This window comes from Drosophila mojavensis, unplaced genomic scaffold (assembly GCF_018153725.1).
Source record: "Drosophila mojavensis isolate 15081-1352.22 unplaced genomic scaffold, ASM1815372v1 contig_74, whole genome shotgun sequence".
Lineage (NCBI taxonomy): Eukaryota > Metazoa > Arthropoda > Insecta > Diptera > Drosophilidae > Drosophila > Drosophila mojavensis.
In genome coordinates, this window is record NW_025318899.1 from 16,743,844 (window position 1) to 16,883,801 (window position 139,958).

General features: G+C 39.9%; 18 protein-coding genes and 2 long non-coding RNA genes across 20 annotated transcripts; 12 read left to right on the forward strand and 8 right to left on the reverse strand.

Moving 5' to 3' along the window:
- Positions 1-8,164: 8,164 nt before the first annotated feature.
- Positions 8,165-10,534, reverse strand: LOC6582787 (nucleolar protein 11). Its single transcript, XM_002008441.4, has 4 exons — positions 10,314-10,534; positions 10,089-10,253; positions 9,672-10,035; positions 8,165-9,608 (listed from the first exon to the last, which is right to left on the reverse strand). Exons 1-4 carry the CDS (start codon positions 10,443-10,445, stop codon positions 8,236-8,238), a joined length of 2,034 nt encoding a protein of 677 aa, XP_002008477.1. The 5' UTR covers positions 10,446-10,534; the 3' UTR covers positions 8,165-8,235.
- A 97-nt stretch (positions 10,535-10,631) lies between these two features.
- Positions 10,632-19,644, forward strand: LOC6582788 (E3 ubiquitin-protein ligase listerin). Its single transcript, XM_002008442.4, has 15 exons — positions 10,632-10,878; positions 10,952-11,727; positions 11,783-11,962; positions 12,028-13,072; positions 13,132-14,451; positions 14,508-14,740; positions 14,804-14,987; positions 15,054-15,329; positions 15,391-15,831; positions 15,905-16,016; positions 17,499-17,710; positions 18,123-18,314; positions 18,383-18,550; positions 18,615-19,316; positions 19,375-19,644. Exons 1-14 carry the CDS (start codon positions 10,831-10,833, stop codon positions 18,672-18,674), a joined length of 5,247 nt encoding a protein of 1,748 aa, XP_002008478.1. The 5' UTR covers positions 10,632-10,830; the 3' UTR covers positions 18,675-19,316; positions 19,375-19,644.
- On the reverse strand, positions 15,838-17,434 carry LOC6582789. Its single transcript, XM_002008443.4, has 2 exons — positions 16,462-17,434; positions 15,838-16,381 (listed from the first exon to the last, which is right to left on the reverse strand). Exons 1-2 carry the CDS (start codon positions 17,321-17,323, stop codon positions 16,074-16,076), a joined length of 1,170 nt encoding a protein of 389 aa, XP_002008479.1. The 5' UTR covers positions 17,324-17,434; the 3' UTR covers positions 15,838-16,073.
- Positions 19,645-20,573: 929 nt separating the features above from the next.
- On the forward strand, positions 20,574-26,223 carry LOC6582792 (dynactin subunit 1). The gene is made up of 4 exons (XM_032731283.2): positions 20,574-21,117; positions 21,249-21,371; positions 21,448-23,674; positions 24,392-26,223. Exons 1-4 carry the CDS (start codon positions 20,728-20,730, stop codon positions 25,996-25,998), a joined length of 4,347 nt encoding a protein of 1,448 aa, XP_032587174.1. The 5' UTR covers positions 20,574-20,727; the 3' UTR covers positions 25,999-26,223.
- Positions 26,224-27,094: 871 nt separating this feature from the next.
- On the reverse strand, positions 27,095-32,921 carry LOC6582793 (mucin-5AC). The gene is made up of 6 exons (XM_044010036.1): positions 32,426-32,921; positions 30,103-31,252; positions 28,336-30,039; positions 27,953-28,266; positions 27,651-27,897; positions 27,095-27,578 (listed from the first exon to the last, which is right to left on the reverse strand). The coding sequence occupies exons 1-5, from the start codon at positions 32,429-32,431 to the stop codon at positions 27,652-27,654; spliced, it is 3,420 nt and encodes a 1,139-aa protein (XP_043865971.1). The 5' UTR covers positions 32,432-32,921; the 3' UTR covers positions 27,095-27,578; position 27,651.
- A 6,444-nt stretch (positions 32,922-39,365) lies between these two features.
- Positions 39,366-46,215, reverse strand: LOC6582794. Its single transcript, XM_032731579.2, has 3 exons — positions 46,028-46,215; positions 44,213-44,383; positions 39,366-40,625 (listed from the first exon to the last, which is right to left on the reverse strand). Exons 1-3 carry the CDS (start codon positions 46,037-46,039, stop codon positions 39,504-39,506), a joined length of 1,305 nt encoding a protein of 434 aa, XP_032587470.1. The 5' UTR covers positions 46,040-46,215; the 3' UTR covers positions 39,366-39,503.
- A 2,028-nt stretch (positions 46,216-48,243) lies between these two features.
- LOC6582795 (cuticle protein 7) lies at positions 48,244-49,054 on the reverse strand. Its single transcript, XM_002008449.3, has one exon. It carries the CDS (start codon positions 49,017-49,019, stop codon positions 48,417-48,419), a length of 603 nt encoding a protein of 200 aa, XP_002008485.2. The 5' UTR covers positions 49,020-49,054; the 3' UTR covers positions 48,244-48,416.
- Positions 49,055-50,970: 1,916 nt separating this feature from the next.
- On the forward strand, positions 50,971-51,629 carry LOC6582796 (cuticle protein 8). The gene has a single exon (XM_002008450.2). It carries the CDS (start codon positions 50,971-50,973, stop codon positions 51,526-51,528), a length of 558 nt encoding a protein of 185 aa, XP_002008486.1. The 3' UTR covers positions 51,529-51,629.
- A 12,677-nt stretch (positions 51,630-64,306) lies between these two features.
- LOC116804317 lies at positions 64,307-64,638 on the forward strand. Its single transcript, XR_006357481.1, has 2 exons — positions 64,307-64,398; positions 64,487-64,638. It is a non-coding gene; the product is annotated as an uncharacterized LOC116804317 (long non-coding RNA).
- A 1,453-nt stretch (positions 64,639-66,091) lies between these two features.
- On the forward strand, positions 66,092-71,618 carry LOC6582798. Its single transcript, XM_002008452.4, has 10 exons — positions 66,092-66,588; positions 67,064-67,147; positions 67,211-67,369; positions 67,432-67,959; positions 68,025-68,210; positions 68,706-68,894; positions 70,064-70,162; positions 70,227-70,310; positions 70,369-70,527; positions 70,599-71,618. Exons 1-10 carry the CDS (start codon positions 66,286-66,288, stop codon positions 71,298-71,300), a joined length of 2,493 nt encoding a protein of 830 aa, XP_002008488.2. The 5' UTR covers positions 66,092-66,285; the 3' UTR covers positions 71,301-71,618.
- A 1,422-nt stretch (positions 71,619-73,040) lies between these two features.
- Positions 73,041-79,393, forward strand: LOC6582799 (venom acid phosphatase Acph-1). The gene is made up of 5 exons (XM_002008453.4): positions 73,041-73,605; positions 76,550-76,648; positions 77,130-77,213; positions 77,419-77,577; positions 78,533-79,393. The coding sequence occupies exons 1-5, from the start codon at positions 73,447-73,449 to the stop codon at positions 79,241-79,243; spliced, it is 1,212 nt and encodes a 403-aa protein (XP_002008489.2). The 5' UTR covers positions 73,041-73,446; the 3' UTR covers positions 79,244-79,393.
- A 2,872-nt stretch (positions 79,394-82,265) lies between these two features.
- On the forward strand, positions 82,266-84,515 carry LOC6582800 (polycystin-2). The gene has a single exon (XM_002008454.3). The coding sequence runs from the start codon at positions 82,266-82,268 to the stop codon at positions 84,513-84,515; it is 2,250 nt and encodes a 749-aa protein (XP_002008490.1).
- A 752-nt stretch (positions 84,516-85,267) lies between these two features.
- On the forward strand, positions 85,268-87,683 carry LOC6582801 (polycystin-2). The gene is made up of 2 exons (XM_002008455.4): positions 85,268-85,286; positions 85,406-87,683. The coding sequence occupies exon 2, from the start codon at positions 85,420-85,422 to the stop codon at positions 87,595-87,597; it is 2,178 nt and encodes a 725-aa protein (XP_002008491.1). The 5' UTR covers positions 85,268-85,286; positions 85,406-85,419; the 3' UTR covers positions 87,598-87,683.
- A 2,258-nt stretch (positions 87,684-89,941) lies between these two features.
- Positions 89,942-93,215, forward strand: LOC6582802 (titin). Its single transcript, XM_032731703.2, has 2 exons — positions 89,942-90,829; positions 90,887-93,215. Exons 1-2 carry the CDS (start codon positions 90,165-90,167, stop codon positions 93,165-93,167), a joined length of 2,946 nt encoding a protein of 981 aa, XP_032587594.2. The 5' UTR covers positions 89,942-90,164; the 3' UTR covers positions 93,168-93,215.
- A 3,706-nt stretch (positions 93,216-96,921) lies between these two features.
- Positions 96,922-99,658, forward strand: LOC6582805. Its single transcript, XM_002008459.3, has 5 exons — positions 96,922-97,226; positions 97,285-97,658; positions 98,547-98,766; positions 99,109-99,216; positions 99,274-99,658. The coding sequence occupies exons 1-5, from the start codon at positions 97,113-97,115 to the stop codon at positions 99,643-99,645; spliced, it is 1,188 nt and encodes a 395-aa protein (XP_002008495.2). The 5' UTR covers positions 96,922-97,112; the 3' UTR covers positions 99,646-99,658.
- LOC6582804 (cuticle protein 38) lies at positions 98,379-98,883 on the reverse strand. Its single transcript, XM_002008458.3, has 2 exons — positions 98,826-98,883; positions 98,379-98,748 (listed from the first exon to the last, which is right to left on the reverse strand). Exons 1-2 carry the CDS (start codon positions 98,835-98,837, stop codon positions 98,446-98,448), a joined length of 315 nt encoding a protein of 104 aa, XP_002008494.1. The 5' UTR covers positions 98,838-98,883; the 3' UTR covers positions 98,379-98,445.
- Positions 99,659-100,613: 955 nt separating the features above from the next.
- On the reverse strand, positions 100,614-103,211 carry LOC6582807 (cuticle protein 16.5). Its single transcript, XM_044010303.1, has 4 exons — positions 103,156-103,211; positions 102,621-103,084; positions 101,057-101,078; positions 100,614-100,998 (listed from the first exon to the last, which is right to left on the reverse strand). Exons 1-4 carry the CDS (start codon positions 103,165-103,167, stop codon positions 100,615-100,617), a joined length of 882 nt encoding a protein of 293 aa, XP_043866238.1. The 5' UTR covers positions 103,168-103,211; the 3' UTR covers position 100,614.
- A 2,272-nt stretch (positions 103,212-105,483) lies between these two features.
- LOC6582808 (cuticle protein 16.5) lies at positions 105,484-106,483 on the forward strand. Its single transcript, XM_002008462.4, has 2 exons — positions 105,484-105,877; positions 105,947-106,483. Exons 1-2 carry the CDS (start codon positions 105,866-105,868, stop codon positions 106,379-106,381), a joined length of 447 nt encoding a protein of 148 aa, XP_002008498.2. The 5' UTR covers positions 105,484-105,865; the 3' UTR covers positions 106,382-106,483.
- A 30,339-nt stretch (positions 106,484-136,822) lies between these two features.
- Positions 136,823-137,678, reverse strand: LOC26528690. The gene is made up of 2 exons (XR_001449142.3): positions 137,381-137,678; positions 136,823-137,315 (listed from the first exon to the last, which is right to left on the reverse strand). It is a non-coding gene; the product is annotated as an uncharacterized LOC26528690 (long non-coding RNA).
- Positions 137,679-137,963: 285 nt separating this feature from the next.
- Positions 137,964-139,949, forward strand: LOC6582809 (aspartate aminotransferase, cytoplasmic). The gene is made up of 7 exons (XM_002008463.4): positions 137,964-138,078; positions 138,138-138,289; positions 138,349-138,530; positions 138,598-139,075; positions 139,142-139,307; positions 139,369-139,511; positions 139,573-139,949. Exons 1-7 carry the CDS (start codon positions 138,038-138,040, stop codon positions 139,743-139,745), a joined length of 1,335 nt encoding a protein of 444 aa, XP_002008499.2. The 5' UTR covers positions 137,964-138,037; the 3' UTR covers positions 139,746-139,949.
- Positions 139,950-139,958: the final 9 nt, after the last annotated feature.

Below are 139,958 nucleotides of genomic sequence, written 5' to 3' on the forward strand. Positions count from 1 at the left end.
ACGTATACAAATTTACAGCATTAACTTTTTGCCAAATCTTTTCTTAAGTTTTCATATATATCTGTTATTTTTTTTAAAATCTTCATCTGCTTTGATGAATTGACTCAACTAACAACTATAGCTTCTGTATATTTTCTTATATAAATATATTTCCATATTTCGTAGATATTTCTTAAATTACCCTTCAAGATCGAAGCATAATTATGTTAGTTCCCGCAGCTCATACAGATATCACATTGTTATACATAATAACCATAAATAATTCAACATTAACTGATTTCTTATCTGCACGTTTATCGTCTTGCCTGTCTCCCACTGAGCGCATATTTCTTCAGTTCTGTGCTCGTGTTTCATTAACCCCAATATAGCAGCAGCAACAACAAGAACAACAACTGCCAGCTAAGTGCGAAGACCATTTCTCAATCCGAGCTTAAATCAGTGACTCAATTGTTATGCTAACCTTTAGCTGAACTCTCGAGTGGGCCAGCTTCAATCTATAAATCTTGCAGCTTCTTCTGGCACAAAAGTACAGCACACAATTTGCTGTAGCGCAATGGCCACGCAACAGCCAGCAGGGGGAACAAAATCACTTTTATGGCAAAGATCAAACTGGCAGAAAAACAACAACAACAACTACGAAAAATACGTTACTAAGGTAGAGGGAGAACAAGAGCGAGAGCAAGAGCGAGAGGGAGAGAGACGCAGGCGCTGCCGCTCACTGCGCATGCGTGGCAACAGCGACAGCAGCAGCAGCAGCAACAACAACAACAACAACAACGATAACGCAAAGAAATGGCCGTTAAAGTTGCCAGGCAAATGGCAAAAAGCAGAGGCGTAGCCAATGAGCAGTGCAGAGAGGCTACCGCATAGCCAAGACGAAAAGCGACAAGCGAACAGCGAACACTGAACAACGAACGAAGACCGGGCCTCGAAGATCGAGACGATGACAACGGCCTGGCTACGTGAGCCGAGCTCTTGGCACGTTTTGGCGTGGCCGCCGCCCGTTGGCATCATAAAAGAAGTCAATTGAATTTAAATTTAAAGTACATAATGGCCAAGCAGTACGAGTACCAAGCCATACCAGCCATCGCCGGCTGCTATCGGAGGGGCGACGATGAGAGGGGGGCGACGCTGCCGCCTTTCGAATTTCACAAAGTCATCTGCTGGCGTCGCTGCCCCAAACGCGCTGTCTGTGTGAGCCTTACATGTGCTTATATACTACACACAGCACTCTCATGCACACACATACATACATACACACATGCATATACATACATATGTATTGCTGTGAAAGACAGCACGCAATACTTATACACATGATCGCCTGGCTGGTTGGTATTTGTGAGCTCTTTTGATTTAAACGTGCTTAAATTTAAAGATCAAATTGCTTTTGGGCTTTTTTCTTTTTCATTTTTATTTTTATTTTACTTCTTTTTTTTTTGCACAAGCGCGGTACAGGAATTTTAAATTGTAACCCAAAAATACAAAGAAAAAAGTCTCTGAAAACCGCAATGCACCAAAAATCACAAAAGCGATTTATTTATGTACATATATATTCCTATGAACAAATGATATGTCATATATATATATATATATATATATATATATATATGTATATATATTACCTGAGCTAGTGAGTCACTCTGCATGTCGTTTGCTGGCGGATATGATAGGCAATTTGCTGCTGCTTTGAGGTCCGCAATAGATGAGTTCAATTTTGGTTGGAATAGACGCCCCCATCACCTCCAACTGTTTCCAGTTGACTGACTGACATTTATGCATGCAGCATTCCCCGGCTGACGACTTGAGAATGATTAAGTGCTGAGTGGGCTCAGCTAAACTAAACTCAACTGAGCTGGGCTGCAGGAAAATTTGAACAAGAATTCAGTGTGGAAAAACAAAAGACTTAGGCAACGAACTTGTGTTTAACCTATTGACATTCGAATAGCAACCGCCACGGCGCGCCGTTAACCCCATTCTCTTGCGCCCTGTCTTTCTCTAGCACCCACTCACTCAATTAACGTCTACATCTATCGTCGAAAATTTGCATTGTTTGCATAGCCCAAGCCCCCCAAAAAGAGGAGGAGAAAAGAAAAGAAAAAAAATGAAAAAAGAGAGGCAAGAAACCGAAACAGACACAGAAAAGTTTCAACGTTGCGACCTCCCGATTTGTCTGGCAAGCAAGCGTGAGGTTTGGCTCGTTGATTGTTGTTTTATTTTTGTTGTTGTTGTTGTTGTCTTTTTCTTTGCCTCTGGGAACGTTGCAGAGAAAATATTTGACTTTAATGTGTGTATATATGGATATATAAATATGTCAATGTGTTTGCCTTTTGTGGGTTTTGGTTACTTGGGAACACAGCCGTGAACTGTGGGCCGTGTGATCTTCTAGAGACTGTCGCAGCTGAGAGACTGTGCCAAAATCAAATGAAATACGAAATTTGATTTACTATTTGGCTTCATTCTAACTAACAGTCAATGCGGAAGTTATGCGGCTGTTCCTATTGTATTATTGGCGAGATTTATTCGGGTTTTTTCTTTTTCGCAGAATATATGTGAATATTATAGCTTTGTTTTTGCATATTTCTTGATCAATTCAAAAACTTTCTTGTGCTACAAAGAACTTGTTTATATTCAAGTTATTGCTTTGATCAAATGAATCTGATTTTACGATTTCACATTCTCGACTTGGTTTGAGTATTTCACAATTTTTTTTATATTTTTAATATTTAAAATTAGCTTTGATTTTAAATTTGATTATTGCTTGTTGATTTGCAAAAGTCTGAAATATTTTTTAAACAGAATATTTTGTATATTTTGTTTATTTATATGTTGATATTTTTAGCTTAATATATGTAAAAGATTCGGAAAGTAAGGTTTCTGAAGCAGTTGACTTTCTTCCCATAATATTTCGTTTTTGAGCACAACTGCTTGATTTGGCTTTAATCGCCTTTTATTTTTAAGGTTCTGATGAATAATCATATATATTTTATTTATTTCACTCTTTATATAATATCAATATTTGAATTATATAATTATAATTTCTTTTACATATAAATAAATATTTAATTTTTTATAAACTTGGAATTAAAAATTTTTTTTTTACTATTACGAAATTTAATTTAATATATAGAATATTATGATTTTTATGAATCGTGATTTTATATGCCTGTATATTAGTATGAATAATTAAATTAAATTGGAAAATATAAAATTGAAATTTCAGCAAATAATATCACCGCAGATGAATTTATGAATCCACCAATACATTGAAAATTCAAAATATTAATTTATAAAAAAAAACTTAGTAAACTCAGTAGACTAACTTGTTTCTCTTTTTAATTTTAAGCAGAAATTCCTAAAATTATTGTTTATTATATTTATTATTATAGTTTATGGTTCTCTTAGTCGATTGACGTCAATATATGTTTTAGAAACATGTAAATTTTTAATCAGTTATATGGTGTAAGCAATAGCTGACTAAAGTTTTGTTTGATGCTAAGTAAATTTATGCAAATAATTATATAAGTATATATACATATATAATATATGTCAGATTTGCATCATAAAGAATTCTTGAGCTAACTAATTAGTATGTAGCTCGAGAGATATCTTTACTTTGCATATGCAAAACGAGCTAGGGAAATGTTTTATATAGCACATAGCTGTCAGTTAATTGTTGTAGTTCCATTAGGTGCTATCGATTCGACATTCTGTGAACCAGTTATATCTAGATCATTTCCATAGACAGTATTTCAACATTATTATGGGTCTTTGTCTATGGCTTAGCATAAGTCCAGCTGGGCAACAGGCGATTGGACCAGTTAATAGGCATAGGCATATCAAATAGTGCGAGCCAGCTAACTGCTTCAGGCCAAGCCTCTTGGGCTCCAAATACTTAACTGAATATGCATAGAAAAGCTGTTGGCACTGCTTGAACCATTTTTACTTGACCACAGAGAGACTATATGGTATAACCACATATCTATATATAAATATATCATGACTAGTGCTCTATGTTTAGGCTGTTCAGTATTCCAGCAGAGCCAGAGTCAAAGCCAGAGCCAGAACTAATAAAAAGTCATTAAACAAAACATGTTTTGGCCTAAACAAAGGCTTACCACATACATTTGAATAATGTGCACAAAGAACGAATTCGGATATATACAAAAAAGAAGACAAAAAAACCCAAAAAAAAGTCAATAATCCGATTGTGAAACACAGCCAGAGAACAGCAACAGCAACGGCGACCGCAACGGCAACGGCGACGTTCAATTAAAAAAACTCAAATTAATGAAATAAAAATAAAAATAAATTAAGTAAATGTTGTTAAGGCGGCCGCCCCAACCAATCCGAACCCGAAAGAAAGCGGCCAAAGCGAAAACAAAAAGAAATAAAAATAAATAAATGATAACTTTTCAGTTCGAAGCGAAACTGTACCCCCTTGGCGCTGGCTGAGATGCTGATGCCGATGCTGCTGCTGCTGCCGCTGATGTTGATAATGATGGTATTAATGATGATGATGATGATGCTGCTGCTGCGTAGAACGTTCAAGCAAAGCGTACGGGCCAAAAACAGAACACAAAAGGTAAAAAAAAAGAAAAAACACCAAAACCCGGCTAAGGCAACGATCGATACAATTTTTTTTCTTTTTTTGTTGGTCGACGAGTTTTGGGCATTGGCATTAAAAAGTCAGAGAACAGTAACAATGCCAAGTCACTAAGACACACACACACATACACAGAGTGACAGACAATGTTACTTTTGCTTCTGGCAGGGAGACAAAAGACAGGAGATTGGAGAGCCAGAGCCAGAGCCAGAGCCAGAATCAGAGACGCAGCTTCATTTTCATTGCATTTTTAGCTGAACCTGAAGCTGTGGCTATGGCTATGGCTATGGCTGATGCTGCTGCTGCTGCTGCTGCTGCCTCGAAGCCAGTTTCGCCCAGCATGGTAACAAGTTTGACTGAAAAATTCTAAAAATAATGCCGGCCGGTTTGTCGTTAACAAAAAATGAAGGCAAAAGGAAAGAGTGCTGCTCCGCACAATCACAACTATCTATATGCATTTGCTATGCGTGTGTGTGTGTGTGTGTGGTAACAAAAATAACCAAAATGAATAACATTTTTAAAAGGAACGGACAAAGGAGAGCTGCCTTGTACAGGCAACAGGCAACAGGCACCGGCTCGGGCCCTGGCCGGATTGCTAGCCAAATGGTGTCCAAGTCACTCGTTTCAGCTTTCAAAGAGGCCCACGGGCATCGCAGCGGCAGCTGCAATCGGTCAGGTTTTGCCAGGGATGCAGTGGAAAGTATTTAAATAGTTAGTTATAAATATGTGACATTATAACCTGATTTTCCCTTTTCAATAAGTTCAGACTGTAAATAAAAAATATGCCAACTATATGAAACAAAAATTATTAAATATTATTTTATTATTAAATATGTATATTAAAAATATAAAAAAAAAAAAAAAAACAAAATAGTATTTTTTTTTTTATATATATAAACTAAAAATTATTATATTACTTAATTATTAAATATATTAGAATCGATAAAAAATAAAAGAAAATAAAATACATAAAATATTTTTTAATTATTGAATACATTAGAAATAAAAACATATAGTTATTTTTATATAACGACAATAACATTTTTTAGTATTTATATTGTATGTATTATATATATAATAATCAAACTAAAAATAATTTTTACGTTTGATTTTCTATTATTATCTATCTATTATTACTATCTATTATATATCTATATCTATTTTTTTTTTTAATGAAAGAAAAAACAAATTTTTTATTTATTATATATAATGTTATATTGTATTTTTATTTTAAAGAAATTTATATAATATTCACTAAAAATATTAAATGCTTGTTTTACATAGTTTTAAATAAATAGTTTTAAATACATAATTTTAGTTGTATGTACCTGAAATTTAACGCAAGTTAATCAAATTGGAAGTTTATCGACCTAGTCAACTGCCGAGGCATCATTAATTCTTCATATGTAAATTGATCTGATTTGGATACTAAAGTAAAGTCGTTATCTATGTGGGTCTCTATTGTATTTAGTTTTGCCTTTCACTGAAAATGCTTAAAATTTAAATAAGAAATTATCAAGCTCAGGAGGATTTTTTATTGTTTAAATGAAAGCGAGAATAGAGAAAATGTATGAAAAATTGAAAGCATTCGAATGTTCTTGTGTTGCCTCAGCCCTGGTCGCTGGCTGCTGTGCTTTAGCCTTTGCCTTTGCCTTCGTCCAGAGCCCGATGCTGATGATCATGACGCTGCTTAAATGTTGTTGCTCTTGTTGTTGGAGGTAGCGTGTCGTCGTAGCAGTCGCTGTCGTTGTCGTTGTCGTTGCGTTGTCGTTCCCTCATCTTAACGTTTGTTTGTAACAAGTAACGCGCATCTGCATCTGCACTTGTGTGTGCGTGTGTGTGAGTGTGTTTGTCTGTTTGCTTGGGCAAAGAGTTACCTGCCCTGCCCTGCGCTACCTGCGCACAGGTAGGCGTATGCTTGTATGTATATGTACTTGTATCTGTATCCTTGGCAATGCAGCAGCAGCAGAAGAAGAAGAAGACGATGAAGGCAACCAACGGTCAGCAGCGTCCGCACAGCATCAGCAAAAAGAAAACCTTCATATGGCCATATATAAGGTACAACAGGTATGTATGTGTGTGTGTGTGTGTACATAGAGAACCCGAAGTATCAGTCTGACTATACATAAGGGTTATAGTTGGTCCATCTCTCCCTCTCTCTCTCTCTCTCGCCTTCGCCCTCACTCTGTCTGTCTCGTTTGGTATGTGCATCTTCTCTTCTCCCGGTCTTGGTATGACTTGGCAGCTTGGGGTAGCTAGGCGTCTGCCTTTGCTTAATGGTTTTAGGAAATCGAAAATTAAATAATTTATCTCGATTTTATGACGTTACAAGCAGGTTTTCCCCCCCTATAGAGGCCGGGCATGCGATAAATCTTCAGCTTACAATCAAACTAAATAAAGAAAACTGAAGAGAAAAAAAAAAGAGATGCTTTTAACTCGCCAAGCGGGCAAGGCTCTTGTAATTTAAATACTTAACTCTCTAATGCCATATAAGTCCATGCGTCTATGTTAGACGCCCCTAGACTGAGTCAGCTGAGCTGAGTTGAGCTGAGCCCACGTCTTATCGACACCAAATGAATCAAACGGGTGGCTATTTTTAAACTGGATCTCCTCAATTTTTATTTATTTTTGTTGATTTCGTAGTTTTGGTTGTGTTTTTTTTTTCTCTCTTTATTTTTGTCTGGTCATCGCTCTCAAGTGGGGATTCAAATCTGAGAAAGGCGCAGAGAAAGTGCCGACCACGCTGTGGAGCGGAGCCACAGTTAAATCTGAAGTTGACTAAGTGGTTTGTCATTGTCGTGATGAAAACATGTCAAATGCCAGCCCGAAGCTCTCCAGCACCCAGAGCTAAGAATAATGGTAAACTTTGATTATTACCGTGTCAAGCAGCCGCAGCAGCAGCAGCAGCAGCAGCAGAGAGAAGCAGGAGGAGCAGCAGCAGCAGCTGGTCACAAGTAGCCGAAGCGCTCCACATTGATGTGTCTTGCGGTTTGGCTTGAAGCATTTTAATAGTAGCCATAAAAAAATCATGTTTATTAATGATGCGGATAATTGTGCTGCGCTTGCTAGAGATGCGAGGCATAAGACAGTCAAATGCTGAGATTTTATCCAATTCAAATTTGTTGTTCTAAGCTTTGGCTGTTGCTTTGGAATAGATGTAATAAATAGATTTATTCATTTGATGCTCATTAAGATGCTCATATTGCCACGAAAATCAGATGCTGCACAGATCTGAGACGAGAGATCTGAGTTTGAAGTGCCCAAGACTTAACTGCTTAAATTGTCCTTTTAAAATTTATAGTTTAAAATTAATTTTTTAACGGCCTGTACTAAATCTATTTTAAGTACTCGAAACGATTTGAAACTCTCCTGCAGCATCTTTTAAAAAATATAATAAATTAATAATCAAATGCAGCATAGAAAATCTGAGATCTAAAATTGAGACAGATCACCGAAGCACTCCTACTTGAATTATATTTCGCGATTGATCGGCTAACTAGTTTTTCGGCCAGCTTTAAGTGTATCCATTATATTTTTAGTAGTAAGTAATTCCATCGGTTGGCTTTAACTCTATATTTATTTGCTTAACGATTAACAAGAATTTGTATTAAGAACAACTTTAGCATAATTTAGTAAAGCCTAACTTTCTCAATGCCATACCACAGAGTGGGGTACGGATCTTTCGGCTGGTATCGCTCAATAATATTGGTGAGCAGTGGCAGAGCCATCGCTAGTGGTTCCAAAGTGTTTTCATATATCTGGAACAGTTCCGCCCACTGGGCAAGCACTGCCATCAGCTCTTCATCTTTGGAGATGGTCAGCAAAGGAAAGTGTGAAGTGAGCAAGGCGCTCAGCCATTGGAAGGCTTGCAGCTCTGTGGGCGTATTGCCCAGCGTAACATTATCTAGGCTGGGACGCTCCTCGAGCAGCATATCGGGATCGGTGGCCAGCACATATAAGTGACGCAGCAGACGCTGTACATGCGACATTTCCAGACGTTGCTTGAGATGCTGCTCGATTGCCGTGGAATTGAAGCTGCAAGCGAGCACTGCATTAAGTAGCTCATCATTAGCCGGCTCGCTGGCATTGTCATCCGTTTCCATGGCGTCGCCATTGGTGAGCGACGTTGCAGTGTTGTCCAGCGCATAGCGCAAGCACCAGGCTAGCATATGCTCCGAGATGTTTGTGTAGCGCCGCACACACATCAGAATGTGCTCCGTGTTTCGCGTTTTAATGAACAGCGTTAGGAGTTTCTCTGTGATCTCCTCCTCGCCCGCGCCGCTGCGTTCCAATTGCCTTACTATTGCTTGCACGGCCAAATTCTGTGGCCCCTCATCAAAATAGTTGGTCATCAGCGTGATATTGACATCCTCCAGTCCGTTGGCCACTTGTATCACCTCCCCGTCAATATGCTGTTTGATGACGTCGTTTAGTTCGTTCTTCGATATTTCTGGTGATTCAAAAGCCACAGTTTTGCCATCGGAGGGTGGGAGCTCTGCTAAGAGTTGCTTCGACATCTTAAGCTTCGGCATATTATTGTGTGCTGCCTGATGGCGACTGCTGCCTGCAAATTTGATCGCCGCCTCTAGGGATTCCTCCTCATTTATATGATCCAGCTCAATGGGCGTCAAGTGTGTTTCATTCAACTGGGAGCCCAGCATATTCACCAGCAGTTCGGCATTCATGCGATATTCCACCGCGGCAATATTCCTGCCCATGGCCAGCAGGATGTGTTCGTCGCGTGCCCACAAACGCGAGAAATCCAAGTAAACTTTAAAATATTGCTTGGCATTGACGATCTTAAACTGCGTGTTGTAGACAAGCAGGGAGGCGCCTTCTTGGCCATAGTTAGCCCCGTAGATGGCCGCAAAGTTCCGCGACAGACCATAAACTGACAGCTTGCTCTCCACATTGAGCTCGGCAAGCATTGACACAAACTGACCCGGTGAAGATTCATGGGAACGTTCTCCAAGGTTTAGAATGAAGATGCGTTTATCGGACCCTGTTCAAAAACGGTTAAGGAAGAATAAATCTTCGGTACTACTAATGTTATGTCATTACTTACAAATAGTCATCAATTGTGGCCCAGTGTCGCCTTCAACGACAGCGTGACCGGTCAGGCGTACCGTCTCCCTCTTTATGGGATAGACACGTTTTTGGGGACTGGATAGGGCCTGCCGTATCAGATTAAATTCACCCGTAGCATGCTTTTCCTCAAAATACGTGAGCAATTTATGTCCATTTGCAAGGGTATGAACTGTTGGCTTGCTCAGCGTTTTGCTGGCAGCAAGAGCCAATTGCTCGGCAGTATCCTCTTTCTGATTCTTCCGGGATTCCAAGGCTTTTGAAAGGGGCTGGCAGGAGCCATCGCTATATAAAACGAGTGCTTCGACTTCTGTATACACCACGTGCGCAATGCTCTTTTGGAACTGTGTGGATACTTAGTTAGTAACAATATAATCACATTTAATCAATTACAAACCTTTAACTTTTTGCACTTGGATACATCGGGTGTGTCCACATCCCACAGGCGTATCGAATGGTTGCCGAAGACCCCAACGTATTTCTGACTATGTAGATCGTAGACCACCTTTGTGGATAACTTTTCTGGCATGGACCAGCTGTACAACTGCTTATGTGTCCTAATCTGAAATTGTTTGTTCAATATTAACTGAAATTGTTACAGTATAAACGCATCGCAGCTTACATTCAAAATAACAACAACATTGCGAGCTAGCGTGGTGATTACATTTCCCGATTCCTTGTCGGCCGCCATGCCCAGAAACTCTTTGGGATCCGGTATAGGGAATAAATTGTAATATGATAAAAACTTGGACATTTTCAAGCAGTTTAATTAATGAAAACCGAATCAAAACAATGCAACACGTGCGGCTAAACCAACTCGGAATCTATCGAGTTGAATTTTTGGCTGGACTATCGATATTTTAAAAAATATCGATGGTATTAGATTAGAATTTTATTGGACTCATAGATAAGAATAGATTCCAGAGAATAATGCAACTTTGTGTAGCTTAAAATATGTAAAACTATATTAAATTGGTGGATTTATTTGTTTAATTTTGTTCGAAATTAATATATGCGAAATAATACCGTGGCTATAAAAATACCAAACAGCTGTTTTTGGCGTATGATTGCGTGTGCTGTTATGTTTTTTGCATTTGCTTACGTGCGGCCACATTGCTAGCTTACTTCAACGTGTTAGAATGGGTGGAAAAACGAAACAAGCGCCTCGCGTTAAAAACAATGCAAAGGTACGGAAAAAACACATGCTTGAGACGCACACAATGACTAATGGTTTTTTGAATTTCATGATATTGCGATTAGCCGTCGAGCAGCAGCCGTACCGCGGAACTGTTGGGCACAACAACGCCCATATTCGTCGGATTCTCGGCTCAAGCTGATGGCAATTTGGTGCCCTTTGCTCCTGGCTTCGCCAGCGCCGAACAAATGCCAGAGACATTCGATGCCAACATAAGTCCACAGACCCAAATCATACTACGTAAGCTATCCAAAAAGGATCCACTGACAAAGAAGAAGGCGCTGCAGGAGCTGCATGAGCTCATATCAGAATCCAATTTGGATGCACTCAAAAATATTTTGCCTTTGTGGCCAAAATTCTATCACAATCTGGCGAATGACGTAGAACATGCGGTGCGTGAGCAAACACAGACCGTACAACAGTTGCTTGTCTCCAAATGCAAACGAGCCATGGCCCCATATCTTAAGCAATTGGTGCCCGTTTGGCTGGCCAGTCGCTACGACAGCTATGCGCCCGCAGCGAGCATTGCGAGGAATTCATTTCGTGAGACCTTTGCACGCTCCGGCGAAGTGTGCCTGCATTGCGAAAGTGAAATAATTGAGTACTGCGTGCGCAATTTGACCTTCCACACGCCGTCCACGCTGTCCATAGGCAAAAGCCTGAAGCCAGAGGAGGCAGAGCAAAAGTATCAACGCGTTGTCATTGGCAGTTTAAAGGTGCTAGCTTACTTTATCGAGCAAACGGCACAGACAGCGCAGGAGAAGCTAAAGGAAGGCTTAGTCACGCTGCTGGCTCATCAAAAGTTCTGGACATTTGCCAAGCACAAGCTGCCCGCCATTAAGTAATTATCCTAACGGAGAGAATAAAACAGTTTTACAATTATTTTCTCTTTGCAGAGCTGCTTGGTTCGATTGCATCTATCATGTACTGCAATGTGCTCAATTGCTGGAAGTGCTCACGCCTCAAAAATCGCAGTTAACTACCACCAGCTTTCAGTTAATCGACGATGCCGATCCACTGGTCGCACCACACGTTTGGGGCTGCGTCTTGCTGTTGCAGAGTAACTATACGGATTGGTATGATTGGAGAGCCAATAGTTAATTGACGTCTTCTCTAATTATATTCTCCCTCATTTATGCAGGTACTCTCCGCTCAACATACGCAAAGCCCTGCTGCCGAAGCTCTCTTCGCTGCTGCGCAATGCCTTCAATGGTAATGCTCAGGCAATTTGTCCGAATCTGTTGCCGTTTCTATCGAAAATTACTGCCGAAAGCTTGCAGGACTTGGACCTTTATGAATTCTATCAGCGCTTCTTCGATGACCTAAAATCAGCAGCCGTGAACCCTCATGAGCCGCCGCTCTGCAAACAAGAGATCTCCATCATACACAATGCGTACTTTGAATGTTTGCGCTTTATGCTGCAACAGATCAACAATAATGCACAGCGTACTCCTGAAATAGAGGACTTTGGCTATGGGCTGCTGGAACACCAGATATTGGAGCCCATTGGCAACTTGCTGCACAGCGAAAGTATTCATGTCAAGTACTTCTTCCAACATACGTCAGCGTTGGTTGCGTTCTGGGATCGTGAGTGCAATAGTAATGCGGATAAGAGCGCCTGCTCCTTATATGTGCAACTGCTAAGCAAGTTCTGGACGCGCATCTTTGAGCTGGTTACCCAAGATCTCGCAGCGGAGGATGTCAATGAGCAGCTGCTGTCCCATGTGCTGCTGTTGGTGCAGGATCTGCATGTCGCCAATCCCAGCTTGGAAACACAAAGTGTTAAGTTTGCCGAGGCAGATGAGGAAGCAACTGCTGCAGAGCCGACTTCCCAGCAGTCGACGCCCACCAAAAAGGCCCACGATGCGGCCGCCTTCATACAGAAAGAACTCAAACAGTTGGTTGTGAAACTCGTGCGCATTTGCCTAGATAAGGCGAGCAACAGCAGCAACTCTGCTCGCTTCATTAGACAAGTGCGAACGCTGACCAAAATGTTTGCAGACGCTGACTTCTACAAGAGTTTGACCGAAGAAGGCGAGCTGCGTGCTACACTGGATAAATTTGTATCGATTCTGGAACAGTTAAATGGAGATACCTGTGAGTCGGTTGTGGATATTGTCTTTGAGATTCTGTCGATGCTCGACCCTGGGCCGCGCTTCGAGTATATTGGTGACACTCTGCTGAAAGTAAGCGAATATTACATCAAATTAGAAACTGTTTTAGATTTATTACTCTTGTATTATAGATTCAACAACAGCGCGTACAGAATTTACTGCTGCATCGCCTGCTCTCGTATCCCCTATGCACCGAGCCTGCCGTGCGGCAAATGCTCGTCAGCTCGGAGACATGCGAGGTAATCACACGCATTGCCAAAGAGGTGGTGCTGGATAACGATCGGGATAAGTTGAATTTGCTCCACAAGTGCTTCTTTCAAACGGACACGGGTGATATTCTAATAAATGCAGCCACTGTGGACAATATACTGCTGGCCATGTGCGAGCCATTGAATAAGATAGCCGAGAACGATATGGTCGAGGTGTGCGGCAGTTTTATAGCTCAGATAATGCCTGTCATATGCAGCAAGGTGAACTCATCGCTGGCCGTGCGGCAGCAGGTGTTCTTGAAGCTGTTCAAGTTTAGCCTGGAGCAGAAAGTTAGTGATTACCTGTCGGAGGACACGCTGTGGGAGATAACCACCTGCTGGCAGGATGCACTGTCCAGCAAGGACATCGAAATCAACGACGAGCTGCTGCACAGCTGTGCGCGCATCGTGGAGGAACTAGTAACGAATGCCGAGCACGATGCCAACAGCTTGCAAGACATGGCCGAGACAATGGCCAAATTTATCATCTGCTCCACGGAGAACATTGAGGATGAGACACAACGGCTGTCGCGCATAGACGAGACCTTGGTGGCGTTGCTTACCTCTGAGCTAAAGACAAATGAGCTTGTGCTGCAATTCGAACATAATTCTGTTTATTTGGAGACAGTGCACAGATCACTTAGCGCTGGCATTCCCTTCAGCAGTGCAGGCTTTGATGAAGCCAAGGTCATCCCACTGGTAAAACGAGCCACCCTCAATTTCACCACAATCTGCAAGCTGGTTTGCCGCGTTGAGAGTCCACAGATGACGGAAGTCTCCAACGAAGGCGAGGATGAGCTCACCGAAGACTATTGTGATCCCAATGCCAATCTGCTGAAGCAATGGAGCGAGTGCCTCATTGCTGAGATGTTGCAGTGCATGCATGTGGCCTCTGCTGCCGATGCCTGGCTAGATCTCGCCGAAAACGTAGACGACGCCAGTGAGGATCTGGTGCTCTATCTGTCCGAGCAGGTGTGCAGCTTTCTGGGGAACGTCAGTGAGTTGGTAGAAATCATACAGGAACGGCTGCAGCAGGAGGCGTTGCAGGAAAATAACGCCATAATCTATCGTCTGTTGGGCTATTTGATTAACACTGCTCATTACAAGTCGTTTGAGGAGAACGCCACGATTGTTCTGCACGAAGATCTCGCCGAACAGTTTCTGTCGAAAGGCGCAATTAACGCTTATGTCCTAATGATGCAGGTAAGTAAACTGCATGCATTTCCATTAATCATTTACTAAAGCATTTCTCTTTACAGCATTTGCTGCCGAAACTGGCGCAAAACTCACTCAACTGGAGTAGCACCATCATGCGCACGGAACCCAAGGATGTGTGGTCAAAAGCAGCTGTCTTCCGCTCTGTGATACTCAATAATTTCGAGTCTGATAGGAATATGCAAACGGATCGCAATTATGTTGCTGCTGTGGTCCAGTATATAACTTACATTGGGGATCAGCAGAGCTCAACGAAAGAGCTGTTCCACCATAATGTGTAGGTTTATATTTGCATATATTCTGATTATATTTTGTATTGAGCTTACTTGTACTTAATCAGCGAATTACTTAATCAACCATATGAGGCAGTGATAGGCACTGTGGAAATTATTAAGCTGCTCGAAGAGGTCATACGACGCTTTCCCTATGAGCTGACCATTAAGAACTGGGATACCATACGCATTGGCCTTGGATCCTGGGTGCTTACAGTTTCCAAATCGATAGCAAATTACAAAGACCCAAAGGTGAGTAGACCATAACTAGCTATATATGCTTGTCTTAGCTAATACACACTTTTCTCTATTTGGCAGACATCCTTCTTCATTGTGGCTGTGTTTAAACTATTTTCTAAGCTCAGTGATTTCGTACAATTCGAGAAGGAGAAGAGCTCAACACAAATGCTTACGAATATGATTGAGGAGTGGGAGAGCCTGTTTGCCAGGGAGGTGAATGTGGTGCTCTTCAAGTCCTACTATAAGCTGACTCACGAGACAGATGTGGAGCCAGAATTCCGTGCCTGCTACAGGGCGTTGTTGAACCGCATAATTCCTGCGCTGGAACTGATGGACTATAGATATATTTATGAGGTAGCTAAACTCAATCATAACTATATACAACGTCGACTTCAATACGATCTCTTTGGTTTAGTTTTGCAAGGCGCCCAACTCATCGCTGTCTCTGGATCATCTCTGCAATTTCCTGCTCAAGCAGCTACACAGCTGCCAGCACTCCGTTCGCATGAATGCAGTTCACGCGCTTCGGCAGCTGACGCCACAGTTCGTGGCCGACGACATTGAGCTAAATGATAAGCAAAGCGATAATATTGAGGCTGCCTCTTCGACCATATCGAAGTGGCATTTCCTCAATCGCTTTGAGGATTACCTGAATCGATATGATGCACTCATACGCAAATATTTGCTAGAGTTCAACTTTAAGGTGACCGAACTGGAGGATCTGGAGCCAATCGATAGACACGATGCCTTTAGCTATTTGCTAATCTGGGACTGTATAATAAATTGCTGCGCCAAGTCGCCAGTCGCATTGCGCTCTGTCTACACGAGCTGGCTGAACGAGAATCATTACGAGGAGGTAAAATTTTTACGACAATTACATTTTACTATCGATTTGGGCCTAACACACTATAAATTTTTGCACTATATAGAATTTTCTACATTTCCTGTTTCGTGCCATGCCAGTGGACATATTGAAGAATCATAGCGCCAAAGTACACAGCAATGGTGTTTTCAAAGAGTTAACTTGGATTGAGCTGCAGAGTAAGTAGTTGTCTCTCTCTCTCTCTCTCTCTCTCTCTCTCTCGTCTCAGCATTGATTTAATTTATGAGCGTCTCTTCCGAAGGTAAGTCATAACGGAAATCCTCGCCAAGGGTCTCATAATCCGTAATGCCCACATCTAGATCCTCCTGCATTTCATCGGCCTGCTCTTCCGACAGCGATATGTAATCCGTAACTGGCACGAATGTCTCGTCATTTTCACCGTGCATCGAACGTGCCACTGGTATTTGTTGTGGTGCCATGTATATGTTCAAGTTCGATATGAATTTGTTGATCCAAACGGTCAGATTGTTGGCCAAAATGCGTTGATAGTCGCGCAAGTTACTTGTGGTATAGAATTCTTGTTCTGCAACAAGTGGAACAATTGTATATATAGAGAGTAGACAGTAGAGTAAACATTCAATCTTGGAATAACTTTCGACTCACCAGTAAACTCCTTGATTCGCTCCAATATGACAGAGGACAGAGGCGATTGCTCATCGATGATGAACTGATCGTTCAGCAGGAAGTCCTTCATCTCTTCGAAGAGTACGCAAATAATTTTCATCATCTGCTTGCGTTGACGCTCAATGATGAGCTTCTTGAGTCCAGTGCAGCGCTGTTTGTGCTTCTTTCGGAGGGCACGACGCTGTCGTATCTCCTCCTCCAAGTACTCCATCGCCTTTTCCAGGGACATCGTCTCGACCGCTGGCTTCGGCTTCATTTGCTCTTGCAGCGCTGCCAAATGGCGTGGGGAGAGAATGTGCCTGAAATACTTGTAGGTGTCCCTGACTCGCAATGGATGCGGAATCGCCAAGCGTTCCATGCGAGCCGTACAGATGGGCACGTAGATCTTTTTGGTGATATAACGGGGCTGTCTCAGTCGCTGGGGCGAGAGGAAATTCTTCTTGGGTGTGGCCAAAAAGCACGTGTGCTCCTCACGCTTCAGCATATCACGGTCAATGATTATCTGGCCGGTGTGCTGGCAGGGCACATAGCACGGATGGTAGCGTGGGCAAACACAAAAGAACTTGTACATATGCTGCGGCGAGGGTATTTCCGTTTTCACCAGGCGCGGTATGCGCTTCGCCCGATCCGGTCGCAGCTGCACCATGGCCAGGCGAGCGTTCAGCTCATCAGCCACCGTAATGTCGTCGATCTTGGGCGGAACAATCGGCTGTGGTGGCAGATCGCTCAGCATCTTATTGAAGTTGACCGCTTCTGCCACGCTCTTCTCATTCTCTAGCCTTATTTCGCGAGCTGGCGCCTCGCTGGCGATTTCATAGAAGTTCAACGGTTTCTTTTCCATAATCAATATTATTAAATGAACAACACGACAAAAAAAATATATACATATATCACAAACGAAATATTTGGAATGAGTTTGACATGTGTTTGTGTGATGTGTGTGATGTGTGTGATGGTTTGCTGCTTGTAGTGGCCTGCTCTAACATTAATAAATATTATTTCTTGTACTCCAACAGATCCCCGCCTGTCAGTGGAACGATATGCCTGCCATCTGTATACGGAAGTGTTGCGCAAGTTGCCCGCCGTGGTGCGCAAATGGTGGAACACCAGCCAATCCAGACAGAAGAACTTTGTGGACAATCTAACATCGAACTATGTGAGCTCTCTGATCTGCACCGAGGAGCTGAAGGCAATCGTTAATCGCAAGGAAAAACACGAGAACATGCAGGTGGGCATTCGTTTCACCTGAACTCCTAATGTATGTGCTTCATTTAGACCTTCTCCTCGATGCTCATGCGCAACGCAAACACCACAATAATGCTGATGAGCAACAGAATAATGACTACGGCTCGAAAGATCTCTAGCGGCACCATTCTGTAGCTGCGATAGTTTGGCCGTGCTTCGTTTACGATCGGTGTATAGGATTCGTCCGGCACTAAAGGTCCAAGAGCAATGAGCACATTAATTCTCGAGCGAGTTGTTTTGATAGCGCTACGATCGTTTGTCATCTGTGGTCGTTCAATTGGTTGGGGTTTTGTTTTTGGGTGGAATTCGGCAGAATTTTATATTTTATATATGTAGATAGTAAACTTCACAGAGCTCTTTGATTATTATTATATTTCGTTCGTTTTCCTTTACAGGTCACTGTGCACACGTCCACTCGAGAGGTCTTGGCCGTCTATGCCATTGACGAGGCACGCATGGAGCTGGTCATTACGCTGGCGCCCAACTATCCGCTCGGCGCCGTTAAAGTCGAGTGCGGCAAGCAGATTGGTGGTCGGGCCAATTCACGCAATGTTGGCATGCAGCTGACCATCTTTTTGACGCATCAGGTGAGTGAGGAACTATAAGGAAATATAAGAATTACAAATTTTTAATATGGATTTCAATTGCTTTGTAGAATGGCACGATTAATGACGGTCTCACGATGTGGAAAAACAATTTGGATAAGAAATTCGAGGGCGTGGAGGAGTGTTATGTTTGCTATACGGTCATACACCAGGACACCTGCCAGCTGCCCAAATTGACGTGCAAGACATGCAAAAAGAAGTTTCACGGACCCTGTTTGGTGAGCTCAAAGAGCTTCTTCGCCCATTGCAATCCAATCTTTAATCCTTGCATTTCTCTTACAGTACAAATGGTTCACCACCAGCAGCAAATCCACCTGTCCAATTTGCCGTAACGTCTTCTAGAGCATCTGCTTCTCTGCTACACTTTTTGGCGACACGTATTAATCTAGGCACAAGAGAAACATTGCTGTTAGTCAGCTGTCAAATTTTTCGGGCTCTATCTGTAAATCAGTAACAATAAATTCGCAATAGTTTTAAATTACATAATTGTTATTATTATTATAAGTAAAGGTCGAGTAATATCAACATCTCATCAACCTAGTAGGCCATGCTGGCAACGAAACTGTTTGCCCACTGATGTAATAATTTTCTTATATTACTCTCGATATTTGACACGCTCAGACCTAAAAGCGACCGGAACAATTTTTCAAATCATAAAATTCGTGTGAATATTTTTTCTTTGTCTCTCTCATAAAAATGGCTAAGCAAATGAAGATAATCGGCAGTTGCCCGTTTTGTCAACGTGAGGTTGGCAGCGATATGCGTCCCATTAACCAACTGAATATGGAGCACATCAATATACTGGCCAACGAGCTCAAGGATCTTCAGCCAGCCGCATCGAATGAGTGCCAAAAAAGTCACCATAGCACGACTGCAACAATGGGTTCCAATACCGAATCGAATGAGGCCAAATCTGTATCACTTCTAACGGAAGCTATGCTGAACATGGTTAAGGAGGAGTTTGAGCGTCCTGCAGGCGCTGAGGTAAATTTCCAACAGATTTCATAGATTCTCTTTTATTTTGTGTGTGATTTTTGTTCAGCGTCAAATACCTGGGGATCATGCTGAGCTCATTCTGGCCATGCTCTCCGAGGAGCAGAATTCCTATGATAAATTTTTGCAGAATGAAAGCTCTAGGTCCGTTCCAAAGCGCTCCAGGAAGTAATAGTGCTAGCAAAGCAACTAAAATCCCCCCTCAACTCAATTCACAAAATTTACAGTCTGTGCTGATCCTCTTTCCATGTTGAATACCGCTGTTATTGTGAGACGCTGAGCCGTCATTAAATATAATTTTCATAGTCGTTTGATTAAATTGTATTTGTTTTTTTTTCTTTCCGCTAAATGTGGTTCCTTTTGCCTTTAGCATTTCCTTATCTATTAGTCTGATATAGCTCAAGGCATTCCAAAAGACCTAAATTCATTGAGAATGGGAAATCGGGGTATAATGTCTTCAGATTAATTTAGATTATCTTACCAAATATAAAAAAAATATGTACAAAATAAATGATAACAGTTTATGATTATTTCTAATAAGCGAATATAGAAGTCAGATGGAATGTATTTAAAACTATTTTTTGATCATACATTTATTATATGTGTTTATATCAACGATCTTTGAAAAGAAAAGCAAACGGTTGCTACAAAATAAGACGTCACAACAATATGTTTATTAAATGATATATATTTATTTTTAATATTTTTTTTTATGTTATAAAATACCAATGAGATAGTTGCTGATGATCACAACATACAAGTTTTTTTTTATTTATTTTTTTAATTTGTATTTTTAAAGGTAATTTTAAAAAAGAAATAAAAATTTTTAAAGGTAATTTTGAAAAATTAAAAAATTATGTATTCGATAGATATATTATTTTTAATTTATATATTTTTTGCTTATTTAATAAAAACCAATCAAATAATTTAATATATAATAAATATAAATATTTAAAAAATTTAATTATAATTCATTTTAATTTTCATTTTAATTGATAAAAATACCACTATATATTTTCAAATAAATATATTTAAATATAAGACTATGACTTTGCTAAGCTCAAGTTACCTAAATTCGAAATGTCAGCTCCCATCTGGAGCTGTTGCTCCAACAGCCGGAGCTCTCGTAGCCATCGCACCGTTTACTCGTTTCCAGCCACGTGCCGTATGCACACTGATTGAAGCAACCACCCGGAAAGTTCACGATTCTGCGCTGTGGCCGCAACGCCTTCGCTTGGCTCCCTTTTTGGGGTGGGGCAGACGAAATAACGAAATGACGAACGCATCAGTTTTGCAGTGCAGTTTGGTGAGGGTTTGTTAACTGGGATTAGGCACGCCATCGCTCGATATATAGCGGCGGGCCAATGCGTTAAGCCAAAATGACGTAAGCTCTCGCACGAATATGTCAACAGCTCAACCGAAACTTGGCCAGCGTGTACAAGTAGCGGGCAAGCATCAACTTAGCGGCCGTGTCGCCTATGTGGGGCGCACCACATTCGCTGGCGGCCAGTGGTTCGGTATTGTGCTGGACGAGCCGCGTGGCAAAAACAATGGCACTGTCCATGGCAGCACCTACTTCAAGTGTGCGCCCAACTGCGGCCTCTTTGTGCGTGCCCAGCAGCTGCAGCCGTTGCTAGGCTCGAGCCCCATGGACGAACTCAAGCGCAAACAGGACAATAATCGCACAACGGAGAGCATGCAACGTGAAACGAACAAACTGAAGCTGACCCACAGCAGGCAGCGCAGCAGGCAGACAGCAGCAGCAGCAGCAGCGGCAGCGGCAGAAGAACAGGTGAGTCACCCGAACAGCTGTGGGTGGAGTAGAGTGAAGTGGAGTGAGGTGGAGTGGAGTGTAGCTGAGCTATGTCATATATATGTACATATGGAATGCCATTGTTAATTAACTTATTTAATACTCTGCAGAGGGAGGCGAGCTCATCAGCCGAGCGCTTGAGCAGAAGGCCACCAGAGAATGCAACTTTTACCATGACTACTTCCAAGACTTGGATAACTTCCACACAGCTGCAACCACAAGCGCCACCAAAGGTAAGCAAGCTGATGGAACATTTGAGAAATGGAAATGTGAAAAGTAATAATAATAATAAATAATTATTAATTAAAGGAACCAGATCCAGAGCCAGAGCCAGCGCCTTTGGTGAAGCAGCAGAGGGCAATGCAGCCTGAGTCTATAACTTCCACACAGATCGTTCAGCAGCAGAAGGAAACACAGAGTAAATCAGCAGAGGCTCAGGCTCAGGCTCAAGCTAAGACTCCGGCTAAGGATCAGGCTCAGGCTAAATCTCAGGCTAGGGCTAAGGCTCAGGCTCAAGCCCAGCCCCAAGCTGAGGCTCAGACTCAGGCTCAAGCTCAGGGCGAGACTCAGTCCCAGGAACAAGCTGAGGATCAAGCTCAAGCTAAGAGTCAGGCAAGGGCTAACGCTCAGGCTCAGGCTAAGGCTCAGTCCCAGCAACAGGCGCAGGCTCAGTCCCTGCAACAGGCTCAGCTTCAAGCTCAGGCTAAATCCCAGGCTCAGGGCCAGCACCAAGCTGAGGCTCAAACCCAGTCACAAGTTCAGGCCCAGGCCCAGGCTGAGGCTCAGTCCCAGCTTCAGGATCAGTCCCAGTCCCAGTCCCAGCCACAGCAACAGCCCCAGCTACAGTCTCAGTCTCAGGCAGCTCGAGCCCAGTTCGAGCGGGCCGCTGTCCAGTCATCCGTATTGACGCCACCGGCCATGACCTGCAATCAGCGACGCTCCACATCCTATACACAGCTGCGGCCGACGCGCATCAGCCAGCCCAAGCCGACGACGGCACAGGCGCAGAGCACCACGGCGCAGCTGACGCTGGCCATGCCCGTGCCGCTGGCGCTGGCGCCCAAGCGCAGCAAGACGAGCATGAGCCCCACGAGCAGTGTGAAGCGGGTGGCGCCCGCTGCATTTGTGGAGGCTGGATTTCTGGAGATTTTGCGGCCGCAGTTTACGCCGGGTCCGGCGCTGCGCACGCCCAGCACTGTGGCGCCACCTATGGAGAGCGCCGAGCTGCGGCAGCTGCGCGAGGAGTTGCAGCTGCTGCGTGTGCAGCGGAGCGAGGACAAGCTGAAGCTGCTGGAGCTGGAGCGCATCAAGATCCACAACGAACAGCTGCTGGAGTTCAAGTCGCAGATCATGACGCAGCAGGTGCTGCTGCAGCGCGAGTTGCAGCGCTGCCGGCACGAGCAGCGCGAGTCGCTGGAGCTGACGGCCAAATACAAGCGGGAGCTGGACGACGTGGCCGAGAGTGTGGAGCTGCTGACACTGGACAAGGAAATGGCCGAGGAGCGTCTGGAGACGCTGCAAATGGAGCTGGAGACGCTGCAGGAGCGCAACGATGAGATCAGCCTGGATCTGGAAATACTGCGTGCCGAGCAGGAGCAGGACCACAACGAAGACCAATGCCTGGAGAAGACGGAGAAGCAATCGACGAACACGACGACGCTGCAGTCGACGGGCGAGTTCCTGCGCCTCGAGCAATATAACCAGCGACTGCGAGAGACGGTGGTCCGACTGCGAGACACCCTGGCCCATGAGAAGCAGCTGGCGCAGCGCACACACAAGGAGCTGGAGACGAAACACTCGGAAATCAACGAGCTGAAGAGCATCAAAGAGCTGCAGAGCCGACGCGTCGATCAAATGGAAATGCAGCTGATGGACCTGAAGGAGCAGGTGGATGCTTCACTGGGCGCTGAGTCCATGGTCACGCAGCTGGCCACGCTCAAGCTGGAGCTGGAGGAGCGTGTGAAGCTGCTGGAAGATGAGGTCTCCGAGCTGGAGGCGCTGGAACAAATACAGGAGCAGCTCATAGAGAGCAACCAGGAGCTGGAATCGGATCTGCGGGACGAAATTGACAAGCTCAACGGCCAGGTGAAGTCGCTGGAGCAGCAGAAGAACGCCGCTGTGGAAAGCCTCTATGATCGTGATGTGACCATATTGAAGTTTAGAGATCTGGTGCGTCAGCTCCAGGAGCAGCTGCAGCTGAAATCAGACGGCGGCAATCTCTCCATCGAGGACTTCAGCAGCGCCAATGAATCGCAGCAGGAGGAGACCTCCCAGCAGAGCCTGGCCGACTACCAGCACATCTTCAGCGTGAGCAAGGCCTATGGACGGGCATTGGAGCAGCAGCTCAAGGCTGTCGAGCTGCGACTCGAGCGCCAGCATCTGGAGCACGTGCTGGCCTTTGTGCCCGAACAGTTTCTCCTGCGCGGCGGTGAGCACGACGTGGTGCTGGTCATGCTGCTGCTGGAGCGCATGAACGACAAGCTGGAAATCGTTTGCCAGGCCATCAATGAGAAGTTTCCGAATGCCTGCGAGTTCGGTAAGTTAAAGCAGGGATAACTAATTGGAGCGCGAATTGCTAATAAGAATACAGGGAAGCGACGAGATACTATTATGATTGTATTCTAATTAGCTCCATTGCCAATTGGAATATATATTTTAAAAATATATAAAAAGATAAATATATTAAAATATATTTCAGTAATATATTCTTTATTTTGAACAATTATTTATTATTAATTATTTTTGATTTTTCTATCCTAATCATATTGATTCTATTATAATTATATTGTATTATACGAAGACCTTTACAAACTGATTTTATTTTATTCTTTTTAGTTATATGTTTCCAATTGGAATATATGTGAAACCTAATGCATTAATTATGGAACTTTATGAATTAATTTTCTTTAGTTTAATTGTAATTGTAAATTGTAATTCTGCTTGGTATAATCAATTTATTTGACAATAGGAATTTATATTGAATTTTAAAAAATTAATGTTAGCTTATTTTTATTAGTTCTTATGTATAATTGAAAAATTAATTTCAGTAAAAGCTAATTAGATTCTTTTCCATTGGCCATATTAATAGACTTTTAAGTAATTTAAAAAAAAAAAACTTTTAGCCATTGATTTTTATGATTTATTTAATTACTTTATATATTATATACAAACTTGATCAAGCTTCTATTTTAGTATTTTAGTTAATAGTTAGTTAGTTGACATCTCTTTTCCCTTTCACAATTCCCTCTATCAGGTCGCGATGCCATCTTTGAGGGCTACTCCGTGCAGCGTTACATCTTCCGGGCGCAGTGCATCTACTTGCTGAAGAGCCTGCAGCTCGTGCTGCAGCAGTTCCGCTACGGGCTCAACCACTGCGACTACGAGCTGTGCACGCACGCGGCCATCTATCGCATGGATCTGGAGGCGCAGGAGCAGCAGCTGGATGAGTTTGTGCGGCTGCTGAAGACGGGTCAGCTGGACGAGCATACGAATTGTGAGCCCATACGCCGAGTGCTGCACTACATCAATGGGCTGCACCAGAATCTGATGCCGCCGCAGACGCTGGTGGATCTGCTGGACGAGCAGCAGCTGTATGGCGCCCTGATTGAGGTGTACGAGGCGGGCATGGATTCGGTGAATGCGAATGCGGGCATGCTGCACACCATTATACAGCTGGGCGATGAGCAGACCGCCTCCTTCCACTGCATGCAGCTGCTCATGGAGCACAGCTGCGCGGCCAAGCAGAAGCTGAAGAAGCTGCAGCGCAAGCTGAGCTCCAATAAGACCGCCGCCGCCTGGACGGGCATGCAGTGTGCCCGGTACCAGCGCATACTGGAGGCCAACGAGGCCCTGGGCGCGCTCATCAGCATGCTGGGCGTGTCCGCTCGAGAGGCGACCAAGGAGTCCAATGGGGGCATAGCGCACGAGAAGCTCTGGCGCATATTGAGCCTGAACTACAGCAAATATGCACCTGCGCAGGAGACGGAGCAGCGGGAACTGGACGCGTACAGCCAGCGATGCATGCAGCTGCTGGAGGAGCAGCTCGAGGAGCTCTGCGCCCTGCTGGAGCCCCGCGATGTGAACACTGAGTATGTGCGCCACTCCAGCTCCAATACGCTGCAGCAGCGCGCCGCCCAAATTAGGCGGCACTACGAGGACGTCAAGAGCCTGGAGCTGTCTGTGGCCGAGCGGGACAAGGAGCTGAAGGCACTGAAGTACTCGGCCAAGCTGAAGCAACAGGATTACTCGGAGCTGCAGGTGCGCAAGGAGATGGCCGAGAAGCAGGTGCATCGCTTTAGCCACGACTATTGTCAGACGCTCACCCAGATGGCCGAGGGCCTGGAGCAGCTGGAGCAGGCCATGCTCTCCAAGGAGGCGGCCATGCAGCACGCCCTGAACACACTCAACGACAAGCTGACCGCCCTGGAGCTGGCCCAGCAGTATTGCCAGCAGCAGCAGCAGGTGGACAGCGCCTGTGTGAGCAGCTCGACGCGCATTTGCAACCGGGAGCTGAACATGATGCATCAAGCGCTGCGCCAGGAGCGCGCCCTGCGTGTCCAGCTGCAGGACAATGCGCTCTGCAGGAGCTTTGCTGCCCTGGAGCCGTTGCATGTGCCGCAGCTGGAGCAGAACGGCGAGCTGGCCCGCCTGGAGGCACAGCTGCGCCGCTTGAAGAACCAGTGGCTGCTCGCCCACCTCGACCTGGGCCCCGCTGGCCACGAGCGTCGCTCCCAAATCAAGCTCCAGGCCAGTCGACTGCTGCGACATATCTTCCAAGCCTATTGCACACAGAATCCACATCGAGCGGCGCCCACGGATTTTGGCTTATTCATCAGCGACGATCTGAGGCGCGTCCTATAGGCCAACTTATATATATACACATACTTATAGTATTAGACTTCAATTGTATTACGGCGAAAATAATAGTACATTATTGTGATTTGCTGCTTAAACCTATTAACAGTTATAGAGTTCGTTTTGTTTGTTAATCGAAAGCTAATTAAATTTGCAGTATATAGCGAAAATATTGAACAATTAACAATCGAGTTTTGTTGCTCTCGAGAAGAAATAAAATCTCAAATATAACTGATGGGTCAATGCATTATTTGGATAAATTTATATCCAACTAGTCTTTCTGATGAAAATGTGAGTTATGTTATATATATAAATTATATACATAAATATATATATTTAAAAAAAATTTAATTTTTTGTTGTGATAAATTACAGAATTTTTTGTTTACACTGACTGTTTAATAATTATATTATTTAAGTTGATTAGAAAATTTATAATTTATTAATTTTAATTAATTAATTTTTTTTTTTTAATTTATTTATATAAAATTTGTTTATACTTTTTTAACTTCTTTAACGGCCTTTTATCTTAATGTCATAATTTTTAATTTAATATCATAATTTTGAAAAAAAGCCAAATTTGACGGATTTTTCGAATTGTAAAAATTGATATTAATGATATAAAATAACAAAATTAAATATTTTTTGAACCAGGTTATTTTTCAGAATTTATTAGGGTATAATTTTAAGAATTGAGCATTTTGAATTTACTGCATGATTAATTTAATTCAATAAAGTTTTCTTTTGGAATTTTATAAATCTAAGAGATATGGTCAAAATTATTTGAATTTTCGGTAATAAAGCCAGTATTGTTAATTTGTGTTATAAATTTATTTTTAATGAAATATATTTATTATTAATTGTTTAGCAATTGTTGAATTTTTATTTAGACATGCAAAATTAATTTTTCGGCATTTTTGATATATTTAAAACAAATATAAATCTCAAATATGTAAAATATTTTTTAAATTCTGAGAGCAAAATATTAGTAAAATAAGGTTTTATTCCCTAAAATAATATAATATATATAAAAACATATGTGTATTTAATATATTGATATAGGTTTATTTTTTATTTATGAAATCAACAAAATCTACAAATAATTCCAATGTCGAGCGCTCTCGACTGTAGCGTTCTTAAGTGCTGTTTATTCAGTTTACAATTTACAATATACAATTTACACAATATATATACACGTATAAACATATGTGTGTGTGTGCATGGATGTGTGCGTGTGTAGACATCCATGAGAACGCGCAGTTCAATGAGAAGAAGAGAGCAGTTCAAGCACTCCAAGTGGAAACGCTTATCACATGAGCAAGAAAGAGATAGGTAGAAGGAATGAGCAACTATAACGGTTATGTGGTGGTGCAAGATGGCAGCTCTCTGCTATGTTTTTTGCTAGTTGCATTTTGTTGATGTTGTTGTTGTGGTTCTTGTTGTCGTAGTAGTAGTAGTAGTTGTTGTTGTTGTTGTTGTGGGATTTACATAAATACGTTTAATGTTTAATGAGAAGAAAATTGAATCGTTGGCTATTTACAGTTGTGCTGGCGAACAAAAAAAGTCACTGATGCATCTTGAGAGGCGCTATCGAAATGTAATTGAATAAATCTCGATAGTGATGTGCGCATTTATCGATAGTTTGGCAATCGAGCTTACCTCACGACTTGGGCGCCGCCTGACGCTTGGCCACAATTTTGCCCTGATCGCGACTGTTGATGACCTCGGCATGGAAGCCTGTCTCCCAATCGGCATAGTACTTGACGGTGCGCACATTGCCATCGGGCTCGACCAGGGAGTACTCGCCCTTGACCACATCGCCGTCGCGCTCCTCGCGCTGATGCTTGTTGTCGCCAGTGTGAGGATCATTTACCGCATACTCAAAGGCGTAACGTGGATGCGCATCCTGTGAAGCAGTCAATATATATAATGGGCCAATGGCCAAGCTCTGTCTGACTTACAAAATGCTCGAGATGCTTCTCGGGCAGAACCTTTAGCAGCGCCGGCTGGGCCACTGGGGCGGTCTTCAGGTAAGCAGCGGGCGTAAGAGGAGCCTGAGCACTCAGCGCCGAGACGCTGGGCGCATAGCGATTGAAGCCGGCGCCAAAGGCCCCAATGCCATGGCCCAGACTGTAGTCGGCCAGTGGTGCGCCCAGCTGCGCCAATCCAGCACCATGCGACAGAGCGCCCTGGTAGGTGAGTGCGGGCGAGACGGCAGCATGACCAAGCGAAATGGCGCCGTAGTAGCCGCCAGTCGAGCCCAAACCCAATTTACCTGAATAAAGAGAGAGATAGAGAGAGTATAGAGATTTCACTCAATCGCCTCTAATCTCCCTTGGCTCACCCGCATTGAGTCCATAGGCTGTGCTGCTGATATAGCCTTGGCCAAGTGCTGGTCCCGTTGTCAGCTTGCCCAGTGGAGCTGTTAGCAGTCCAGGCTTGGACACATATTGCGTGGCGATGGCGCCATGGCCAGAGGTCGAGTAGCCCTGGCCCAGACCCAGACCCAGGCCCAAGCCCAAGCCCAATCCCAATTTGGATGAGGAGTAGCCTTGACCAACTGCTATCGCTGGCTTGGATGCGTACTGCGTGCTGGCATATCCAGTGCCAATGGTCGAGACTAAGCCTGGTGCTCCATAGGCCAACTTGGCAGGAGCAGCTCCAATGGTCGCAATCGCCGGCTTCGACACATATTGATGGGAGACGGCACCGGATCCGCCATAGCTAGTGGATACTTTTGTGAGAGCTGGAGCAGCGGCATAGCTGCTGATGGCTGGCGCAGCCGGCAAGTAGGTCTTGGAGAGCGTCGCTCCATAGCTGGCGACAGCAGGAGCTCCATAGCTGACAGTCTTGGTGAGAGCGGGAGCAGCTGCATAGGTAGCCACAGCGGGCTTGGACACATATTGGTGGGAGACGGCGCCATGACCAGAACTGCCATAGCTGGTGGCCAGCTTGGTGATGGCTGGAGCTGCGGAGTAGGTGGATATGGATGCAGGTGCATAGCTGGCAACCTTTGAGATGGCAGGACCCGTTGAGTAAGTGGCCACAGCTGGTGCATAGCTGGCGACCTTAGCTATGGCTGGAGCAGCAGAGATAGCCACCGCAGGCTTGGAGACATATTGATGGGACACAGCGCCGATTCCCGAGCCGCCATAGCTGCTGGACACCTTGGTGATGGCGGGGCCAGCAGAATAGGTGGCCACAGCTGGGGCTGCATAGGATGCCACCTTGGCAATGGCTGGAGCAGCAGCGGGATAAGCAGCAACTATGGGCTTGGAGATGTACTGATGGGAGACGTCGGCTGCCTGGCTGTAGGTCGCCACCTTGGCAACTGAGGGAGCTGCCGAGGCGATGGCTGGAGCAGCATAGCTGACAGTCTTGGCGAGAGCAGGAGCTGCTGCATAGGTAGCCACAGCGGGCTTGGACACATATTGGTGGGAGACAGCGCCATGACCAGAGCTACCATAGCTGGTTGCCAGCTTGGTGATGGTTGGAGCAGCGGAATAGGTGGCTACGGCAGGCGCTGCGTAGGTAGCGACTTTGGCAATCGCTGGAGCAGCAGCATACACTGTGGATGGCCTGGAAATGTACTGATGGGAGACATCAGCTGCCTGGCTGTAGGTCGCCACCTTGGCAAGGGAAGGTGCTGAGGAGTAGGTGGAGATAGACGGAGCAGCATAGCTGACAGTCTTGGCGAGAGCAGGGGCTGCAGCATAGGTAGCCACGGCGGGCTTGGACACATATTGGTGGGAGACAGCGCCATGGCCAGAGCTGCCATAGCTGGTGGCTACTTTTGTAATAGCCGGAGCAGCGGAGTAGGTGGATATGGATGCAGGTGCATAGCTGGCAACCTTTGAGATTGCCGGACCGGTGGAATAGGTGGCCACAGCTGGAGCGGCATAGGATGCCACCTTGGCAATCGCCGGAGCAGCAGAGATTGTGGCCAGCGCAGGCTTGGACACGTACTGATGGGAGACAGCGCCATGTCCACTGCTGGCGTAGCTGACGGCAGGAGCGGTATAGCCCACCTTGGCCACAGCTGGAGCGGCTGCCGGATAGGCAGCGACAATGGGCTTGGAAATGTACTGATGGGAGACATCGGCAGCTTGGCTGTAGGTCGCCACTTTAGCTATCGAAGGAGCTGAGGAGTAGGTGGAGATAGACGGAGCAGCATAGCTGGATATCTTAGTGACGGCAGGAGCAGCATAGCTGACAGTCTTGGTGACAGCAGGAGCAGCTGCATAGGTAGCCACGGCGGGCTTGGAGACGTACTGATGGGAGATGGCGCCTGAGCCACTGGCACCATAGCTGGTGCTCAGCTTGCTAAGGGGAGCCGATGCATAGGTGGACAGGGCAGGAGCGCTGTAGGTGGCCACCTTGGCAGGTGACGAAACATATTGGGTGGCAATGGCGGGCGCTGCGGGCAAATAGGTCTTGGCCAGAGCGGGTGCATAGTTGGCCGAGTAGCCAGAGCCGAGCGAGGAGAACAGCGACGAAGTGGTGGCCAGCTTGAGGGCAGGCGCAGGCGCAGCATAGGAAATGGAAGGCGAATAGGTGGCTATCTTGGCAACACCTGGCGATGCCTGGGAGTAGCTGTAGCCGGGTGAGCTGTAGGTCTCCACCTTGGAGAAGCCAGGCGTGGCCTTGGAGTAGGTGTAGCCAGGGGAGGTATAGGTCTCCACCTTGGTGGTCACGGACGGGGCATAGTATGCTCCACTGGAGGGCGAGGGCGATGTGTAGGTAGCCGACTTGGAAATGCCCGGAGTGGACTGACTGTAGGTGTAGCCGGGCGAGGAGTAGGTGGACACCTTGGTCAAGGCTGGCGAAACCAAGCTCTTCAGCTCAATGCCGGAGGGCACCACAGTGGCGTACTTGGCAGCCGGCGACTTATCGGCATAGGTTATTCCGGGACCACCGTATTCCGCCGAGGGAGTGAACAGCGTCTTCTGTACGGGTGCCACATACTTGTTGATCTGCGTGAGACCGCCCTGCGAGTAGCCCGAGAGTCCTGCGGTGGTCTCATACGAAGCCAGGCCGCTGCTCACAGACGATTGCAGCAGTTTCCCATTCTCGGAGTAGCTGGAAATGGCGGGCGTTTGGCTGTACTTGGTGACGCCGGGCGTTATGGAGAACTTGACCTCAGCTGGCGGCGCATACGAGTAGCCAACTGCACCACCTGCATGGATGCAGGGCGCGATTGTGGGCGAGGGTTCTGCCAGTGCTGAGCCGAGCAGCACGCACAGCAGCGCTAGGAGTCGAAGCTGTGAACGAGGAGAGGAAACAGATTTATATAGAGCGAATTTATAGATGAAAGAGACGGAGGCTAAGCAGAGGTATATCAAAACTTTTAATTAAAGGTTTTTTTTTTCCAAATTTTTAGCTAAAGCTAGAGCTATATAAAGTTGATTGAATTTTATCTTAACTCTACTTTGATTTTGTTGTACATATAACGAATTGGTTCGGTTTCTTTAGTTTCTCTTAAAAAATGAAATCAATTTTGGTTCGAATTCAAAAGTTTTTTATACTGTCTTGCCAGTTAATTATTATAATTTAAGAATGTGTTACAAGAAAATTAAGTAAAATAAGTTTAAAATTTAAATACTATTTACGGCCGTTAAAAATTTTAACAAAATTTTAAATCGATTTTGTTATATTTTTAACTTCTAAATTATGAAATTTACTACATCTAAATATTTATTAAATTGAAATGAAATTTAAAAGAAAATAAAAATAAAAATAAATAAATTAATAAAATATTATAACAAAATTAAAAACAACAAAATAAAATAAATAAAGAAGAAAATAAAGAAAAGACAAAATAAAAAACCAGTTAAATAAAAGCTTAAGCAAAACCCAAATAAATTAAACAATCTAAGCAACTATGACATTACCTAAAAAAAAAAAAACAATAAAACAAATAAAACATACAAATCCTCATTAAGTAATTACTGAAAACACAATTAAAAAAATATAAATAAAACCAAACAATGTTCAATTCTAATATGTTAAAAGACTTAAATTTTGGAAAAAGGAACTGTAACGAAATATATTTTTAATATTAAAAAAAAAAAAAAAAAAAAAACAACATTCAATTCATATCAAGATCCTGAGCACATTTAATGTAAGATAATAAATATTTAGGTTTTAAGTAATCCTTTTTGGAAAATCGCTTGTGATTTGTGAAATTCTGTTATCCAGCCAATTTTAAGCAACTATTTAATATACATAAGCACAATTCAATTAGCGCATTGATTATTAATTTTGAATGAAAACCAATCCTAGTCTTGCACTCTTAACGAGGACACTCCTTGATCTTTAGAAAATAACATATAAAGTCCATATATTCCAGCATATTCCAGAGTCTTATTTTATTTTTAATTTTTTATTTTTATTTTTTTCTTTTAGTTGTAGTCCTTTTGCTGTTGGCGACCCACCTTCATAGTTTCACTTGTGTTGCACTTATGAAAACGTTCTGATATAGTTGAGCGCACTATATTAACTGTGTTTTTACAATAGTTCACAAATTGGTTCGATCGAATCGTAATCCTTGTGGCAATGCAACGGTAGTTCACGATGAATGTCCTTCGTGGATGCGTATACTTAATATCGTATCGATACGTATTCGAAATATCGGCACACGGCACACGCAACGCACGCTCGATGTAGAGCAACGCGGCTGACTGTTGGCCAGCCCGGCCCTATAATCGCTTATATACGTTCGGTCAGTTTTGGCTCACACGCATGCGCAGCAGCCACGCACCAGTTTAGCGACAGAAAAATCAAAAGCAACACATACAACAACAACAAAAGCAGCTTGGAAAAACGAGTAGAAAATCAGCAGCAAAAATATTGCAGTTAGGAAAAGCAAAGTCGAAGTCAAGTCAGAGACTGCAACGGGCTGACTGCCTGAAGAAAAATTGATGACTGCTCGACTGCGCTGCTGGCAGTTCGCAGTTCGTAGTTGGCAGTTCTCTTTGTTATGGAGTTCTCTCGCAGCAACCTGCAATGTCTATTGGTTGTTGGCCCCACCTTCGCGCCGATCTGGGGCTCTGGCATTTTATTAGATCATAGCAAAACGCCTCGGCTTCAAAAAGTGTGCGTGGTGCGTTTTATGCCCAGTTCTCTTGATTGCTGCTGCTGCGCCTGTTGCTGCTGCTGCATTGTTGGCCAAGTTGATTTCTTTTTCTTATTTTTCTTTATTTTATTTTATTTTTTTTTGCATATGCTTTTAAAGCGACTTAATTTGATTTAGATTTTAATCGCGACCATTGCGTGTAGCTGCAGCAAAAATGCAGTCAACTTTAAAATTCATACGCAATTTGCTCGGCAAGCAGAAAAAAAATCAGTAAAAATAAAAATAAAAGAAAATTTGCAATTTTGTGGTATTAATGTCGCTATCAATAAATTTTGTCTCTGTCTCTGCGTGCCTGGGGCCTTGATTGTGCATTAGTTAGATAAACGGCCATATGTGTGCGTACACACACACGCACACATATGCTGTCATGTATATGTTACTAATAGAATAGCTAGCGATATGACCAAGTGTTGACTTGTTGGCAATTAAGGTCACTTTTGTGACTTTTGTCACTTTGCCGCGTTTTAAAACGCGCACAAAACGCGCGCGGGTGTGTTCGCTAACTGCTGTCCATAACAGTTTTCTATTGTCCTGAAATGAGTTGTGAACCTATTAAATGTTGAATAACTGGATGCAAATTTATTAATTTTATCACAATAAAAAATTATTAAAAATTAAAAATAATTTGAAAATCAAATTAATAAATACCAAATTGATTTATTGATGTATTTGTAAGGCTTATATTTAAGAGTAAAATATAACAATGATATATTATTCAGTTTTCTATATAATATAATATTTTTTTCTTTAAAAATAAGAGAAATTTTTTTTAAATTTCCATTTATTATATTACGGCACAATTTTATTCAATTAACATAATAATCGGAAAAAAAATATATATATATATAAAAATATATATATAATATATAATAAATATATATATAAATATAACATTTAAAAAGAAATAAATTAAGAATTAAATAATACAAATTTTAAATTAATTAAATATCAGTCTATTCTACGGGAATTTGATTAGCTCTTTAGCTTTAACCTAATTTAAATTTAATTAGAATTTCATAAATTCAAATATCTATAAAATGGACATTTTTATTAAATTCGCAGGAGTCGTCACCAATCAGTAAAAATAAAATAATAATAATAAAATAAAAATAAAAATTTTAGCCAATCCTATATTTCGACAAATTGATTATATAATTAAATATATAAAATAAAAGCCCACTCAAATTTCAGGATATAAAAGCTGTCAATTGTTGGCCAGACATGGCCAATTTCGGTGGTTAGCATAAATAAATAAATGCAAATACCTATCAAATATAGTTTTTAATTAGCTGTCTAGGAGTCGCCATAGCACATGCCACATTTCAGTCAGAGCTGCCACAGGTTTGTCCCTGACTTGCGGCTGACACCGCATGCAACGTGCAAATCAATTAAAAGCGCTCACCAATATTGTGAATCGATATGTGAAATCTTGGCGATCTAGGCAAACCGACGGCTGACCATAAGCAGAGCTGGAAAATTGATTGAGCAGCACACGCGTTGACATTTCAATTAGAAGTCCATGCGGACCAGACCACTGCAGACCAGATCAGAGCAGACCAGATCAGAGCAGAGTAGAGCTGGCCAGACCAGACACCAGATCGGGCCAGACCAGAAGGTATGCTGATGCCAGTTGGCCGGCAGGCGATAAACCTTATGGACCAATTAAGTATTTCGTGTCATGATGTGATTTTTTATCGCACCAAAATGGAGAATAATACGCATACGCAGCGTGTACCGAGTGAAAGGCTGTCGTTGGTATTGGGCTGTGTTTTTCTATTTTTCTGCTTTATTTGTATTTTTTGGGCCTGTTAATTGAACATGAAACATGTTTCAGGCTCTGGCTGCTTGCTTCAGTCTTGAGTCTATCTGTCTGACCGTTTGGCGTTTTCTTTTTATATATATATAGGTATATTTTTATTTGATTTGATTTTTTTTTTTTTGATTTTTTGATTTTCGGGCTTTCGCAATTTGATTGAATTTTAATTTTTGCATTTGCAAACCAATACGCAAAGTCCGAGACTACAAACTGCAATACTCCAACGGCTAGTCAGCTGCAATTTTAACCTACTTCGGCTGAGACTGGTCGAGTTTTAGTTCGTCGCGCATTTGTCACACACACGCACCGGGCTCTGGCCGCGGGGCGTTACGTAATTGCCAACGGGCAGGCACTTGGCTAACACAGCTGGCCATGGCTAACGCATACTACGAGCGATGCCTACTTAACATCATGACGAAATCCGCTTGACAACCAACAGCCAACGAATACAGCTCCTGCCGCTGTGGCTGCTACTGCTGTTGCTCCTCCTTCACAAGTCAAATGCACCACCCACCGCCCCGCCGGCAGCACTCGACGCTGCTGTTCCACCCGCTGCACAGCATCAGGGTATTTTAATTGAAAAATCTAGATTTCACTTAAATATTTTCACGTCGCCTATTTTTGCATGCAGCCACATGAGCTCAACTTTGTAGCGACCTGTGGTCATGTGTGTGTGTGTGTGTGTGTGCGTGTGTGTATTTGTCTATCTAGATTGTTTGTCGCTCATTGAAAATCGAAATGCATGTTGTACATGCCGCGTGCGTAAACATTTCAAAATTTGCCAACACATATTCATAAATTTAGCGATTTAATACCGCTTGCCAATTTGCGCAATTGACGATCTCGAATCTGAAATCTCGAATCTCTGAATACACTCAATACCCAAATCTTGAATCTAATTCTACACGCATCGAAAAACTGAACCAGTTTATGTTTTGATTTTTTATTTTGTATTCATGCATTTTCAAAAGTGCAAAAACGCAATAAAAAATGCTGAAAGGCCGAACGGGTTGGGTATCTAACACTCGCTAAGTGTGTTTCTCTCTCTCTCTGTGTGTGGGGCGTACAACACTGCGTATGCGTGTTATTTTGTTGGCACTCTAATAGCCACAGGATTGCCTGCCTGCCTGCCTGCCTGCCTACCTGCTGCTTACAATAATAGCCTAAGGTAGCAGCTTACGCTCAGCGCTTGAGCACCTTGGGCTTGGGCAAACGCTTAGCCAACACGTTTTTCACGCTGAGACACATTTTCGCCTCTAACGCATATGAAACAAGCTAACTGCAATTGTTTAGCTGCTGTCGTGTTTTAAGGCGCTTTATTGCAGCACAGATGAAAGTATGGGGAATTTTATTGCATAACACTGAAGTAGGTCAAAAAAATGAAAGGAATTATTTACTTTTTGATTTACTATGTTTATGATATTTAATTCACTTTTTGAATGCCACGTATGTATATATACTCGTCTCCAAATTTAATTTAAATTTGTTTAAATACACCTACACATTAAAACAAAATTTCATATCATTATAAGTAGTATTTGATATATATTTAAATAATCCAATAATTAATTGCATTTACACAAACGGCAAAAATAATTCAATTTGTTATGGAAATATATATGCAAAAAAAAAAAAAAAAAAAAAGCAAGCCAATTCGATATGGTTTTTTTTTTTTGCATATTTGTTTTGATAATGGATTAGCTAATTTTTTTTTTTTAGTATTATATTATTAACTTACTAATATTATATATTATTTTTTTTTTTAATTTTTAAGTTTATTTTATTAATACTATATATATTATATTATTTCATTATTATTTATTATCATGTAATTTTTTTTTAAAATATTATATTATTCATTTATTAATCATTTATATTATATATTTTATTTTGTTTTTCTTTAATTTATTTTTGTTATATATTATATAATTTTTTAAAATTATTATTATATATATATATATATATATATATATATATATATATATATATATATATATATATATATATATATATATATATATTTTTTTTTTTTTTATATATATATTAATAATTCTTTACCTTCCTTCCTTTCTATTCCTTCCTTTTTATTCCACTCTGCTTTTAAGCTTCATCATTTACACTTAATACAGCTTTGCATATGTAAACAGGCCCAGACAGCTATTCTTAATCTTAGCCTAACTGACTCATTGAGTCTCGCTAGTTTGCATATATAGCTCTGGCATAAATATTCTTGGCTCCCTCGTCTATCAATGCATGTAATTCATTTGTAAAGAACTCCCACTGGCAACTCTAAGCATATGCGCTTTACAGATGCTCCCCATTCTCCCCTCTGCCGTTGCTGTTGTGCAACTGCAACTGTCATGAAATCAGCATTTGTAAACAATAAAGCACAAATTGTGGGTAGGCAGGAAATTGCTAACAAGCAAAGCAACAATCAAATATGATTTCTGTTATTCTGTTTTTCTTTGGATCTCTGTCTCGCTGGCTGTCGCCTTGCCCAACCTCCAGCAGTCAAGTGAGTAGCTGGAATTGTGATTATGCCATAGACACACAAACACACATAGCATATTTACGATTTACGATATGCGATTTACTTGGACAACCATAAATTAACACCCGGTCATTTGGCAGGCGGGGGCATTAATTATTCGAAGCCGCCAAAATCCGTGCGATCTCTGCGTGTGTCTCTCTCTGTGTGTGTGTGTGTGTAATGGAATTTTTGAAATTGTCTCACATTTGTTTTACCAGCTAATTGCTTCGACGGAGCTGACATTCTCTTGGCTCTCGACTGCAATCTCCAGATCCTTAATAGGCGTGCGTGTCGCTCAGCTCTTCTAGCTGCGGCAAACCGGATCTAAGCCTCTCAAGAGTCTAACTCTGAGTCTGAGTCTGAGTCATAGCTCTAGAGTCGTTCAATGTCGCCGCGTCGCTGTCAGGCGGCGCCAAATCTAGCTAACAAAATTGTAAATTATTTAATTGGGAGCGTTGAGGCAACGCCTCTGCAGCTAGCAGGTAACCAAAGCTGCGATCGATCTCCCTCTCTGTCTATCTCTTTCTCTCAGAATTTAGAATTCAGAATTCAGAATTTGTTGCATTCGCTTGACTTTTAGACATTTCTCACGCGAGCTAAGTGATTTTGTGATTCTATTTTTTTACACTTTGCCACACACAATTTGCACATCAACTTTTTCGCTCGCTTTATTGATTAACTGGTTGACTCCGAAAACGGCTTAGCTCAGAGTGCAGTTCTCAGCTTGGCGGGGCTCGATGTGGGAGCCATTTGCATATATGATTTTGTTTTATTTTATTTTTTTTTTAATGCAATCGAGATAGAAAAGTATAACGTGGATGGCATTTGACATGTTTTACATACTCGCAACTCAATGTATATATGTATGTGTGTGTGTGTGTGTGTGTAGTATATGTATCGGCTACTAGATCTCTTACAAATTGAACGCACTTTAGCCCAGTCGAGCCAATGCCACAGTTGCGTTGACAAAAAAGTACTTTTAATTAGAATAGCTGGTACGTACTTGTACGACCATGCATTCGCTTCAGTAAGTATGCGTCTGTGTGTGTGTGTGAGTCAAACTCGTTATCCGAGATTAAGTTAATTGGATTAGCCAGCAGTTAGCTGCATAGAAGCCATCGCAGGTGGGCAGGGTGCAAATGCAGCCGCAGCAACAGCAGCAGCAGCAGCAGCAGTTCGCATTCAAATGCTGCCTAATTTGTGTTAATTATGACAAATGTTTATGAAACTGCACCAAAACTGTGGCAAATATACATATACTAGCGTATGGGTGTGTGCGAGGGTCGCCTTTGCACTTTAGTATTCCACGCAAGGCAAGTCCCAAGGTTATGGCTCTCAATTGGCATGGCTTTATTAGCAGTTCTTGGCGCAAATCGAATCATTTAATAATATAATAATATAATTTAGTTTATTGGAATTGAAATTATAGAAATTATAGAAATGTATTAATTTATAGAAATTAAATTTCTTTAATTTTAATTTATACAAACTTAACTTTTATTCATAATTCATTTCATTTATATAATTTATTGAAATTTAATTTATAGATAATAAAAAAAAAAGAAAAAAAAAAACAAAAAAGAATATATAGAGATTTATTTAATTACGATTTAATTTATTTGAATTTAATTTCTTGAATTTTTATTTATACAATTTTAGTTTATGGAAATTCAATTTAAACAAATTTAATATATTGAAATCTACTTTAAAAATGGGTGTTTAAAGAAATTTAATTTTTTTAAAAATTTATTTAATAAAAAAATATGGTTTATTTTATATTTTTATATATTTTTGAAGTTGGATTTAAAGAAATTCAATTTATATAATTTGTTCATAGATATTTTATTTAGAGAAATTTAATGTATAAAAGTTTCATTAACAAACCTTTAATTAATAGAAAAATTAATTTATTTAAAACACGTCAACTAAACATACAGCAATAAATTACGCATAAATAATAATATCAAGTTAACGAACATAAAGGAAACAGTTCACAAAAAATCACCCCAACTATTGCATTGCCCGCTTTCCTCACACGCCCTCCAGATTTCTATAGCTGAACTGATGACCTCTGGCATACATGGGCACCATGTGCTGCTTGTCCCGGCGCACCATGGACTGCACTAGGCTGGCCGAGGCGGCGCCCTGTTCGTCCTCGTCCGAGAGCTCTTCGAAGTCGTCGTCTTCCGCGTGGTGTGGGAAGAGCACAGGGCCGGAGCCTTCTGGACGTGGAGCCCGTTGGATGTGCGCCAGTGGCTTGCCGTGCAGCTTCTTGGGCTTGCGCTGGAAGTAGCTGGAGTATTCGGGACGGGCGAAGCTCTTCGGCACGGCCTTGTACTTGTAGTGCTTGAGGCCGGGCGTGGTGTGCACGATCTTCTTCTGGTGAATGTGATTGGAGATGGGCTCGGGGTTCTTGATGGGTCGCGGCTTGGACTGTGTGTAGCTGGTGTGCAGCGGCTGCAGAGCAGCTGCCGGCTTGTGCAGATAGTTCTGGGGCAGCTCCTTGGGCTGGTAGTGATCGTAGTAGGCATGCTGATGCGGCTGGCTTGTGCTGTAGTGCGGCCGATACTCCTGCGGCTCGTTGACAATCACGGCCTTCCAGTCGCTCTCCTGCACCGCATAGTTGGGCTGCAGCTTTTGCGAGAACTCCTCCAGCTTGTGCGCGGCCGCGATCTCCTTAAAGTAGTTGTCCCGCGCCTGCTGCAGCCGATTCCTGATGTCCGGCTCCAGTTCCATGGGCACCTGCTTGATGCGCGCATGCGGCTTGAACTCAATCAGGCTTGGAATCTTTGGATGCGAGTGCGTCAGATCCTCGATGGGCTTCTTCAGCGGCTTTATGTCGGAGCTCAGCACAATGTGCTCCTGATCCTTGCTGTAGTGATTGATCTTCGACTGGGATGAGTCGTCGTTGGGGCCGCTTTCGCCCTCGGGCGACTCCGTTATCGGATGCGAATTGGCGCCCACAGTCTTCACGATGGCATTGAAGCCCTTTTTGGCATCCGCCGTGTAGTGCACGGTGCGTATGGAGCCATCCGGCTCGAGTATGCTATAATGCCCCTTGACCCCATCCCCGTCCCTGGACTCCCATTGGGACTTCACATCGCCCGTGTTCAGATCCTTCACTCCATAGCTAAACGCGTATTCCGGATGTTCCTGTGTGATGTATTTTAAGAAATAAAAAATATATGTGCTTATTTTAGTTATAATTGAAAATATATATTTATGTATAATTTATATAAAAATAATATAGTATTATTATCATTGTGTAATTATAAAATATATATTAAATATTATATTAAAATTGAATATTAAATTATATAATTATGTAATATTGTAAGTTATATTTTTGGCAATATTTATATTTATTTATTACATGATAAAATTGGACATTCATTGCTTTAACTTCTAAGTAAATACGAATATATGCACATAATTCATTTTCTAAGCTATTTACCACTACTAAATAAGTGGTTAAACTATTTCGCTTATGTATTAACAAAATTTGCTAAGTGTGCCTTCAAAATGCGTTGACCACACCTATTCAAAAAAAAAAAAAAAAAAAAAAAAAAAAGCGAGTAGAAAACAAAAATCAGACCAAAATCAGACGCACACGCACCGCTGCTTTAATACTCCAGTGACTGCCACAAAAAATTCTATAGAATTTTTATATACATATATATTCACGACAAAACGTCGAAAAAACTTCGAAATAAAGTAAGCACCGTTTTGGCTTAGACTTGGGTCTGGAAATTGTGTCAAGGCAAGAACACGCGCTGTGCACAGTTTGAAAGCCACTGGAGGCTGGGTTGGGTCGGTTCTCTTGGGCTAGTCCATGTCTATAAAATGATCTTTTGATCTGCAGCCGACACGCGAGTCAAACGATATTTAATTATTAATTGAATAATTCGATAAAGATTTGATCTCTTGACACTTTGGAAAGCGAATGGGAGCAGCACTTCAGAACTTTCCATAAAAGTCATTTGCAAATGGCTTTACATGCGTTCATTTAATCTACTTGAATGTGGAGCATTGTCATTTGTCTTTGTCTCTTTAGGTATTTATTGGATTTGATTTTACTTTAGCACCTCTCTGCAGAGGCAAGAGGCGAATTGCCAAAGTATTTCGCATGCTTTTCGGCTCTGGCGTCAATTAAGCGCAGACGTCCATAAATGGCTGCAGTCGTGTCCAGGCAACAGTCTACCCAGTCTCAGTCTCAGCAGTGTCTCGGGTCGAGTTTAGTGCTGTAGTTGTTGGCTGCCTATCAATTTGCTGCGGCGCGGCTGTCGCTGTCCGACGAAAACAAATGATTACATTGCGAGTGCGTAACCTGAGCAGCAACAAAATCAAATCTATTTGAGCAAAAATATTGTTTTTAATCAAAGCTACTTTTTTGGAGCTAGGCCGGTTGCATAAGTGGCATGCGGTAGGCGGAGCTGTTGACCATTGGCCACCCAGGAGTCGGCCCCAGTTGGTGGTCGACAGAAGGCCTTAATGTTGCTGCTGCTGCTGCTGCCGCTGCTGCTGCTGCGGTGGGTGCGTGTGAACTTTGGCTCATAAATTTGCGCGTGCGCTCTGAATTTATGATGGCCGAAGCGACTAATCGACTGTTTGACTGCTCGACTGCTTGACTGTTTGACTGGGCGTATGCGCAATACGTGAATGTGCCACAATTATATGTAAATTGCGTATACGCTGCGTTGGCCGCGTGCATCACAGCGACAATTGCGACAGCGGACAGTTCGTGGGAGACTGCACAAAGCACTTGGATAACCACTAGACAGACAGAGAGACATACGGACAGACCGACTGTCAGACAGGCGCTGGCAATTCAAGGCGTCGCACCAGGCGGACATTTGCGGCAGACAGATGGACAGACGGAAAGACTGTTGGATAGACGGGGCGACAACTTGTTGCTGCAGCACATGAAAAACATTTTAAAATGTTAAATGCGCCTTGTCATAGCTTTACAGTTACAATGAAAACAATTGTCTCCTTTCGAGCAGCGAGTAGGTGCAGCAAACTGCGTGAGTTTGCCTTATATGGCGCCAGCACTCGATCTCTGATCGCTGATCGCTGAACGATCAGATCGTGTGCGCTGCACGCAAAACGCATTTTTGGCTACCAGAGCAAAAGAAAGAAATCAACAATGGCTGAGAGACCGGGAGGCAACCAAACAGACAGACAGACAGACGGAAAGACAGCCAGCGAGCCAGCCAGGTCGGGCTGGGCCAGACCAGATCAGCTGGGGCCACTAGCACCAGTTGATTTATGTGGGCGACGATCTGTTGCACACGCAGAGAAAAATGCCTTGTGGGTGGGGACGATCATAAAACGCATGAACAACATTCACTTCGAATAGCTGGCAATGGCGAAAAATGCGTTTGCCGCACTTAAATATACATACACCCATACATATACACACACAAATATATATATATAAATAGTGTCGGTAGTTGAAAGAATTGCGATTTGGCAAAAATGCGAAGGCTATAAAACATTTGAAAAGTTATCAAATTAAGCCAAGCTGCAACGATTTGCACGGCTTAAGCTCTGGCATTCTGAGTAAAGGGAGAGTGAAGTAAGCTAAATTGAAGTGTGTGTATATGGCATATATGGATATTATTTAAGGTAAGCGAAATATCTCTGGATATATGGATATTATTTAAGGTAAGCTAAATGTCTCTGGATATATGGATATTATTTAAGGTAAGCTAAATATCTCTGGTTACGCTCTCTATCTCTCCCTCTCGCTCCCTTTTTCTATTGCTCAATTGACATCGTTTGGTATGCTGTGTGCGAGTATTATTACGGGATTGTCTTATGATTTTGTTTACTATTTACGCATTCAAAAATTAAGATGATTGAACATATGGCGTTAGTTAATAATTCAAAATACTTTTGTAAATAAAGAATAATATGACAATATATAAATAATAAAAGAAATTTACATAAATAGTAATATAATTTGATTGATTATTAATAATTCATTTTTTAATTAAGGAAAATAATTAATTAATTATTGTATTAATAAATGAATTTTGTTTTATATAAGGAATAATATATATATATAAAATGCACTAGCTGTTTATATATAAAAATTGATAAAAATAATTATTATTCATAACAAATGTTATTTTTGTTGTTTAAATAAACAATAGAAAATATAACTAAAATTATATTAAATATTAAAATATATTAATTATTTAAGAATATAAATTAATATTAATACAAATTAAAAATTAAAATTAATATAAATTGTGAATAATGTAAAAAATATATTTCTGATTTTAAGTGATGTAAAATATAGAAATATATTAATTAATAGAAATATTAATTATTAATTACATCTGCTTTTGTAAACGAAAAGATATAAAATTTATGAAAATATAAAAAATAAAATAAATATTAATAAAAGTTAGTAAAATCATAAATAATTTAAAAACAAAATAAATAAAAAAATTATTTCCCCTTTGTCAAAAATATACACAATTTACGCAATTTTAATTAATTGTTTACTTAAGCACCTACTAAAATCTTTCATTTTATATAGGCCAAGCTCTGTATCATTTTTTATGCCGAAAAATCCAATTTCCGCCCCATTGTGCGTGACTTGTCAATTTTTTAAATTTCGATTTCGAGAAGCTCGTCAGACATATTTAGTTACCATTGGGCTGGGGGCTATTGGAGTCGGGATATACATATGTGTATGTGTATAGGTATGTGTGTATTTGGATACTTACAAATTGTGGAGCATATTCGATCATTTCGTCATCATCCGCAACGACGACAGGTGCGGCTGTGATACGCTTGCATTCCACGGGGCGTGTCCAGAGGCTGACCGTAAGCAGAGCCGTTGTGAGGAGCAGCAGGAGGCGGCCGGCGCTGGGGGTTGGAGGCGGCTGTCGCGTTATCTAAGGCATTTAACAGAAATATGAATGTGCGGTTTTTGGTCTTTATCAGCGGAGCGCTTAATAAATGCAACGATAAAACAAGTTGACCAACAGCCAACAGTTAATAAATTGGCTACAAAATTATTACGCGAGCATGGGCCAATTAATTGGCCAAACGGCCAAACAGCCAAACGACGCATGTTCAGATGCATTGGGACATTTCTCAAGTCCCCAATCCGATTCGGCATGTCATACAGCGTTGTGACAGTTGTCAAATGGTAATGGTAATACGCATACGCCTCGCTCTACCCAAAATTAGGCTCCGCCAGACGCACATTTGTGTGTACGATGTGACAGCAATGGCTTCGGCTCGGAGATTGATGGCTTTGCTTAAGACCAGTAGCTTGGATATGGAAACAGGTCTGGCAGGATGGCAGTTGACGCCACGTACAATTCAATTCGATTTCAATTTCAATTTCAATTGCCTGTTGCCTATTGCCTGTTGCCAATTGCCAATGGCCATTTACAACTTGTAGCTGATTTTTAAGTTTTGGGTCTGCCGAAAGTTGCAACACACATTTTTGGGCAATTTCTTTTGCTGCCACGATGAAATCTGTCTAATTAGTAGAGTTGTGGCTGCACCAAAGACAAACACACACACAGCATATACAGTTGTCTATGTATAATAATGCAAGTTAATCGGCCGCATTAAGATAAATTTGTTGAGACATGTCTGGCATTCGATCAGAATGTCTATACATGTTTTTGCACAAATTGCATTTGGAATTCTTGTCATTCCACAAGCTAAAGCGTATTTAAATTTCAACAACTACCAGTTTCATGAGATACAGATATAAATATAGATTTCGATTTTCATATCTGATTAGCTCGGCAATTAGTTGATTGGGCTGATTTCTATGAATATGTGATTAAACATAAGCAAATTGTTCAAGGATGTGAACCGGATCTAGTTTTCATAGGAAAAATGTTTCTCAAAGTTTATATACAAGGCAAAATTAGCTTAGCAACATTCATTGTAGCTCACATTCTATGAATACGTCTGATTTTGATAACTTTTGAATTGCCAAATTGATTGGAGTAGAGTTTGTATTCATGCTAAACATGTTTGTTATTTTGTTATATTTTTAATTTATATTTTAATATATTTTATATTAAGAAATATTTTAAAATAATTTAAAATATAATTTGTATAATTTAATATATATTATATTATATTAAAATACAATTGAAAAATTTAACTGAATTTCATTTTAAATATTTTTTTATATAGAATAAAATATAAATTATAAAAAAAATCTAAAATTCAATTTACCTATAAGCTTTTCCATTTAGCTTAGAGCAACCAAAAATTTAAAAAATTATATATATAAACTTTCCCTTGTACTAGAAATTTTGGTACTAAAATTTCTATCCCACTCTCAAAATTTTTCCAGAATTGACACATCCGCATTAAGTTTGTAATTTACTCAAAAGTTGATAAATAAATTTGAATATTGATGCATTAAACAGGAAAATATTGATTTGCATTTGCATGTGCATTGCTTTAAATTTCTGCACTACTTTCACTTTTGGGGGTGAAAGTTTTGGCTCAGCACTTTCGCTCTTATTGCAGTCAGCAAAGTTTGTCAAATATTTAACACTTACATAGAAACGCATGGCAAACACGTATATTTATTTATTTAAATATATATATTCCAGGTATATATATTTTATTTAAAAATTGTGCACACAAAATATATGGTTTACGTCACTTTGGCGATTTAAATCGCACGTAAAACGCGTCAAAGTCGCTCGCTGCTCACTGCTCGTTGCTCGTCACACACTGGTTCAATGTCAAGGACAAAAACGTAATTAAAGCGTTTGCGCGACATTGCCAAAGTATTTATAGGCAGACTGAAACGAAGACGACCGGCACAGCAGGCAGGCAGTGCGCCACAGCGTTTTCCCGGCGACAAGATTTTCCGGCCCAACTGGTTCCACAATTGTTGTCGATGCGATCAGCCGAGACGGCAGCGATGCGCCACAGCCACAGCCGAGTCGAACCGAGCTGAGCAGAGCAGAGCAGAGCAGCTTCACGCTTCCTAAGCTACGTTTAATTGACAATTATATGAAACTTTAGCTGCCATCTGCAACTGTGAAAACGAGTTTTCGTTTCGCTATCGCCAGGCAGCAGCAGCCGCTGCTCCAGCATCATCCAAACACCAATTTGGCTGTCTCCACTTTTGGTTTCAACTGCAAACGAGTAAAAGTCTTCGGTCTTTGGCGCTCACAGCGCAGCTGTTGACTGGCGTTATAAAATTTATATCAGGCAGGATTACGTTTTGGATTTAACATAAATTAATAGCGATCGGCTTGGGAATTTGCCAGCCATGTTAATTTCAACCCAACCACCAGAAACTGCACTGCCACGTTTGCTACCAACATAAGTTGGCCAAGCTGGTTAAGATGGATGGCATGCAACATGTTAATCACCGAAATCCACTTAAACCACAGCTAAAGATCTCAAAGATAGCCTTATCTGATTACATCAATTTTATAGGACAACTAAATTGGTAATCTGAATTTAATTACAGATTTCCGAATGGAAATGTGTGAAATAGAATATTCATATGGTTTATAGCATTAGAAAAGCAGAATCGGAAAGGAGGTTGAGCTGGATTGTTGAACAGCTATAAATTCTGGTTGTTTTCTTTGGTAAAAAAAAAAACATATTTTTTAATTTAATTTTTATTTTTTATTTTTTATTTAATTATATTGGTAGACGAGAATATCATTACTGACACAGTTATAATTATTTTCGTCAATTTATCATTGTTGCAGCAGCTGAAATTTTTATTTTTTAGTCATGAATCATGATTACAATATATTTATTTATTTATTTTTTTTTTATTGGCATATTTAATTGCCAGCTACCGATGCGTGATACAAGACATAGTATTTGGCTTATATAAACTGTTTTTATTTTTATTTAATTTAGTTTATTTATTTATTTTTTCATTTGGCTTATATAAGATTTTCTGATTCATTTTATTTATTTAAATTACTAAACTTTTTCAAATAGTTTTTTTTTTGGTTTTGGAAATATTTTAATATATTTTAGTCGGACATAATCAATTTTCTAATGCTTGTTTACTAGGCAAAAGCTATTAACTTCATTAGAAAATCAATATTTTCGTAGGTTTGGCTATATTATTTATAATATTCACACTATGTGGGTTTCCAATGCCCTGCGATATTTATTGATCACTCATTAGCCATGCCACTTCAATTCAAATTAAACATTGTTAAATTCCAGGCTCTATCATCGGCAGACTATTGGCACCTTATACATAAGTTTCACCCAGAGTTCTCAAATAATTGATGAGCTTGCCTCGATGTCTGCTTATAAGTGTCTTTACACTCTGAGAAAAAAATCAAAGAGCAATCGATTGCATCGTTGCTTCAACGAGTTCGTTACAGATCGATCGGAAGCCTTTTCTCTCACCTTTTATTTGAGTTATATGAATGAAGTAAAAGGCTTTCTGTGTGTGTATTGGTAAGAATGCAAAGCCATTAATAGTGTGCGTGACTTGAGTGTGAGCATGTGTATGTGAACAAGAAGACAAATTGCTCACTTGCTGAACCTCATTGTGCGAACGTCTATCGTGACTCTCCCTAAACGATGTTCGTGAAATGAGCTTGACACGAATACTTCAACTTAAGGCGCTCAGCAGAAAACAGAAACGAACAGAACCGAAGGCTATTGCTCAGAGCGAGAACAATTGAATACGATTCTGTGCTCGGATATAAGCTGTTCATATATTGTATATAAGTTATTCTCTTTCAGCTGGCTGTCCACATTTAAACACATTTAATTGTCTTTCTTATACTTTGTTATTATTTTTATAAAAATTACTCTTAAGTTTACTGTATAAAGCTCATTTGGTTGTCTGTTATATCTGCATGTGGATTATAATATATAAGTATGTTCAGATCGGGATAGATTATTGCACATTTGTCTCCTTTGTTGCCTCTCCAAGTCGTCGTCAGATTTCTAGTGCAGCTGCTTTACGCTCACATAGCTGCTGGCGTGCCCATGTCCGAGTCCATGACCGTAGCCAGCATAGGGGGACAGATCGCTGGCGTAGCCATAGCCAGCGCCATAAATATCGCCATGGCCGTAGCTCTTGTAGACCTGTGGATGGTGGGCATGGCCCAGTTTCTTGACCACCGCATTGAAGCCATTGTGATCGTCGGCTGTGTACTCCACCACGCGCGTGGTGCCATCGGCCTCCTTGAGGGAATAGCTGCCGTGCACCTTGTCGCCGTCCCTCGCCTCCCACTGGCTCTTGTGGTCGCCTGTGTGCGCATCCTTCACACCGTAGTCAAACTGATATTTCGGGTAATGATCTGGCTCGTGCTTCTCATAGCCATGTCCATAGCCTCCATAGCCTCCATAGCCAGCATAGCCAGCGTAGCCCAGGCCTAGGCCATCGTATCCATAGCCGTGATCGATGAGTCCGTGTGCGTAGCTCTTGTGCACCGGCGCCTCGTGCTTGGTCAGCACGCTGTAGCTCGTCGCATGTCCGTGTCCATGCGGCGCCGCCAGCGCCAGACCCAACAGGCCAAGTACCAAGACTCCACTGAATGGCTGCATTTTCGTCTGTCTTGCGTTGAGAACGGATTGACGAGGTGCTGATGTCTGTTGGTTCTTGCCATTGCCACGAGTCGCTTTTATAGCGCTGCCCACGGCCCAACGGGTGGTCGGACTCTCGGACTCTCCGCCTCGCGCTGGGCCGAGAGCCATTCACCTGCCTTCGATTGGCTAATTAGTTGCGTATAATTACAGTTTACTTAAAAGCGCCGAGCTGCATTGAAAATACTATTATATATAATAAATCATATTCTGGCCCATTGTTGGCCAAGAATTGAACCAATTGGAGGGCATTTGTGATTGAAAATTGAATGCATTCGCATGTTGAAAATAGAGATAGAAACTGGAAGTTCAACAAATTTCTAATATGGGTTTATTGTGAATTAACTTATGGACAGATACAAATTTTATTATCTTTGTTATTTACTAATTAACAAAATATAGTTTTGTTTGAAATGTTGCTTTGGATTTATGCAGACAAAAATATGATTAATTACAAAATTGATCAAGCAATACAAAAAGTTTTCGTATTTAAAGATTGTTGTATTCTTATTGAAATTAAAATAATATTAATTTAATTTTATATAGAATTTTGCAGTTTAATATTTAAGTATAAATTTAAAATATATATAATACCCATAAGTGGTGATATTATTTATTTATTATTATTATTATTATTACTATTTTTTTTTTAATAATGAAACAATTTACTTCAAATTTAACAGAATGATGTTAGCTTGCATGTAGTTAGCATAATTATTGTAGCCCGATTTTAACCAACAGTTTTCCTAATGCCTCTAATATCTGTTGTTTTTTTTTTTTATTATTTATTTATTTTATTTTTTTTTATATGTAATTTTATATAATTTTATAAATATTATAAACTAGCTTAATATAAGGCATGTCTAATACATTTTTCTTACACACAAATTCAGCAATTCACATTCTGTAATTGTAAATTAATTCTAAAGACATTTTGTTATTTGGATTTAAAATTTTAATATTTAATTTATTGACTAATTCGAGATTTGTGAATGTCGATTGTTTAATTAGAATTGTTTTTTATAAATTGGAATTTATAAATTCCAACCTTGCCTTTTTGCTAACGAGCCTATTTTGCAGATGTTAAATGCCCAGCCCTATTGGCACCTCACACCGTGATAAACCAGCCAATAACAATTAATCATATTTTATGCCCGAAAACAAATCTGTTTCATTAGCCGGTCTTTAGTTTAGCACTAATTCGGAAGCACTACGAGCCCCCCTCATGCCGGCCATAACTGGCCAACTCCCCTGCTGCAATGGGTCTCAAGGTCATTTCAGAGTTTTGGCTTGGGCGAATAACAAAAAAAAGAAGAAACGAATAAAAATAAAGCAAACCACTTGAAGCTTGGCTTGCAAATGCAGCCAGCCGAGGCATTTGTTGTTTTTGGCTGAAAATTGAAAGCGGGCCACACTTGTTGATTGATTTCTAACAGCCAAAGCAACAACAACTTCAACATTTCAGGCAACAACAATAGTTGTTCAAGCGTTGCGGTGCTTTTTGGTCTGTTAACGCCCCATTTATTAATCGCTGTTGCCGCCGTTGAAGTGGCTTTTGGGCCGCTTTTAATTGGGCAATGAGCAAGCGGGCCAGCAGAAATTTTGAATACGTTATTTGGAAATGGAAAATTTGCACAAATATTTCAAGTATTTTTTTCATCTTTTTTTTTTCTTTTTTTTTTGAATTGTATTTGATTTGATTTAGTTTCGTTTTGTATTTCAGTTATGCTGGCCTATTTAACCTCCAGAAATCTAATTAATTAACATTTCCTTTCAGCTTGAGAATGTTTCGTGTGTGGCTATAAAAAGGTTTGGCGCCGTTCGTTTGGCATCACAGTTCCATTGGCGCTTCACCACAAGCCAGCTCAACTCAGTTCCTCAGGTCTACTTAACCAAAAATCACTTAACTTAAATGGCTCAGAAATTGACTTTGGTTTGCTGCGCCCTGCTGGGCGTGGCGGCGGCCAGCTATCTGCCGCATGGCGGCTATGAGCACGGCCATGGCGTGGGCTACAGCATCAAGACGCATCACGAGGCGCCCAAGAAGTGGCACTGGGCACCGCAGCAGGAGCAGCAGCATTATTATGTGGCCGCAGCACCGCAGCAGGTGCACCACTGGGCACCACAGCACCACCATGTGGCTGTGGAGGAGGCACATCATCATCCCAAGTATCAGTTCGACTATGGCGTCAAGGATACCAAGACGGGCGACATTAAGCAGCAGTGGGAGACGCGCGACGGCGACAAGGTGAAGGGCGGCTACACCATGAAGGAGGCCGACGGACGCACTCGCATCGTGGAGTACACGGCCGATGACCACAACGGCTTCCAGGCTGTGGTCAAGCACATTGGACACGCCTATCAGCCGGCGGAGCATAAGTCATACGATCATAGCTACTATGGCCATGGACATGGACATGCCAGCAGCTATGTGGATGTGAAGCAGGACACGGGCAGCAAATGGTGGTGAATGGAAATGGAAGCTAGCTTATGATAATAGAAGAGAACTGTTTGAAAATGAATGCCAATACGATAAAAATATAATAAATATTATAGCAAGGATAAATGTAACTAAAGGTGTTTTATTCTAGTGAAAATTGGAGAATTTTACATTGTGGCACTCGCACTTTTAAACCATATTTTCCGGCATAAAAATTAAAGTTTGAGAGTCATAGGCTATGCTCTGCAGCCATTGCACTGCTTTCAAGTCGAGTTTTAGTAAGGCATGAACTGCTTGATAAATGAGCAGCAGTCGTTTAATTTTGAACTGCTTGAAATTCACAATTTAAATAAAAGCCGTTAAGCCTTTCTAAAGTTTATTGTGACAGATGAATGAAAATTTTATTGTCTATAAATAAATAAGTTTTTAGTCAACATTTTACGTTGGCAATTAATTTATTTCAGCATGAGTAACAATCATATATGAATAATATGTAAACAACATATGAATAATATAGAGAATAAAATAAAAAAAAATTATTAAATCATTATATCTGGTTTTTATTTATATCATTTTATTTTAATTTTAATTTTTAATTATATCTGTTGTGCTTAGTGTTGAATAAAAAGACAATTGCATATATACTTTGTATAATTTATATAAACTACATATATAAAAATTTAATTTTTGCTGTTCTTTAAGCTGCAAAAAAACCTCTTCACAAATTCCAACTCTTCTTGCGCAAATCTAATAAAAAGCTTTGCAAATTAACCAAAATATCCGATTAGTTCAGCAGCCTCATTCAAATTCATCAATTCAACATTAATTTATGCCGCGCAGCAAAGTTTTGCGGTCACATAAATCTGCAAGTGTTGCGAGACCGCAGGGCAAAGATTTTCGAGAATCTGGCATCTGGTCAAGCTGATTGAAGCGTCGGCACGGAATAAGCTCTTAAGTCTGCTGCAAAGCTGCCTATGTAAATGATGGGATGCATTTATTGTCTACAGAAGAATTTCGACCGCCGACAATTGTTGTTGACAATTTGGTGCAAGGGCTTCAGATAAGGAGAACTCACATGTGTACCTACACATGTATATGTATGTATATATGTATATATGTATATATGTATTTGCATTCGTGCTGAAAACGATAATAAAAACCTGTGCATTTTTGGCTCATAATTTGCCTACGTACCTACGCTTGACCTAGCCCGACCCTTTGCCGCTTTATACGGTTTCATTAAATATGCAAATGAGCAGTGGAAATTGCGGCTGCCTTAACGAAAAATAAAATAAAATAACCAAAAAAGGAGAGCGCAAAAAAAAAACTTAAATTGGGTAGGTGAAAACGGCCAGGTGAGCTCGCAAGACAAACGCATGCCAGAGACCCGCTCTGAGTTGGCGGTGGAGACCCATCAGACCAGCCGTGAAATTTATACAAAGAGTTCACATTGCACTTTGTTAGTTTACCAAAATACACTAACAGAAAATGGAGACTTGAGGAGATTTTAAGTAATTGAAGACAAATATAAATATTATATGTATATATAAAAGTTTTATTCTAAGAATATGATTTTTATATTATTTCTTAGCTTACAAATGGAAAATGTTATGGATATACATAAGTCCAGCTTTACTTCTGCTAAAATTTTCTTAAAAATTAAATGATTTGCTCACAGATTAACCTAATTGCTTATATAGGCAATATTATTGCACTCTTCTATGAGATTCTCATATGTATAAAAAACTGCAAAGGCATACTGTTTATGACTTGCACAACTATAATAATTAAAAAAAAAAAAAAAAAAAAAACAAATAATAATACAATATATTTATTTAGGGTTAAATATGTTAAGAAAAATGCAATAATAAAATAGAATAAAAAATAAAAATATAAGAAATAAATAATTATGAATGAATACAGTAATCCACCATTTCGCCATCACCTCCAGATGTGCCATCAATAATTCTTACCTTTACTTCTCTTTTTCAGCTATTGGCAGCGTATACAACATTCGTTGGCTTTCGTAATCCGCGACATAAGTCCAACGTTTTGCTGGCTGTAGGAAATTGGGAGCCAGAGTTACTGAGTGAACGAGTCGAAAGTCGAATTAAATCGCCAAGTCCGAAATGAATGAAAGCAGCCAGAGCGAGAGAGTGGGAGAGCGAGCGAGAACAAGCATGGAATAAATGAATGAAACGAAATGTAATGAAAACGAAGGCGACGCTCACAACGAAAAGTGCAACGCGTGGAAAAACTGTTGCCCTCTTTTTGGGCGTCTTTACTTTCTGCTGCTGCTTCTGCTTCTTCTTTTTCGTCTTCTGCAACTTCAACTGTTATGACAAAAATAAAAATAAAGAAAAGCAGCTGCAGCGACAGCAGCAGTAGCGGCCAAACAGAAAGTTTTGCCTGATTTCGGCGCCGCTCAAAGTATAATAATGTGCTGCCCCTGCTGCTGCTCCTGCTGCTGCTACTGCCGCTGCCTGCAACGACAACGCCAACGATGCAGGGGGCGTGGCCATGGGCTATGTAGCATGCGGCTTGTGCCGCTTCAAGTGCACACTTTCTCATGGCTTAGCACTTTGGTGCATAGTTCGTTGGTTTTTGTAGTGGGCCGAAGGCGGGGTCGGACGGCGGTTGGGGTTTGAGTCGGTTGGCCAGCTTATGCAACAAATAATTTAATTTTATGCTGCATACAAAAAGGGAGCACGATGCGAACCAAACGAACCAGCGCACGGAGCCAAACGAACCAGCGAAGGAGGACGACAACGGAAATGCCACTTTACGGCCTGTTTGACGGCGAAGTGGACGTTAAGTTGTGAATATGATGACGGAGATGAAGAGATGCAGCAACGATTATGACAAGCATCATGATGATAATGGCGACGATGATGATGATGTGGCTGCTGCTGCTCATGTTGATGACGGCAACATGAGCAACAAGCGGCAAGCGGCGGCAAACTGAAATATTGCGCATACGCCGCCTGGGACAGCGGAAAATCGTTGGCAATGAGGTCGAGCCGTAAAACTGGGCTAAATGTCACATCAGGCACAGGCAGACATACAGACAAACAGACAGACGAGTAAAGTAGTCACCCGGGATGGATGTCATAAAAAATGAAACGAAGGCTTAGGCATAAAACTGAATTGCAGCAATCGAGTCTAAGCAAATTATGCAATCATAAATTTACACATAGAATCATATGTGATGTGGCAAAAGTTTGCGATGGGTAAATATATTTTTTAAACTTGCAGTGTGTGAGAGAGAGAGAAATAGATAGATAGAGTGAGGGAGAGAGAGAGAGAAAATATGAGAGCGGGTTCAAAGTTGTCAGTTAGATTCAAAAATGACAAGAATATCCCGAATTAAATAATTTGATTTGTAGAGACAGTAGCTCTAATGAATTGTTGAGCATTTGCGAGACAGTCGTCGCGACGTATTTTGTCTTCCCTTAAATATTTTATTATTTTCCAGAATTCCAAATAAAGCTCTCTTTTCTCTCTTTTTCTCCCGCCGTCCGACAAATTAGGCATGAATAAGCGGCTCTCCCACAAATTTCAATACCAGGAATCTGATTGCTTCAAGGAATTTCTACGAACCGTAAGGCATTTGCTTGTTTACAAGCTGTTGAGCAGACGCCCACGCCCTGTTTAAGCTAAAAATATTTTGAAACATATCTTCCTCTGATCTGTGTCTGTAGGGCTCCTTTGAGAATCGAAATCGCTAAATAGTTATCGAATTAAATATCGATGTATTGAGTGTCATATCATTCAGTTTCTGTCATTCAGTCAGCATGTATCGAAATCGATAAATAGTTATCGAATAGTTATAGAACGATTTTTTTTATCGAACCGATAAATAAATATCCAAATAGTTATCGAAATTGATTATTATTTATCGGACTCGATCGGTTGACAAACGAGTGGCTTGATGTGATCAATATATCCACAAGTTTCATAGAGCATGCATTGAGTGTCATATCATTCAGCTTTTGTCATGCTGCTGCCTTAACTCAACTTTCAAGTTTAATTTTTATAACATTCACTAGAAAATTTGGGCACATTTTCATAGTTGTTCATAAGGCTACGCTTTCTATTTAGCATGCCTTCTATTATGATCAATATTGCACAAGTTTCATAGATGTAACATGCATTGAGTGTCATATCATTCAGCTTTTGTCAGGCAGCTTCAGAGAATATAGCTTCTGCCATAAATTCGCTAGAAGATCTAAACTTGGAGCATTTCTGTGAATGATATGATTATGTTATCTATTTCGTGAGCAATGAGGATAAGTAGTTCCATAAGCTTCATATTATTCAGTCTTTGGCATTCAAGCCCCTTCCATCGAGTCTCGTAGCATTCACCTTTTGTCATGCTGCTGCCTTAACTCAAGTTTCAAGTTTCGTTTTTGTAACATTCCCTAGAAGAAAAGTTAGCCACAGTTTTATAGCCATTCATAAGGCCAAGCCTTCTATTTAACGAGCAAATTATGGTAAATATTTCCACAAGTTTCATAGATGTACTATATCATAGATTGATAAATCGAGTGCCATATCATTCAGCTTCTGTCATGCAGCTTCTGCCATAAATTCGCTAGAAGATCCAACCTAAGAGCATATACATTTCTGTGAATGATATGATTATGTTTTCAGTTTCGTGAGCAATGAGAATCAATATTTCTATTAGTTTTATATTTTTAGTCTTTGGTACTTTCCATCGAGCCTCGTAGCATTCAACTTTTGTCACGCAGCTGGCTCAACTTATGGCTGATGGTTGTTCTGTTGGCTGTTGGCTTTTAGCTCTTAGCTGTTAGTTTTTAGCTTTTAACTGTTAGTTTTTGTTGGCTGTTCTGTTAACAGCTGGATGTTCTGCTATCCGTTGGCTGTTTGCTGTTAGTTGGAGTTGTTAGTTAGTTGCTCTCTCTCTCTCTTCCTCTGCCTCTCTCCCCGATTCTCACCCTTTCTATCTCTTTCTATAAAGATGTATATACCTCTAAATTTCCAATTCAGAGTTCTGCTCCATTAGATATATTTATGGTGTTGCTTGCTCTTTCAGTGCTAGCAGCAGATGTTTTGGCCGCAATTAAAGCACTCAAATGACCGCAAATGTTGTTGACGACGATGACGACCTTCAAGTGAATCTCAGGCAACAGCAACAACAATCAAATATTCTGTGCGGTGTCGAGTGGGTGGCTGGAGGGTGGTGGGCTGGTGTTGACCTGCTTTTGTTATCATCAAATGTTTGGCCAGCACACATGTGTGCGCAAAGTTTTCGCCGTCGTCGACACATTAAATGAAATTTAATTCCTGCTGCCGTCATAAGCAGGCGGGCCAGGCGAACCAGGCGGGCCAGCAGCTGCTGGACAGGCTTAGAGCCAAGGCAAACCGCCAAAAACTGTAGCCGTTGTGCCTGTCTTGCCACGCCCACTTTATTTTTTCCTGTTACCCCCTTGTGGCCTGTATACGTGTGATGCCGCCATTTAAATGTTATTTAACGCTGCCACCCAGAAAGTGGCCTGGCCACTGCTGCTGCTGATGTGCTCTGGCTTGGCTCGGTCGGGCCTGGCCTGGCCTGGCCTGGCCTGCTCTGTTCTGCTGTTTGTGTTATATTCTGTGGGCGTGGCATACTCATAAAACGTCGCACAGTTGTTGCAAAATTTGTGGCCTCAACGCTTGTCGTTTGTTTAAAAGCCGCACAAGATCCGAGCCAAAATTACCACAGAGAAAAAAAAAAAAAAAAAAAAAAAAAAAAATTGAGAAAAAATGGTAAAAATTTCACGCTCATCTGACTAAATGGTTTTATAGCTTTTGATATTTGCTCATTTGTGTGTTTGGGGCCAAAAATACGTAGATATTATTTGATTGTTGTTGTTGCTGTTGCTGTTGTAATTTATGAGCGGTCAGTTTTGGGGCCAGCACGTACACCCTTCGCACCCTTCGTTTGCTTCGTTAGCCCTTTCCGCTCGCCCTTCCTTTGGCCAACCCAAATTCATAAGCCAAGCCAAAAACCAATCATATCAAATTTGTGTAGCCTACTTTGGATCGTTTCGGCCTGTCCAAAACGCTTGCGTTGGCTATATTTCTCTGATTTTTCATTGCCTCGCTTGCCTTTCGCCTTCTCGTTTGCCTTTGCCTCCTTTTCCTCCGTTTATTTTATTTTATTTTTTTTCTTTGGGGGCTTTTTAGGATTTGTATGTCTTAATCATATTTTATGTTTTATATTTCGCGCTTCAAGTATTTGATGGCTGACTAGCTCAACCGAGCCCTGGCTCTAAGGCGCATAATTTGTGACTCGGCTGGGCGACAGACGGCGCGTGTTGCTGTGCTGCAGGTCAGGAGACGAGAGTCATGTGCGGTCACCAATTAGTGTTTATGTGTGCATTAATCTTCATTTTGCATAAGCAAGCCAGCTGCTCATAGATAAAGAAGAAGAGCGCATCATTTAGGAAGTGTGTGACATAAACAAGATTTGCGTGCATGCCAAATAGGTAGAGCAGGATTACAGCCGTCTGAAATAATAAAGAGCAGGAGAGTGTGAGGTCATCAAATTTGTCATAATAAATGAAAATGATAGATGCATGAATATGGGCTTTTATTATACTAAATATTCAATATATAAATAAAATAAAAAAAAAATAAATATATAAAAAGTATATATAACATATATAAATTATATGTAATAATAATTATGAACAAAATTTAATATAAATAAATAAAATAATTATAATTTATTTTAAGTCATAAATCACATATATTTATTTTATATAATATTTAATAATCATGATATTTACATAAAATTTTTCTATCTGTCCAAAATATTTTTACTAATAAATTATTTAAGCGCATTTAATTTTTCAATTTTAAATTTTTTTACTCTACCCCTATAAAATATTACATTAAAATTTATTTCAATCCAGCTCAACTCCCTGTTCCCTCTTACCGCCACATTCATCAACCTTTCCTCCCATAAATGCTCTTACATCACTTAGAGCTTAAGAGTATCCTTGAAAATTATTTTATTATTTTGTTTTCTTCCAAAAAATATTTATATTTGTATAATTAATTATTTAACGCACTTAACACGTTTTGCTTCTTCACTCCAAGCATAATTCGCTTGCATTAAAGTATTTATTTATAGCCATATTGGGGCATTCAGAATGCTTAGTTCCCTCTTTTTGCCGCTCAGTCTGTTAGCTCAAGTGGCCGAAAAGGACTTGACTGGATTTTACATAAATGCCAAATAAAAATCTTGGCCAAAATGCAACAGCGGGCACGGCGCGGCAGCCGGCGTATCCGTCGTTAGGCTGCCCACAAAATGCTCCACTTAACGGTCGACTAGGCACAAGGTCGGCAAAATCAACAAAAGCTGCGCTGCGGACTTTCAATAATTGGGGCCGGCATGAGCCCTAGGGATAGGGCCAAGACGACGGCGGTTTTGTGTGGGCCGGCGGGGGCGGGGGCGATGGCGGTGTTGCGCTACAATGGGGAGGCCTGGCTGGGCCTGGCTCGGCCGGCACTTCATCAGCGGGGCAATTGAAGCGTGTGGCCTGGGCCGGACTCAGGTTTCTGGCCGGGCACTAAATTACGTTTAGTGGGTTAATAAAATGCCAAGCACTTTATGCAAATTGAATTAAATGGAGCTTAGCTCAGGATCTGGCTCGTTGGCCTGACTTCCGGCAGGACAAGCGAAAGCGCTTGTAAAATGCGCTCCCAGATGCTTTCTCTGAGGCTCACTCTCTCTGCTTATCTCTCTCCCTCTCTCTGTGTCTCTCTCCGTCTCTGTCTCTGTCTCTGCCTGTGCCTGTCTGTCTCTCCAGCTCTTGCAGTGTACGTAAGCAACATTTCAATGCATTATTTATAAAGGATTAGCACCGAGAGCAACTGTCGTGCATGCCAAACGGAAGATGGCACAAACAGGAACAGGAAGGAAAAACCTTTGCCTAACGAGAATTACTAATTGCCCACGTTCATGTCTGTGCATGTACAGGCATGTGAGTGTGTGCGAGCTCTATTGTTGTTGCTTTTAATTATATGCATTATGAGACGCTCATTAACAAAGCAAATGAAGAAAGTCAAAAGTGTGTAAGTCGAAATGACGGACGAGACCCACACACGGCCAGCGAACCACCGAACCAAAACACACCACATCAGCCACCACCCACCAAGTGCGACAGACACCTGCACAGCTGCTCTGAGCAAACATCATTTAAATTTATAAAGCCACAACAACAACAACAGCAGCTCTGAAACAATGTGACTAGCATATTTGTGAGATGCGCTGATGGCATCACATAATAGACACTTGCAAAGGATTATCTGCATGGAATGGCTCTATATTTGGTATGTTAAAAATATGTTTGTTTGTATATGTTTCTGAAAAAAAAAGGAAAACTTATTTCTTTATTTAAATTTATACATTTCATTATTCACTATTTTTTAAATTGTATGTATTAAAATTTTTAATTTGTTTATTAAAATTCTATGATTTTTTCGATATCTGAGATATTTTTCATACACTTTAATAAAATTCTTAGACATATTTTTGGTATTTTTTTGTATACCAAAAATACTACAATAATTATATTCTTAAGCCTTTTGCTATTATTCTTGCACTTGGAGCGAAAAAGTCGAATAATATAATAATAATTCCATATATTCGAATTCTCTTTAATATATCAATAATTCATTATTATTACATTATATATTATATTATATATATTGATATATCAATAATGTATCAAAATAAATATATATAAATTCATGATGCTATTACTGACACTCTGAGAAGAGATTCAGAGAGCAACGACTTCGTTCGCGATCGGATAGAACCCGACTTTTGACTTTTCTCTGGCTGAATTCAGTGAAGCAGAGATCTCTTGTGTGTGTATTGGTAAGAGGGTTTTGCTCGCTATCGCATATCAATTACGTACGTGAATTGAGTGCGGGCATGTGTATGTTAATGTGAAGACCATTGACACATTTACTGAGCCTCATTGCACGGACGTCAATCGTATCTCTCCCTATGCTCGATGGTCGTTTAAAGAGCGTCACACGAAGAGTTCAATTCAAGGCGCTCAATAAAACGTAAAGATCCAAAGGCGATTGAATAGAATAAAGGTGATTCTATAATTCTGACTCTCGCTAATATATCAAAAGAGATGCTGCTCTGGCTACAAATTCTTACAGAGTTATTAATATTGAACTGATTTCACGCCATTTTCAAGTAAATCAATATATGCTTTTAATATAATTTGATCAAAATGTATATTTGTTCGTTAGAGTTTATAATTAATATTAAATTAAGACTAACTTAGAACTTAAACATACATATAACTCATTTAAATATTTTATATACCCATAAAGCCAAACCCATTGTGACCCAATTAATTTCTCTTTCTTATCCTAATTTATATATCAAAGTGCTTCCTTCAATTACATCACATTACACAAATTTTCTAATGATAATATTTTCCGCTCATCTCTAATTCACATATGTGTGGCACACCTGTTTATGTATACGTTATAAATATATTTGTAGGTCTGTTGCAAAGCTGTGCACGTGTCTGCAAAATGGAATGAATGGAAAATCCTTTTGTGCAAGCAAAAAAAAAAAAAAAAAAAAACAATTTTTATGTTTTTAAATGAAAATATACGCCTCGGAATTTTACATAATTAACTCACAATGTGAATGTGTGTGCGTGAGTGTGTGTGTGTTTGTATTTATGCAAGAACATAAAAGGCAAGCCCCACCTCACTGAACACGTCTGTGTATGTGTGTGTGTGGGCGTGTGTGTGTGAGGCATTTAAGCAGAAAGGAGCTACTGACAACAACAACAACAGCAACATCAGCACGAGCATAACAACAACAACAACCCGTTCACCAATTCCCAGAGGACTTAAGTTAATTATCACATTTTTTACACACAATTTTACTTTGCATTGATGCGTTACTGTGGGCGTTAAAGCTGGGGGCATGGCTAGGCCGCACATTAAAGCGTAATTATGTGTATAATTTGGCTGTAATTTGCTGTAAAGCACATGATACGAGCGCGATTAAACAGCTCCCAAAAAGTTAAAGCAGCTAATTAATATGTAATTAAAAATTATTCAAAAATTCGATTTTCTGTATCTTGCATAAATGAGAATCGAGAGATTTAATTTAAGTAATATATATATGTATATATATATATATATATAATCAACCCGGCATCACCTATTTTACTCTCTGTCTCTTTTCACTTACTCCCTCCTCCACACTCCCACTATCTCTCGCTCTCTCCCTCTCTATCTCTTTCATGCCAAGCGTGTGTTTGACTCTTTGGCCTTCTTATCAATGTTAACAATTTGCAAATGACTTTCACTTTAATCGCGAGGACTGCGCAATTTGTAGCCAATGTGAATAACAAAAAGTACAAAAAATAAATAAAAACGAAAACAAATAAATGGAATTATTTTCAACAAACATGCTCGCAAGCACTCACTCGAAATTCTATCGAACGCGCTAAGTATGTAGGCTGGCCACGTGCTAAGTTCCCATAAAATGCACATTAGAACGAGTTGAAGTTCATCGCAATGATGTGATGGACTGAGAGATACCCTATATAAATTTGGTTTAAAAAAATGAAAATGATAGTTTCAATAAGGGTGAAAAGTTTGTGATAAAATAAAAGTATAAGAATATAGAGAATGCATATAAAAATATTAAAAATATTTTATAAGAATAATGTCAGTTAATTAAAAAAAAAAAAAAAAAAAAAAAAAGAGATAATTAATAAAGAAATAAAATGCTAATTAAACTTAACATTAAATAAATATTTTACTCAAATAATTGAATAATTAATTTGTATTTTTATATATTAAAAAATTTCTTATATAGCTAAACATCTTCCTAGCTAATAGTTTTCTCCGACACCTTTTATGAACTAGTCTAGCCTGCCAGGTCTTAGTCGAAACCTCCTTCCATCTCTACAATACTGTATTTCCAGGGTATTTAGACAAACGTTTGGGCAAGCGTAGCCAGGAAATGGCATCGGGAGCAGGATCTTCGCGCATTACATTAATATTTATCAGCCATGCAATTACGATTAGAGCAGACAAACTATTGACTGAGGCTCGATGGCTCTATTGGTCTATGGCTCTATGGCTCGTTTGCGGGAGAAGCGCCAAAAAACATGGCAGCCAAATTGTCAGACAAAGCGATGCGATTGCCTGGCACAATTTATTGATTCGACGCATTGAAATAGTTCTCAGCGGAGCCATTTCAAAGATTTGTACGACAACATTTTTCGCCAGTTCCTGTGTTTCATTTTTTTCTCGGCATTTTTGTTTTTTGTTTTTCGTGCCTTTTCGCTGAAATAGCTGAAAATTCTAACAGACGCGCATAAAAATTCGAATGCGCGTAGTTAAACGCCCATGCACACGGAAGGCTATGTTATAAAGGGGGCGTGGCAGCGGCTATTCAATGAGACAAAGCGCAATTCAAGCCAGCATATTGGGATTTCGACCGTCCCTAAATCGTTTTTTTTTTTCTTTTTTCTTTTTGCGTATTCTCTTTGGCAAGGGGATCATTTGAGGGCGGAAGGGAGGTCGCTTTTGACTGTTGTGTGTCGCCTGAACGATAAAGCAATGACAAAAGTCACAGCGATTAAAGTTCAATTGGTGTAACTATCGACCATTAGAAATTTTGTCGAGCGCAAGGCGAAAAAAACAGATAAAAATCTGAGTTTTATGCTGCATGAAAATAATTTTTATTTATTTAATTGTATGAAATGAGAATGATGATGATGCATTACAATCAGATACTAAAAATAATTTAAATAAATGTTGTTTTTAACGTTTTAATTTTATTTTTTAGCAAAGTCAATTTTGCGAGCCTTAAAAAAATGTATATTTAAAATGTTTTTAATAAATACCTTAAAGTTTTTTCTCATAATTAAATTTTAAATTTAATAAATTTTAAATTTTAAATTTGATGTTTTTCTTATTATAAAAGGCTTCTTGAAAAATAGAAAAAAATTTTAATTAATATTTAACATAACATAATTAAACGCAATAAATTTTTATTGTAATATTACAAAAAAATAAATAAATAAATAAAAAATAAAAGCAGTCAGAGTAATAAACAGCAGTAAAGAATAAAATAAATAAAGAAAATATAACAAACAATTATTGATTCACAATAAAATCAAATTAATTCAATAAAAACAATTAAATAAATAAATAAAAATGTTTCAATTAATAAAAGTAAAGTACAATATTATAATTTAAGTGTTTTCGTTATTAATAGGAAATGTGTAGTAGAGGTCAAGAGAATTCAAATTTTAATTCAGTTCGAAATTGTGAAATTTACAAATACATATATGTATATAATTATTGTTCATTTTCGGTGCGACCTGCTGCAGCTGCAGCTTGCCATTATTATTTATAAGTGGTCCAAGAGCAGATAGCAAGACGGATATTGTATAAACAAATAAATTGTATTTCATATATTTAATTGAAAGCGAAAGTGTTTATGATGTTCTTCGGAGATAACTGTTTCAACTACTTTTACTTTGTGTACATATCTCAATTAAAAATGTCAACTCTTAAATGACAAACTTCATTGAAAGTTTGAAAAGCACTTAGCTGACGAATCTGGTTTCAAAGATCTTCCGTTCCGCTGCAAGGCCATGTAAAATTTCGCTATTTGTTGAGTTCTAATCGCTTGGCAGCTGATGCAATTCAAATGTCAATTGCGTTGATACATTGATATAGTAAATCAAATCCCAATCGATCTGATGTGATCGGAACTGTTCTCTGTCTCGGCTGTCCGCTGTCTGCTGTCTCAGTAAACAATGTATATGCAGGTATGCTGGCAATTATGAAACGAATTACAGCTAAAGGCTTTACTGCACATACGATGTGAGTTCGAGTCGACTGACAGACAGCCTCATGATTTGCGCTGTCACCAATTCAAGTTATTCAGCACACACACTTTTTTCTCTTTCAGCGGCTAATTGCATATTTCGGAAGTTCTATAAAGGCATTGAAGGTGGACGAATTCTAACGGTGTCCATTAATTAACCTCTAAAAGGCAATGCCAGCCACCGAGAACAATCTCTGAACTGAACTGTTGCCGAGCAGCCAACTAACTGGATTAGTCTGCAACGAGAACAAGATAATATATGACTAAATAGTGTATGTCTGATAGTTGCTTATCTGTGTACATATATACCGTTAGCTTTTATATTAGACTTTAGCTGGCTTGTCTATATACTTATTATAGCGGCCACAAAATAAATACAAAAACCAAACAATGCACGCCCAGATAATTATGACAACAGCTCAGTGTCAATAGAGTACGACAGAATTGCGGCGAACTATAAAAATCGTTGCAAAAATATAGTAATTTATTTATGGAATTTTGATAACGGGAAATATATACTCTGCAAATGGAAAAGGCAAAAGAAAACCTTTTATAATTAAATTTATATATATATAAAAAACTCTTTTTTTTTTTTTTTAATAAATTGCGAATATATTATAAATCTTAGCTTTGGCTTAAAATATAATATAAATATAAAAAATAATATAAATGTATTAAATTTTTTATACAAATATTTCTAGAAATAATCTAAAGACTTCAACTGCAGGTACTCAAGTTGAAAGTACCCAAGAAATTAGTTAGGGTATCACGAAATCGAGTTCTAGCAATTGTGGGTATTTTTGGCAAAGCAATTAGACCAAATTGTTTCTTGTGATAATTTTGAGAGTAGAAAAACTCAGAGACTTGGCTCGTGGCTCAGTTTAGCAAAACTTTATAGAACAACATTCAATGAAAACAGACAATAATTAAATTCTAATTCAACAAAAATCATATGAATAGCAATTTTGATTAGCATATCTATTCCGATTCCCTAACTGAACAATATAAACCACTTGCAAGCTGCAACTGAGTTGATTCGCTGTTCAGTTTTATCCCATCATAATTCATGCTAATCAACAACAATAATAATTGGCAAGCAATCAATTTTCCGGCCAGCAGCCAGCGGATTGAATATGCCCGATTGTTTCGCATGCTCATTATAATCCAATTCACATGAAGTTGCTAACGAAAATCTTCTCATGAGCAAACCCGCCATCGAACCACTTGGGGCTGCAACAACTACAAAGTAAATCATATATATTTTGATTTAAGTAGCTGGTATGTGTATGTGTGTGTGTGTGTGTGTGCAAAAACAACAATTCAAGATTTCTGTCAATTGGAGAAATGCCAAAAAAGAAAACTGGATATGTAAGACGTGTCTAAAAATAGACGTCGAATTGAGTTTTTCCGATGCACAGACCTGCAACTAAGGTAATTGCATGGTTAGCCGAAGCTGAGATAACCAATTAATTGGTTCAGCTTTATGTCCGATATTTCAATGGAAAATCGGCTCAGGTTGCTCAGTTACAGTTACAGTGAGTCGGGCTAAATAGTTGTCGTGCTTCAATGTTGCTCTCTCCCGGTCTCTCTCTCTCTCGCTGAGACAATAAACATTTCCAAGCGCACGGCCGTTGATTTATCTCGTGTTTAAGTTCTCCACTTCCACTTGTCTAGGTTTTATTTGAGTGTCAGCTGCGCTAGCAACTGCACGCGCCAAACGCAATCGCAAACGCATTTGCTGTCCAATCCTTTGACAGCTCCACTGCGAATGCATTTGGAATTACCATCCGAGTCCAGCTGATCTCAGATATCACGTTTCATTGACATACTTCCGCCTCTGTGAGTGTGTGTGTGTAGGGCACATAAGAACCAACTCCATCAGGATGATATTCGGTAACTGCACGCGTAAACAAATACTCACGATGAGTGCCTTGGCCGCTGGCGCTGTCCTGGCGATCGTTGCCATCGTCGTGTTCAACAGCCGGGCGGAGGCGAAGTTGCCGCCCTGGGTGCGGCCCAACAGATTGCACAAGTGCCTCAGATCGCGGCCAAACACAACAGAGTCGACGCTGGAGCTGGTGCACATTGTGTTCAGGCACGGCATACGCACACCTGTTGACACCTATCCCAACGATCCCTACATCAAGGACAGCTTCAAGCCCACCGGCTGGGGGCATGTGACCAATGTGAGTTGTTGAGACTGACTGAGACTGAGATTTATATATTTTTATATATTTTTGTTCGTCGAAATTGTGCCAAGTTAACATAAATTATTTTATACAAATTAATTTTGTATTTAATTTCGAAAATACTTGAATTATTTTTCCAACTTCAAAGTTTAAAATTTATTTAATATTTTTTAAAATGCTCCCAGCATTTTTATTTAAATATTTATTATTATATATTAATTATATATAAATATATTTATTATATTATTTTTTATATTATATCATTATTATATTTTTCCAACTTCATATATCTTATATTAATTCTTTACAGAATATTTATATAAATATGTATTATTTTTCCCCTAAATCTATGATTGTCACAATTTAAAATTTCATAACTAAAAAGATTTCTAAAATTAGTATTTTAATTAATTAACAATTAAAGCATCAGCTCAAATCAATTTTTAATATATGCTTACATTTTATTTTGCAGCGCGGCAAGAAAGAGCTCTACGATATGGGTCGCTGGCTGCATCGACGCTACGGCGACTTTATGGGTTCCTTTTACAGACCCGACGTAAGTTTCACTCGGACTCTTAGTCAGGCCGACTAATATATATCTAATATATATACTATCTAGCGCCTGCACGCTCAGGCAACGGCATCGCCGCGTGCCATGATGTCGCTCCAGACGACGCTGGCCAGCATGTTTGAGCCGCGCGGCACGGCAATGGAGTGGAACAAGCAGCTCAACTGGCAGCCCATACCCATATTCTCGGAGCCGTTGGATCAGGATTCGGTAGGCAGTGTGTGAAGTATATATGGCTCACAGAAATGAATAACTCGAAAGATCTTCAACAGTTGCTGCTGGTGCGCACGCCGTGTCCGCGTTACTTCGAGGCACGGGACGAGGTGTTCCAGCTGCCCGAGGTGATTGCGCAGCAGGCGCCCTATGCAGACATGCTGCGGGAGCTGAGCAATCTGACGGGCATGGAGATGCGCAATGCGGAGGATGTGAACTCCTTGTATATAACTCTGCTAGCCGAGCAGGAGTTTGGTTACAAGCTGCCCGACTGGGCCAAGGATTACTTTCCGGAGCGCATGCAATTCCTAGCCGAGCAGAGCTACATCTACAATGCGTACACGCCCGAGATGCAAAAGATCAAGGGCGGCCCCTTCCTGCGCAAGATGTACGACGAGATGCTGGCCAAGCAGGCGGGCACGCTGAAGCCCAAGGATCGCGGCATGTTCATCTACACGGGCCACGACTGGACCGTGGGCAACATACTCTCCGCCCTGGGTCTCTGGAAGCGTCAAATGCCGCGCTTCGCCGTGATGGCCATCTTTGAGACCCATCGCAATGTTAAGACGGGGGAATACTACGTGGAGGTAATGCACATATGACTCTGACTTTGCTATGGATACTGATTCACCATTTCCTTTCATCTCTGCAGATCTTCTTGCGCAACGATGAGTTCGGCTGCCTGGAGCAGCTGAAGCTGGCCGACTGCGCGCTGCAGTGCCCACTGAACCGCCTCGTCAAACTGAGCGCATCGATGCTGCCCAACGAGCCCATGGAGCAGCGCTGTCGCGCTCGCAACGCCGATTTTGTGGAACCGCCGCCACGCAAAATCGATCAGTAATAAATTTGATGGAACCGCAACGTAATGTGCTCAGTATACAGTATTAGATGAAGACAGCTGCTCACAAAATCAGCGACAAATAAATAAAAAATAAAATAAAAATAAATAAGTGAAGGAAAAAAATATAAATAAAATGAAATAAAATAAATAAATAAAAAATAAAATAAAGAAATAGAAAATTGTTTATCAGAATAGTTTTTTCATTTTTAACTTTTCTTTTTTTCTGTGAGTAAATTAGCTTTTTGTGCGTAGAGCTTTTGCCTTGATTAAATTTAATTTTGTGTGTTATTAAAAGTTTTTTTTTTTTATTTTTATAGTGCAGCAACTGTTTGCGTCTTCTCTCGCGCTCTTCGCTATCTGGACAAACATATTCTCGATTCTCTTGATTTTCGTTCTACATAATCGCGACTTAAAAGCCGCTCGGCTGCTCTCAGTGCAGTCACTAGACGAGCGAGTCTCGACGTCGCTGGAAGTTTGCACACCAAATAACACGCTGTATATATATTCATATACAGATTTGTAAGGCAAATCAAATTGTTTGTAATGTGGCTCAAGTATTCGGTTAGTCTGTGGCTTTGCCTGTTGCTTGTGCGAGCAGCCATTGTGCCCATCGAGGAGCCACAGGATGAGCATAAACAAGAACTGGGCCAATCAAACTCAACGCTGGAGCTTGTGCATTTGGTAAATAATTCTAAAGTCTTATAATTGCTTTCGCTCTGCCTGGGCGATATTTCAGAAATATATGTACGTATATATATATGTATGTAAAGTACCCAAAGTAATTTATATATAGCGTCCGTAGACCATAAAATTATGAAATGTGTGCTTCCACTCTTGTGAACTATTTAATCTCTATAATGAGACTATAAAGAGGCTCTAATTTAAGCACTCATATGGCGTGTCTTTGTTATCAGTGGAAATGTGTGTGCAGGTTAAATTGAATTTCAGATAGAGTCGAATATATATCGAGGCTCACATGTGAATTGATAGAGTATTGAGTGAGTATTTATTGAGTATATCATTTATCTTAATAATGAATTTGTGCTCGCTCGGGCCGCAGGGCGTATACTTAATGCCAAGTCGCAGTATTGAAGTGTGAATATATTAAAATATATATTTAAGTAAATGCATAAATTAGCTTCGAACTCATTTAGAGACCATTATTAGAGTCTGATTTATATTCAATTATATTCGTTAGACAATTTAAGGCGCATGGCGTAAATTGGATATCAAACTTTTAATTGAGATAGAAATGAACTTAAATATTTATATTTATATTTGTATGCTTATTAAAATCAATTGAAATTAATTTAGTTACCATAGTTAGAACTTGATTTATACTAATATTAATTTGCTGTGCCTTAGGCAACTTGAACCAGTTTTGGCCACATGGCGCATACTTAATGCCAAGTGCTGTTAACATGATTTCAAGCTAGCCAACCGGTTTGTTAGGCAAATTGAAAAATGTTTGTGCAAAACTAATTACTTTAATGTATTCCTAATTGGAATGCAACAAGCAACTACATAAAAAATTATAGTTAATGAGCCACTCAAAAAAAAAAAAAAAAAAAGACAACTTGAGAATTGATGAGTGTTAAATATACCCTGTAGCAATTTATAAAAAATATACACATATGCTAAATGAGTTTTAAGAGAGTGTTAGTAGTAGAGTAGAGTAAGTGTTAATAGAAATTAATTATGATTTAATCTCTTTATAATTAATTGAGATAATTAATATGATATTTTACTTTATTAATATGCTTATTTACAGGGTATTTATTGCTCATTCTGTACTTAATTCTTGTATTTAATATTAATTTGTATTTATTATATTTGCATCGCATTCACAGCTGTTTCGACATGGCCCACGCACTCCCGTCACCACATACCCCAGAGACCCGCATATTAACGAGACCTATGAGCCCTACGGCTGGGGTCAGCTGACGAATGTAAGTGAAATAATTTAAAATGAAATTAAATATATTAATAATAATTCGAGTTCCCATTCAACAGGAGGCCAAAGTGGAGCTCTACAAGATTGGAAAACAAATGCGCAAACGCTACAAAAATTTGCTGCTGCCCTACTATAAGCCCGATGTGAGTTGCTCGATTCGATCTTGGGCTAATGCATGATTAATTGATTTATTTACTACAGCTGCTGCACGCTCAGGCGACGCAGTCGTCACGCACCATTATGTCCCTGCAGATGGTGCTGGCCGGCATGTTCCCGCCAGAGAATACGCCCCTGGAGTGGAATATGATGCTCAACTGGCAGCCGATACCCATCTACACGGTGCCGGAGGCCAGCGATAAGGTAAGCCATGCCTCCCATGCCACACCTGCCAACAGGCCCATTAATGTGTATTCATATAAATCCATTCGCAGATCCTGCGCCAGAAGGTGCCCTGCCCACGGTACGAGGAGGCCGTCTGGGAGGTGATGCACACGCTCGCCTTGCACGAGAAGAACGCCGAGCTGCTGCAGGAGCTGAGCGACTTGACGGGCCTGAATGTGACCTATGCTCATGACGTGACGGACGTCTACATCTCACTGCAAACCGAACTGGCCTACGGCCTGAAGCTGCCCGAGTGGACCAGGGACTACTTCCCGGACAAGATGCGCCCCCTGGCGGCCAAAGCGTATACCTATGATGCCTACACGCCGGAGCTGTGCAAGCTGAAAGGTGGCTACTACCTGGAGGACGTCTACAAGCACATGCAGGCCAAGATTTACGGCAAACTGGAGCCAGCGGGCAGAAAGCTGTTCATAGCCTGTGCACACGACTGGACCATATCGAATGTGCTCAGCGCTCTGAATGTCTGGGGTGACCGAATGCCTCGCTTCTCGGCTCTGATTGCCATCGAGCTGCATCGGCGCACAGATAGCGGCGACTACTTCGTCGAGATCTACCTGCAAAACGATCCCAGCAAGCCGCCACAGCTGCTGCAGGTGCCGGGCTGTGCGGAGCAGTGTCCCATTGAGAAGCTGCTGAAGATCTCAGAGCCTATCCTGCCCGACGCGCCCTACGAGCAGCTGTGCCTGGCCAAGGGCACCAGCGACGGCACACGCATCACATACCACAAATGAGCGGCCCTCAACTTAATCTAGCAGTATTAACTAAACTATATATACACATATTTAGAGATGATTTATATAGATGGGGTGTATATATGTATATAATAATATATATTTAAAGTCTCTGCGATTGAGTTGCTGTTTGATTGATTTGCACGCCAACACGAACAGCCTGGGTCAAGCGGAAAATGTGTATGCGTGCCGTACTCCAGCTGGCGGAGGGTAGTTACAAAAGTTGTATGGCTTAGGCATGCTTATGCTTATATGTATGTGGCTCAGTTAAGATAAGACTCTAATAGGTGAAAGCTAATTAAAGTGCTTGTGGAAATACGTGACCTTTGCTATTTAAATATTATCATTAAAACATGAAATTATCTGACTGCTTTTATGTAAACTATATAAAAACAAAAAACTAAACTATAACTATAAACTATAATATATAATATTAAACATAGAATAAAAGCTTCAAACATTGTAAATATTAAAATGTTAATTCCATTTGATATACTCTAGAAATTATTAGCAATTTTTGCCAAGTACCATGCAAAAGGAGAATTAATTTTTTTTTTTTTTTTTATTAAAAATTGAAACTTTTTTATTTATCTTTTTTTTTGTATTTTTTTTTTAATTTATTTTATGTTGTTTATATATTTTCTAAATTTATTTTATTTATTTTATTTTTTATTTTAAAACTTTTCTTGTATATATGTATATATATATTTTTTTCTTTGTATTCATTGTAATTTTTGATTGTAATAATTTATTTTATTTTTTAATTTTTTCGTTTGTTTTTGTTAATATTTTTTAAATATTAATTTTATTTATTTATTTTTATTTATTTATTTTTTTTTTTATTTTAAAAGTTGTATGTTCTATGCAGTAATTTAGTTTTCTAAAGTTTATCTTTATATATTTCCACTTATTTCTCGAGCTGCCCCGTCTTTAAATGCAGCACACGTGCTGTACAATTTTTTTTTTGTTTTACAACTTTCTTATAAAGCAAACTGTAGTTGATCTTTGAGCAATCAGTTGGCAATCGAACATTTTGTGGTAAAGATTTTCTAAATATAAATATATTTGATAGAGAAAAGGATGCAAAGAGCTTCCGTGAGATGTAAATTTATATATGCCAAATTGAGACGTAATTAACATAACAATAAACGAATACTACAACAACATGCATAACATTAAATAATTAGCATATGTTCGATAAAAAACAAAACAAAGCAAGAGACGAAAAATGAGCAGCGATTTATTACAGCTCCGAGATGGTGACGAATTTTCGGAGCTCCATAAAAAATTAGGCAGCTGTGTCGAGTGTGAGTGTGTGTGTAAGTGTGTGTGGGTATTTTATATGTAAATCGCGATCGCGTTTTAAAACGCCTCAAATGTTGGGGCATTGTTGTGTCGACTGCTCAATGTACGATCAGTTACGAGCCACGCAACACACACAATGGACAGACACACTCGAGAACACAAATAAGAGTAATAATAGTAGACGACGGTGACGAACGCATTCTGCGATAATGAAACGATAAAAGACATATGTTCTGCGGCTCGGCTGGCCGCCGCCATCTATTATGAGAGACAGTACGGCACAAGTGCTCCGCTGAACAGCTGAGCTATCCGATATTATCCGCCTGCAGAGGCTTATCAGTTTATCAGTTTATAAGTTTCTGGAGACGCGTCAAGCAAAAAATTCTGAGTTTGCCATAGACAAACAAATAGTATTCTGTTTATATTGACGATAAGAGCAGGAATAAGACAAATAGTGCCCCACCGAAATAGACCTATTTGAATGCTGATGAAAGGGGCGGTCTCTCGAAACCCGTTCCGTAACGACTTTGCAAATTAACAATAACACGTTTTATACTTTTTGGTTTTTTGTTTTATCAACAGCATAATTAAAAACACCGACAGAGGTAACAAAACAAAAAACGACAATGCCCGCAAAAACGAAAAAAGAATCGAGTTTTTTGTGCTTCTTCTGATTTTTGTGTCTGTGGCCGTACAGATCGCGTCTACGTTTCGGGGCTCTGCTGTTGGCGCCAAGTTAATATACATACACTCATATACTTACAATAAAAACGTTCGCGTACGGCGAACCCCCCTCCAAGTTCGAGCACCGACTAGAGCCATATAAAGCGTCTCCGCCAAAATGCCGCGTTCGCATTTTACTCGAAGGCATTGTCTAGCAATGACGGGCGGCTTAGTTGCATTCGCTTTGCTGATCTTGTGTTTTACACACTCCACACTCATCTCCGGCAAGATCACTGATCCCGGCACCGACGAGTCTACGCTTGAGCTGTTGCATGTGGTAAGTCCGTGCGTCAATCGCAAATCGACATCAAACAAAAGACAAACACACAAGTGTATAAAACAGCTGTAACAACTGCACACAGCTGCTCTTATTACACTGTCAAACAGGGCTCGAGCCAACGAGTGCAAAGCTGTCAAGCTTTAAGCTTTTGTAGCGCATTAAACGCTTAGAGTTTGAGGTGAGCAGCCTTTGAAGCTTTTGAGCGGATTAAGATTTGTTATGGATACGAAATAAGCAGAGCTTCAATAAGGCCAGAGTTGTGAAAAATATGCATCCTATATACAGGTATTAGCTTTGATAGGCTTTTAGAATATATATAGGTGTCTAAATTTAAAAAAAAAAAATAATAAATAAAATTATTATTCTTTTTGGTCTAAAAATTTAAAAAATGTGGAATTCAAAGAACTATACTCAAAATGTTATTAAAAAAAAAAAAAAAAAAACAAAAAATAAAGTCTAAAAAATATTTATTCTTCAACTCAGCTAATTTAATTAGTAGAAAATTTTATAAAAAGTATTAAACTCTAAAAAAGATTTATTCGTCAACTCAGTGAAAAAACGCTAACAAAAATTCCGTAGCTAATTTAAAGCATTAATAGAATTTATTCAACTAAGCCTTAATTTAAAACAGTTTCAAGTAAATATTAGTACTCGAATATATAAAATATATATAAACTTCTCAATACATGTATACATCTGTACACCTTATCGAAGCAATTAAGACTGCCCCGCTCAGGTGTTAGTCACTACTACGGTTATTATTATCATCACGTTTGTCCAAGAGAAACCAGCTGATAATACAGAAATTCATTTTCAGCGCATTGACACTGAAAGTGAATGACAGTTAGGGAAAAAACAAAAATATTTTTGCTGATAAATATACACAGCTGGCAGTTTTTAGCTCAACTGACCCGTTTCTGAAGCTCAGTGTAGGGTTGCGTTTAATTACTGCATGGAATATTAAAAATTTAGTACGCGTCGAGCGGAGGTAATAGACGAATGTCGCGCGATAAGGCCGAAGCACGAATGGACAATAAATGTCTAAAATAATAAGCAACATCAGAATATAAAGTAAAGGCGTATCGAAAGGTAGAATGCCCATGTTAGCTATAGTTCCCAAAGGTAATACGCCGATAATATATGTGTTTAGTTAATACCATACCATAAACTAAAATTGTCCACATTAAATCAAATCAAATCTCAGTTAATCGTGTTGTATCAGCTGTTTTAATTGATCTATAATTAAACCGTGATTTATTGTGATTTATTAATAGAACAACATTTCAATCAACGTTGTGTGTGCACTGGCTAATAGAATCGTCGCCAGTGATTAAAATAGTGAATTCTATCATGAACTAATAAGCAGCCAACCGTGAAGTAGTGTAAAAAGCGCTTTTATGACTTTGACTGTGAATATATATGTATATGAATTATATATGTACATAGATATATGTATGTACGTGTATTTATATAATGTATATATATGTTGTAAAATCTAATGGAAATATTAGAGATGCGAGCAGCTCGTGTTTTTAATTTTTTTTGTGAGAGTACAAAAATATATATACATTTCATATATTGAAAAATGTTTTTACTTTTATAAAATATGTATAACAAAAATTGCAAATTAGTTCTCTGTAAAAAATAAAAAGATCGCCAAAAGAAATATCTGTTGTTGTCAAACCAAATATTAATTAAATATATAGTATAAAATATTAAAATAATATTAGTAAATATATATTTTTTAATTTAAAAATAATTTTAAAACATTTTTTATATCTTGAAAAGTTTATTAAATTTATAATAAAAAAAAAAAAAAAAAAAAAAATTAGCATTAAAAAAAAATTTTAAAAATATTATATTTTGAAGTGAATCACCCGAACAATCTCGCCCATCTCTAAGTACTACTTAATGGGTTCACGGCTTCTCTAATTACAACGTTAATGCTTTTGTTTCACGAGTATTTCTGGTATTTTTCAAAAACATTCAGTTAATACTTTTTCAACTTACTCGCATTACAAACGACAGTAAATTGAATTTAATTTCACTTGAGCTCTCCAAACTGGTTGATAAATCAGCACTGAGTGAGCATCGTCCAAGCCAAAAAAAAAAAAAAAAAAACCAAAAACAACAACAGAGGCAAAAAACCAAATAAATTTCAAATTTAAAACCAGCTACATGCCTAATTACAATTTTTTAGCCGCTCGCTTCGCCTTACCAAATAGCAAACGAACTAAAAATAAAACCAGTTAACCAACTTTTTATTTTTTGTTTATGGCCGCATGATAAACTGCGACGCACTTTTTTATTATATAAACAATATTTGAAAACATCGTCGAGCTTTAATATTAATGGTCCGTAAACCTAATTAACTGATATAGAGATTAGCAGAGTGCGAGTCCGAGTCCGAGTCAGAGTCAGGTCCGAGGCTGCTGACCTTCGGGCTTATCAGTAAACCTGCCACGCGTTACTCAAACCGAAGCACCAATACTTCCGTATCTCTGTAATGCTGATGCCAGCTCAAACGTGCATGACCAGCTTGGTCTCTCACTCTGTCTCCCTCTCTCTTTCTTGCCGTCGTTTCTTATCAAAGTCGCGTGAGCGTTTGTAATTTCTCTTTGCAATTGTTGCTGAAGAAGCGCAACCGTGCTACAATGACACTGGCTATAAATAGCGGCTATAAACAAGTTTAATCGGAACAATGAAAAGTCAGCTCAGTGCTATTTTTAGTAATTAATACAAAATAATAATAATAAATATTATCGGTCAAATTATTCATGTTAATAATTTATTTATATTTTAAATATTAACCAGCTTCAATTCCAGTCCGCTTTACATCTAATGCCATCTCAGCTTAGGCCTTTGGCTAATTAAAGCAGCGCATGGAAATGAAAGCTAAAAACTTGCAACTAACACTGCATACATTTGTACGAATTTGCAGGTCTTCCGACACGGACCACGCACACCGGCGGACACATATCCCCTGGATCCCCATGTAAATGAAACCTACTATCCATTTGGCTGGGGACAAGTAACAAATGTGAGTCGAGCACAAGTTGTGCAGTAGAACTTTTGCCCAAAAAATATATACGTATGTGCATAGAGGAAAACTAAAAACAAAAAGAAATGAAAAAAAAGAAAGAAAAACTGCAAATGTTGTGAAAAGAGAACCTCTATCTGCCCAGCTTTTCCGTTCAGCCCGAAAACCACGCAGCAAAGCATTTAAATAAATTGAAATGCAAATGTTTGTCGTGGGTGAGGGGGCGTGCGCGGGGGAGCGGCGCCGGCATCTGTGTTGCATTAACATATACACATGCATATGTTTATGCAATTGCAAAAATGCAAGGCATTTATTATTTTATAACATTGCTACATGTATCTCTCTCTCTCTCTCTCTCTGTCTTTCTCGCCATGTCTCCGTCTCTGTCTCTCTATGACTGCGTATATATTTCTCTTTGTGGATTCGCCGGCTGTTGTCTCACGTGCCATCCGCCCATGCCATGTAATAAATCAACGCTCAGAATGGCAAACGCGAGCTGTTCAGCATTGGAAGCTGGCTGCGTAAGCGTTATGGCAAATTCCTGGCACCCTACTACAGTCCCGATGTGAGTAACCCAACGCTAACGAACCACCAGATGCCCGCCCGCCCATCCTCCAGCTGGAATCGGGTGAAACGGGTGTCTGATAGTGCGGACGTTTACAAATTGCAAAGCTCAAGCGCGCGCTCGCCTCATCACTCAATTTCTTTTTAACGTTCCACCACTCTTCTTTCTCCCTCCCTCTCTCTCTTCCTTCTCTGAACATCTTTAGTTAGTGCACGCACAGGCGACGGGCGTGCCACGCACACACATGACCCTCCAGACGGTGCTGGCCAGCTTCTTCCCACCCAAGGGCACGGCCATGGAGTGGAACAGCAAGTACAATTGGCAGCCCATTCCGGTGTTCTCGCAGGAGCTAAATGAGGATACGGTATGTCAACCAATCAATAATGATGCAATCAATTGATCAATTGATATTGATTTATAGCCGAGCTATCAGCATAACAAAACAAGGGGTTCATTTGGCTAATAATGCTATTTATAAGCCTTTTCTTAACAATTTCTTTTTTTTTTCTTGAAATGGCTTTAAAACTAATTTAAATGAGAAATGTGAAACATTTATATTGTCAACATAGAGTTGATTGCAGTTGAAATTTACAATTTTTTGAGGAATTTTATTTAAGTTTAACAAATTATATTATGTATTACATTTTTACTTATTTATTTTTTAACAATATAATTAAAGTTCTATTTACTTATTTTTTTAAATTTATTTAACGGGCAAAATTAGGAGTCTATGGCATATAAAAGCCTTTATTTGAAAAGCATTTTATATTTAATTGACTAATTCTTCCTACCTTCAATCCCTATAATTCTATATTCGAATCCGATATTCGCTTATTTAAATTTTGTTTTTTTTTTTTTTTTTTGCTGAAGCCAAACACCTCTTTATACATCCAGCAATAGTCAAATTTAGCAACTAAAAAAAAAAAAAAAAGAAATAGAAATTAAAAAAAAAAAAAAATTAAAATAAAAAACTTTTTTTAAATTATTAATATATTAATATATTTACATGTTTCATCTCCTTTTATTTCATACAAATATTCAAATAATCATTTAATAAAAAATTCAATGAAATGCTAGTACTAAAAATAAAATTACAAAATAATATATATAAAAAAAAAAAACAACAATTTATTTTCTAATATATTGCTTTAGGTATCCACATATTCATTTAGTATACAAACAAAAACTTACAGATAATTTTTATATTATTCTTATATTCATTGTAATTAATATTATAGTATATTCAGCTCTAGCCTGCTCTTCTCTAATCTCTTTACCATCCATTAAATTAACTCACTCTATCCTCTATCAATTACCAGTTGCTGCTTGTGCGCACACCTTGCCCGCGCTACTTCGAGGCTCTGCACGAGGTGTACGAGCTGCCTGAGGTGAAAAAGGAAATTGAGCCGTACCTGGACATGTTTAAGGAGCTGGCAGCGCACACCGGCCTCAGCTTCAATGAGCCAGAGGATGTGCAGTCGCTGTATCTGACGCTGCTCGCGGAACAGGAATGGGGCCTGGATTTGCCGGAATGGACGAAGCAATATTTTCCGGAGAAAATGCAGTTCCTAACTGAGCAGAGTTATGTGTACAATGTATATACGCCCGAGATGCAGAAGATCAAGGCGGGCCCATTCCTCAAGAAGATGTTCGACGAGATGCAGCAGAAGCGCAACGGCACCCTGAAGCCCGAGAAACGCAAGCTGTTTATTTATACGGGCCACGACTCAACTGTGGTTAATGTGCTGTCTGGCCTGAAGATCTGGGAGCGCCAGCTGCCGCGCTACTCGGTGATGGCACTGTTTGAGCTGCACAAGAACAAAGAGACCGGTGATTACTGGGTGGAGATTTATTTCCGCAATAATCCCAAGGCGCCGGCACAAAAGCTAACCGTGCCCGGCTGCGAGTTCCAGTGTCCGTTGGACAAGCTGCTCGAGCTGGCCGCAGATGTGGTGCCCACCGAGGCGGATGCCAACCGCTGCGATGCTCAGAACGAGCAGTTCACCGAGCCGCCACTGCGTGGCCCATAGAATGCCGGCCCATAGATGGCCCCGGGCCAGTTTCCTATTTGGAATCGAACGAGTGCTGCTATAACTCAGGGAGCTTCAAGCTAGTTAAGTCGAACGTTTTAGTTTAAGGCCAAACTGTTTATACTTATCATTAAAGATCGAGTCGAGGAATTGTCAGCCGCGTGTTGTCGGGTGTTTGAGTTAGCGCCAAAGTCAGCGCCTCATGTGGCATGGCAGCCAAGTTGGCTCATTTCCGCTTGTGGCGCCGCCATTGCCCAATAGGCCGCTTCCGTTTGCCTTTTGCCAGCTCCGCAAACAACTTCCGCACTTATTTTACCAGCTGAACCACAACTTCTCTCTCTCCCTCCCTCTCTCTCTCTCTCTCTCTCTCTCTCTTTCTATCTGCCTTTGCCATCTCTATGTTTTGCTTTGTATCTTTGAATCTCGCCCGCCCTTTGGCTTTGCTCATTTTTGCCAAGAGGTGACATTTTTCGCATTGCGGTTTACCATAAACTATTTCATTGGGGAGTTGTTGTCTGTGTACATTAGCAGTGCGCTCCATGCTTGGAGCTTGCCGCTTGGTACTTGCTGTTGGAGTTCCATGCCTGGCATTGCTATTGCCATGTGACCCCCACCAACCCATTCAGTTCCACATTGTTTACTCTTGTGCGTTCCCCATCTGTCTCTCAATGTGTGCCCACTCTCTCGCACACGCTATCTCCCTCTCTCTCTCTCTCTCTCTCTCTCTCTGGCTGTCTGCTCTATGCACATATCTGGAAACTTTATTTGTCAACGGGACGCATATGTTGTGTGCTTGCCAAAAAAAGAAAAAGAGAGAGGGACAAAAATGAAGGGAAAAAATATTAAATAAAGGAATCATATCCTGGCTTACGCTCGCATTCGCATTCGCATTCGCTTTGCTATCCTTGTCGGTTTGTTGTTGCATTTAATTTTACTTAATTTGATTTTGGTGGGCTGAGAAGACTTTTGCAGCTGACTGAGGAGGACTGAGGGAGCCTCACGCATATGCGTTTTATTTGTATGATTAATGGCAGAGCACAAATATTATTAAGGATTGTCACAGCCTTAAGACTATATATATTTTATATATGCAAATATTTTAAAGAAACTCACTTGATTTAAGGAATCCAGTTCGAGCTAGTCTTTCGCACTTCACTTGAGTCAAACGCGCTGCAATTGTGGGCTCACTTGACTGCAACGCCGAGCTCTGGCCGGGCAATAAAATGCCACAAAACCTTTTTTTGACAAATGAAACGTGGTACAAACAAGACGCCAAAGCAGCCACCGCAACGAGCCGGGCGCCTGGCCCCAAAAGTCTGAGCGCCGAGCCGAGTGCCAACAAAGATTTATGCATTTTGCAGTGTGTACGCTTTATGCGAAACTAAACGGCAAACAGTTTGAGTTGGAGTGAAGAAAGGCACTGGTTGCGCTCTGGCTGGGCCGGACGGGAGTCGGGAGTGGGCTATGGAGCAAACATGTTTTGCATGTTGCATGCCCCGCACTCAGTCAGCTGGGCTGGGGCATGAGTCTATTGTGCCGCTTAATAGACTGAACTGCAGCAGGATCTGGCAGCTGGCAAACATTTGTGCAGCTTATTAATATGCAGCCCATTTCAGTCTCACGCAGCTAACGGAGATTAGACTAAGAGCTGCTGCAAGGCAGGTGCAAGGCAAGGCAAGACAGGTGCAAGGCAGGTGCAAGTCAGCTACCACCGGCTATCGTCAATTTTATCTACTAGGCCAAGCGTAAAACTTTTACGCTCCGTATCGAAAAGTCGTTAGTAAGCTGACCGCAAAAAGAGAGATGTGGGCAAAAAGCAGTCGACAGTCGACAGTCGAGAGTCGAGAGTCGACTCAGTCGACAGGGTTGCTCGGCTAAGGCTTTACTGTAAAACAGAAACCAAAAGACAAAAAATAAAATAAAATAAAAATTAAAGTTTTTCCAAAGACTTGCACTTAGCCTCAAAAGTTTTCTACACCAAAGTTTTCTGACTGAGCTTGTCTCTCGGCTCTCTAAGTAGATTTGCTGCCCCGGCCATATGTCTGCAGCTAAAAAATGGCTGCCTTCTGGGTGGGTGGCCAAAACTTGCCACACCCCCATTAAGTAGCTGCATAATGGGCGTAATAACAATGCGAAATAAATATATGTAAAGTCGACAACGGAATGACATTCAATGCGAAATGAAAAAGCATTTTTTAAAAATTATAATATATTTAATTAAACAAGATTTCTGCTACCTTTGGTCGCAAATTAATATAGTTTTAAACTATAAATTTATATAATTGAAATAAATTGAAATTCATTAAACTCAACCTCCTCCCTTCGATATATACTTATACATTTATATTATATATTTATATATTTATATATATTTAATTCATTCTAAAAATGCTTAGAATATTATATTTATTATTTATAAATTATTATTAATTTATACTGTAGCACTTTCTGCAATTCCTTATGGCAAATTAATTTAATTTCATTTAATTTTAAAATCAACATCAATTTCAATTTTTTAATTAAACAATAATCTAGATTTAATATAATTAATATATATTTTAATTTTTTTTTCTAAGTTTATTTGATTCTAAAATATTAATGATTTATTATGTTGTCAACACTAATACGAAATTTTTTTAAATTATGCAATCTTTTATTATTAAAATAATTTATATATTTAAATTTTTTTTTTTAAGTTTACTTAATTCTAAAATATTAGTAGTTTATTATGTTGTCAACACTAATTTAATTTTTTTTAAGTAAAAAAATATTCCATTATTAATATAATTTATATGTATTAAAATTTATTGATTATTATTTTTTTAAGTTGATTTCATTCTAAAATATTAATAGTTTTTTAAAATTTATTTTTAATTTCTTCAATATACATCGTACTTCAGTTCGATATACTTCAATTAATTCCATTCTACAAATTCGAGCACTGCTTTATACATACATATATACATATACATTTATATATATATACATTTTCCTAATGATAATTGTGCAATATTAATCCATAATGTGGTCGAAAGTGGTGGGCCTCCTAAAGAGGAGCGTCCTGCTGATTGCCACGATTATCATAATGGTTGTCTGTCTCATCTGCGTCTCCTTGCTGTCGGGCTACAATCATAAAACGAAGAAAGTGGAGGGCATTGTGATACACTCGTTTCTGGTGATGATATTTTTATTCGTGCTTTGCGACCCAATCAAGTTCCTGATTCTGGCCGTGGACAGGGCTTGGTGGCCGCGTCGTCGCGACAGCTACTCGGTGGATCGGACTGCTATGATTCATACGCGCCTGCACTACCTGAAGATGAGGCTGAAAATTCTGCGCTCCCAGCTGGTGGCCACGGACAAGCACTGCAACGAGTCCCTGAATCTGCTCTACCAGTCGATCGCAAATGACCTTTGGCTCTACGGCAGGTACTTCTTTCTGCTGATGTGCCTGGTGCTGGTGACCTGGGACCAATTGCTCTGCTACAATACCAAGCACATGGAATCACTGTTTGTGCGCAATAATTCGCACGGCTGGGGACTGGAGAAGGTGTATTCGTTTGATGACTTCTATAAGTTCCTGGAGTCGACACTTGTGGAGCCCTTTGACCCAAACTTCGAAGAGAGTGGATCCAGATGGTGGATCTATGGCGATCATACCATCAAATTGGGAGGTGTTCGGTTGCGCCAGCTGCGTGTCAAAAAAGGCTATCACATGGGCTGGAAAGATCTAAAGTATGAGGATAGGGACTATATGAGCCAATGGGAGCTGCCCTATCAACGATTGCCGTACACGAATAAATATTGGAAAATCTTCACACCCTGGCTGTCCATATATCCCACCCTTACCTCCGAGGAAAAGTTTTTTTTGAACTTTGGCAATCAGGGCTATGCGCACGACTTCAGTGAACTCTACGGCTACGTAACGCTGCTCGCACGCACCGCCAAAAGCAGCCGGCTGGTCATTCAATATTTGAAGGATAATAAGTGGCTAACACACTCGAAGACCTGCGCCATATTCATGGACTTTACGCTCTTCAATATGGACGCAAACATGTTCACCGTGGCCACGCTGGCCCTCGAGATGACGGCATACGGAACGATTGAGTATGCCGTGCACATTGAGAGCTCCAAACTGCTGATGCTTGATGAGTTTGATTCGCTACTCAAGATACTGATAGTGTTCCTTTATATACTGGTCTTTGTGCAGTTCGGCAAGTCGGTCATCATCATGCTCTGGTGCGAGCCGAAAAAGCTGCGCAGCACATGGAACAAACTAGATTTGGTGATCATCCTGCTGAACATTGCGCTGATCTGTTTGCTGATCACACATCAGATCCTATTGAACAATCGGCTGCTGAGCGTGGAGAATGCCAGCGTCCTAGTGTTCCTCGACTTTCGCATTCCGGTCCGTGTGCACATTGCAATCGAGGTGATCCTGGGATTTCTCGTTTGCCTTACCACGCTGCGGTTGTGGCGCGTCCTGCAGTTCGCCAGGGTATTCCAATTGATAGCAGCCACGCTGTATGCGGCCTGGAAGGCGTTGGCCAGCACGGCCATGTTAATATTGATATTTCTATTTGCCTTCGGCATGGCCGTGGGCATCATAAATGGCAACTATACGATCGGATTCGCTAGCCTAACGAGGAGCATTATCTCGTCCGTGTGCTTCGCCTTGGGCTTTAAGCGCCAATTGAATCCCGCCGATCTGCTGCACGGCGGCGTCTATCTTGGCCTTATTTTCTACGTTATTCTGGCCTTTTTCATTGTCATTGTGATGATGAATCTGTTTATCACAACGCTCAGAGATTATTTCGGCCATATTCGGCGAAAAATGGAAGCCAGATTCGTCTTCAATCAGATCACTTTTCTGCAATTTCTACGCGCCGAATATGCGCCAATTTTTCGGTACTTTCTCGAGCTGCCCTGCTTTAAGAGGGGCTACAAGCGTCACAATCGCACAGTCCACCAGAACATCGAGATCGCATTGCAGGCCAGATCGAAGGGGTACAAGCCAAAGCTGGTGTTCCACGCCCAAAGCGAGGATCACCTCAATCAGTTGAGGAACATCGAGAAGAAGGAAGAGCAATTGAAGCACGACAAGTACAAGGAACGCATCGAGCGAATGCACACGATTGCGGCTCTCATGCAGACGCAATTGGAATTGCTCAGCCACTTGCTCTTCACTGAGGCGATGTTAGCTAGAGACTCCGAGGACTCAATGTATGAAGCTTCGGACTCTGCGTCTGAGCAAGAAGCCAAGTACCGTAGATAACACAAATCAACTCAATGTCTCCCAAAATATATTAATGAAATTTACGGCCAACTTGGAGTTTGTCTTTTGTTTCCACTGAATGTTAGTACAGAAGGAAAATATATTTATACATATATTAACTGAACTGAATATTAATTGTTAAAAAAAGAGATTGTTCTTCATAGTTTTAGCTATTCGAAAAATTAAATTTCTTTTCCATACTGTTTATATAAATATTAAGTTTTACAAAATAAGAAAAATATGTCCTTTTAAGTTTGAGCTATCCGAAAAATTAAATTGGCTTTTTATTATTTTAAAAAAAAGTCTTCAGTAGCGAAAATTAGAAATCGTTCTGAAGAATTATTACAAATATTTTAAGTAAAAACTTTTAATTACTATATATAAATAAATATTTAAATTGTTTTTATTTTGAATGAATTTTTAATTATGTGTGTGTTTCATTTAATTAACTTGCTTTTTTCTATAAAACTTATTTATTTATTTATTTATATGGGACACTTTATATTTTATTTAATAAGTGTTTGTTACCATCTATTATTTTATTCTACTTATTTATTTGTGGTCAGTTTTTCTCATTCAACAATATATTTATTATTAATTTTTTTTTATAATTTTTTTTTTTGTTTAATTAATTTTTTCTTTTATTATTTTCTGTGTTTGAATTGAAATCTAGATGCTTGCGCTTTTTCTGTTCGAGTAGTTGGCCAAGTTTTTACGAAACTACCTTTCAAAATTATATAGCTTTATTTTTAGTGCTGGCAGCATCGTCTGGTAATTAACAAAAAAAAAAAAAAAAAAAAAAAATAAATAAAATAAAATAAAAAAAAAAAAAAAATAAAATATATATATATATATATATATATATATAAATATCTTTAAATTTGCTTCAGCTGTTGTTCCAATCATGCAGCCGAAAACCAGACGCCACTTACTCATGCTGCTGACCACAGCCATCGTTGGGACCTGCATGGGTCTCATGATTTACTTTTCGGGCTTTGACCACGAGACGATGACTGCGAAGAATGTGCTTATTACTGTGGTCATAGTGCTGTTCTTCGAGAGGACGATCGCCGACCCAATCAAGTTCTTCTTCATCGCTTTGGACATGTCCCTCTGGCCGTATCCCATGGCCAAATATCGGCCGTACCGTAAGGAGGATGACAATATTGAGAACTACAATCGTTTGGATTTTCTGAAGCTGCGCTTGAGGTCAATGAAATCGAAAATGCGGATCACCGAGCGCTACCGCAACGAGCAGCTGAATCTAGAGTTTCGCAACATTATCCACGACCTGCAACTTTATGGCACATACTTTCTGGTGCTGACCGGGGTTGTCCTGGTCTCGCGCAACGAGCTGACCTACTACAATACGGTTACGATGAATAAACTGTTTATGTTTAATCATTCGATCTACGTTGGCCTCAACGAGGTCTATCACCTGAATCAGCTGTTCGATTTCATACAATCGTCGCTAATCGAAGCCTTCAACAAGGGCGACTCCGCGATGGGCATCTCCATTTGGACGCACATCATGCAGTCGAAGCTGCTGGGCGTGGTGCGTCTGCGCCAGCTCCGGCTGGCGAAGGAGCAGTTCAGCTACGGCAATCCCGAGTACACGGAGCAGCCCTACAAGCCCGATTGGCAGCTGCCATATCAGCAATACCATTATGCGGACAAATACTGGCGTGTCTACGATCCCTGGGTGCCCATGCGCAAGAGCGAATTCACCGAGAAGCTTGTGCTCAACTTCAATCACCATGGCCAAATGCACAACTATCCCGAGCTGAAGGGCTATGCGGCCCTGCTCTGTCGCGCCAAGCAGAACAGCCAGAAGGTGCTTGAGTTTCTGACCGACTACAATTGGCTGACATACAACACGAGCGCCGTCTTCATGGACTTTACGCTCTACAACATCGACGCCGACATGTTCAGCGTGTGCACGCTGTGGGTGGAGCAGACGCCCTTCGGCAGCATCATACCGGGCATGCACTGCGACAGCATTCAACTGATTGTGAATAGCCTGCAGATATCGTATTTGAGACTGTTGATTCTGCTCTACTACGTGATCACGTTCTTGAACTTCATTCAAGCATTCGTCGTGAACGTTTGGTACGAGCCGTCCAGGCTGCGCAACATCTGGATTATAATGGATGCGTTCATCATAGTGGTCAACATATTGCTGATTGCCACGATCCTGTGGCGAGCATCGATTGTGGCCTCGATGCTGAAGAGGCTGGAGGGCGCCAATAGGCTCGAGTTTCTCGACTTTCGCATTCCGGCTCGCCTGTATGGCCTGTGCAATGTTCTCACCGGTTTTCTGATCAGCGCCACCACGCTGCGTCTGTGGAAGGTGCTGCAGTTCGCCCGGGTATTTCAGATATTCACACGAACCCTGTCCTCGGCCTGGATGCCCCTGCTCATCACGTGCTCGACCATCGTCATCTTCCTGGGGGCGTTCGGCATCGCCACATGCGTTATCAATGGCAACAACAACACGTACTTCATCCATGCGTTCACCAGTGTTGTTTCCATCTTGTGCTTCTCGTTCGGCTTCAAGACCGAGATCCGGCCCGAGGATCTGTTCCACGGTGGCAAGTACCTGGGCGTTATTCTGTATGCGACCATGGGATTTGTGGTCGTGGTGCTCCTGCTCAATGTCTTCTCCAGTCTGATTAACACGTACTTCATCGAAGCCAAGGTTCTGGGCGACGCCAAGTTCAAGGAGCAAATCACATTCTTTCAGTTCCTGCGCGTGGAGTTCGACCATACTTTCCGAATCCTTGGCAAGGTCTTCTGCGTTGAAAAGTCTTACAAGCGCAACGGACGCACGGTCGCCGAGAATGTCCAAATCATGCTGGACAAGCGCGAGCGCAAGAAGACCGTTGAGAAGAACGAGCACTTCCTTCAAGTCGACTACAGGGAGCGCATTGAGCTGACGCTCTCCATATCGCGCATTTTGAATATACAAATGGAAATACTGGAGAACATACTGTTTGCCGAAATCGAGGAGAAGAAGAAGCAGCACAAGCCACACAAGCCAAAGGGCAAAGAGCCGAAGGCATCCTATGACAGCATGGTCTGAGCAGGGGTCGACTCGGCTCGGCTGGGGCAAATAATTTATAATTGCAGTTAGTTTTTGTGTGTTGTTGTTTTTCATTTGTCATTTGTCATTTGCTATTTTCTATTTCCTTTTTTTTTTTTAATTTTTCATTTGGCATTTAATTTTATTTCATTTCGCTGCCCCTGCTGCCTCCTGCTCGGCTGTGTGACTTCACAAATAAATAATTATGCGCAAACAGAGAAAACTTTCGACTTGAAAAGGCTTTTAGGGCAATTTGGTGATGGCTTTGTTGGACTTGTTTGCAAAAACTTGCGGAACCTGAGCAGCCTGGCTGCGGTCCAAAACGGAGTTGACTCATAAGTAGCGCAGCAGCACATCGGGCAGCCGAGTTGAGAGCGCTCGAACAATTGTTATAGGTTGGCAAATAAAAATTTAATACCTCATGCTTTTAGGCTGCTGCTGCTGCTGCTGCGGCTGCTGAAAACTATTTGTGCTGCTCGGTTTTGTGTAATCGGAGGCTGCAGTTATTGTTAGAGCCCACACTAAAGAGAGAGAGAGAGAGAGAGAGAGAGAGAGAAAAAAAGGAAACAGTTTCGCAAACATTTTTGATCAACAGCAAATGTAGCTAAACTAAACAATTGCGAGCGGCGCTAAACTTTTGCCCAGCCCTCAGCCACGCCCCATACCCCACACTCCACCCCCTGACTGTCTGCAACTTTTTTTTTGGGTGCATAATGTGTGCACATATGCGACTGTGTGTGTGGGTGTGTGCCACTTGGGAGAATTGTGTAAACTTTTATAATTATTAGCAACAAATGAGCAGTGACAGAGCACTCTTGCAGTCAGTGTAACTTTGGCCAGACGGGACACTGTGTCCCGTTCCCAGTTGCAGACACAGAAATCACAAATGATTCCTGCCCGCTCTGGCTCAATATAAAAGTTTTAACTACCTGACTATTCGTACAACTATATAGAGGTATGTGTGTGCGTGTGTGTGTGAGCCAGACACTAAGAAATAGTGTCCCAATCAAAAGTCCTATAAAGTTTTAAATGCTTTAAGTGCGGGGTGGAGCGATAAAAAAAGCGCAACAAAAAAACTTTCTAATGCCAGTCCGAGTCGAGCAAGTTTTTATGGAATGCTTTTTAGGAACAGTGCATTAAATGCATGTTAACATATTTTAATGCCAACTTTAAATTGTTGAAATATGCAAGTAAGAGAGCTCTGTCTGCATTTCGGACCCGAAGACAAACTGAAATTGAAGCAATTCCCAGTAAATGTGGCTGGGCTAAAGAGCAACGTAAGTAGATTAAAACAAATCTGAGCAGTTGCAGTCGGGCAGCACTGACTGCATGATACTCACTCTTGCTGAAACTTTAATATACCGTAGAATAATGATTTTTCTGGTTAAGCACATCCTTATAATAATAAATAAAATCATATTAAAGATGCCATAATTGCACACACATCTTTTATACATTTAGAATTTATATTTTTATATAACAAATTTAATAATATATTAGCTTGAAAACAAAGTTCACCATTTTCAGAAATGAGCAAGACAGTGAACAAATGTCATTTTGTACTGTTTTTAAATACTAAAAAATATTGTACAATAATTTTGCTCCCAACGATGCCTTTACATAGCTGTCAACAACAAAACAAAGCTTATGGCAGTTTTGATTTTAGCTACATTCATTCAGTGCCTCTTGGCGAGGCAACATCAGCATCAAATTTTCAAGCGCTTGCTTAGAAAATAATTTTTGTTTTAAAACGGAAGTAGAAAGTCTACTAAGGAAGAAGTCTAGCCGAATATTTTTAGAATACAGTAGAATCCGGCTATACCGAAACCGCTTGTAGCGTCCGTACGGTTATTGCGGCGAAAATTCTGCTCCCCAGGCAGACTTAGTTGAGCAATTTTATTCGGCTATAGCGTCTGCCGTATCGGCGGTCCCTTGAACGTCGCTATAACCGGTTTCTACTGTGTATTTAGCACCGACTTAAAGCATTGCGGTTCCGTGAAGATGCAGCTGGATCGCCGTAAAGAGCTCAACACTGCAATGAAATGCGAAATTCTGGAAGATATGCGGTGATTATTTCCTGGACATCCTGGCTTGGTCAGGCGGTCTGAGACTGCTTTGGAGCGCATGTCAAATGATGATTGCAGACAAAGGATGGATGAAGCTACCAGCTTCTTCACGGTCCTCAGTGGACCTCCATTGCCTGTACCATCCCTACGTCCATAATTGGTCATTTCCCCTCGTCCTCAGCCCCTCAAGACCATTCCATTTTTAATTTATTTATTTTCTTATTTTTTTTATACTTTGCTATATACATTTTATAATAATAAAAATACCTTCGACACCCCACAAAATCGATGTGTGTACATTTACGTAGTTGAAATGTTATTTCAAGTAAATGCCAAACAAATCGAAATTCATTTCTCAACACTGCTTTTTGTTCTCGCTTTTATTGCGTTGGCGCTTTGTGGCATTATCCAGCACTCGCTACGTGTCAAAATCGATTAAAAGCAGACGGAAAAGAGCAGAGCAACACAGCGTAAGTCTACAGTGCACAACATTTTACGATCATGACGCGGAATATGAAGAAAAAACATAAACAATCCAAGAAGTCCGGAGCCAAGCCGAGCAATGCTGATAAGCAACTACAGCAGGAGGTGTTGCATGGCGAAAACTACGAGCAGAAGAAATCAAAGCATAAGCGAAGACACAAACATGAGCACTCCGAATCGGAAAACTCGTCCCCTCCAGTGTCAAGTCCACTTACAGTTTCGAGTCCGGAGCCGGCAGCGCTATCAGAGCCATCAGAGCCATCAGAGCCAACAGTGCCATCAGATCCATCAGAGCCAATAGTGCCATCAGAGCCATCAGAGCGATCAGAGCCATCAGAGCCATCAGAGCCATCAATGCCATCAGAGCCATCAGAGCGATCAGAGCGATCAGAGCCATCAGAACGATCAGAGTCATCAGAGCCATCAGAGCCGCAGCAGAAATCTCCGCTGCTTAATGAACCGTGGCTAAGAGGTAAGCGGCTGGAAGAGGCGCCAGTGGAGAAACCGCCTGTGGAACAACCGCTGCTGGAAGAATCGCTGGTGGCTTCGCGGCTGGAAGCACCGTGGGAAGAGGCACCGCGGCAGGGGCCATCGCGGCTGGAGACACTGCGGCGGGAGGCACTGCGGCGGGCGGAACTGCGGCAGGAAGCACGGTGGTTCAGCCGTGCTCCGCCGGACAAAGAGTAATAGCTATAACAAGTTTTTCTATTTAATATATGTATTAATATATATTCTAATAGACAAGCAGCTTGGCGGGAATATGAAGAGCAGCTACCTGAGGGCTACGTCTTTACTTTTTCCGAGCTGGGTTTTGGGTTGTCCGGCTCCCCGGCGGAGCGCCTTAGACCCCCACCCCGCCGCTTTTCGAGCTTCGTCATTCCCCAGCTGGAAACCTCCGAACCAATTGCTGTCCGTAAGCCAAAGGCCAGGACCGTTGAAGAGATGCCAGCCAGCGATAATATGGACTGGATGCACGGCCAGCGCTCTGAGGACGCATCGCCCGAAGCGAAACCCGATGCACCACGTTTGCCCACGTCGCAGGAGATGTGGTCGAGGTACGAGGCGCTCCAGCGAGGCGAAAATGCCGAGTGGCCACTTTGCTGTTTACTTGGTTCGAGGAGTACACGTGAGCCGCCCTCCACGCCCTCACCGTTGCCCTCGCCCGCGTTTCAGTTTGCGCCGAGCCCCGAAAGAGAATGCGAGACCCTTTTCACCCTGGCCCAGAAGGCTGACATCGATACAGCCATCGCGTCCATCGACAACGACAAATTCCCCCACCGAGACGAGTGGGAAAGGAATCTGGAAGTGCTGCAGCAGGATGTGAACTGTATGAGCATACAATTCGAGAGCATGGATCTCAGCCTGGAAGAGGAGCGGGCCCTGAAGGAATTCATAAGGTCGAACCGCCTGCACACGCCGCTAAGCGACATCAGAAATTACGAAAAGTTGCTGAACTTGGCCAGAAAAGAGGAGAAAAGAAAAGAGCTGCGCGATACGCTGAGGCCACAGATATTGAAACAGATGAGGAGCAACAGGTTGATGAGACCAGCTGCAATGGCAGTGCTAGAGTCTCTGGAGCCAGACATAGAGCTGCCATCATCGACACCCGACCCGCCACCCAACCCGCCACCCAACGCGCCTCCAAAAACACCACCACTACCCCCACCGCAACCACCGCAACCACCGCAACCACTGCCACCACGGCCACCACCGCCGCCGCCGCCGTTGCAGAGAATAACTGCAACTGCAACTGTGGAAATTTCAGAGGTCAATCCGCCCATCGTGGTCAACAATGAGGATCTGGAGAAGGCCATCAAGTCCATAATTATTGTGGAGCCAGCGGCGGAGCAGCTACAGCCGGTAAATATAAATGAGTTGATTATATTGAAGGACACAGCGGAGAATCGGCCCATCGGCGAGACAACGGATCAGCCAGTGATAGTGAGTGTGGGAGGGCTGAAGCCGGAGGACGAGGTCGTGCAGGAGTGGCTGCAACAGGTGGGCCACGATCTGTCGCTCGTGGTGCAAACCCGGATCGAGTCGATGCCCGTCAGTGAGCAGCCCACGGCAGAGCAGCCCATCGATTTCGAGGCAAAGATCAGCGAGTGCAGTCAGCTGCAGCCCAAGGTTAAGCCGGCAGTGCCAAAGGCGGACGCGGGGCAGTGGGAGAGCAGCTATAAGCGCCGGCTGGAGGACTTTGATGAGATCGTGGACCAGAACATGAGCGAGTTTCGCGATCCGCAGAGCAAGCGGCTGCGCATGAAATTGCCAGCGGAGCCCGTCAGGAGGAATCTGGAGAGCCTGAAGCGGGTGCTGCAAATGCCGGCGCTGCCCTCGCATCTCGACCAGCGCCTGCAGCAGCTGCGTATCCTGCGCCAGCCGACTAAGCGCAAGGTGGAGCGCACCAGCATGCCCGTCGAAATGAAGATGGTGCGGGTGTACAGCACAGTGCAGGCGAATCGTCGCATCGATGTGAGCCAGCTGGCCCTGGAGCTGGATAATGCGATCTACAATAGCGATATCCAGGTGCTGCAGCAGAGCTACGAGGCCGGCCACATGGCCTGGATCTGGCAGACCGGCAGCATACTGATCGTCAATGCGCGCAGCAAGGCGCTGCTGCTGGACACCCAGCGGACTCTGCTGGCCAAGATTCTGGGTGCCGCCCAGACCATTCAGCTGCCCCACTGCAATGCCGTGCACTCCCAGATGGTGCACATCGCCCAGTTCACCTGGCAGATCAACATCGAGGAGTTCAGCCAATCGTATTCGTTGAGCGCCGAGCCGATGCACGATAGCGCCAGGTACGCCCACTATGTGCACAAGACGGTGCCCGGCGTGGTGGCCAAGGTGTACGAGAGTGGTGTCATTCACGTCTACGCGATGAGCTCATCCCTGGCCGACACCATGCTGGAGAAGCTCTACCTGCTCACCGCCAACCATCGCAAGCCCAAGACGGCGACTGTGCCGCCCCGGCCCAAGCCCGAATGCAACGGCACCTTCATATCACTGTTTCCCACTTGACCGCATGCATATGTAGCTTCTCAATTATCAGTGAAATACACTCAGCCAAACTACAACTAATAAAGAATTTTTCATAGTCCTGTGCTCTTTCACGTTGAGTTCAAGAGAAGCCCGTTGATTTAAAGAGCGCGCTGAATGGAAGGGCACACAGAAAGCTCGCTCGCTCGCTCGCTCGCTGCAGAGAGTCGAGTAGATGCTCTCTCGCCCTCTCGCTGCGTGTATTGCTCTCTCGGCTGAGCTTTTGGCAACTCGCAGCTGGCATCGTGGCATCGTGTCAGGCCGCAGCGCTTTTTGGGTTAAAGTCGTGAGTGCTGGCCCATCAAATATGCCGTGCGACGGACAGCAGGATTTGCGGAGCGCTGGAATTTAATTCATAAGTTAAGTGGCGTGTCCTCGGCCGTATATAGCCAAGGTTAAGTGTGGCTCGCTGCAGCGAAACACGTCAGCACCGACCGACCGGCCGTCCGACCGACCGTCCGTCCGAGCGAGTCCCATTCTGAGGCCCGATTCCCGTCGCCCACTCGCTCAGCGTGTGGGTGTTATAGCTTCTGCCCTCGAGTGGCTTCTTCTGTTAAGGTTTTGCTGCTTGAACACGAAACGGCATACCCCCTGACACGTAGAAGACCGCTCCGGCGCAACTTCAACAATTGCCTGGAAATATAATACATGGCTCCCATTGTCTGGGCGGTTTTGGCCATTGTCTGCAGGGCTAAAAGCGTTTCGATTGAATCTGTTTGGCAATGTGCGAGCGCGACAAACAAATTAAGCAAATGACACCGCGAACGAAGCCCTGACCAACACTAATAGCAACAACAACAAGACCAACAACAACAACAACAACAGAAACAATAACATAATCAGACCTTGTCACGCCCACAACAAATGCAAATGCCGCCCCTTAGCCACACAATCCCTAGCGATGATTTGCATAAAGAAATAACCCAAAAGGCGATTGGGCCTGGCTGACCTTTTGTATGCCAATTCGAATGGGCGCATGCCCCACCCATTCGGCTGTCCCTCTTTCTGGTTTTTATCGACCTTTTTGATTTGCTCGACACGTTTCAAGCCAACCCACTCGACACTCGACACCTACGAATACACAAAAAGCAATGCAGCAAATATTGTAGTAATCAAAAATGCAAATATCACTACGTGAATTGTAAAATATCTCCAATTCGCTTTGCGCTTTTTTTTACAGGGTATGTGCATATATTGTATGTATATCCTGGTAGCCGGAGTTTGGGTTAGGCATAGCCCGGAGATAGACATAAATCTGCCGTTGCTTATCACAAAAAGTTAATTGCTTTCCCGTGCTCTCTATTAATTATATTCCATAATTTGTTTAGCCTAATTAGCGGCAGACAGGCGAACAGGATGCGTCGCCTTAGCAAGGACGTTGCCTCGGCCAAAGGTCGGAGTGGGCACGATTTCGAGTGGATCATTAGCAGCAACTCGAATACAAACAGAATTTTGCAATTGGGTCATTGAAAGTGAATTTGGACATAAATTTATATTTATATTTATATTTTCCATATTGCAATTAAATATTTTGAGGGCGTCTGTTAGATAGGAAAATGTAAATTTATAGACAGTGCAAAATATTTATTCATTTATTTATTTATTACTTGATCTTAAAATAAAATCTTATTTATTCATAATAGTCAAAGCTTTAATATATTACTATAATTCTATAAAAGAACTTAACTTATTTCCATACAAATTTTCATATTTATTTATTTTATATTTTAATTGATAGAAAAATAAGGAAAATGTATTTTATTGGTAAAGTTGGCTTTAAAATATTAATTTATATCAATTTATATTTATAATTAAAATTATAATTTTTGTATATTATAAAATATATATATACCTAAAAATTTAATATCATTAAAATGCAACGCATAGCAATTTCATTCTTTTATAATTATATTATTATATTACGGCTACACGAATAATGTGAATTCAAAAAATAAATAAAAATGAAAGGTTAAATTGTATATTTTTGTATTTTAATGTTATTGTATAGTAAATTTAATCGTATATTGCATAGAAATAGAGTTTAAAATATCCTCATTTCGAAGGAAATTAATTTATATGAAAGCTATTCAGAAACACAATATATGATGATTTAATTTGAATATTAATATATTTACTTTTACCTCACTTTACTCGCCGTCACCTATCTATTGACTCTATATATGATCATATCATATATCATATTTAAATCAAATTCAATTTTGCAAAACTTTGCTCGCTTACAAATCGGTTTACTTGCCAAGTAAGTTTCAAGTAGCTCCACAATTCTCACCTCTCTATATAGATGTAGGTATATCCATCCGCATTTGCATATATCCAGCGCTAATCAAATTATCAACAAAAACTTTTGCTCAACATTATTATAATGTGTAGCTGTCGCCATTTATCAAATTTCTTTACTTAACATGCAGACAAAAAATTTAAAAAAAAAAAAAAAAAGAAAGAAAATGTTAACTTGTTTACATAAATACATGAATTCTACTTTTTGGCTAGTCCGTGTCGCCAGCCATGGAGATGCAGTCGCCATTCGGAGTTTGTTTTGGGCTCGGCGCGTGATTTTTTAATGCAAAATCCGTGTAGTGTTGCGCGCTGCCGAGTTGTTTGGCTGGGCGGGGCGAGGAGGGGAGGCGTGTGCTTTCTCGCGTAGGTTAACAAAGGGCCATGTACCGTTGCTTGTTTTTGCCATTAACAGCAATTACAAATGGCAAACAAAAACGCCAAATGGGCGGCCAACGCGCTGCCCGGACAAGGACGAACTTTTAATTATTTAGAGGCGAACGCGAAAGTCGCACAGTTTTTCACACAACTCTGGTTGCAGTTGCCAGTTTGGGCCATGGCTGTGACGCCCCCCATGCCCCTCTCGTTGGCCAGGTAAATTCAATTACGCAGCTGCTGTCATTGTAGTTCGGTTTTTGTAATTACAAACAACTTCACCAAGTTGCAACTAATCAAATTACTCGACTGCCGATTCACCCAGCTCTGGCTGAGCCTAAACCTATGCGCGGAGCCAAGCAATAAGCGATAATATATGGCGGGGATTTGGGACTGCTTTGCTCGCATGCTAAGGATTTTATCGTCTATCAGCAAGCGCGAGACCAAAAATGGCTTTTGAAATTGTGCATCAATGCATGAAATGCGCCATGAAAGCATTTCAGATAAACTCGCGAAACTAACAAATAACCATGTGGAAAAGCCACGCGCAAGAGGTTAAAGCCATGTGAGTGAAAGGGAGCGAGAGAGAGAGAGAGAGAGACAGGGAGAGAGAGAGAGAGAGAGAGAGAGAGAGAGAGAGTGAGGCAGAGCATGTGAGTGTATGCTAAGTAAACAGTTTTGAAACATTTAGGCAGTTTAGGGGATATGCAGTCGATGATGACGATGAGTTTTTCATTTAGCTTGAAATAGCTTGAGACGCCGCTTACAACAGCAGCCAGGAAGCAGCTCTAGGAGCAACAGCAGCAAGCAAAGGCAGCCTAGGCAACGGAGCAGCAGAAATTCCATGAGAATAAAGCACATTGCTGGAGCTGAAGCAGCGCTCTCACTTGGAGCAACTGAACGCAACAACAACTGAACGACACCCAGCAACAGCAGCATCTAATGAGTCCCCAGATAACAGGGCAAAGCTAAAAGTTGATTTAAAAATGTAAATTGCAGCAATACAAATTTTGTAGTTGCATTTTCACTTGTGGCTGAACATTTTCTAAAAAAAAAAAAAAAAAAAAAAAAAACTGCATGAATATTGACCTTAAGTCTGAATTTTATGAATTTTAGGGCGTACGACGTGATTTACATTAATCAATGGGAAATAACAGTAAAAAGCATGCAAAGTGTTAATGGCTACAAAATGTTTAAACTTTAACTGTGTTTACCCACTGCCTCTGCATTTCAATGAACCACATGACTCACAACTGAATGAAGACGGATTTTGGGTATAAAAATGGACTGCCAGCTGCAGCGGGGTGTCAATCAGTCCTCAGCTACTCCCAACAGCAGCACAACCTACAAATCCTCAACATGTTCAAATACGTAAGTATAACTACAGGAGTATCCCTGCAATCAGAAACTCAACTCCTATTATTACCAGGCCGTTGTCATCCTCGCCATCGTCGCCGCCGTCTCTGCCAAGCCTGGTCTGCTCCTGGGCAGTCCATTGGCCTACAGTGCACCAGTTGTGGCTGCTGCTCCTGCTGCAGTGGTTGCTGCTCCTGCTCCTTACGTGACGGCCACCAGCAGCCAGGTCATCGCCCGCAACTACAATGGCATCGCCGCTGCTCCAGTCATCGCTGCTGCTCCAGTTGCTGCTCCAGTCATCGCCAAGTATGCTGCTGCTCCTTTGGCTGCCCCATTGGCTGCTCCTGTTGCTGCTCCAGTCATCGCGAAATATGCCTCTACTCCACTGGCTGCTCCTCTGGCCTACAGCTCACGCCTGACCTACGCAGCTGCTGCTTCCCCATTTCTGTTTTAAGAATATCTCGCTTAAATTGAATAAACGAAAAGACTATTGAAATATTTATTGTTTGATATGGCAAAATGCTAGGGATATTTTACATTATGTTAATTTAAATTGTTGGAAAGAAACGCGGCTATCGATATATCGTATCGCATTGTAATAGATGATATTCTTTAACAGGAATAGCTGAACAAAGTCATATTGATATATTTGCTTGTTATATTTGCTCTTATTAGCTGCTGTGTCCTAAATCCATAGTGAATTTAAACACATTAAATAATCTCAAAAAATTGGGCAAAGGTATTAAGCCATAAATATTCAAGAACTATTTTTTACATTATTAAATTTTTGTCAATAGGTATAGTATTTTAAATTATTAATATAAAAGCTTGGATAACCTCATGTTTGATTTAAGTAAAGTTCCCATTTATACTCTAAACCAATTCAAAATGGGAATCAAGGTATTATGGTTTTGTTTTTTAGGGAATGATGGCAGCAATATTTAGGTGAATTTATCCATTATCATAAATTCAAAAATATTTAAATTTTAATTATAAAAATATAAAATTTTAGAATAAGCAACAAAAAAAAAAAAAAATTATAATAATAATTAAGCTCAAAGCATTTTAAATAATATACCCTTATAATATGAGCTATGACTTTATTGCAACCCACTTTCACCCAGTTACACTTACTAGAACCTTATTTACAAGATAAAACGAAATTCATTAAATTTTATGTCCATATTTTATTTCATTCATTTAATTGCAGTCTCGATGATCACAGTGGCATTTCTTAAAGTAAGAGGCGTGCTGGGGCAGCATAGCCAAGGGGAGCACTGTAGGCCAGGGGAGCAGCGAATGGAGCCGCCACATACTTGGAGATCACTGGAGCAGGAGCAGCCAGAGGCGCACTCACATAGCTGGCAAACACTGGAGCAGCGGCTATTCCATTGTAATTGCGGGCGAACACCTGGCTACTGGAAGAGGTGACATATGGGGCAGGAGCAGCAATCAGTGGAGCACTATAAGCGAGGGGCGCACCCAGAAGACCTGGCTTGGCAGCAGCGCACGCGATGATGGCAAGGATGACAACGGTCTGCAAAGAAGAAGAAAAGTATACATATATTATTATAAATATATAACTGAATTAAATGAAATGAATATTCAACTTACGAATTTGAACATGTTGAATGGATTTGATTTAGTTCTTAGTCCGAAGAGAGCTAAAAAGTCTTTGATGACCTGCAACAGTTCGAGCTGTGGTATTTATACCAAAAGAGGACTACGAACTCGACCTTACAGTTGCATTTTGTCAATTCGTTGGCCCTACGACGTGTTATACATTAATCAATGGGACACAGCAGAGGCGATAATGGCTACAAAATGTTAAACTCTAACTGTGTTTGCCCACTGCCTCTGCATTCCAATGAACCACATGACTCACAACTGAATGAAGACGGATTTTGGGTATAAATATGGACTGCCAGCTGCAGTGGGGTATCAATCAGTCCTCAGCTACTCCCAACAGCAGCACCACCAACAAATCCTCAACATGTTCAAATACGTAAGTATAGCCAAAGGAATATCCATTCAATCCGAAACTGAACTCTCATTTTACTAGGCCGTTGTCATCCTCGCCGTCGTCGCCGCCGTCTCTGCCAAGCCTGGTCTGCTCCTGGGCAGTCCATTGGCCTACAGTGCACCAGTTGTGGCTGCTGCTCCTGCTGCAGTGGTTGCTGCTCCAGCTCCTTACGTGACTGCCACCAGCAGCCAGGTCATCGCCCGCAACTACAATGGCATCGCCGCTGCTCCAGTGATCGCTGCTGCTCCAGTCATCGCGAAATATGCTGCTGCTCCATTGGCAGCTCCAGTTGCTGCTCCAGTCATCGCCAAGTACGCTGCTGCCCCATTGGCTGCTCCTCTGGCTTATAGCAGTCCCCTGGCCTATAGCTCGCCTTTCGCTTATGCTGCCCGCGCTCCAGTTCTTTTGTAAGGACGCCTCATGTGACTGCAAATAAAACTTAAAATGCTTAATAACTGAAACTTATTGATGGAATTCAAACTGCTGTGGGGCACCTTCATTTGCTTCGGTATTGGAGTCACGTACTCAGGGGAAAACAATTGTTCACAACGTTGTCCAAATAATTGATGTCGAATGTTTCGTGTGGCATTGATATTTCGCATGTGTGTCAAGGTCTCAAAGGGCTGGCTTGCCAAGGTCTCCGCAGTTTAATGAACTCTGAACAAACGGTTAATTGAGAGACGAAATAATGAGTCAACGCGAAAACATGTTTATACATATGTATTTATGTATAATTGAATTTCGGATAAAAGAATATTTATTGCATTATCATTTTTAATGTAAATTATGCATTATACTTATGAATTTTATTTTAATTCAATATTCGAAAATTTAACATATTAAAAATATTTGTAATTCTTTAATATTTTAGTTTTATAAATTATTAATACATTTTCAAAATATTTAAAGATCTTTCTTGCTAAGCAATTGTATACATTATTTGATGTTAAATCTTTTGATTATTATCTAGAGTTTGCATCTTTTATTTATTATTTTTATTTTTTTTTTATTTTGCGGAGTAAAATTCTTTTGCATCCGTACAGAATATTTGTAAATATTTGTAGTAAATTGGCAAAAAAAAAAAAAATAAATAAATAAATAAATAAAATAAAATAAAATAATAATAATAATAATATTAATGAAAATAAATAATTTTTTATGGGTATAATTATTCGTTTAATGCATTGTATGAGAAAATTTCCCATTCTACAATAAATTAATTGATTACCTAAAATTTTTAGACAAATTCAAATATTTATTTATATTTGAATCGAAATTTGCACAGTGCGTCTTAGTGAAGCATTAAATATAAAAAATTTTTATTACGATTTGATTTAAGTGTTATTTATTAAATTATTCCCAAAAATTAATTTCTTCATTTTACAAAAGAACTGGAGCACGGGCAGCATAAGCAAAAGGCGAACTGTAGGCCAGGGGACTGCTATAAGCCAGAGGAGCTGCCAATGGGGCAGCAGCGTACTTGGCGATGACTGGAGCAGCAACTGGAGCTGCCAAAGGAGCAGCAGCATACTTGGCGATGACTGGAGCAGCAACTGGAGCAGCAGCGATCACTGGAGCAGCGGCGATGCCATTGTAGTTGCGGGCGATGACCTGGCTGCTGGTGGCAGTCACGTAAGGAGCTGGAGCAGCAACCACTGCAGCAGGAGCAGCAGCCACAACTGGTGCACTGTAGGCCAACGGACTGCCCAGGAGCAGACCAGGCTTGGCAGAGACGGCGGCGACGACGGCGAGGATGACAACGGCCTGGTAATAATAGGAGTTGAGTTTCTGATTGCAGGGATACTCCTATAGTCATACTTACGTATTTGAACATGTTGAGGATTTATTGGTGGTGCTGCTGTTGGGAGTAGCTGAGGATTGATTGATACCCCACTGCAGCTGGCAGTCCATATTTATACCCAAAATCCGTCTTCATTCAGTTGTGATTCGTGTGGTTCATTGAAATGCAGAGGCAGTTGGTAGACTTAGTTAAAGTTTTACATTTCGTACTCATTATCGCGTGGCTCTTTGTGTTATTTCCCACTGATTAATGTATAACACGTCGTGGGACTAAAAATGCGAAAAGTGCAGCCATAAGGTCAATGTTGTTGAGTTCCTGGCAGTTGAGCTAGGAATATTTCATTTCTTGTGTCTGTCTATTTATTTAATTTAATTTTTATTTTTGGACATTTCCTAAGCTATACGCATTTATATTGATTATTCGTTTTTATACTACGGCAGCATCAGTGGTTGCACCTTGAGTTAGGCACTCGCTTCTGTTTCACAAACTTGCGATATGATGTAACATGCTGAATATATATAAAGAAACAAATATGTAATCTTTGAATTTATGTCAACTTTGCGTATTTCTGTGCATCCATTGCTTATTCTAATTGGAATTGTGGCTCGGCCATAAACAAAAGGTCCGTAACGGCAACGACCGTTGGCCGCTTGGATTGCAGGTCACGTAGGCCACGTTAAAAATATTGTCAACACTGGCGAAGCGACGCGTGACATTAAAGTGTCCAAAAGCAACTTTGAATTTGTTTTGAAAAAGACATGCAATTATGTCAAGGTCATGGGGAAATGGACAGTAAACCGTTAACTGCGAGTCAAAGCTCGAATTTAATTATAGTAAATAAAGTGCATATGGAATTTGAGACAGATCAATTATATAAAAAAAAGTCAAAGGTTAAAAAACTGCAGTTGAATTATTTAGTTGAAGGATTTAAAAAAAATTATTTTATGTACATTAAAATTTTGAGATATTAATAATAGGATCAGATATAATAGAAGTGTCTGATGTTTTTATTTTACTTATTAATACTTAGGAAATTTCCTATTTAAATAAATATAATTTTTGTAAATAAATCAATGAATAGAACAAAATCTTTATGGACTAAACTAAACTAAAAACTTAATTCAAACATAATAATTTTATTTTATTTATTTTTTATTGTTTTTTAGATCACTTTACAATACTTAAACGCTAATTTTATAAAGGATACTGAATTTACATATGGATGCTTACCTAGCAGAACGTTAAACTAAAAATCTAATTAAATAATATAACATATATATTTTTAAAATTATATTAATATGCATTTGCATATAATCTGCAGCTGGGATCTTTTAGGAGTTTTATGAAATAAATGTAGTTTCTCTAATTGAATTTATAATATAATATATATATTTAAGTATTTTTGCAAGGCTATAAATATAATAATATAATTCCTTAAGGCTTGTAGAACTTGTTATCCATTAAATATTGTTCCAAATTAACCATAAATATTAACACCTCTTTTTATATAATTTTTTGTATAGTTATTTATTTACTTATATACATTTTTACATCGAATCACAGAATACATATTGTTTAGCCCAAAAGTGGCGCTGGAGCAGCAGCATAGCTCAGCGGTGCCAAAGGAGCAGCGGCGTATCTGGCGTACAGTGGAGCTGCCAGGGGAGCAGCAGCGTACTTGGCAATCAGAGGTGCAGCCAGGGGAGCTGCTGCATACCTGGAGTAGAATGGAGCAGCCAGGGGAGCAGCTGCGTACCTAGAAATCAAAGGAGCAGCCAGAGGAGCAGCCAGAGGAGCAGCGATGGGTGCTGCTAGAGGAGCAGCAAGAGACGCCACAGCCCTGGCAACTGGAGCAACTGGAGCGACTGGAACCTGAGCAATCAATGGAGCGGTGGCAATGCCATTGAAGTTCCTGGCCACCACTTGGCTGCTGGTCGCAGTTATGACAGGTGCAGGGGCAGCCAGGAGGGCGGCAGGAGCAGCGAGCGGTGCGTGCAGCAATCCTGGTTTGCCGGCGGCGCAGGCAATCAGAGCGCAGAGGACAACGGCCTGAAGAAAGTGTAGAAGGACATGTGGAATGAGTAACAGGAGCAGGACAACATAAAATGCAGACAACTTACGTATTTGAACATGTTGAGGGATTTCTGATTGCTCTTTGGAGTTGCCACTTGAAAAGCGAAACTGTGTTTGATGACATGTCTTCGTTTTCGATTTATTTTTATAGCAAATCAAAACGCACGTGACGGACGCGCAATAGAGAGAGAGAGAGAAAGAGAGAGAGAGAGAGAGAGAGAGAGAAAACAAAATGAAGAAGCCCAAAGAGAAGAAGACAGCAAAAAAACAAAAAATGTCTAAATTAGCATGCAGAACGCGCAGGCAAAGTAAAGCAAAGCCAAGCAGCCGAAACGCAGACACACCTGGACTAACTGTAACGGTAACTGTGTGGAGGCGTTGGCTAATATTGCAATTTGATTTTATTTTCAAGTGCATAAGCCTCAAGCAGCAAGTGATCGGTGAAACTTTTGATGAATGAGCAGCTAAGGATGAGAGATGATTGATAGGCTGATGAATTATAGAACAAAAATGCCAATCTAATGTATTATTTTCGCTTCATTTCTGGTTGAATTTTACCATACTTCTTTCGAGATCATTATCTTTGACTTCTTAATTCTCTCTTTCTGTTAAGAAATATATAGACTTTCACTCTCAATTTGAATCTCTCATCAGTATTTTTACTTTCTTTCTCTATCTCTCTCTCTCTATCTCTCTCTCTCATTATCTCTCTCTGAATCTTTCTTCTGTGTCTTACCATTTCTTTCTCAGTTTTGCACTATCTCTTTCGCTCGCACTCACTTTCTCTTAATATGCTTTTCTACTTCTACTGCTAATTGCTCTCTCTCTCTCTCTCTCTCTCTATCTCTCTATAGCTCCTGTTCTCTCTCCCCTATAGTATTTATTTATAGCATTTAATCAATAGGTTCACTAAACCTTAAAACAAAATTGAATTGCATCAGCCTTGACCTGATAAAAATGTGTTCAACCAAATGAAACCAATTTTGTGTCAACAAGCTAAAATGTTTACTGCTCGTTTGCTTACACACACACACATACACAAATTTGTGTATTTGTGTGTGTGTGTGTTTTTGCTGACCCGAACTGTGTGGGCGAGCAAATCATTTGAAGTTCGCTGTGGCCGCTTGAACGTGCTCAAAATGTATAATTGGTCGAATTTCTCTGAGCCACCTGGAGCTGAATTGTGCTTTAAGTGTTTAGCATTTGGCTATAATATATTGCTGAAATAAATAAAAGAATCTATGTGAAGCAAGAATATCTGTAGCTGAATAAGGGAAAAAACATTTATATGACAAGCGAATGTTTTTATTGAGATTTATTTATGTGACATACAATATTACTTAGTATTTACGTCAAGAATTACAGTTCGTATTGCTAGACTTTGTACACCTTTAAGATGCTTTGCAAACACACACACACAAATCACATTCGCCTTGGCATGACAAGCGAGGGGGTGTGTGCGGTAAATCCAGTTATGCCCTCGTCGGCTGCTTTGATCGTTTGCTCGGCTTAGCTTAGAGCATCGGTTTATAGGAAATGACATGCAGAAAAATAATAGATAGGAAAAAATATAAATAAAATGCTGGAGTTTTTATTATGCGTTCACTGTCAGGCGACAGTGTCTGAGCAGTGCTTAGCCGACAGAAGCTCATCGCATTTGCCTCAAGTCGCAAAGACTCAAAGTTGACTCGAGGCAACAAATGCGACGTCACATAGAGATTTATAATAAATAGAGCTGATAATTTAGCTATAATAAAGGAGTATTTTTAAAAGTAAAATTATATTTAAAAAATAATGTATTATTATTCTTTAAATTGTAATTCATATCTACATAAAATATTATTCTAAGAAATTTATATTGAAGAGAAATTATTACTAATACAATTAAAACATAAATGATATATAAATGCACAAATAATTAATATTTATTTATTAAAAAAATTATGATATAAACATGAGTACATAATATTATTCATATACATATTAAATTTTTATATTATTAATTAATAATTTTTTATGATTAAAAAGATAAATGTGTAAATAAACTCCTAAATTAAAATAAATTTTAAAATTAAATATTATTATTAAAATTAAAAAATATTATTATTAAATTTAACATGAAAGAATCATTTTTAGAATTTAAATTAAGCCTATTAAAATGAATATTAATATACAATATTTTTATTAAAGTTAAAATTCACAGTCAAACACAATTTTATTATATTAAATAATTTTATTATATTTTCTAAATATTGTTATTAAATAAATATATAATTAAATATATTTTTTAATGTATTTCTATTTGCTGTGAACATCTTGAAAAAAAAAAAAAAAAAAAAAAAAAAAAGAAACTAGGTCCCAATTCAGATTTATTTCCAAATTAGTATTAAATATATGTCATAAAATTTGCAAGTTTCCCAATCAATTCAATTTCATGCACTTTGATTTTCATACAAATTTTGTATAATTAGGTGCGGCAATCGAAATTGGCTGCCCTTCGGGTTTTCGGCCACAGAGCGGGAGGCCCTCAAAGACATTGGCTGGAGCCAAGCAGCGGCTCAGCTACCAATTATAATGCCAGCACTTATAATGGGCAACGTGCTGGACGCAGGGCGCATTTTAAGTAGCCACGGCAGCAGCTCCATGCACGTATAAATATGCGCTGCATGGCCCCAGTTTGACATCAGTTAGCTTTTCGCTTTCAAGCCATCAAGCAAGCCAGCAAATCATACCCAACCAAACACGAATCAATTCAACATGTTCAAATACGTTAGTTTTCCATGGCTCTTGGGTGCTTTGATGGGGTCTTTCAGCTAATCCTTTCCCTACATTCCACAGGCCGTCGTCATCTGCGCTCTGATTGCCTGCGCTGCCGCCAAGCCAGGCCTCTTGCACGCTGCTCCCCTGCTGGCTCCCGCTCCCGTTCTGGCTGCACCTGCTCCAGTGGTCACGGCTGCCAGCAGCCAAGTGGTGGCCAGAACCTTCAATGGCATCGCAGCTGCTCCCGTGATTGCAGCTCCAGTTCCAGTGGCGCCAGTTGCTCCAGTTGTTCGCGCCGTGGCACCAGTCGCTGCTCCGCTGGCTGCTCCAGTTTTCCGACCAGTGGCTGCCCCATTGGCCACTCCATTCGCCGCTCCTCTCATCAGGACAGTCTCACCATACGCCGCTCCCTTTGCATCGCCCTATGCAGCACCTGTGTTTGCCAAGTACACAGCTCCATTGGCTTATGGAGCAGCCCCACTTGGCTATGCCGCAGCTCCCGCATTGTGGTAGAGCAGCCAGCGCCCAGTAAGGATTAACAGCCCATATAGGTGTGTGTGTGTGTATCCTCAATGACTGATAGCCTTTAATAAAAATCGTTCAACTTCGTATAAAAAGAAAGAAAATCGCTGCTTTTCCATTGTTTGTCTAGACCGCAGGGGTGGCCAATTTTTCGGTGCTTTATGGCTGACCATAACAGCTCCATAATTGATTTTGCAACACTGGAAAATCGTTGGTAGCGAAAAGAGTTATACGAATATGAAGTGTGGCAAGAGTATATTTTCTAAGGGAGAATTAAGACGCAGAACCTACCTAGAACAGTTATTGGATATAATAGAAAAATTCTCTTAAATTTCATTCATATTTATTTAAGTCTTAGCTAGCAATTAAAAAACTTTTTTTTATTTTTTTCTTTTTTCGTTTTATGTTAGTGATGACTTCCAAATTTTGTTGTTCTGCAAAATTAATGAATTAGTTAAAATCATAATTTTTTTTTGCTTTTCATTTTATATTTAGCTATAAATTATTACTAGGCTTTCAACTCTCAATTTTACTTATAATTTTTTTTTGTTTAAATTACTTTTTTATTTGTACTACTATTACTTTTAGCTAAAAATTCCAAAAATTACACGTTGTTCTGTGGTTTTTATTATTATTATTATTATTATTTTTTTTTATTTTTTATAAATGCTTAAAAAGTACTAAAATTGCATTGAAAAAATCAGCAATTTAATTTTATTTTTTAGCAAATATAAATAATAAATTATTCGTTTAATTGTAACAGAGCTCCTTGGTTTTAAATTGATATATATTTTTTAAAAATTAATTTATACACTTTTCGTATTTTTTAAATCCATGAAAAAGTATATGATTATTATTTCATTTATTTCTTTTTTTTTATTTGCCAATTTATTTTTAATATTTTTAAATTTTTTTTTTCTTTTTTTAACAACCATTATATAAGAATTAATTTACTTTTATTTAAATTTGTTAACTGAAGTTTTACAGTGTATACAAAATTCTAAAGAAGAATTGCTTCGTTTTCTTTCTGAATGTGTGTGTGTGTGTGTTTCTTTTTTTTTTTTGTATTTTTGGCTCCCATATAGGTAGAGAGGTTGGCCGAGTCAATCGTTTGTGGCGCAATGCTTTTATTCAGGTCATTTGTGCTCCATTGTCCTACGTCTTTCACTTGCGTCCATCTAAAACGAATTATGGCACATGTCCCTGTTCCCGTGTGTGGGTGTGGGTGTGTGTGTGTGTGCCGTAGGTCAGCTCCTGCACTGGACCTCGACTTGAGTTGACTGCAATGCTGGCCGGAGTTCAGGTTCATGTCGTTTCTCATGCGCTTTTCCCTCATATTTGCCATTCATTTGGCTTTGGCAAACAAAAGACGAGCGAACGGACGAACCAATAAATGTTCGAATTATTTCATTCGATTTCTCTTCTGTGGGCTTTAAGACTTTAAGGAATGAGGGCTCTCTGTCTGTGTGTGTGTGTGTGTGTGTGAGTGTGTGTGTGTGTATGTGTGGGCTGCAACAACTAACTAATGCAAAGTTGAAAGCGAAAACTTAAACGGCAAAGATAAGCGGCACACGCTTGCCATATACCAACCGCCCCCTTCTCTCTACGCCTTCCCCCCTAACAACTCCATAGCCCTTTCGTCTTGGTTGATTCTCAACAGCAGCGCAAACGCAGCAAAGTTTATCCTCAATTAAACTTTTTGTTGTTGCGTAAAATTGCGCCAGAGTTCAGTTTGTCTGTGTGCGTGTATGTGTGTGTGTGCGATAGGCCATACGTCAGAGGTACATGTAGGAATATGCCCATCTCATTCACTCTGTCTCCCACTCTCTCTCTCTCTCTCTCTCTCTCCCTCTCTCACTTCATTCGAATGGCAGCCTCATCTTCATTTGTTGGCTTAACTTTTAACTCCACTTGCCTTAATTTTCATTCACATTATTCTTGTTTTTGTTGTGCTCGGCACATTTTTGGTAATTTCCGCCTTTGGCAAGTGCTCGACACAAGAAATTCTATGAACTTTACTTATTTCATCTGAAAATCCAGCCCAGCTCAGGCCCTCGTTCACTCTTTGGCACATTTCATTAGCTTTCCTCACATGCGTTCCTCTTCTTTTTTTTTTTTTTCTCTCTTTCTAATTTATTGCATCATTGCGCTGCCGACTCTTTCCTATTTGGTAATTGATTTTACATCGACTTCTTGTGCAAACTTTTAATGCACATTCACGTGTAATTAGAAAGGCTTTTCGAAAGAATTCGAGTTTGCATTTTCCATTTAATATCTGAATTCCTCGCGAACTTTCTTTTCAATTTGGCTTCTAAGTTGCAGTATATGAGAAATAAATATTTTTTTTGCGTCTTGTTGTTTGATATCTATTTCTATGCGTGGCAAAATTTTCATAGCAAACACTTGGCACTCGACAGCCGAAGATTTGCCAGGCAAGCCAAACAGTCAGCATGACGGCTCTCGTTGCGGTTGCCACCTCACTTTTTGGCTAAGTGGTGCTGGTGGCGCTGGTGGTGGTTGCTAGTGGTAGTGGCTTTCAGCCTTTCAGCTAAAACACCACTGCGAAAATCCAACAGCAGCTTCTGTCTGCTGCCTGCTGCCTGCTGGCTTCTGGCTTCTGGCTTTTGATATGGGGACGAGAACAAGCCTTGCTCGGTACACCGACTACGTGATTTGTTTGCCAGAGCAATTTACATGTCCGGGCATGGTGGAGATGTATAGATGACAACAACATATCCCATCTCCCTCTCTCACTCCCTCTCTCACTCTCTCTCTCTCTCTCTCTCTGTGTTGGTAGTACTTTGACATTTGGCACCCGTCGCCAAGGATTTCGCAATGGGGGGAAAAATTGAATGCGTGTAAAGCGCGCGAGCTTCGACAATTGGAAGCGAAAACAAAAACCGCATTGCCCCAACAAAAATGTGAATGGACGGCAATGGCGGAAAAACGCACAAAGCGTAATTTGAGCTGGCAACGCCAGGTGGCGCTGCAAAACTTAATCACCTAATGCAGAGCGATGCGCGTTAAGCGTTTAAATAATGAGCAGACGTCGAATGGAAAATGGCAAACGCTTTGCCAATTTGCATAGCCAGCTAAATGCAATTGACAGACGCGCGGAGCGGAGGTAGCCGGAGCTGACAGCGGAGTCGCAGCCACAGTGATGGGGCTTAACAATGCTGCGCATATACATATATATTGGAAGGAAAAGAGAATATTGGCGGAGGCGCCTTATTTAAATGAAACAAAAAGCGTGTCGGGCGTGTCTGCATCGTTGCCCGTCAATTGACATAAGCTGGGAATTTGCACGCTAAGCCATTTCATTGGGGGATTGATTTTGCTCTACGCATATTACGCATACGCCGCATGTGTCAAAGGTGCCAAGAAATGCCAACTGCATTTGCGAATCTCTCTCACAAATTTTGCTTTAGCACAAAACCAATCTACAAGCCACCAACAAAATGAAAAAAAAGAGACAGAGAGAGACGAACAAAAAAAAAATTAAAATAAAATAAGAGAAAAATTGAAAAGGAGAAAGTTTTTGTCGAAGTTTGTTTTGCCAGGCTCTGGGCTGAAGGGTTGCCCTGGCGTGGCCCACATGTGGCAGGAGTATGTGTGTGTGTGTGTGTGTGCGTGTCTGCCTTCTATTTGCTGACACAGCTCCGATCCGCATTTAGTTGCGAAAGCGAAAAATAATTAATTAAGAAGTGCAAATCATAGCAGAATTATGCGGGCTGTCAAATTAAAACTAAAAGTAAACGCCAGCAGCAGACGTCCGGAAATAACCAGACATCGCTTAAAGATACACAAAAGGCTTGAATCATCCTCACACACACACACACACACGCACACATGGCTGCTGCTGAAAGGGAGCTGGAGCTGGCAACTCCTGCCAGGAAATTGCCAGAAATTCAACTTAGCTCCTGACATAGCAATTAGCACTTGCCCTTTTTTTTCTGTTCAGGGAAAATTTAGCTTCAACTTGTTTTTAATGCTTAGACAACATACATACATACACATATGTATATAAAATATCTATCTAAATTACATATGCCTGCTTTTTGAACTATCAATTACAGCTAATCTCTGGCAATTAGTTGGCTGCTCAATGTCAGCACCGATAGCGAGCGCAATTACCTGGCGTTACCTGTGCCTGGCTGTCCCGTTGCCTGCTTTTTGACATCTTCAAACTTGGAAGCAAACAATTTACGATCTGACGACATGCTCGAGCCCACGAGCTCTTTGAAAACTCTGTGCCATGTGCAATTGTAGCTGCCAAGGCTATTTGAAAGCCCCAACTCGAATAGAGTTCTGGCTGCTGTTCGAGAGCATCGCTGGGCGGGGCTGAGCTGGGCTGGCTCCGACTCGCTCGGGTCGCCGTCGTCGACAGGCAGAGCTCAAAACACCAGAGGCCTTTATACAAGCACAACTTGCCGTCGCTCTATCTGTCTGTGTATTTAAACTTTTGTAATAATCTACAGCAAATGCGCAGCATCAGCGTCTTCACCTAACCCCACGCCCCTTGCACCGTTTCTACTTGGAGTCCACAACAAGCAAAGTTCCGGGGCGCCATTTTGCTTTTACTATTTGTTTTTGCGACTTCTGTTGACGTTGTCTCCAGTCTTTCACCTCTCACAGCCAGTTTCCCATCTCAATCTCCACTCTCCCTCTCTCTCTCTCTGCCTTGCTCGCTTGCTGCTGCCCGCGGCACACAAACTTTACCTTTGCCCAAACTGCAAATTGAGTGTTTAATTGCAATGAAGTTGCATTTGGCATTTCGCTGTCTGCGGCACAACATATGCACCGAGGCAGCAGGCAGCAGGCAGCAGGCACCTGGCAGCGCCAGCCACCGGATGCTCGAATCAGATTAGCTGTTGCATGGCAACTGCTTGAAAACTTTCGAATCGTTACCCATCCGCTGCAATTGCAATAGACTGGCCAGGGCAGCTCCAAAGCATTTGATTGGTGTCTTTAATTTGTTTCCTTGAAGTTTAAGTTGGAGTGGCTGAAATATAATGCAATGCATATTTACATATGTGTTTATTTATAAATTTGTTTATTTATTTATTTGATTGTTTTTTTTTTTATTATTATTATTTTTTTTTTTATTGACTTATTTATTTATATTTTTTTTTATTTATTTACTATCTAATATTAATTTATTTATTTAATATAATATTAATTTATTTAATTATTATATTTATTTGTTTATATCTATTTATTTATTTACTGATTTTTTATTTATTCATTTAATTATTTACTATTTATTTTATTTATTTATGTATTCAATTATTAATTTTTTTTACATTTTTTTAAATATTTATTACGATATTCCTATTAAAAAAAAATAAATAAAAATAAAAATAAAAACAAAAAATTAATAAATAATTAAATAAATATAAGAAAATAAAATAAGCAAAATATATATAAAATTTTTTTAATGAATTTTCATATGTAATACATATATCTTACTTCTAATACACCCCAAATCTTGTATAAAATATCTGAATTATATGTGATGCTCTCATACAAAAAAGAAACACTTTCCTTTGAAATTTCCAAATCTTTTACTTTTACTTTTAGCCAAAAAGAACAAAACACTCTAAATATTAAGTGTAAGCCTGTCAGATGTCACTTTTAATGGCTAGGCGAGAGTCGCACGCTCTCGACTCTTGTGTAATCTGTCACCTCAGCGAAATTCTCCTGTGATCTCTGAGGTTGCTATTTTTGTTTTGCTTTTTTGTTTTTTTGTTGTTTTTTTTTTTCTGGTTTTATTATTTTGCTGGGGTCTTTGATTGCCAAGGCAGGCTGGCTGACGGGCTGGCTGGCAGGCACTCGTAGAGTCTGTGGGAGCCAATCATTTCGTTTGCGTTTTCATGACGCAGAGCGTCAAAAGTAATTTGCATTTAGCAAATATTTGCTGGCAACCAAGCCGCCAACTCGACTCAGCTCAGCTCAACTCAACTCAACTCAACTCAACGGGCCTCCCTCCAAGCAGAGCCTAACATCAAAGCCTCGCGCCGCGATGCGTGTCAAAGGCGTTGGCATAGCTTTAAATGTAACTCGCTTACTGTAGCAGGCAGCCAGGCAGTCGGACTAACAGACTGCCAGACAGACTGTCCGACTGTCAGTCCTTTGCAATTTGCAGCATTTGTCAAAATATTCAGGCAACAATTTTATTTACCTATTTTTTTTTTCTCGCTTTTTTTCTGTTGGTTGAGTGGCGCCCTCTGGCGGTCGTGGACGCGTCACTTGACGACGTGCCGCAAATGAGTTCCAACACGAGCGTTGCGTCGTCATCGCTCGCGGCATCGACGTTGGTCTGAGCTAATTTTTTGATGGATTCGCTGCGCTTTTATGCTGTCTACTACATTTACACATATATACATACATTTACCGCCTCGGCTCACTTTAAAGCGATATTTCACACGGCTCGACTGGCCTGCTCTCGGAATGAGCTGTAAACAAGTTTAGGTGCCAGTGGCTCAGCCTGGCGCTCTAAACTCCAATTGAACGACTGCTGGGTTGGGAGCTATTGTTCAGTGAGGGCAACTTTTGTGTGATTTTTAAGTCATCAATGGGGCAGCTGCAGTTGCAACTTTGCCGCACCTAACAAAGTGCAAAGCTATGCCAGTTGTCGTTGTTCTTCGTGTTGTTGTTGTTGCTTTTGTTGCACTTGCCGTTTGTTTGCGTTGAATTTTTCAAATCGTCCACCGAACAAGCATTTCGTAAAGCTGCTGCTGCTGCTGCTGCCACAGTTGTTGCTGCTGCCTTTTCTCTACGCTTCCGTGCATTTTGTTGCACTTTAGGTGCAGAGGTGAATGAGCGAGGGTTGCGCTATATGTATATGAGAAAGGTAAGTCTAATGTTAATTGTATTTTCAACTGTAAAACACATAATTATACATTATACATATAGCACATACTTTGAGTAAAGTGTGCTTTTAAAATTTTATTTAAAAAATTTGTATCTATATATTTCTTTTATTTTGGTTTATTCTTTATTTAATTAATTTTAATTCTTGCTTTTAATTTGCTTTTAAATTTATTTTTTTATATATACGTTTATATTTATTTTTCATTTATACATATTATATCAACATTTTCATTTAATTTGTATTCCTCGGTTTTTTTTTTTTTTTTTTTTTTTTATTTTCATATAATTTTTACCTAACTTTTCTTTTTAATATATATTTAAACAAATTTTTGTTTTTGTTCATTTTATATCTTTGGTTGAACTATCTTATTGTTTATATTTTTTCTTAAGCAATAATTATTTTATTGTACATATATTTGGTAAACATATTTTTATATTTTTAATTTTGTTTAATTTTCACATCATTTCGGCGTATTTATTATTATTATTATTTTTTTTTAATTTACATTATTATTATTATTATTATTAATTTTTTTTTTCCACATGCATCATTTCTTATTCATTCCCATTCAATAAGTTCTCTGACAGCCCTCGCGTGCCCACTCAGTGCACCTTTTTTGCTTCGCTTTTTAGTGAACTGAGAGCTGGGTGTAGGGGCCAAAGCTCTTTGTTTTGCTTTTGACGATGGCTGTTGCCGCTTGCCGATTGCCGCCTGCATTTGTTGGCTGCGACGTGTTCAATAACAATTGTGTTGCATACTTTAGTGCGTTCGGGGCATGGCATTAAATTTTAAAGGAACGTCGCGTCTCTTTGCTACAGCTGCACTGGCTCTGATTCTGGTGGTGCTGCTGCTGCTGCTGCTGCTGCTTCTGGTGCGGCCGTCGCGTCAAACAGTTTGCTGCAAATCAATTACAAACTAAGAACTTTGCCAGCGCTAATTGCAAGGAGTTTTTTCCCTTTGGCCGGACTTTTGCGTCAGGCACTTTGTTGACTTTGTGCAGGCAGCCAAAAACGTAGAGAATGAAAATAAAAATAAGTTGTAGTTAGTTGAACGGCAAAGACGTCCAAGCGTCCGTCCGTTCGTTCGGCTGCTTTGTGACTTGGCCCCAAAATCTTGGGGATTTATCATGGAGCGCTTTGTAAGGCTTTTTCAGAGTAGACGCTCTATGACTGGTTCGGGGCCACGTCTGCATTGCGCACTTCTCGCTGCAGTCGAAATTAATGTTCTAGCCTTTTAATTACACGACAAATAAGCAAACAGCCGAAAAGTTTTGCGCTAGTTACTCGAACAGCGATGAGAAACCACTTGAAAGACGTTTTCAGAATCAAGGGCTGGCGCGGCTTTGCAATCCACGAACTGGTTCGCAGCCCGGAACTAGCTTTGTTCTGAACAGTTGACATTGTTGTCGACGGCTGATGGAAAGATTTCTGAACTTGCTGTCCGTTTGCAGCTGTATTTAATTAAAAACTTACTTACAATAAGACGACGTAAAGTGCTGCTATCTATGCCAAAAATATTAATTATATCAATTTATGATAAATAAATTAAATGATAAATAAATAAAATGAAATAAATATAAACAGGTACAGAATTAGTTATTAACAATATAAACAAAATAGTAAAAAGTACAAAAAAAAGTATAAATCTAGGCAAAATTAATGATGCCAAAAAAAAAAAAAAAAAAAAAATTCATAAATAGCTAAATACAAAATAATAATTAATAAATAATTGCTTCGCTTACAGGCTTTAAAAAATTTTTCCCTCAACTACATATGATTTCCGTTATTCTTAAATTCAATAGACCACATATATTTACTATATAATATATTTAATTTATTTGCGTTTATATTAAGTTTCTCAAAATTTATCAGACCAAAAATTTGTAAATATTAAAAAAAAAAAAATAATAAAAATATTTTCAATACAGTTTTACCAAATTTATATATATATAAATAGATTTTTCCATTTTTGTATTTACATATTAATATATTTTGATTTTTATATAATATATATATATATATATATATATTTTATATTAATATTTTTTATTTTTACATATTATATATTTTTATCTATTTTTTTTTTTATACAATAATATTTTTAGATTTTAATATATTATATATCTTTATATTTATATATATTTATATATGACCTATAGCTTGCCTAAGATATTTCGTTTAGTCCTTTTCACTTAAGTGAGTTTAATCTTTTGCTCAGTCAGCCCTTCGTGGTTGCTGTAAATGTATTTGTGCGTGTGCATCTATGTTAGCTGTAATTAATTTGGCTTTGAGTGAATGAAACTAATGAAATATTGCTGCATGCACTTAGGCCACAGGATGGTTGACAAATTGCCTAAAAAGTGAAGGGAAAGCCGCATTGCGGCTTCAGGCAGCTCCAAGTAGGGGCAGCGGGCTCCATTTGTAGCTAGTATGTGCAATGCGTGCGTACAGCAGGCCAACTGCTTAATCAGCTTTATTTGCATTGATAGCGTTGCATTTTTTCACGTTGCTGCAAAGTTAAACAATGCGAAGAGCGGAGCCAGCAAAGCGTAAAATGCATTAAAAGCGTGGCAAACAAGCTGCCAGAAGTGGACAGAGCAGCCCCTTCGGCTGGCTCACGGGCTGGATGGCTGCCCGGCGAGAATTAAGCTCCCGCACACTGCCCGGGCATTCTGAAGTTATGCATTTTGAAGTGTCTGGCCGGGGTCTGCAGTTGCTGTCTGAAGCAGGCAGCTAGACAGAGAGAGAGCGAAAGAGAGAGAGCAACCAGTCACCCGCCTGCTGTTTACAGAGCTACTTAATCGAAGTGCTGCCAATGCCGGCAACAGCAGCGCATTGCATCCGCCGTGCAGCTCGTCCGGCTGCCTGTCCCGTTCACATTAAATGCAAAAAAATGTTTGGTGTTTTTCTTTTAATTTTTTTTTTTTTTTTTTTTTGCCTGTCTCAGTCCTGGCCGTACTGCATTTTATTATATTATTTTATTTCATTTTACTTTCTGCCCGCGTTGGCCTCCAATTTTTTCATTCTGTTTGCTTCCGGTTTTCATTAATGGTCTTAACATAAAAATACAATTTGCTGACGTTTAACTGGTTTGGCGGCTCTGAATAAATTGTTGAGCGTTGTTTGATTTCATTTTTTCCCCACTGCATTTAATTGATTATGGCCGAGTCGACGTTGACTTTAAATGTGCGCAGCGAAATATGAGTTTCCGCTTTGTGCTTTTACGCCATGGCAATACGAGATTAGCCGCAGATCGATAAGCGATTTTTTCAGTCGAATGAAATTATGCATTGATGCTTTCAATGTAACAAAATTGTATAATTGCCATAGCATCCATCTAATAAAAGAAAATGCAATGGTAAATGTTAAATAAAAGTAATATTATTAGTAAATTATATTAATTTGCATTTGATTTATTGTAGAGATCTGCTAATTATATTTCGTATTTGAATTTTGTACAACACTTGCAAAGACTCACTGCACTCGGAGAGAATATTTCCTGAATTGACTAATAAAAATTATATTAAATATTGTTTCCACGAAACTTACAAATGGGAGAGGATGAGCAGAGAGGCAATAAGGATGGAAGAAGCATAGAGAAATACATATGAATACAAAGTAATAATCAATTCATGAATATTTATATGAAGTTCCGTTCATGAATATTTATATATTAATTTCTACAGAGTTTTTCCTTTCAATAAATAACTTTCTGCTTATAAATCTAATTTAATTTATTTTAATTTATTTTTAATTTTAGTTATTTGTAAGAAAATATGCTAAGACAACTTGTACATATTTTGTATAAAATTATAATTTATATCAATATTGTATATTTTAATTATATTAATCTCGTACTGCTTACGCCTCAGGGATCTAAGCGACACTGATGGTGACCTTGAACAGCGATGCCTTTTATAGCAATTTCGTATCAAGTACGAACAGCTCTCTTTTCTCTGAACATTACTTGTGACACTCGCCATATAGCAGAATCCAGTCGGGTTTGTATTTACTCAACACAGTTACTCTCAGAGTCGATCAATATAAACAATTACTGTACCAAGTTCCCTCTATGCTCAGTTACTCTCCACACTCTTCTCCCTCAAATATATGTATGTGTATATATAGACTCAGAAATACATGTTAAAATTTGAGCATTCTCATTATTATTTGAGGGAGCAATATGAATGCGTTGTAGAGGTTAAAGCAGACTCTTTTGCGACGAGCACATACGCACATACACACACATACACACACATACACACACACACTGACATTCGCTTGCAATTGTGTGCCTGCATGTGAAACTCTAGCCTCTGTGGACAAATCACGAAGCTGTTCGATCTTGTGGACTGCATAAGCTCTTATGTGTGTGTGTGAGTGGCGACAATTGAAGCTGTTGGGTGTCTCATCACCCGAGTAAAAACGAAAAACGAATGCTCAAATTGTATACGTTGAATAATATGTTCCATATATGTATTGTATAGAGCAGTGCTTACATCTAATGCTATGATCTCTCACGATCTCTCACAAATGTCGTTGTCCATGTCGCTCACTCGATCGTTTCGTGTGTTGTGTATGCTCATAAATTGCCGAAGGCTCTCATGCAGTTCACTTATGTATAGAGACCCGAGTGAAATGGCTGTTAATACCAATTGCATGCTTGATCACCTACTCTTCTCTTCTCTCACCAGATTCCTCTCTCTATTTATTGCATTTTCTACATTTATAGCAAACAGACCTTGCCTGAACTTCTACTACTATTCTCTTCCCTTTCTGCATTCCTCTCTATCTTTTTCATGACTGAACACTCTGCTGCTGCTCCCTTTCTTTCCTTTATTCTCGACATCTCCAGCATTTATTATATATCTGCCTATCATGTTGCTTTATTTTACTGTATTATTTCTACCACTCAGCCCTCCTCGTCCCTCTCACTTCTGCTGCTGCTCATATTCTCTGTCCGTTATTCAGCAATTATTTAACCATAAACAGCCCTCGAATAAGTTTAATTAGTTGAATAAACTGTCAAATGATGATATTGATTCGATTAACAGCAGAGTTAATGGCAACTGTCACCTGGCCTCGACTCTCTCTCTCTCTCTCTCTTTGATGTTTGGGCCGCATGTTACGTTGACAACTGCAGTTCAAGTGCTCATCAGCGAGCATCCTCTGCTCTGCCCACCTTTGTGGCCCTCCTCCTGCACCACCAACTCCTGCTGCTGCAGCAATAAACCCAAACAGCAGCTCAAATTGGCCGACAACACCAGCCGAAACACTCCGCACATTTCAACGCCCTTTGAAGCCGCTGCTTTTCATTTAATTGCGGTTGACTTTTGGGGCTTTGACAGACAGACAGAGAGACAGCCAGGCGGTAAGGCGGACTGAGCGACAGTCCGACAGGACTTCACATTGGGGGAAATTGGCAAGCGGCGCTCCGTACCCTATCCACTTGGCAACAAAATGCCAATCATCAATCAAGGTGATTTGTTTCAATGCCCCAGCCACAGATTTCACGCTGTTCCGACTGCAGATGGACATGGAACTCTCACACACTCACACACACACACACACACACACACGCAGACAGCCGTCGCGTCGATGAGCTTACTGCTTCGCATACGGCTAGCGGTGGCAGCTTCCTGTTGCTCCACATTGCTTACCACATGCGGCCAATCACTTGCATACACTTCAATTGATGCGATTGCAGACCCTCCCAGCAACAGCAGCAGCAACAGCAGCAGCAACAGCAACAGCAACAGCAACAGCTGCTGCTGTTGTTGTTCATCAATGAATTCAATCACGAAAATGTTGCTGATCCCCTATCCTAGGCCATGCCTCCATTTGTTGCATATTCATGAGCGCAGCCGCCAGCCTGTTTGGGCTGAGAGTTGAGTTACTGGCGTGGCTTTGATTTAATTGCCTCGATTTTGTCTATAATTTATTTTGAGTCATTTCCGCCAACAGTAAACTATGCCCCGCCTCCTCGCCAAAAAAAAAGCTGACGCCTCAATATTAAAGTTCTCTTTGTCTTTCGTTGTCGTTTTCTTCTCCTACTCCTCCTCTCTCTCTCTCCCTCTCTTGTTTTACTCCTTGTCTCGCACTTTCCGCCAGCAAATATTTCGTATAATTTACCCATGACTGCGCCGCACTGAACTTGTCGCCGCGATTCCGTTTAACTATGTGGCTGTCGCCGCTCGCAATCGCCGGGAGTTTTATGGCCAGGCGAGCTGTACATTAAGCTGTGCCAGAGAATCTGTTAGATGCTGAGGGGTGAAGCAAGGAAACAGGTGCCAGAGGTTAGTATGTGTGTAGCTAGACCAGTTGATGTATGTATAGATGTAAGCAGAATTTGCAATACAATATGTTCCGAATTTACTTAGCCTCTTAGCTGGTTTTACTGCGTTTGGGATAACAGAATTTAATTTAACTCTGCTATATATAATACTTTTATTTTTTATTTTATTATATATATTGTCATATATATATTTTAGTATATATATTTTAGGTTTAATTTAAAATTTAACATTTTTCAATTTGATATTTTTTAGATACTTTTTATTTTCATATATAGAACTTGTGTTAACTTTGCTCAATAGTCAAATATATTCAAATATATTCTCTTGAACTATTCTTGTGTACTTCTTTGTATTTATATTTTATATTTTATATTTTATATTTTATATTTTATATTTTATATTTTATATTTTATATTTTATATTTTATATTTTATATTTTATATTTTATTTTATATTTTATATTTTATATTTTATATTTTATATTTTATATTTTATATTTTATATTTTATATTTTATATTTTAAATTTTATATTTTATATTTTATATTTTATATTTTATATTTTATATTTTATATTTTATATTTTATATTTTATATTTTATATTTTATATTTTATATTTTATATTTTATATTTTTATATTTTATATTTTATATTTTATATTTTATATTTTTATATTTTATATTTTATATTTTATATTTTATATTTTATATTTTATATTTTATATTTTATATTTTATATTTTATATTTTATATTTTATATTTTATATTTTATATTTTATATTTTATATTTTATATTTTATATTTTATATTTTATATTTTATATTTTATATTTTATATTTTATATTTTTATATTTTATATTTTATATTTTATATTTTATATTTTATATTTTATATTTTATATTTTATATTTTATATTTTATATTTTATATTTTATATTTTACATTTTATATTTTAAATTTTATATTTCATATTTTATATTTTATTTTTTATATTATATATTTTAAATTTCATATCTTATATATTACAATTTATATTGAATCCACACTTTAATTTTATATTACAACTTTTTATCAATAATCCATTGTCCTTTCTTTCAGCTTTCCATGATTATCCAAGTATTCCACAGGGTATTCCTACAGCGCATCTTCTATCAAAGTCATTTCGATTTTGCTTTACTTTTTTTTGCTTTGTTTTATTTTTTTATACTTTCTTTTAATTTTTCCCTGCGTACACAAAAATTGCGGAAATATTTCATTTTTGCCGCGGCGCTGTTCGCCTTCGCCTTTGCCTTCGCCTTCGCCTACCCAGGCTGGGCCAGGGGGCTGCAGACCGCAGCTTTACATTTTCAACGCTTTAAGGAGTATTTTTTCTCTCGCATTTTTGTCGCCATTTCGTGCACGCCTTGGCTTCCATAGCTTCAGCTGCCTGCATTGCTCACGCTTGTATATTCAGCAGTTCTGTGTTTTTTCTTTTTGCTCGTCTCATTTCTTTTTTACGTTTAAATTCCACAGAGGTGTGCGCATAAATTTTTGGGCGCCTGTGCCCTGCAGCTAACACTTATGCAAAAGGGGCTGGATGCTGGCAGATCGTTCCAACCAGAGCGTAGAGGGCTGCATGCACTGCAAGGCTCGACTCGACGAAATGGTCGAGGAGTAAACTCATTTTAAAGCCAGACTGATTGTAATTTCATTTGGTACTCAGCCCAAGTGGCGCAGCGCCCGCCCACCTTGAGGCGGCACTCGTTTGGTGCCTATTACCGATTTTGGTTATTTCATTTTCCAAGCGACTTCAAATGTCATTTCCTTTAGCCCGGCTGACTGCCTCTGCCCCTGCCCCTGCCCCTGCCCATGCCTCTGCCTCTGTCTCTGGCTATCGTCCTGTGATTTGTGACCTGAGTAATCGTAATCGCGCTTTATCTATTAGTTACATTGCCGCCTTCATTCTGTTGGGTCTTCTGCATTCGTCCTTCGTCCTTCGTCCGTCGTCCTTCGTCGTGCTCAGCTCGGCGTCTTTAATGAAATTTACTCGGGCTGCCTTTCTATTTACTTTGTGGCAGAAAATTAATAAAGGCGAGGTGCACGGCAGCGGCAAAGGCAAAGCCAAGTGGAAACTTAATCCCCAAGGAAATTATGTGAAAAATGTGCGTGGCCAGCCCAGCCGTCCAGCCACCCAACCACCCAGCCACTGGCCATCATCATTTCATCTCAGCTCAGGGTGGGGCGCGTTCCGTTTCGACCTTTCCCAGTTTAAGCTGTTAAACGGCGCATAGCTGTAAATATTTTTGCACAAACGTGCAGCTTATGGCCTAAAAATCCAATGTGAAACCTTTTCTGCTTCTGCTTCTTCTGCTTCTGCTTCAGCTTCTTTTTTTGGTTGGCCCGTTTTTTAATGTAGTCCGGTTTTATTTTATTTTCGGCGCAATTATTATTAAGTGTTCGCCGATCAGAGGCGGCACAAGTGCAAATGCTCGATTAGATAAAGTGAAGCAGCAGCAAATTGGGGCAGACATTCAATAGACCCAGCAAAGAGCTCACAAGTCTATGAATTATAAGCGCACTGCCTCAACAACAGTTTGGGCAGAGCTAGATGGAGTTATTTAATCAAAAGTTCATTTGACTTTATTTAAAATTCATCAGCAGCAGCAGCATCAGCTCGCCCGCCCCCCCTGCAGCGACGCCTCTGCTGGCAACATTCGTTTTTATAGCCTTGTTGCCATTTTCGGGTTATGGGCTTAGTCAAAAAAAAAAAGGTCGTCGACAAGCCATGTTAAATTTGTATGAGTTGCTTTGTTCTTTGCCGATTGGCTGTGCAGGGGGTTGCTTAATTTCAGGGCAACGGGCGTCCACTGCGTATGAGTTATGTGCGGGACAACTAATGTTTGCCCAGCAAAACAATGTGTGTGTGTGTGAGAGAGAGAGAGAGTGTGTGTGGGTGGGTGAAAATGGCCGTTAATCTGAACATGCCCAGCAGCGTTACCTTGTGAACCGGCTGTCCCAACGGCCTTTGAGCTGGTCGCGTAATAAGCACAATTGTCTTTTGCCTTTGCGGGCGCCCGGGCACGGGCCGCACCAAAGTGTCAATTACAGCCATCGAAAGGACGAACAACAAACAGAGTGCGGTCAGGTAGATGGCCAGGCATTTGTGTGTGTGTGTGTTGGGGCGGGAAGAGGGGGTGTGGTCTGCTCACAGCTGGACTTGAAGTTGAGAGAAGAAAACTCCCAGAAACTCCCGACCCGGGCTGTTGCATAATACTAATGTAATTGTCAGCTCATTGTTTGTCGCAGGGATAATATCGCAATTAGCCCGAACATGGCTGGATAATTAGTTGCATAAGCCCCCAGCAGACAAAGGCGACAGCCAAAGCATCAATGACACTTGCTGAAAATAAGCGTAAAATATAAATAAAGCCAAATGAGTGAGGGGAGTGAAGAACGAAGAACTCTCAACCGAGTTTAGCTGCACTTGAAGTCATTGGAGTTTGCTCGAAATTAAATGAATGCTGAGAGACAATTCAATTCAATTTCTTAATCAGTTTAGTCTCTGCTCTTGCTGCTCATCTGCTTAGCTTTAATGCGGCCTTTATTTATTTTTAATTACATGCCTGCATTATTGATTGAGAGCCGAGTCCGGCTCAAATCAGGCGTATAATAAATTGATTGCAAAAGTACATAAATGCGCCTTTGTATTGGCTTTTAAATATATATTTGATTGTATTTGCTTTTGTATATGAATCATGCATGCCTCGCTGTTCGCTCATCGAATTGAATAATTTGTGCTGGGCTTTAATTGCATTTGACTATTTGTCCAGGTGAAATCTTGATTTTGGTAGTTGATATAAATCAAATTTATAGCTGCCTCTTGGTTGACTTGACTTGACTTGGAATTTGCTCAACAGAGAGTTAACTCTGCTTTAGTTTTACAGTCTTGATAAATAGTTAATAAATTGCACTAAATGTAAATTTAAAAAAAAAACACAAATATTTTAAATTTGTATTTAGTTTGCATTTTGATTTTGGCATATATTATATATTAAATATATATTGTATTATATTTTGTTGATTTTATTTTAAACCTGCCTAAATTGCCTCAATGCTGCATTATTAAATCTTAGAGCATTTGCTAAAGATTAATTTGTTATTGGCAAAAATAAGAAAACCAAATTCTACTTAAATTGTTAATTTCTTTGTGCTGTAAAATGCAAATGGAAAATGAAAATTGAAATATTTTTCTTGCTGTTAACATGCAATTATTTTCTGTTTTCATATTCAGTGTCATTTCCGTCTTAAGCTTCTTATGTGGCAATTAAATGCATTTCAGTCTCTTTATATAATTAACGCAGCTGCGAATTGCGACTGTTCAAATTCGTCGACGGACTGTAAGCTGAAGGGCTGATATATATAAGAATATATGTATTGAGATAAAGAGATATGTATATATGAATGTAAAGTAAACTTGTCTTTGGTTAGGGTATTTGCTAGTCGAGTGCTTTCGTTTGTTGTTGTTGTTGTTGTTGTTGTCTTGCTGGGAAGTAAAAAAGAAAATTTGCAGCCACAGAGCAGCAACCGCTGAAACATTTTAAAGACATGCCAGTAACAAACAACAGCAAGAACATCAACTATAGCAACAACAACAACAACAGCAACAACAACAATAGCAACAACGACAATGGCATTAAGTACAACAACAATAACGACGGATTAACTCTCAAACCTGTAACTGAATGACCGCACACAGACACGCAGCTGGAGAGGCAATAACAGAGGGTGATTTGAGAGCGCCGGAGTGGTGCGGGGTGGTGCGGGGCGGTGCGAACTGAGTCAGCCACATGTCAGAGACATTATGGAATCATGAACTTACTGCTGTTGTGCGGTGATGTGTGTGCGAGTGTGAGTGACTGTGTGTGTGTGTGTGTGTGTGTACCTGTACGAGCAGAACTCCATTTGTGATATAGCTGCGGTTGCGACAACGATTTGCGGTCCTGTATAACACACAAAGCCAAACAAATACATAGACATGCGCACACCCACACACACATACACACACACACACACCTACGTAAGCAACTACAGTTACCAATACGCTTGGCCATTTCAATCATCAATCAAAGTGTTTTGTTACGACTTTCATACGTCATGTTTCGCCCGAAAAATCCCACCATACGCCATACGCTTGTCTCTTACGTTGTCTGTGTACGCGTGTGTGTGTGTAGGTGTGACTGTGACACAAGTCGACATTTATGGTGTCGACAACGACAGGCGACGGGAGAACGTGTAGGCAGTGCCACTGCAGCTGCCAGAGGACAATCAATCACATGCCTCAATTCAATTCTCGATGCTGTCATTTTCAATTTCATTTCATGCTACACTCATTATGCTAAATATTTATGAGTGCGCAATGCTCCATTGTGTTTCCTAATGAAGCGTAATTAAAAAACATTAAATTTGTTGACAAATCACTGTGTGATTGTGTGTGTGTGTGTGTGTGTGTGTGTGTGTGGGTGGGTGGCAAATCAATCAGGCATCCGTTTATCGGCTTTGTTGTGCGGCATTTGACAAACTTAAATAACAAACTTAAGTTTCAATTTGAGAGCTAAGCGTGGCCTGGCTTGGCCCACTTTGTTGCCAGTTTGTTTACGCTGATTGTTGCTGTTCAACTGGCTCAACAAGAAGAAGAACAAAACAGAAATTGACTTTTGTTTGCCTTGTGATTTATAGATTTTGGATCAAGCTCAACGAATCTTCACATCGGTTTCGCTTGACTCCTGCCAGCGTTTTGCTTTGCTTTTTCCAGCTGTTTGCTATTGAATGGCTGCATAGCTCAGGTTAATTAGGGTACTCATAGCTCAGGTGTGGCTCAGGTGTGGCCCAGTTAGCCTTAAAGGCTAGTTTAAAGCGTTTTTTGTGGCTTCTCTGCCTCGCTCTGCTGTGCTGTACGCCTTTGTTGCATACTTTTAGGCGCGGCTCGATTTGTTTACAGTCAAACACGCTGACCGACAGACAGAGGCAGCGAGTGAGAGTGAGAGAGACAGAGCGAGAGAGAGAGAGAGAGCTTGGTCTGGGTAAGCCAAAGCAGCCGCACAATTTGCTAGCTTGTTTTTGTTGTTGTTGTTGTTGTTGTATCTTTGCTGTGTCTGTTGCCTGTTGTTTGCCCGTTTTGTGTTGCTGTTTCGCTCTATTGTGTTGCTGCTGCTTTGTCGAGGTGGGGAGGGGGCGGTGGTGGCAAAAACTTTGTGCACTGATTGCAAACTTGTTTCAATTGTTTCGTAGCCGACTAAGGAGCGATACAGCAGTCGAAGCTCAGGGGCGAGCGGACGGGAGTCGCTGCCATGCCAAAGTCAAGGCAAAGCGTGTGCACAAATGGCCAAAGCTGCGGCTGAGCGGCAACAGCCATTCACTTGCATATTTCTGTGGCTTAGTTTCCGTTTTCCGAGCAGACCAAACGAACAGCATAAAAACCTATTGAAAATTTGCATACGAAAATGAAATTCAAATGGGTTTCACCCACACAACCGCTATATCAGTCACTCTCTCTCTCTCATGCTCTCTCTCGCTCTCGCTCTCGCTCTCTCTCTCTCTCTCTCTCACTCTCTCGCTTTTTGCCGCTGTCTCAATGTTTTGTCCAAGCTGCAATCAGGGAAGTTGGCTTTTCTGAACAAACTTTTAATGTTTTTTTTTTTTTTCGTCTTTTCTATTTTTTGTGCCAGCTGAAACACAACTTTAATACACTTTGAACTATACATATTTATAGCTGAAATAACAACAAATATCACAGAGCGAGAGAAGGAGTTGCTGAAGGAGTTTCGCCTACCCCAATCAGTGGGCACTTTTAATCTAAAACGTTTTGATTTGCTAGACGCACCCTCAAAAGAGCCGACAAAAGTGATTTTCATTGAGCATCTCGTAACTTTGTAATGCAAATCTCTTGGCCTCCATCGTGGCACACAATCTGCTTGTCTATCTTTATCTCTCTCTCTCTCTCTCTCTCCCCCCTCTCTCTCTCTCTCTCTCTTTCCTTCTGTCTATTTGTCTGTCTGCGCGTCTGTCTGTCTATCCTTCATTGATTGCTGCTATCACTTTTGGCCTTTCTGCCCGGGCTACACAGCCTTTGGTGCGGCCAATAAAATGCAAATTGTTTTCCGCGTAAACAAAACGATTTTAATGAAGCCATCAGCTAGAGATGTGTGCGTGAGAGGAAGGTGGATTTCATATTAAATTCGATTGGCATCAGAGATAAACATAGAGAAATATACATAGCTCAATATAAATGTTGTAAGCTCAAACAATTTAAATTATCTCTTTCTAAGATAAAGATAGATTAAAATATATAACTCTATTTAATTTTTTTTTTTATTTTTTTTATTGTAAACTGAAATATTTCAAATTATCTATTTCTTAATATGTAGAGCCATAGTTTTAGTTTTAAAAGCTATATCTCTTCAAAGAAAACTACAATTTGAATGAAATCGATTTCATCATGATCAGAAAAGTTGCAGACCTTCGTAAATTAAAATTAAAGATTTACCAAATAACTTCTATATTTATTTGGCAATCATAATATATAATATATATACTTTTTCACGACTTTTTTCAGTTTTAGAAGTTATATATCTTCAACGAAAAATACGTTTTTAAGAAAATACATTTTGCTCTATAAAAATATTTCTTAGCTCTGATTAATGTTTAAGGAATTTCAAAATTTAGCTACTATATTTTTATTAATTATTTTCAGCAGCATATAAAATACTTTTAAATTCTTGTTGGCTATCGTTAAATGGATAAGTTTTCTGACTATATTTGATATTTCTTGATAGCTTCTAGGTTTTTTCTAAAATAAACTCCCTATTTGTATTTGATTTCTAAAATTATTATTATTTTCTTAAATTATTATTGTATACTATATTTCCATTTATTTTATAATTATTATTCTTTTTTTTCTATGTTATTATTATAGTTAATTAAATGATTATTTATTTTATTTAAAATTCTACTATATTTTATTAAGCATAGATTTCTCTGTTTAAAATATTTATTTCAAATTTTTAAAAATAATAAATAGTTTCATTAATTAAAATTAAATATAACCAATTTATAAGTAATATTTTGGCCCATAATTAATTTAAATATATCGCATATTTTGTGCTCTACAATTTCTTTGACCCTTTCGTGACTTTTAGTTGTCATGCCTCACGCCTTGTCCCGATTTTCTGCTGGCTCACTCACGGCACGGCCAGCCACTCGGCTCGGTCGCTCTGCTTGGCAATCATTGTTCCTATTATCGCATTTCTTTAATGGTAAACTGTTGAATTTTGATGGCTTTTAATTGTCTTGAGCAACCCAATCAGTGGTCGCTTTTCTGTTTCACTCTTTGCTCTGCCTCCCCTCCACTCGCCGCCGCTCCCGCCCACTCTTTGATTGGGAATAGTCAGCACAATAGTTTTTTGGGCTCCGATTTGTGCTGACTGGCTGACCCACTTATTGGTCACTTCTGGCACTGTTTCCGCTAGCCTTGCAGCCACTTGACTAAACAGCACTCAAATTTGATTTTGATTTATGCTGCCCGCAAACACGAATCCCAATGCCAGCTCCCCCTAACCCCTTCCTCTCCCCGTTGCCACGCACAATCATTGCATCTCATAACTCTGGCATCTATCGGCCGCCTCTCGTATTTACATGCTGCTTACACGCGCATTGGCGTGTAACGGAAATTGAGTAGCATTGAGCACTTGTGAAAGGGTTGCTCCAAATGGACCCAGGCTCAACCTCTCTAACCTCTCCCTCTCCCTCTCTCTTTCTCTCCTGCTCTATCCCTCTGCTCAGCTTTGGAGCTTGTGCTGTTCGGGCATGGTTCCGTTCTAACAATTGAAACCATTTTTTTTTTTTTTTTTTCGTGTTTTCCTATTTTCTTTTTTGTTCTGTGCTGGCTTTGGGGCTGACTGCTTTAGACACCCTCAGCTACCGCTTTCCATAGAAAAACACAATTTTCGCAATCTTTGCTTATCTTTTCATCTCACTCGTTGCATGTTCATAGTTCCAGTTGTTGTTGTTGTTGTTGTTGTTGTTGTTGTTAGTGAAGACTATAGCAGCTTTGAAGTGTTGCAGTGGCTGCCGCCCCCTGCTCCTCCTCCTGCCTTCCAACTTCTTTGTATGTTGGCATTAACGTTAATAGCAGAATCTGCTGCAAGCGAGGGTTGATTGGCAACTTTGCATTTGCCAATTAATATTTGAGATATTTTAATTGTCTTTTTTTTTATTTTATTTTTTTTTTTTATTATATTTAATTGTTGGAGCAAACATGAATAATATTTCTTCTTATTTTGCACATCTTTACATCCGCTTTCAGTTTGTTTCTCAACTTTGGAGTCTCATCTCTTGATCTTATCGCTCACCGCCTTTTTGTTGCTCTGCGTTTTATTGTTGTCATAATCTGGTGGCTTGATGCAGCTTCACTTCACTTGCTCCGCCTACCACGCGGCGTCTGTCTGCGCTCTGCCAGCAGCTTCTGCCGTGCCACAGCTGAGCCCCACCGCAGCCTGACTCGCTCCCTCTCTCTCCCTCTCTCTCTCTCTCTCTTTCTCGCTCTCTCCCTCTCAATCAATTTTTGCATCTCAGTTCGAGTTTACTACATGTTTTTTATGCCGCCCCCCCCCTCCGCACTATTGTCCTATGCCATGCTTTGCCTCATTGTTTTCATTTGATGCAATGCAGAGGTGCACGTGGGCTGCCTGCTTGCATACAATGTTATTGTTGAGGATATTAAATTTGAGCTCGATATACTGGCACTTTATGATATGCATGCATTCTATATATGTATGTATGTATGTGCTTATATTGAACTGCCCACAGACCACAAGCTGTGCTGGCAATGCGTTAAGTTAATGCGATGCCTGTGCAACTTATTGGAAATCAAAGCAATCATACGCCACATTGGCTCAGCCGGCTGACTAAACTGGGAAAAATGCGAGTTGACTTTGGCCCAGCTAACGGCTCTAGGTAAGTTGACGTTGCAAAGTGCGTGACTGGGTGCAGGCAGCTCTTTAGTTTTCGTTTATTTTTCACATATTTTCGGTTTCAAGACCGACTGCAAAATATTCGAATATTGCACCTCAGTTATTCCGAGTGTAGCCGATGCCAGGGGTCAGTCATGAATATGCACTCAAGCGTCGTCAAGTCCTGACTGATTGCAACGCATTACGTTTCACATTTTTGGCACTCGATCTTGCTGCCCCGCTCCCATCGAACCATCACCACATCGCCGCATCGCCACATCGTGTCCAACCCCAAAGGCCCCACCCAGTGGCTATCCAGCAGACAAATCGCTTTGATTGATGCCCCTGGTTCAGTGCATTTGAGCTGCATACTGCAGTTAGTTACTGCTGGCAGTGCCGGCGGTTCGGTAATTGCTTTTGGGGCGCACCGTAAGGCTGCATAGACTCGATTCTAAGTCTCGTCCCCCCTCAGCTCTCCCTTTTCCGATTTTATGTTCAACAATACGCACGCAATTACCGCAGTTGGGAGCAAGCAGAAGCACAAAAAAAAAAAAAAAAAAAAAAAATTGTAAAAAGAGAGAAAAAATTTTGTGTAGAGAGCAGAAAAAGTTCAACTCTCCGGAGCCTGACGAAAGTTGTCATAGCTGCTGGGCCCAGGCGCAAACTTTTAGCTCTAATTGCCCAAGTGGTTTTCGAGTGGCATCACCGTCGCCAAGACGCTGCGTAATAGAGCTTCCTCGGCTCCATCCGCTGGCCACTGCCTCTTTTCCTTCTTCTTCTTGTTCACTGGCGCTGCAGTCAAAGTTTCTGTTTCCCCACCACCCCCAAAACTTGTTGGGCACAAAATGCACAATCAAAGCTGACCGTTGGCGTTATTAACACAAATGAAAATTGTGGTCCAGCTCTCTCACATGGCAGTTACTTATATTTCAATTTATTAGACGGCAAAGTTTTGCCGGCCAGAACTCCACTGGCCGACAGCCACTTGGCCTAATGAAGTTTCGGATTAGTGCTCCAAAATGCACATACGTTCGCACATGTCTCCTGCATGTAAAGTTCTATCATATCTTTAAAGTCTTTATGCAGAGTCACATGTGCATGTGCCAGAATTGAAGATGCCAGCAAAGTTCATCCACACACACAAACATACACACACCCACACACACACACACACATATTTGCCGAGAGTCCTGCATATTTGCACATTGTGGCCCCCGCAATTACGTTGCCAGGACACACACAGGTTGTAGCTTTTGACGCCGAGCATTTAACTTTTGGCCTTTGGATAATAACTTTTTAGCGAAATGCACGTGCACAGCCAAATGTTTATGTTATCAAAATTTTGTTTCAAATTTAATAAGCTGCTGCCACGGGCTTGCCAAATGCGATTTAATTAGAAAAGTAATTACGTACTATTTTATTTTATTTTATTTAATTATTTTAATCTTTTTTTGTGGAGTCTGCCACATTTATTGTATAAACATTTTGTTAGCTGAGCGAGTTATATTTGTAGTGTCAGCATATATTAAGTCATTGTCATTTTTTATTGGATCTGATAGGCGCATTTTCGTTTCGCATTTAATTTGGAAAAAAAGGACATTAAATTGTCATTGGCTTTGTTTACGATTTAGGGTGGATTTTTTTTTAAACAAATTTTTTTTTTTTAATAATTAACTATGCAATGACAACAATACTAATTTTATGTCTTTTTTATATGCAATTTGTGTGCTATATTGGACATTTAGCTGCAATTCTGCTTATATGATTAATATGTATTGAAAAATATGCAAATTGTTAAATATTTTTTAACCATTTTCATAATTATTTTCGAGTCGAAATTGATCTTAGATATACAAAATATATACATATATGTTGACTGCTATATTATTTATATTTTGTTAAAATTGTAACTTAAAATTTTCATAATTATTTGACTGATATTATTAAATTGGAAAGTATAAATAAAATATATAAAAACTATATTGGATATTTAATCTATATTACTTTATCATATTATTATTTTGAATTTAGTCCAAGTTATGTTAAAATTTGCAACAAATTTGCACAAAAAATATTTATTAAGCAGATCAAACGAATTAGGTATCATCCACTTCGCTTTAAGCAAGAGTTCGGTTCTATTCGTCTTTGTTCTCTGTCTATCGTCTTCAGTTGAATTAATCGTGTCACGCTCATTTAACGAACGTCGTTTGGTGAGCGACACGACTGACCTTCGTGCAATGAGAGAGAGAAAGTCAAAGTGAGCTGATTCCAAAGGGCAATGCTATTAGTCTTTACATTCACATACACACATGCACACACTCAATTGACTTACGCTCTTGATATGTTTAGCAAAGACAACACTCGCACACATACCAATGCATACACGGTTGTTGCCTTGCTTTAAATAACGAAACGGTCAGAGGACAGACGGAGCGAAGCAAATGAAAAACGAAACGGTTGCTGAGCGATCGAGAGCGAACTCGCTAAAGAGTCGATGCAATCGGTTGTTCTCTGGGTTTGTTCTTAGAGCGGGATTACAGACACTTTTTGGCAAAAACGATCATAGTTATTTTACGAGCTATACCAAATATTCTAAATATGCATCAATTTGCCTCAAAATTAATCTACTAATATTATTTCATTTCATTTTAGACCCAGATTAGTATAGACAATATAAGGAAGCTTTAAATTAAGTCAAAATTATATTTATATATGTCTTTAATATATATTTTTATTTATTTAATTTTTAATTAATTTTATTTCATTTTATCAATTAATTTTTTTTTTAATTTTTATTATATATTTTCATATATTTTGATTTATTTATTTTTTAAAATTAACTTAATTTTATTTCTTTTTTTTTTAATTTAAAATTTTTTATTTTTATTTTATGTGTTATTATTATTTTCAATTTAATTTTATTATTTATTTTCAAGTAAATTTAAATAAACAAAAAAGATCAATTTTGTTTACAAAATCTACAAATTAATTGCAAATCCGCTTATTATTATTATTTTGTAATATATTAATAATTTTTCTTAGATATTTTCAACGAGTGGACTTATCTAAATATACTCATTTTTTTGATTGCCTAATTTAGGGCATTCCCACGTACCTCACACCATCAGTCAACTATGTATTTATTGCCTAAATAGCGCGGCGTTATCAATTCGTCAGTGGCAGGAATCATTATCAATGCTTATGCAAATGTTGACGCCTTTTGGCTGCTCCAGTTTCGTGTTGTGCGCAGCAAATCAAAATTCCATTAAACTTTTCGGGTGCCCGCATAATTTTGCAACATTTTGCGGTTGAACTTTACTTTTTGGCACTTTTTTACAATGCTGCGCTGTGGTTTTTAATTAAAATTTGTTTGCTAACATAAAGCCGGCAACGTTTCGCTGTTCGCTATTCGCTGTTCGCTGTTCGCTGTTCGCTGTTCGCTGCTCGCTGCCATTTGCCATTGTTGATTGTTGTTGTCTTGGGACGGGCTGGTTGGAATGTTAGATGGTGCGCTGGTGTTGGTGGCGGTGGGGCAAATATGTCTGGTCGTCTAATTAGGAGCGCACATCCACAGTAAAATTACATTGCGTATACGCAGCGTGTGCCTTTTAATAATGCCGACAACATTTTGACAGACAAGAGCCGAAAAAGGGCTGCGCACAACAATGAAAGAGGGTTGCGAAAGCCAAGCCAAGCAGCATGATAAAAGAGAAATGAAAAGGAGTGAGTTGAAGAGAGCGAGAGGGAGGGAGTGGGAGGGAGTGGGGTGAGTGAAGGGTAAAGCGTGTTGGCTAATTGAAAAAATACATTTTAATAGCATAATTTTTGGCGCTGCGGTTGTGACAGCTTTTAAATCGCTCGTCTGGCGGTTGGGCTCGCTGTGGTTAGGCAGGGCGCGACTGCTGGGCTGATGGGCTGCTCTCATTATTAGCCTAGCTATCACCTGGCCACAATCTGAGGTATGAAGTCACGTTCTTAGCGCTTACGTCGATGACATCAAACACTATTCAAATGAAATTTGATTTTGATTAGACGATTTGTATGCCGAAATCAGGGCGCCTTATGTTTAATAAAAGAAATTGCTTTGCATTTGTGTTGTGCTGTGCATTCCGGCTGGCGTTTGCCCACAGCTAAATTAAATTAAAAATTCAATGACAGCGCATTAACAGCGTCTCGTCAGAGATTGGTTCGCTCATCTCACGAGTCTGACAGGCGATTGAACAAATTTGTTATACCAAATAATCGAACTGTGTCGGCTGCTCGCCTCGGGTTCATCTAGATGTTTCGCCTTAGCTACAGAATCAGCTTCAGCTTTTGCTTTTCCTTTTCCTCTTTGCTTGTGCTTTAGCTATTGATTTTGCGCCTCAAGATGAGGCGTCAAAGTACACTCAAAGCTGCTGGATTCAGCTCTGCGGTATGTGGCCTGTAAACTGTAAACTGTAAGCTATAAGCTATAAGCTGTGAGCTGTGAGCTGTGAGCTGTCTGCTGTGTGAAGGTTTAGTCTAAGCGCCAGACGTCTATTCTTTTTGATTATATTTATTTATTTATTTCTTTTGTATAGAAATAAATGTAGTTGAATTAATGCAAAGCCTTCAGTGCGGATTTCATTTATAATAATATTTCTATATTTAACTCATTTTAGTACTGAAGCATTTCACAGCTTGGAATACTTGTTTAACTGTAATCCTATCTGAATTTTAGACTTCAAATGAATAGAGAGCTGCATGTAAATAATAATAGTAAATAACTCGCCTGATCTATGATTTTATATGCATATGGGCCTCTTTAAATTCTAAGCTAAAAGACATTTTAATTAAAATGGCATACAACTCTTATGTCGGTTATTTAACTTATAAATGAAATTAAGTTAGTTATTTTTAAAATTAAATATGGCTTCTGATTTGCCTTCAAATGTGAGGAATATGTCAAAAGCAGAGATGAGCTGTATATATTCATATGAGTAGAGTATATATAATAACAAAATAAGTATAAATTCCTAAATATATACTAAAGTCAATATGTGTTTATATAATACCAAAAATAAATATTAATCTCTGAATATATACTGAAGTAAATATATATGTACATAACGACAAAGTAGTAATTATTCACATCAGAATATTAATTGAAGTAAATACATATATTCATATATACAAATAATAACAGAATAGTAATTATTAATCTTACGCTTTGGCTGTTGCTTTGGTGACGCACATATCACCTGTTCAGTCGGCCACGCATTAATTATGAATTTCATTCAATTAAATACATACATATATAGAGTTTCGTGTGTCAATTGCTGCTGCTCAGCTTGGGCTCTTCAAACTAAGCCATTTTTACCCGTTGGCTTGCCAACTCGCACTCAAACTCGAACTCCAACTCGAACTCGAGAGTGAATGAATTACTTTGTGTAGCTTAGACCTCAATTGAATATATGTAGGTGTCCGTATCTTTAATTAAAATCATATTCGCAAGAGCTTAGCACGTAATGATTGTTTATTGCAAACAGCAGATATGAAATTTGGCAGATTTCTGTTCGGTTCAGCATTTTTGTGTCTGCTCACACATAAATAATTACTCAGCCGGGCTGCTGCACTATCGAGAGTAGTATATGTGAAGCGGGCGGTGCATAAGGAAAATCATTGGCGGGCCACAGACAGCAGGACTCTTTGTTTGGGAGAGCAGCAGCAGACAAATGCAGCCCAGGCAAACAACACACACAAATGGTTTCTAGATCGATAAACTTTGCAAGGAGCAATGTGTGCGTGTGTGTGTGTGTGTGGGTGTGTGTTGAACCTGCCACGCCCACATCCTGCTGATGCTATAGCATAGACAATAAATTCGAACAAAAGGCAACACATTCATCGAGTGGCAACATCAAAAGAAGAAAATTGTCGAGCTGAAGCTGGAGTACGGGCAAAGTAAAAGGAAGAAGACAGCGAAAGAGTGGGTTGGGCGTGGGAGGGAGGGTGGTAGACTGCAAAGAAAAAAACATAGTGAAAACTGAAACCAAATACCCAAACACAAAATGGCAGATCTTTAGCTGCGATTTATATTTGAAATGCCTTTGGGTGGCCACTGAAGCGGCAAATGCTTTTGCGGCACCGCCTCAAATGGAGCGAACACCCCCTCTCATCAGAAAAAAAAAAGAATAAAGAATATGCATATATATATGTATATACATTGCAGCAAAATTTATTCATCGACGGCAGTTGCAACTTATTTTTATGCCTGTTAATTGTCAGGCAAACCCTCTCCGAGTCGCCACTTTGCATACCCAAATGTCAACTTTTGCCATTTTGGCCAACTTCACACCAGGCGGCTCCCAGGAGTTGCTTGTCTGCCGCCTTCCGCTCCGTCGCTCCGTCCCCTGCTAGTCGCCCATATGTGGGCATCATAAATATTTTCCAGTCCATTGATTTTTGGTCGCTGTGGATGCTGTCGATGTTGATGATGTCGGACGGACGAGCAGCAGCAGCAGCCACAGCCGCAGACGCAGCAGGAGCATCTGATGTGTATATACATACATATATACATATATGTGCACTTGTGTTCCATACAACAGTTTCTGAATTATTTCAACAAAATGATTTGGCTTTATAATAGAGTTGGGTGGCGCAAAAGTCTACGAGAAATATTTGTATGTATGTCTTTACTATCCCCAGACAATTCTGTCTTGTCAACTGCAATTTTTTCTTAACTTTGGAATATATTAATTTTCTTAGATTGTGAAGTATGCCTTATTTTCATTTTCATTTTATTTTAAATATTTATTTTTATTAAATTTATATATATTTACACCTATTATCTTTTTTATACATTTTATTTATACTATAAAATATATTTGTTGTGTATTTATTTATTTTCTTCTGTTTTTGCATTTGGATTCATGTTAATATATTTTATTTTATTTATTTATTAAAGATTGCAATCAATATAAAATTATAGTTAACGCTTTAGACTTGATTTTATTTTATATTTTACTTCTTTAAAATAATCTGTATAAATACAATTTTTTATGTATTTAATTTTATCAAAATATTTGCATTTTTTGTTATTTAATAAGTATTTATTTTATTATGTATTTTTTAATTATAGTTAAAATTTATTCAGTAAATTCTGGGCATTTTTCTAAGCGTTTGTTCTGCCTATTTATTTCTTTTACAATTATTCATACTTTTGTTTCGGTAACATATTTTTATTAATTTTTATGTTATCTATATTTTATTTATATTTAATTATTTAATTATTTTTTACCTTATATATTTACATATGTGTATTTTTATTTGCCAAATTTAGTTTATATATTTTATTATAAATAGTTTTTTTCAGCCTTTGTTAGTACACAATACATTTGTATTTTTTTTTATAATATTTTGTTATATATATAATAATCAATATTTTCTTATTCATTGTTGAATTGCTGATGTTAACGATTTCAAAGTCGCGCCCAATTATAAATATTTACCGGCTTTCCATAGGTTACGCATACACTGTCATTTCCTCTGTCCAAAAATCTCGCCTCTCACCTCTCCGACCCGACTATATGGCTGTCCCGCTTGCTCTTTGGCCGCGCTTTGTTTTGTTTTCAGCGTCACTTGATTGCTTTCAGGTTGTTGTCTTTGCTGTAGCGCGGAAAAGTATGCTACACGCCAAATAGACTCAAATTATGCTGTCCCGCGGAGAGTGTGTGAGTGAGCCATTGTGCGTGTGTGTGTGTGTGTGCTTGACTGCTGTATATTCGCTGTTTGCCTAACGCTTTTTTCGTATGCCTGCAAAACAATTTCATGTGCTTTGCGTTCATAAATATTGTTGCTCAAGTTAATTGAAACATTACCAAAAAATGCTTGTCGGCAAATATTGAAATATGCGCCGAGTAGGGGCCACACTCACAGGCATGTGAGTCCTGTGTGTATGATGTATTATTGGCATAAAACATTTTTCTGTATTGATTTATTTGCGACTGTCTGCTTCGTGTTGGCTGTGATTGAATGTACAGCCTGAGGAATTTATTTATTTTTACTTTAATCAAACTGTAAATATAATGAAAATTTGCGATGTTTTATAAAGTTATTGAAGCTTTGAATTTATTTTTAAATAAATTTTTAATATGGATTTAAAAGTAACAGAATGAATGATTTCTCTTTATTGACTAAGTGCATAAACAACAAATATTTACAATGTGTAGATCTTTTTGTTTTTAATTACAATTAAAAGTTTTTAAAAATATGTAAAAAATATTTTAAGTAATCTTTATTAAGTCAAAGCATTAACTTCATTCAAAATTAATTTTTTTAAATTCATTTCCTTACAATTAAAATTTCTTTTTATTAAATTATGTTGTAAATATAAGCTGAATAGAATTTGACTTTTGCTGAAATGTCAGTTGAAATGCTTTTTTTTTTATTGTGTAAATTAAATTTCTCATTTAAAATTTTTCCTTTTTTTTTTTTTTTTTGTTCAAATCTAAATTAACGTTTCGGTACATTTCGTCATGCTAAAGTTGGCAAGCAATTGTCTAGCTTCTAGAACAGAGTAAGAGTCCAGCTCAGCTGTCATGAAAATCATTTAAGTTCTTATGGGTTTCCTCACAGTATTTTAAAAATTGTAAATCGTGAACATGGCGACTCGAGGGACAAGTCGGCCTTTGCAGATGCCAAGCTCATACCGCCCGTTGAGGTTTTCCACTTGCGAAATCTCTATCTACTCGACACGCATGAAAAGAAAGTCAATTTGGGAATTGGGGGTAAGTGGAAACCGTTCAGTATTGCTGCAGCTGCTGCATCAGAGTTACTTCTTCTCCAGCCTATCGAACTGAGGAGAATAATCCATTCGTATTGCCAATCGTTAAGAAGTGCGAGGTTGAAGTGGCCAATAATACGAAGCTGAATCATGAATATCTGCCCATACTGGGCAACGCCGAGTATACGAAGGTGGCCACCGAGCTGCTGTTGGGCAAGGACTGCAAGGCAATTAAAGAGAATCGCGTGAGTCGAGATACTTACTTAATGGATCATCGAGTATATATATACACATATATATATATCCATTTAGACTGTTTCAGCTCAAACTGTTGCGGGCACCGGTGCGCTTCGCATCGGTTCGGAATTTTTGTGCCAGTGCTTGAAGAAACGCATCTGTCTCCTGTCAGACCCCTCGTACGGCAATCACATCAACATTCTTAGGCAGGCTGGCTTCAAGCAGTTCAGGAAATATCCCTACTGGAATCAGAAAAAGAAGAAACTAGACATCGCCAGGCTCTTGGCAGGACTGTGCAATGCGCCAGAGGGAGCTGTGGTTCTGCTCCAAGCCTCGGGCCACAATCCCACGGGCCTGGATCCCACAATGAAGCAATGGCAACAGATTTCGGAAGTTGTGAAGATGCGTCATTTGTTTCCCTTCTTTGATGCGGCGTACATAGGGTTTTCCAGCGGCAATCCGGATCTCGATGCCTGGGGAATCAGATACTTTATCAAGCAAGGCCACGAAACACTGATCGCTCAATCCTTTTCCAAAAACATGGGACTCTACAGTAAGAGCGGTTTCTCGCATGCCCTAAGCCAGTTCATTAACTGTTAACTTTTATTTCTGAAATCAGATGAGCGCATTGGCAATTTAATTGCCGTGCTGAACAATAAATCATATGCGCCAGCTGTTGCCTCGGAGTTCACGAGGCTGATACGAGTCGACTATTCAAATCCGCCAGCTTACGGCAGTCGAATTATCGCCAGGGTGCTAGGCAACAAAAGCAATCGAAGAAAATGGTAAGTAAAACTGGAAGAGAATATAAAATTATTGCAAAATTTTTAATTTTTTTTTTTTTAGGCTGAAAACTTTAAAAATGATGGCGAATCGTGTGAAGAAAATGCGAAAGGAGTTGGCTGAAAAACTTGTAGAGCTGGAAACACCAGGCACTTGGGATCACATAACACAGGGCCATGGAATGTTCGCTTATCTAGGGCTGACTCGTGAGCAGAGAAAAGTAACAGCCGCAGTAAAATCTCTCTAAAATCTCTTCCATTTCCTTAGCGAAACAATGCGAAAAACTTCGAGTGGATAAACATATCTATTTACTCAGCTCAAGTCGCATTAATATTTGCGGACTGAACTCGAAAAATATAGATTATGTGGCCAAGTCGATAAATGAAGTTGTAACGGGCTCCGATTCGAAGAACCGTAAGAAAAAGTCGTGCAAAGAGTGAGAGCTGAAATGAGAAAGGTGAAACAAAATCTATGTGAGGTGGTGATGTGACGAGACTATAAATATTATAATAATATTATTAGACTGTCTTCTATTCATTCTTGTGGAAGCAGCTTCAATCGAGAGCAAGATCGAACACGTTTTGTAATTTTGTTTGATATAAATGCTCTGCAATAAAATAAAAATAAAATCAATTGAAAATGAATATACCAAG

What these genes read in the sequence shown, in the direction of transcription:
- LOC6582799 (XM_002008453.4), top strand. Translation starts at nt 73,447, where the DNA reads ATGCCGCGTTCGCATTTTACTCGAAGGCATTGTCTAGCAATGACGGGC. An exon ending in GCTGGGGACAAGTAACAAAT is followed by an intron (nt 76,649 to 77,129) that starts GTGAGTCGAGCA and finishes ATCAACGCTCAG; the next exon opens with AATGGCAAACGCGAGCTGTT. An exon ending in AGGAGCTAAATGAGGATACG is followed by an intron (nt 77,578 to 78,532) that starts GTATGTCAACCA and finishes ATCAATTACCAG; the next exon opens with TTGCTGCTTGTGCGCACACC.
- LOC6582801 (XM_002008455.4), top strand. Translation starts at nt 85,420, where the DNA reads ATGCAGCCGAAAACCAGACGCCACTTACTCATGCTGCTGACCACAGCC.
- LOC6582809 (XM_002008463.4), top strand. Translation starts at nt 138,038, where the DNA reads ATGCTAAAGTTGGCAAGCAATTGTCTAGCTTCTAGAACAGA. An exon ending in CAAAAACATGGGACTCTACA is followed by an intron (nt 139,076 to 139,141) that starts GTAAGAGCGGTT and finishes TTCTGAAATCAG; the next exon opens with ATGAGCGCATTGGCAATTTA. An exon ending in AAAAGCAATCGAAGAAAATG is followed by an intron (nt 139,308 to 139,368) that starts GTAAGTAAAACT and finishes TTTTTTTTTTAG; the next exon opens with GCTGAAAACTTTAAAAATGA.
- LOC6582794 (XM_032731579.2), bottom strand. An exon ending in TCGAATATGCTCCACAATTT is followed by an intron (nt 40,626 to 44,212) that starts GTAAGTATCCAA and finishes TACATCACACAG; the next exon opens with GAACATCCGGAATACGCGTT.
- LOC6582788 (XM_002008442.4), top strand. Translation starts at nt 10,831, where the DNA reads ATGGGTGGAAAAACGAAACAAGCGCCTCGCGTTAAAAACAATGCAAAG. An exon ending in GAGCTGTTCCACCATAATGT is followed by an intron (nt 14,741 to 14,803) that starts GTAGGTTTATAT and finishes GTACTTAATCAG; the next exon opens with CGAATTACTTAATCAACCAT. An exon ending in CAAATTACAAAGACCCAAAG is followed by an intron (nt 14,988 to 15,053) that starts GTGAGTAGACCA and finishes TCTATTTGGCAG; the next exon opens with ACATCCTTCTTCATTGTGGC.
- LOC6582802 (XM_032731703.2), top strand. Translation starts at nt 90,165, where the DNA reads ATGACGCGGAATATGAAGAAAAAACATAAACAATCCAAGAAGTCCGGA. An exon ending in CGTGCTCCGCCGGACAAAGA is followed by an intron (nt 90,830 to 90,886) that starts GTAATAGCTATA and finishes ATATTCTAATAG; the next exon opens with ACAAGCAGCTTGGCGGGAAT.
- LOC6582787 (XM_002008441.4), bottom strand. Translation starts at nt 10,445, where the DNA reads ATGTCCAAGTTTTTATCATATTACAATTTATTCCCTATACCGGATCCC. An exon ending in CCAAGTGCAAAAAGTTAAAG is followed by an intron (nt 10,036 to 10,088) that starts GTTTGTAATTGA and finishes GTATCCACACAG; the next exon opens with TTCCAAAAGAGCATTGCGCA. An exon ending in GCCACAATTGATGACTATTT is followed by an intron (nt 9,609 to 9,671) that starts GTAAGTAATGAC and finishes GTTTTTGAACAG; the next exon opens with GGTCCGATAAACGCATCTTC.
- LOC6582793 (XM_044010036.1), bottom strand. An exon ending in AGCTAAAGTGGCGACCTACA is followed by an intron (nt 30,040 to 30,102) that starts GCCAAGCTGCCG and finishes CCTATCCGGCAG; the next exon opens with CCGCTCCAGCTGTGGCCAAG. An exon ending in AGCCTATGGACTCAATGCGG is followed by an intron (nt 28,267 to 28,335) that starts GTGAGCCAAGGG and finishes CTCTTTATTCAG; the next exon opens with GTAAATTGGGTTTGGGCTCG.
- LOC6582807 (XM_044010303.1), bottom strand. An exon ending in GCTGCTGCTCCAGCGCCACT is followed by an intron (nt 101,079 to 102,620) that starts TTTGGGCTAAAC and finishes GCACCACCAATA; the next exon opens with AATCCTCAACATGTTCAAAT. An exon ending in TCCTCAACATGTTCAAATAC is followed by an intron (nt 100,999 to 101,056) that starts GTAAGTATGACT and finishes TATTATTACCAG; the next exon opens with GCCGTTGTCATCCTCGCCGT.
- LOC6582800 (XM_002008454.3), top strand. Translation starts at nt 82,266, where the DNA reads ATGTGGTCGAAAGTGGTGGGCCTCCTAAAGAGGAGCGTCCTGCTGATT.
- LOC6582796 (XM_002008450.2), top strand. Translation starts at nt 50,971, where the DNA reads ATGGCTCAGAAATTGACTTTGGTTTGCTGCGCCCTGCTGGGCGTGGCG.
- LOC6582795 (XM_002008449.3), bottom strand. Translation starts at nt 49,019, where the DNA reads ATGCAGCCATTCAGTGGAGTCTTGGTACTTGGCCTGTTGGGTCTGGCG.
- LOC6582792 (XM_032731283.2), top strand. Translation starts at nt 20,728, where the DNA reads ATGTCAACAGCTCAACCGAAACTTGGCCAGCGTGTACAAGTAGCGGGC. An exon ending in CGGCAGCGGCAGAAGAACAG is followed by an intron (nt 21,118 to 21,248) that starts GTGAGTCACCCG and finishes AATACTCTGCAG; the next exon opens with AGGGAGGCGAGCTCATCAGC. An exon ending in AACCACAAGCGCCACCAAAG is followed by an intron (nt 21,372 to 21,447) that starts GTAAGCAAGCTG and finishes TATTAATTAAAG; the next exon opens with GAACCAGATCCAGAGCCAGA.
- LOC6582789 (XM_002008443.4), bottom strand. Translation starts at nt 17,323, where the DNA reads ATGGAAAAGAAACCGTTGAACTTCTATGAAATCGCCAGCGAGGCGCCA. An exon ending in GCGAATCAAGGAGTTTACTG is followed by an intron (nt 16,382 to 16,461) that starts GTGAGTCGAAAG and finishes CACTTGTTGCAG; the next exon opens with AACAAGAATTCTATACCACA.
- LOC6582805 (XM_002008459.3), top strand. Translation starts at nt 97,113, where the DNA reads ATGAAGACGGATTTTGGGTATAAAAATGGACTGCCAGCTGCAGCGGGG. An exon ending in GTCTGCAAAGAAGAAGAAAA is followed by an intron (nt 98,767 to 99,108) that starts GTATACATATAT and finishes AACTGAATGAAG; the next exon opens with ACGGATTTTGGGTATAAATA. An exon ending in TCCTCAACATGTTCAAATAC is followed by an intron (nt 99,217 to 99,273) that starts GTAAGTATAGCC and finishes TCATTTTACTAG; the next exon opens with GCCGTTGTCATCCTCGCCGT.
- LOC6582798 (XM_002008452.4), top strand. Translation starts at nt 66,286, where the DNA reads ATGATATTCGGTAACTGCACGCGTAAACAAATACTCACGATGAGTGCC. An exon ending in CGCTGGAGCTTGTGCATTTG is followed by an intron (nt 68,895 to 70,063) that starts GTAAATAATTCT and finishes TCGCATTCACAG; the next exon opens with CTGTTTCGACATGGCCCACG. An exon ending in GCTGGGGTCAGCTGACGAAT is followed by an intron (nt 70,163 to 70,226) that starts GTAAGTGAAATA and finishes CCCATTCAACAG; the next exon opens with GAGGCCAAAGTGGAGCTCTA.